The sequence below is a fragment of the Hoplias malabaricus genome, chromosome Y (genome assembly GCF_029633855.1).
Source record: "Hoplias malabaricus isolate fHopMal1 chromosome Y, fHopMal1.hap1, whole genome shotgun sequence".
Taxonomy (NCBI): Eukaryota; Metazoa; Chordata; class Actinopteri; order Characiformes; family Erythrinidae; genus Hoplias; species Hoplias malabaricus.
This window is the reverse complement of record NC_089820.1, coordinates 85,120,046-85,264,224: the sequence shown is the minus strand read 5'-3', so window position 1 is coordinate 85,264,224 and position 144,179 is coordinate 85,120,046.

The following is a 144,179-nucleotide window of genomic DNA, read 5'->3' as shown; positions in this document are numbered from 1 at the left end:
ACTCATGTGTTTACCTAGCTTCACTGGAAGTAGGAATCCCATCATGAAATTTACAGTTATACATCTTATGCAGCACAACATGTCCGTACATCTCAGCTTTGGGATGTGGTAGAGCAAAAATTACCACACCACTGTCTTCGTCGGGACCTCCCTGACACACTGTGTGGGTTTGAAGAAGATCTGAGGAGGTCACATTTTTCACCCAAAAAAACACTAAGGGGTACCCCTTTGTGTTTTTCTTAGACTACATTTTTGACCAGCTCAGATTTCTTGCAAACTTACGATGTTGATTGATCGGGCCCTGATTTACACAGGGGTGTGATTATTTTCAGCCTATCTCATCCCAAAGCTGAGATATGAGGACTAACGTAACTGGGATTTTCTTTAAATAGGTTTATTGGTGTTGAATATATTGGAGTTAAATTTATGAGCTTGTTATACATCCAATAAAGCAAAATACAGATGCAATGTAGGATATAATGGACTGACTAGGCTTTTCTGATGGCACCCTTCTACTCATGTGTTTACCTAGCTTCACTGGAAGTAGGAATCCCATCATGAAATTTACAGTTATACATCTTATGCAGCACAACATGTCCGTACATCTCAGCTTTGGGATGTGGTAGAGCAAAAATTACCACACCACTGTCTTCGTTGGGACCTCCCTGACACACTGTGTGGGTTTGAAGAAGATCTGAGGAGGTCACATTTTTCACCCAAAACAACACTAAGGGGTACCCCTTTGTGTTTTTTTAGACTACATTTTTGACCGTCTCAGATTCCTTCCAAACTCACGATGTTGATTGAGCAGGTCCTGACTTACACAGGAGTGTGATTATTTTCAGCCTATCTCATCCCAAGGCTGAGATATGAGGACTAACGTAACTGGGATTTTCTCCCAATATGTTTATTGGTATCGAATATATTGGAGTTAAATTTATGAGTTTGTTATACATCCAATAAAGCAAAATACAGATGCAATGTAGGATATAATGGACTGACTAGGCTTTTCTGATGGCACCCTTCTACTCATGTGTTTACCTAGCTTCACTGGAAGTAGGAATCCCATCATGAAATTTACAGTTATACATCTTATGCAGCACAACATGTCCCTAAATCTCAGCTTTGGGATGTGGTAGAGCAAATATTACCACACCACTGTCTTCGTCGGGACCTCCCTGACACACTGTGTGGGTTTGAAGAAGATCTGAGGAGGTCACATTTTTCACCCAAAAAAACACTAAGGGGTACCCCTTTGTGTTCTTTTAGACTACATTTTTGACCATCTCAGATTCCTTCCAAACTCATAATGTTGATTGGGCAGGTCCTGACTTACACAGGAGTGTGATTATTTTCAGCCTATCTCATCCCAAAACTGAGATATGAGGACTAACATAACTGGGATTTTCTCTCAATAGGTTTATTGGTATTGAATATATTGGAATTAAATTTATGAGTTTGTTATACATCCAATAAAGCAAAATACACATGCAATGTAGGATATAATGGACTGACTAGGCTTTTCTGATGGCACCCTTCTACTCATGTGTTTACCTAGCTTCACTGGAAGTAGGAATCCCATCATGAAATTTACAGTTATACATTTTATGCAGCACAACATGTCCCTACATCTCAGCTTTGGGATGTGGTAGAGCAAAAAGTACCACACCACTGTCTTCGTCGGGACCTCCCTGACACACTGTGTGGGTTTGAAGAAGATCTGAGGAGGTCACATTTTTCACCCAAAAAAAAAACTAAGGGGTACCCCTTTGTGTTCTTTTAGACTACATTTTTGACCATCTCAGATTCCTTCCAAACTCATAATGTTGATTGGGCAGGTCCTGACTTACACAGGAGTGTGATTATTTTCAGCCTATCTCATCCCAAAACTGAGATATGAGGACTAACGTAACTGGGATTTTCTCTCAATAGGTTTATTGGTATTGAATATATTGGAGTTAAATTTATGAGCTTGTTATACATCCAATAAAGCAAAATACAGATGCAATGTAGGATATAATGAACTGACTAGGCTTTTCTGATGGCACCCTTCTACTCATGTGTTTACCTAGCTTCACTGGAAGTATGAATCCCATCATGAAATTTACAGTTATACATCTTATGCAGCACAACATGTCCCTACATCTCAGCTTTGGGATGTGGTAGAGCAAAAAGTACCACACCACTGTCTTCGTCGGGACCTCCCTGACACACTGTGTGGGTTTGAAGAAGATCTGAGGAGGTAACATTTTTCACCCAAAAAAACACTAAGGGGTACCCCTTTGTGTTTTTTTAGACTACATTTTTGACCATCTCAGATTTCTTCCAAACTCATGATGTTGATTGGGCAGGTCCTGACTTACACAGGAGTGTGATTATTTTCAGCCTATCTCATCCCAAAACTGAGATATGAGGACTAACGTAACTGGGATTTTCTCTCAATAGGTTTATTGGTATTGAATATATTGGAGTTAAATTTATGAGCTTGTTATACATCCAATAAAGCAAAATACAGATGCAATGTAGGATATAATGGACTGACTAGGCTTTTCTGATGGCACCCTTCTACTCATGTGTTTACCTAGCTTCACTGGAAGTAGGAATCCCATCATGAAATTTACAGTTATACATCTTATGCAGCACAACATGTCCGTACATCTCAGCTTTGGGATGTGGTAGAGCAAAAATTACCACACCACTGTCTTCGTCGGGACCTCCCTGACACACTGTGTGGGTTTGAAGAAGATCTGAGGAGGTCACATTTTTCACCCAAAAAAACACTAAGGGGTACCCCTTTGTGTTTTTCTTAGACTACATTTTTGACCAGCTCAGATTTCTTGCAAACTTACGATGTTGATTGAGCGGGCCCTGATTTACACAGGGGTGTGATTATTTTCAGCCTATCTCATCCCAAAGCTGAGATATGAGGACTAACGTAACTGGGATTTTCTTTAAATAGGTTTATTGGTGTTGAATATATTGGAGTTAAATTTATGACATTGTTATACATCCAATAAAGCAAAATACAGATGCAATGTAGGATATAATGGACTGACTAGGCTTTTCTGATGGCACCCTTCTACTCATGTGTTTACCTAGCTTCACTGGAAGTATGAATCCCATCATGAAATTTACAGTTATACATCTTATGCAGCACAACATGTCCCTACATCTCAGCTTTGGGATGTGGTAGAGCAAAAAGTACCACACCACTGTCTTCGTCGGGACCTCCCTGACACACTGTGTGGGTTTGAAGAAGATCTGAGGAGGTCACATTTTTCACCCAAAAAAAAAACTAAGGGTTCCCCCTTTGTGTTCTTTTAGACTACATTTTTGACCATCTCAGATTCCTTCCAAACTCATAATGTTGATTGGGCAGGTCCTGACTTACACAGGAGTGTGATTATTTTCAGCCTATCTCATCCCAAAACTGAGATATGAGGACTAACGTAACTGGGATTTTCTCTCAATAGGTTTATTGGTATTGAATATATTGGAGTTAAATTTATGAGCTTGTTATACATCCAATAAAGCAAAATACAGATGCAATGTAGGATATAATGAACTGACTAGGCTTTTCTGATGGCACCCTTCTACTCATGTGTTTACCTAGCTTCACTGGAAGTATGAATCCCATCATGAAATTTACAGTTATACATCTTATGCAGCACAACATGTCCCTACATCTCAGCTTTGGGATGTGGTAGAGCAAAAAGTACCACACCACTGTCTTCGTCGGGACCTCCCTGACACACTGTGTGGGTTTGAAGAAGATCTGAGGAGGTAACATTTTTCACCCAAAAAAACACTAAGGGGTACCCCTTTGTGTTTTTTTAGACTACATTTTTGACCATCTCAGATTTCTTCCAAACTCATGATGTTGATTGGGCAGGTCCTGACTTACACAGGAGTGTGATTATTTTCAGCCTATCTCATCCCAAAACTGAGATATGAGGACTAACGTAACTGGGATTTTCTCTCAATAGGTTTATTGGTATTGAATATATTGGAGTTAAATTTATGAGCTTGTTATACATCCAATAAAGCAAAATACAGATGCAATGTAGGATATAATGGACTGACTAGGCTTTTCTGATGGCACCCTTCTACTCATGTGTTTACCTAGCTTCACTGGAAGTAGGAATCCCATCATGAAATTTACAGTTATACATCTTATGCAGCACAACATGTCCGTACATCTCAACTTTGGGATGTGGTAGAGCAAAAATTACCACACCACTGTCTTCGTCGGGACCTCCCTGACACACTGTGTGGGTTTGAAGAAGATCTGAGGAGGTCACATTTTTCACCCAAAAAAACACTAAGGGGTACCCCTTTGTGTTTTTTTAGACTACATTTTTGACCATCTCAGATTCCTTCCAAACTCATGATGTTGATTGGGCAGGTCCTGACTTACACAGGAGTGTGATTATTTTCAGCCTATCTCATCCCAAAACTGAGATATGAGGACTAACGTAACTGGGATTTTCTCTCACTAGTTTTATTGGTATTGAATATATTGGAGTTAAATTTATGAGCTTGTTATACATCCAATAAAGCAAAATACAGATGCAATGTAGGATATAATGGACTGACTAGGCTTTTCTGATGGCACCCTTCTACTCATGTGTTTACCTAGCTTCACTGGAAGTAGGAATCCCATCATGAAATTTACAGTTATACATCTTATGCAGCACAATATGTCCGTACATCTCAGCTTTGGGATGTGGTAGAGCAAAAATTACCACACCACTGTCTTCGTCGGGACCTCCCTGACACACTGTGTGGGTTTGAAGAAGATCTGAGGAGGTCACATTTTTCACCCAAAAAAACACTAAGGGGTACCCCTTTGTGTTTTTTTTAGACTACATTTTTGACCATCTCAGATTCCTTCCAAACTCATGATGTTGATTGGGCAGGTCCTGACTTACACAGGAGTGTGATTATTTTCAGCCTATCTCATCCCAAAACTGAGATATGAGGACTAACGTAACTGGGATTTTCTCTCAATAGGTTTATTGGTGTTGAATATATTGGAGTTAAATTTATGACATTGTTATACATCCAATAAAGCAAAATACAGATGCAATGTAGGATATAATGGACTGACTAGGCTTTACTGATGGCACCCTTCTACTCATGTGTTTACCTAGCTTCACTGGAAGTAGGAATCCCATCATGAAATTTACAGTTATACATCTTATGCAGCACAACATGTCCGTACATCTCAGCTTTGGGATGTGGTAGAGCAAAAATTACCACACCACTGTCTTTGTCGGGACCTCCCTGACACACTGTGTGGGTTTGAAGAAGATCTGAGGAGGTCACATTTTTCACCCAAAAAAACACTAAGGGGTACCCCTTTGTGTTTTTTTAGACTACATTTTTGACCATCTCAGATTCCTTCCAAACTCATGATGTTGATTGGGCAGGTCCTGACTTACACAGGAGTGTGATTATTTTCAGCCTATCTCATCCCAAAACTGAGATATGAGGACTAACGTAACTGGGATTTTCTCTCACTAGTTTTATTGGTATTGAATATATTGGAGTTAAATTTATGAGCTTGTTATACATCCAATAAAGCAAAATACAGATGCAATGTAGGATATAATGGACTGACTAGGCTTTTCTGATGGCACCCTTCTACTCATGTGTTTACCTAGCTTCACTGGAAGTAGGAATCCCATCATGAAATTTACAGTTATACATCTTATGCAGCACAATATGTCCGTACATCTCAGCTTTGGGATGTGGTAGAGCAAAAATTACCACACCACTGTCTTCGTCGGGACCTCCCTGACACACTGTGTGGGTTTGAAGAAGATCTGAGGAGGTCACATTTTTCACCCAAAAAAACACTAAGGGGTACCCCTTTGTGTTTTTTTTAGACTACATTTTTGACCATCTCAGATTCCTTCCAAACTCATGATGTTGATTGGGCAGGTCCTGACTTACACAGGAGTGTGATTATTTTCAGCCTATCTCATCCCAAAACTGAGATATGAGGACTAACGTAACTGGGATTTTCTCTCAATAGGTTTATTGGTGTTGAATATATTGGAGTTAAATTTATGACATTGTTATACATCCAATAAAGCAAAATACAGATGCAATGTAGGATATAATGGACTGACTAGGCTTTACTGATGGCACCCTTCTACTCATGTGTTTACCTAGCTTCACTGGAAGTAGGAATCCCATCATGAAATTTACAGTTATACATCTTATGCAGCACAACATGTCCGTACATCTCAGCTTTGGGATGTGGTAGAGCAAAAATTACCACACCACTGTCTTTGTCGGGACCTCCCTGACACACTGTGTGGGTTTGAAGAACATCTGAGGAGGTCACATTTTTCACCCAAAAAAACACTAAGGGGTACCCCTTTGTGTTTTTTTAGACTACATTTTTGACCATCTCAGATTTCTTCCAAACTTACGATGTTGATTGAGCAGGCCCTGATTTACACAGGGGTGTGATTATTTTCAGCCTATCTCATCCCAGAGCTGAGATATGAGGACTAACGTAACTGGGATTTTCTTTAAATAGGTGTATTGGTGTTGAATATATTGGAGTTAAATTTATGAGCTTGTTATACATCCAATAAAGCAAAATACAGATGCAATGTAGGATATAATGGACTGACTAGGCTTTTCTGATGGCACCCTTCTACTCATGTGTTTACCTAGCTTCACTGGAAGTAGGAATCCCATCATGAAATTTACAGTTATACATCTTATGCAGCACAACATGTCCCTACATCTCAGCTTTGGGATGTGGTAGAGCAAATATTACCACACCACTGTCTTCGTCGGGACCTCCCTGACACACTGTGTGGGATGGAAGAAGATCTGAGGAGGTCACATTTTTCACCCACAAAAACACTAAGGGGTACCCCTTTGTGTTTTTTTAGACTACATTTTTGACCATCTCAGATTTCTTCCAAACTTACGATGTTGATTGAGCAGGCCCTGATTTACACAGGGGTGTGATTATTTTCAGCCTATCTCATCCCAAAGCTGAGATATGAGGACTAACGTAACTGGGATTTTCTTTAAATAGATTTATTGGTGTTGAATATATTGGAGTTAAATTTATGAGCTTGTTATACATCCAATAAAGCAAAATACAGATGCAATGTAGGATATAATGGACTGACTAGGCTTTTCTGATGGCACCCTTCTACTCATGTGTTTACCTAGCTTCACTGGAAGTAGGAATCCCATCATGAAATTTACAGTTATACATCTTATGCAGCACAACATGTCCGTACATCTCAGCTTTGGGATGTGGTAGAGCAAAAATTACCACACCACTGTCTTCGTCGGGACCTCCCTGACACACTGTGTGGGTTTGAAGAAGATCTGAGGAGGTCACATTTTTCACCCAAAAAAACACTAAGGGGTACCCCTTTGTGTTTTTTTAGACTACATTTTTGACCATCTCAGATTCCTTCCAAACTCATGATGTTGATTGGGCAGGTCCTGACTTACACAGGAGTGTGATTATTTTCAGCCTATCTCATCCCAAAACTGAGATATGAGGACTAACGTAACTGGGATTTTTTCTCAATAGGTTTATTGGTATTGAATATATTGGAGTTAAATTTATGACATTGTTATACATCCAATAAAGCAAAATACAGATGCAATGTAGGATATAATGGACTGACTAGGCTTTTCTGATGGCACCCTTCTACTCATGTGTTTACCTAGCTTCACTGGAAGTAGGAATCCCATCATGAAAATTACAGTTATACATCTTATGCAGCACAACATGTCCGTACATCTCAGCTTTGGGATGTGGTAGAGCAAATATTACCACACCACTGTCGTCGTCGGGACCTCCCTGACACACTTTGTGGGTTTGAAGAAGATCTGAGGAGGTCACATTTTTCACCCAAAAAAACACTAAGGGGTAGCCCTTTGTGTTTTTTTAGACTACATTTTTGACCATCTCAGATTCCTTCCAAACTCATGATGTTGATTGGGCAGGTCCTGACTTACACAGGAGTGTGATTATTTTCAGCCTATCTCATCCCAAAACTGAGATATGAGGACTAACGTAACTGGGATTTTCTCTCACTAGTTTTATTGGTATTGAATATATTGGAGTTAAATTAATGAGCTTGTTATACATCCAATAAAGCAAAATACAGATGCATTGTAGGATATAATGGACTGACTAGGCTTTTCTGATGGCACCCTTCTACTCATGTGTTTACCTAGCTTCACTGGAAGTAGGAATCCCATCATGAAATTTACAGTTATACATCTTATGCAGCACAATATGTCCGTACATCTCAGCTTTGGGATGTGGTAGAGCAAAAATTACCACACCACTGTCTTCGTCGGGACCTCCCTGACACACTGTGTGGGTTTGAAGAAGATCTGAGGAGGTCACATTTTTCACCCAAAAAAACACTAAGGGGTACCCCTTTGTGTTTTTTTTAGACTACATTTTTGACCATCTCAGATTCCTTCCAAACTCATGATGTTGATTGGGCAGGTCCTGACTTACACAGGAGTGTGATTATTTTCAGCCTATCTCATCCCAAAACTGAGATATGAGGACTAACGTAACTGGGATTTTCTCTCAATAGGTTTATTGGTGTTGAATATATTGGAGTTAAATTTATGACATTGTTATACATCCAATAAAGCAAAATACAGATGCAATGTAGGATATAATGGACTGACTAGGCTTTACTGATGGCACCCTTCTACTCATGTGTTTACCTAGCTTCACTGGAAGTAGGAATCCCATCATGAAATTTACAGTTATACATCTTATGCAGCACAACATGTCCGTACATCTCAGCTTTGGGATGTGGTAGAGCAAAAATTACCACACCACTGTCTTTGTCGGGACCTCCCTGACACACTGTGTGGGTTTGAAGAAGATCTGAGGAGGTCACATTTTTCACCCAAAAAAACACTAAGGGGTACCCCTTTGTGTTTTTTTAGACTACATTTTTGACCATCTCAGATTTCTTCCAAACTTACGATGTTGATTGAGCAGGCCCTGATTTACACAGGGGTGTGATTATTTTCAGCCTATCTCATCCCAAAGCTGAGATATGAGGACTAACGTAACTGGGATTTTCTTTAAATAGGTGTATTGGTGTTGAATATATTGGAGTTAAATTTATGAGCTTGTTATACATCCAATAAAGCAAAATACAGATGCAATGTAGGATATAATGGACTGACTAGGCTTTTCTGATGGCACCCTTCTACTCATGTGTTTACCTAGCTTCACTGGAAGTAGGAATCCCATCATGAAATTTACAGTTATACATCTTATGCAGCACAACATGTCCCTACATCTCAGCTTTGGGATGTGGTAGAGCAAATATTACCACACCACTGTCTTCGTCGGGACCTCCCTGACACACTGTGTGGGATGGAAGAAGATCTGAGGAGGTCACATTTTTCACCCACAAAAACACTAAGGGGTACCCCTTTGTGTTTTTTTAGACTACATTTTTGACCATCTCAGATTTCTTCCAAACTTACGATGTTGATTGAGCAGGCCCTGATTTACACAGGGGTGTGATTATTTTCAGCCTATCTCATCCCAAAGCTGAGATATGAGGACTAACGTAACTGGGATTTTCTTTAAATAGATTTATTGGTGTTGAATATATTGGAGTTAAATTTATGAGCTTGTTATACATCCAATAAAGCAAAATACAGATGCAATGTAGGATATAATGGACTGACTAGGCTTTTCTGATGGCACCCTTCTACTCATTTGTTTACCTAGCTTCACTGGAAGTAGGAATCCCATCATGAAATTTACAGTTATACATCTTATGCAGCACAACATGTCCGTACATCTCAGCTTTGGGATGTGGTAGAGCAAAAATTACCACACCACTGTCTTCGTCGGGACCTCCCTGACACACTGTGTGGGTTTGAAGAAGATCTGAGGAGGTCACATTTTTCACCCAAAAAAACACTAAGGGGTACCCCTTTGTGTTTTTTTAGACTACATTTTTGACCATCTCAGATTCCTTCCAAACTCATGATGTTGATTGGGCAGGTCCTGACTTACACAGGAGTGTGATTATTTTCAGCCTATCTCATCCCAAAACTGAGATATGAGGACTAACGTAACTGGGATTTTTTTCTCAATAGGTTTATTGGTATTGAATATATTGGAGTTAAATTTATGACATTGTTATACATCCAATAAAGCAAAATACAGATGCAATGTAGGATATAATGGACTGACTAGGCTTTTCTGATGGCACCCTTCTACTCATGTGTTTACCTAGCTTCACTGGAAGTAGGAATCCCATCATGAAAATTACAGTTATACATCTTATGCAGCACAACATGTCCGTACATCTCAGCTTTGGGATGTGGTAGAGCAAATATTACCACACCACTGTCGTCGTCGGGACCTCCCTGACACACTTTGTGGGTTTGAAGAAGATCTGAGGAGGTCACATTTTTCACCCAAAAAAACACTAAGGGGTAGCCCTTTGTGTTTTTTTAGACTACATTTTTGACCATCTCAGATTCCTTCCAAACTCATGATGTTGATTGGGCAGGTCCTGACTTACACAGGAGTGTGATTATTTTCAGCCTATCTCATCCCAAAACTGAGATATGAGGACTAACGTAACTGGGATTTTCTCTCACTAGTTTTATTGGTATTGAATATATTGGAGTTAAATTAATGAGCTTGTTATACATCCAATAAAGCAAAATACAGATGCATTGTAGGATATAATGGACTGACTAGGCTTTTCTGATGGCACCCTTCTACTCATGTGTTTACCTAGCTTCACTGGAAGTAGGAATCCCATCATGAAATTTACAGTTATACATCTTATGCAGCACAATATGTCCGTACATCTCAGCTTTGGGATGTGGTAGAGCAAAAATTACCACACCACTGTCTTCGTCGGGACCTCCCTGACACACTGTGTGGGTTTGAAGAAGATCTGAGGAGGTCACATTTTTCACCCAAAAAAACACTAAGGGGTACCCCTTTGTGTTTTTTTTAGACTACATTTTTGACCATCTCAGATTCCTTCCAAACTCATGATGTTGATTGGGCAGGTCCTGACTTACACAGGAGTGTGATTATTTTCAGCCTATCTCATCCCAAAACTGAGATATGAGGACTAACGTAACTGGGATTTTCTCTCAATAGGTTTATTGGAATTGAATATATTGGAGTTAAATTTATGACATTGTTATACATCCAATAAAGCAAAATACAGATGCAATGTAGGATATAATGGACTGACTAGGCTTTACTGATGGCACCCTTCTACTCATGTGTTTACCTAGCTTCACTGGAAGTAGGAATCCCATCATGAAATTTACAGTTATACATCTTATGCAGCACAACATGTCCGTACATCTCAGCTTTGGGATGTGGTAGAGCAAAAATTACCACACCACTGTCTTTGTCGGGACCTCCCTGACACACTGTGTGGGTTTGAAGAAGATCTGAGGAGGTCACATTTTTCACCCAAAAAAACACTAAGGGGTACCCCTTTGTGTTTTTTTAGACTACATTTTTGACCATCTCAGATTTCTTCCAAACTTACGATGTTGATTGAGCAGGCCCTGATTTACACAGGGGTGTGATTATTTTCAGCCTATCTCATCCCAAAGCTGAGATATGAGGACTAACGTAACTGGGATTTTCTTTAAATAGGTGTATTGGTGTTGAATATATTGGAGTTAAATTTATGAGCTTGTTATACATCCAATAAAGCAAAATACAGATGCAATGTAGGATATAATGGACTGACTAGGCTTTTCTGATGGCACCCTTCTACTCATGTGTTTACCTAGCTTCACTGGAAGTAGGAATCCCATCATGAAATTTACAGTTATACATCTTATGCAGCACAACATGTCCCTACATCTCAGCTTTGGGATGTGGTAGAGCAAATATTACCACACCACTGTCTTCGTCGGGACCTCCCTGACACACTGTGTGGGATGGAAGAAGATCTGAGGAGGTCACATTTTTCACCCACAAAAACACTAAGGGGTACCCCTTTGTGTTTTTTTAGACTACATTTTTGACCATCTCAGATTTCTTCCAAACTTACGATGTTGATTGAGCAGGCCCTGATTTACACAGGGGTGTGATTATTTTCAGCCTATCTCATCCCAAAGCTGAGATATGAGGACTAACGTAACTGGGATTTTCTTTAAATAGATTTATTGGTGTTGAATATATTGGAGTTAAATTTATGAGCTTGTTATACATCCAATAAAGCAAAATACAGATGCAATGTAGGATATAATGGACTGACTAGGCTTTTCTGATGGCACCCTTCTACTCATGTGTTTACCTAGCTTCACTGGAAGTAGGAATCCCATCATGAAATTTACAGTTATACATCTTATGCAGCACAACATGTCCGTACATCTCAGCTTTGGGATGTGGTAGAGCAAAAAGTACCACACCACTGTCTTCGTCGGGACCTCCCTGACACACTGTGTGGGTTTGAAGAAGATCTGAGGAGGTCACATTTTTCACCCAAAAAAACACTAAGGGGTACCCCTTTGTGTTTTTTTAGACTACATTTTTGACCATCTCAGATTCCTTCCAAACTCATGATGTTGATTGGGCAGGTCCTGACTTACACAGGAGTGTGATTATTTTCAGCCTATCTCATCCCAAAGCTGAGATATGAGGACTAACGTAACTGGGATTTTCTTTAAATAGGTGTATTGGTGTTGAATATATTGGAGTTAAATTTATGAGCTTGTTATACATCCAATAAAGCAAAATACAGATGCAATGTAGGATATAATGGACTGACTAGGCTTTTCTGATGGCACCCTTCTACTCATGTGTTTACCTAGCTTCACTGGAAGTAGGAATCCCATCATGAAATTTACAGTTATACATCTTATGCAGCACAACATGTCCCTACATCTCAGCTTTGGGATGTGGTAGAGCAAATATTACCACACCACTGTCTTCGTCGGGACCTCCCTGACACACTGTGTGGGTTTGAAGAAGATCTGAGGAGGTCACATTTTTCACCCAAAAAAACACTAAGGGGTACCCCTTTGTGTTTTTTTAGACTACATTTTTGACCATCTCAGATTTCTTCCAAACTTACGATGTTGATTGAGCAGGCCCTGATTTACACAGGGGTGTGATTATTTTCAGCCTATCTCATCCCAAAGCTGAGATATGAGGACTAACGTAACTGGGATTTTCTTTAAATAGATTTATTGGTGTTGAATATATTGGAGTTAAATTTATGAGCTTGTTATACATCCAATAAAGCAAAATACAGATGCAATGTAGGATATAATGGACTGACTAGGCTTTTCTGATGGCACCCTTCTACTCATGTGTTTACCTAGCTTCACTGGAAGTAGGAATCCCATCATGAAATTTACAGTTATACATCTTATGCAGCACAACATGTCCGTACATCTCAGCTTTGGGATGTGGTAGAGCAAAAAGTACCACACCACTGTCTTCGTCGGGACCTCCCTGACACACTGTGTGGGTTTGAAGAAGATCTGAGGAGGTCACATTTTTCACCCAAAAAACACTAAGGGGTACCCCTTTGTGTTTTTTTAGACTACATTTTTGACCATCTCAGATTCCTTCCAAACTCATGATGTTGATTGGGCAGGTCCTGACTTACACAGGAGTGTGATTATTTTCAGCCTATCTCATCCCAAAACTGAGATATGAGGACTAACGTAACTGGGATTTTCTCTCAATAGGTTTATTGGTATTGAATATATTGGAGTTAAATTTATGAGCTTGTTATACATCCAATAAAGCAAAATACATATGCAATGTAGGATATAATGGACTGACTAGGCTTTTCTGATAGCACCCTTCTACTCATGTGTTTACCTAGCTTCACTGGAAGTAGGAATCCCATCATGAAGTTTACAGTTATACATTTTATGCAGCACAACATGTCCCTACATCTCAGCTTTGGGATGTGGTAGAGCAAAAAGTACCACACCACTGTCTTCGTCGGGACCTCCCTGACACACTGTGTGGGTTTGAAGAAGATCTGTGGAGGTCACATTTTTCACCCAAAAAAAACAGTAAGGGGTACCCCTTTGTGTTTTTTTAGACTACATTTTTGACCATCTCAGATTCCTTCCAAACTCATGATGTTGATTGGGCAGGTCCTGACTTACACAGGAGTGTGATTATTTTCAGCCTATATCATCCCAAAACTGAGATATGAGGACTAACGTAACTGGGATTTTCTCTCAATAGGTTTATTGGTATTGAATATATTGGAGTTAAAATTATGAGCTTGTTATACATCTAATAAAGCAAAATACAGATGCAATGTAGGATATAATGGACTGACTAGGCTTTTCTGATTGCACCCTTCTACTCATGTGTTTACCTAGCTTCACTGGAAGTAGGAATCCCATCATGAAATTTACAGTTATACATCTTATGCAGCACAACATGTCCCTACATCTCAGCTTTGGGATGTGGTAGAGCAAAAGGACCACACCACTGTCTTCGTCGGGACCTCCCTGACACACTGTGTGGGTTTGAAGAAGATCTGAGGAGGTCACATTTTTCACCCAAAAAAACACTAAGGGGTACGCCTTTGTGTTTTTTTAGACTACATTTTTGACCATCTCAGATTCCTTCCAAACTCATGATGTTGATTGGGCAGGTCCTGACTTACACAGGAGTGTGATTATTTTCAGCCTATCTCATCCCAAAACTGAGATATGAGGACTAACGTAACTGGGATTTTCTCTCAATAGGTTTATTGGTATTGAATATATTGGAGTTAAAATTATGAGCTTGTTATACATCCAATAAAGCAAAATACAGATGCAATGTAGGATATAATGGACTGACTAGGCTTTTCTGATTGCACCCTTCTACTCATGTGTTTACCTAGCTTCACTGGAAGTAGGAATCCCATTATGAAATTTACAGTTATACATCTTATGCAACACAACATGTCCCTACATCTCAGCTTTGGGATGTGGTAGAGCAAAGAGTACGACACCACTGTCTTCGTCGGGACCTCCCTGACACACTGTGTGGGTTTGAAGAAGATCTGAGGAGGTCACATTTTTCACCCAAAAAACACTAAGGGGTACACCTTTGTGTTTTTTTAGTCTACGTTTTTGACCATCTCAGATTCCTTCCAATCTCATGATGTTGATTGGGCAGGTCCTGACTTACACAGGAGTGTGATTATTTTCAGCCTATCTCATCCCAAAACTGAGATATGAGGACTAACGTAACTGGGATTTTCTCTCAATTGGTTTATTGGTATTGAATATATTGGAGTTAAATTTATGAGCTTGTTATACATCCAATAAAGCAAAATACAGATGCAATGTAGGATATAATGGACTGACTAGGCTTTTCTGATAGCACCCTTCTACTCATGTGTTTACCTAGCTTCACTGGAAGTAGGAATCCCATCATGAAATTTACAGTTATACATTTTATGCAGCACAACATGTCCCTACATCTCAGCTTTGGGATGTGGTAGAGCAAAAAGTACCACACCACTGTCTTCGTCGGGACCTCCCTGACACACTGTGTGGGTTTGAAGAAGATCTGAGGAGGTCACATTTTTCACCTAAAAAAACACTAAGGGGTACCCCTTTGTGTTTTTTTAGACTACATTTTTGACCATCTCAGATTCCTTCCAAACTCATGATGTTGATTGGGCAGGTCCTGAGTTACACAGGAGTGTGATTATTTTCAGCCTATCTCATCCCAAAACTGAGATATGAGGACTAACGTAACTGGGATTTTCTCTCAATAGGTTTATTGGTATTGAATATATTGGAGTTAAATTAATGAGCTTGTTATACATCCAATAAAACAAAGTACAGATGCAATGTAGGATATAATGGACTGACTAGGCTTTTCTGATGGCACCCTTCTACTCATGTGTTTACCTAGCTTCACTGGAAGTAGGAATCCCATCATGAAATTTACAGTTATACATCTTATGCAGCACAACATGTCCGTACATCTCAGCTTTGGGATGTGGTAGAGCAAATATTACCACACCACTGTCTTCGTCGGGACCTCCCTGACACACTGTGTGGGTTTGAAGAAGATATGAGGAGGTCACATTTTTCACCCAAAAAAAACACTAAGGGGTACCCCTTTGTGTTTTTTTTAGACTACATTTTTGACCATCTCAGATTTCTTCCAAACTTAAGATGTTGATTGAGCAGGCCCTGATTTACACAGGGATGTGATTATTTTCATCCTATCTCATCCCAAAGCTGAGATATGAGGACTAACATAACTGGGATTTTCTTTAAATAGGTTTATTGGTGTTGAATATATTGGAGTTAAATTTATGAGCTTGTTATACATCTAATAAAGCAAAATACAGATGCAATGTAGGATATAATGGACTGACTAGGCTTTTCTGATAGCACCCTTCTACTCATGTGTTTACCTAGCTTCACTGGAAGTAGGAATCCCATTATGAAATTTACAGTTATACATTTTATGCAGCACAACATGTCCGTACATCTCAGCTTTGGGATGTGGTAGAGCAAATATTACCACACCACTGTCTTCGTCGGGACCTCCCTGACACACTGTGTGGGTTTGAAGAAGATCTGAGGAGGTCATATTTTTCACCCAAAAAACACTAAGGGGTACACCTTGGTGTTTTTTTAGTCTACGTTTTTGACCATCTCAGATTCCTTCCAAACTCATGATGTTGATTGGGCAGGTCCTGACTTACACAGGAGTGTGATTATTTTCAGCCTATCTCATCCCAAAACTGAGATATGAGGACTAACGTAACTGGGATTTTCTCTCAATAGGTTTATTGGTATTGAATATATTGGAGTTAAATTAATGAGCTTGTTATACATCCAATAAAACAAAATACAGATGCAATGTAGGATATAATGGACTGACTAGGCTTTTCTGATGGCACCCTTCTACTCATGTGTTTACCTAGCTTCACTGGAAGTAGGAATCCCATCATGAAATTTACAGTTATACATCTTATGCAGCACAACATGTCCGTACATCTCAGCTTTGGGATGTGGTAGAGCAAATATTACCACACCACTGTCTTCGTCGGGACCTCCCTGACACACTGTGTGGGTTTGAAGAAGATATGAGGAGGTCACATTTTTCACCCAAAAAAAACACTAAGGGGTACCCCTTTGTGTTTTTTTTAGACTACATTTTTGACCATCTCAGATTTCTTCCAAACTTAAGATGTTGATTGAGCAGGCCCTGATTTACACAGGGATGTGATTATTTTCAGCCTATCTCATCCCAAAGCTGAGATATGAGGACTAACGTAACTGGGATTTTCTTTAAATAGGTCTATTGGTGTTGAATATATTGGAGTTAAATTTATGAGCTTGTTATACATCCAATAAAGCAAAATACAGATGCAATGTAGGATATAATGGACTGACTAGGCTTTTCTGATAGCACCCTTCTACTCATGTGTTTACCTAGCTTCACTGGAAGTAGGAATCCCATCATGAAATTTACAGTTATACATTTTATGTAGCACAACATGTCCCTACATCTCAGCTTTGGGATGTGGTAGAGCAAAAAGTACCACACCACTGTCTTCGTCGGGACCTCCCTGACACACTGTGTGGGTTTGAAGAAGATCTGAGGAGGTCACATTTTTCACCTAAAAAAACACTAAGGGGTACCCCTTTGTGTTTTTTTAGACTACATTTTTGACCATCTCAGATTCCTTCCAAACTCATGATGTTGATTGGGCAGGTCCTGACTTACAAAGGAGTGTGATTATTTTCAGCCTATCTCATCCCAAAACGGAGATATGAGGACTAACGTAACTGGGATTTTCTCTCAATAGGTTTATTGGTTTTGAATATATTGGAGTTAAATTTATGAGCTTGTTATACATCCAATAAAGCAAAATACAGATGCAATGTAGGATATAATGGACTGACTAGGCTTTTCTGATAGCACCCTTCTACTCATGTGTTTACCTAGCTTCACTGGAAGTAGGAATCCCATCATGAAATTTACAGTTATACATGTTATGCAGCACAACATGTCCCTACATCTCAGCTTTGGGATGTGGTAGAGCAAAAAGTGCCACACCACTGTCTTCGTCGGGACCTCCCTGACACACTGTGTGGGTTTGAAGAAGATCTGAGGAGGTCACATTTTTCACCCAAAAAAACACTAAGGGGTACCCCTTTGTGTTTTTTTAGACTACATTTTTGACCATCTCAGATTCCTTCCAAACTCATGATGTTGATTGGGCAGGTCCTGACTTACACAGGAGTGTGATTATTTTCAGCCTATCTCATCCCAAAACTGAGATATGAGGACTAACGTAACTGGGATTTTCTTTAAATAGGTCTATTGGTGTTGAATATATTGGAGTTAAATTTATGAGCTTGTTATACATCCAATAAAGCAAAATACAGATGCAATGTAGGATATAATGGACTGACTAGGCTTTTCTGATAGCACCCTTCTACTCATGTGTTTACCTAGCTTCACTGGAAGTAGGAATCCCATCATGAAATTTACAGTTATACATTTTATGTAGCACAACATGTCCCTACATCTCAGCTTTGGGATGTGGTAGAGCAAAAAGTACCACACCACTGTCTTCGTCGGGACCTCCCTGACACACTGTGTGGGTTTGAAGAAGATCTGAGGAGGTCACATTTTTCACCTAAAAAACACTAAGGGGTACCCCTTTGTGTTTTTTTAGACTACATTTTTGACCATCTCAGATTCCTTCCAAACTCATGATGTTGATTGGGCAGGTCCTGACTTACAAAGGAGTGTGATTATTTTCAGCCTATCTCATTCCAAAACGGAGATATGAGGACTAACGTAACTGGGATTTTCTCTCAATAGGTTTATTGGTATTGAATATATTGGAGTTAAATTTATGAGCTTGTTATACATCCAATAAAGCAAAATACAGATGCAATGTAGGATATAATGGACTGACTAGGCTTTTCTGATAGCACCCTTCTACTCATGTGTTTACCTAGCTTCACTGGAAGTAGGAATCCCATTATGAAATTTACAGTTATACATCTTATGCAGCACAACATGTCCCTACATCTCAGCTTTGGGATGTGGTAGAGCAAAAAGTACCACACCACTGTCTTCGTCGGGACCTCCCTGACACACTGTGTGGGTTTGAAGAAGATCTGAGGAGGTCACATTTTTCACCTTAAAAAACACTAAGGGGTACCCCTTTGTGTTTTTTTAGACTACATTTTTGACCATCTCAGATTCCTTCCAAACTCATGATGTTGATTGGGCAGGTCCTGAGTTACACAGGAGTGTGATTATTTTCAGCCTATCTCATCCCAAAACTGAGATATGAGGACTAACGTAACTGGGATTTTCTCTCAATAGGTTTATTGGTATTGAATATATTGGAGTTAAATTAATGAGCTTGTTATACATCCAATAAAACAAAATACAGATGCAATGTAGGATATAATGGACTGACTAGGCTTTTCTGATGGCACCCTTCTACTCATGTGTTTACCTAGCTTCACTGGAAGTAGGAATCCCATCATGAAATTTACAGTTATACATCTTATGCAGCACAACATGTCCGTACATCTCAGCTTTGGGATGTGGTAGAGCAAATATTACCACACCACTGTCTTTGTCGGGACCTCCCTGACACACTGTGTGGGTTTGAAGAAGATATGAGGAGGTCACATTTTTCACCCAAAAAAAACACTAAGGGGTACCCCTTTGTGTTTTTTTTAGACTACATTTTTGACCATCTCAGATTTCTTCCAAACTTAAGATGTTGATTGAGCAGGCACTGATTTACACAGGGATGTGATTATTTTCAGCCTATCTCATCCCAAAGCTGAGATATGAGAACTAACGTAACTGGGATTTTCTTTAAATAGGTTTATTGGTGTTGAATATATTGGAGTTAAATTTATGAGCTTGTTATACATCCAATAAAGCAAAATACAGATGCAATGTAGGATATAATGGACTGACTAGGCTTTTCTGATGGCACCCTTCTACTCATGTGTTTACCTAGCTTCACTGGAAGTAGGAATCCCATCATGAAATTTACAGTTATACATCTTATGCAGCACAACATGTCCGTACATCTCAGCTTTGGGATGTGGTAGAGCAAATATTACCACACCACTGTCTTCGTCGGGACCTCCCTGACACACTGTGTGGGTTTGAAGAAGATCTGAGGAGGTCACATTTTTCACCCAAAAAAACACTAAGGGGTACCCCTTTGTGTTTTTTTAGACTACATTTTTGACCATCTCAGATTCCTTCCAAACTCATGATGTTGAATGGGCAGGTCCTGACTTACACAAGAGTGTAATTATTCTCAGCCTATCTCATCCCAAAACTGAGATATGAGGACTAACGTAACTGGGATTTTCTCTCAATAGGTTTATTGGTATTGAATATATTGGAGTTAAATTTATGAGCTTGTTATACATCCAATAAAGCAAAATCCAGATGCAATGTAGGATATAATGGACTGACTAGGCTGTTCTGATGGCACCCTTCTACTCATGTGTTTACCTAGCTTCACTGGAAGTAGGAATCCCATCATGAAATTTACAGTTATACATTTTATGCAGCACAACATGTCCCTACATCTCAGCTTTGGGATGTGGTAGAGCAAAAAGTACTCCACCACTGTCTTCGTCGGGACCTTCCTGACACACTGTGTGGGTTTGAAGAAGATCTGAGGAGGTCACATTTTTCACCCAAAAAAACACTAAGGGGTACCCCTTTGTGTTTTTTTAGACTACATTTTTGACCATCTCAGATTCCTTCCAAACTCATGATGTTGATTGGGCAGGTCCTGACTTACACAGGAGTGTGATTATTTTCAGCCTATCTCATCCCAAAACTGAGATATGAGGACTAACGTAACTGGGATTTTCTCTCAATAGGTTTATTGGTATTGAATATATTGGAGTTAAATTTATGAGCTTGTTATACATCCAATAAAGCAAAATACAGATGCAATGTAGGATATAATGGACTGACTAGGCTTTTCTGATGGCACCCTTCTACTCATGTGTTTACCTAGCTTCACTGGAAGTAGGAATCCCATCATGAAATTTACAGTTATACATCTTATGCAGCACAACATGTCCCTACATCTCAGCTTTGGGATGTGGTAGAGCAAAAAGTACCACACCACTGTCTTCGTCGAGACCTCCCTGACACACTGTGTGGGCTTGAAGAATATCTGAGGAGGTCACATTTTTCACCCAAAGAAACACTAAGGGGTACACCTTTGTGTTTTTTTAGACTACATTTTTGACCATCTCAGATTACTTCCAAACTCATGATGTTGATTGGGCAGGTCCTGACTTACACAGGAGTGTGATTATTTTCAGCCTATCTCATCCCAAAACTGAGATATGAGGACTAACGTAACTGGGATTTTCTCTCAATAGGTTTATTGGTATTGAATATATTGGAGTTAAATTTATGAGCTTGTTATACATCCAATAAAGCAAAATACAGATGCAATGTAGGATATAATGGACTGACTAGGCTTTTCTGATGGCACCCTTCTACTCATGTGTTTACCTAGCTTCACTGGAAGTAGGAATCCCATCATGAAATTTACAGTTATACATTTTATGCAGCACAACATGTCCCTACATCTCAGCTTTGGGATGTGGTAGAGCAAAAAGTACCACACCACTGTCTTCGTCGGGACCTCCCTGACACACTGTGTGGGTTTGAAGAAGATCTGAGGAGGTCACATTTTTCACCCAAAAAAACACTAAGGGGTACCCCTTTGTGTTTTTTTAGACTACGTTTTTGACCATCTCAGATTCCTTCCAAACTCATGATGTTGATTGGGCAGGTCCTGACTTACACAGGAGTGTGATTATTTTCAGCCTATCTCATCCCAAAACTGAGATATGAGGACTAACGTAACTGGGATTTTCTCTCAATAGGTTTATTGGTATTGAATATATTGGAGTTAAATTTATGAGCTTGTTATACATCCAATAAAGCAAAATACAGATGCATTGTAGGATATAATGGACTGACTAGGCTTTTCTGATGGCACCCTTCTACTCATGTGTTTACTTAGCTTCACTGGAAGTAGGAATCCCATCATGAAATTTACAGTTATACATCTTATGCAGCACAACATGTCCGTACATCTCAGCTTTGGGATGTGGTAGAGCAAAAAGTACTCCACCACTGTCTTCGTCGGGACCTTCCTGACACACTGTGTGGGTTTGAAGAAGATCTGAGGAGGTCACATTTTTCACCCAAAAAAACACTAAGGGGTACCCCTTTGTGTTTTTTTAGACTACATTTTTGACCATCTCAGATTCCTTCCAAACTCATGATGTTGATTGGGCAGATCCTGACTTACACAGGAGTGTGATTATTTTCAGCCTATCTCATCCCAAAACTGAGATATGAGGACTAACGTAACTGGGATTTTCTCTCAATAGGTTTATTGGTATTGAATATATTGGAGTTAAATTTATGAGCTTGTTATACATCCAATAAAGCAAAATACAGATGCAATGTAGGATATAATGGACTGACTAGGCTTTTCTGATGGCACCCTTCTACTCATGTGTTTACCTAGCTTCACTGGAAGTAGGAATCCCATCATGAAATTTACAGTTATACATCTTATGCAGCACAACATGTCCCTACATCTCAGCTTTGGGATGTGGTAGAGCAAAAAGTACCACACCACTGTCTTCGTCGAGACCTCCCTGACACACTGTGTGGGTTTGAAGAATATCTGAGGAGGTCACATTTTTCACCCAAAAAAACACTAAGGGGTACACCTTTGTGTTTTTTTAGACTACATTTTTGACCATCTCAGATTACTTCCAAACTCATGATGTTGATTGGGCAGGTCCTGACTTACACAGGAGTGTGATTATTTTCAGCCTATCTCATCCCAAAACTGAGATATGAGGACTAACGTAACTGGGATTTTCTCTCAATAGGTTTATTGGTATTGAATATATTGGAGTTAAATTTATGAGCTTGTTATACATCCAATAAAGCAAAATCCAGATGCAATGTAGGATATAATGGACTGACTAGGCTTTTCTGATGGCACCCTTCTACTCATGTGTTTACCTAGCTTCACTGGAAGTAGAAATCCCATCATGAAATTTACAGTTATACATCTTATGCAGCACAACATGTCCGTACATCTCAGCTTTGGGATGTGGTAGAGCAAAAATGACCACACCACTGTCTTCGTCGGGACCTCCCAGACACACTGTGTGGGTTTGAAGAAGATCTGAGGAGGTCACATTTTTCACCCAAAAAAACACTAAGGGGTACCCCTTTGTGTTTTTTTAGACTACATTTTTGACCGTCTCAGATTCCTCCCAAACTCATGATGTTGATTGGGCAGGTCCTGACTTACACAGGAGTGTGATTATTTTCAGCCTATCTCATCCCAAAACTGAGATATGAAGACTAACGTAACTGGGATTTTCTTTAAATAAGTTTATTGGTGTTGAATATATTGGAGTTAAATTTATGAGCTTGTTATACATCCAATAAAGCAAAATACAGATGCAATGTAGGATATAATGGACTGACTAGGCTTTTCTGATGGCACCCTTCTACTCATGTGTTTACCTAGCTTCACTGGAAGTAGGAATCCCATCATGAAATTTACAGTTATACATCTTATGCAGCACAACATGTCCCTACATCTCAGCTTTGGGATGTGGTAGAGCAAAAAGTACCACACCACTGTCTTCGTCGAGACCTCCCTGACACACTGTGTGGGTTTGAAGAATATCTGAGGAGGTCACATTTTTCACCCAAAAAAACACTAAGGGGTACCCCTTTGTGTTTTTTAGACTACATTTTTGACCATCTCAGATTCCTTCCAAACTCATGATGTTGATTGAGCAGGTCCTGACTTACACAGGGGTGTAATTATTTTCAGCCTATCTCATCCCAAAGCTGAGATATGAGGACTAACATAACTGGGATTTTCTCTCAATAGGTTTATTGGTGTTGAATATATTGGAGTTAAATTTATGAGCTTGTTTTACATCCAATAAAGCAAAATACAGATGCAATGTAGGATGTAATGGACTGACTAGGCTTTTCTGATGGCACCTTTCTACTCATGTGTTTACCTAGCTTCACTGGAAGTAGGAATCCCATCATGAAATTTACAGTTATACATCTTATGCAGCACAACATGTCCCTACATCTCAGCTTTGGGATGTGGTAGAGCAAAAAGTACCACACCACTGTCTTCGTCGTTACCTCCCTGACACACTGTGTGGGTTTGAAGAACATCTGAGGAGGTCACATTTTTCACCCAAAAAAACACTAAGGGGTACCCCTTTGTGTTTTTTAGACTACATTTTTGACCATCTCAGATTCCTTCCAAACTCATGATGTTGATTGGGCAGGTCCTGACTTACACAGGAGTGTGATTATTTTCAGCCTATCTCATCCCAAAACTGAGATATGAGGACTAACGTAACTGGGATTTTCTCTCAATAGGTTTATTGGTATTGAATATATTGGAGTTAAATTTATGAGCTTGTTATACATCCAATAAAGCAAAATACAGATGCAATGTAGGATATAATGGACTGACTAGGCTTTTCTGATGGCACCCTTCTACTCATGTGTTTACCTAGCTTCACTGGAAGTAGGAATCCCATCATGAAATTTACAGTTATACATCTTATGCAGCACAACATGTCCGTACATCTCAGCTTTGGGATGTGGTAGAGCAAATATTACCACACCACTGTCTTCGTCGGGACCTCCCTGACACACTGTGTGGGTTTGAAGAAGATCTGAGGAGGTCACATTTTTCACCCAAAAAAACACTAAGGGGTACCCCTTTGTGTTTTTTTAGACTACATTTTTGACCATCTCAGATTCCTTCCAAACTCATGATGTTGAATGGGCAGGTCCTGACTTACACAGGAGTGTGATTATTTTCAGCCTATCTCATCCCAAAACTGAGATATGAGGACTAATGTAACTGGGATTTTCTCTCAATAGGTTTATTGGTATTGAATATATTGGAGTTAAATTTATGAGCTTGTTATACATCCAATAAAGCAAAATCCAGATGCAATGTAGGATATAATGGACTGACTAGGCTGTTCTGATGGCACCCTTCTACTCATGTGTTTACCTAGCTTCACTGGAAGTAGGAATCCCATCATGAAATTTACAGTTATACATTTTATGCAGCACAACATGTCCCTACATCTCAGCTTTGGGATGTGGTAGAGCAAAAAGCACTCCACCACTGTCTTCGTCGGGACCTTCCTGACACACTGTGTGGGTTTGAAGAAGATCTGAGGAGGTCACATTTTTCACCCAAAAAAACACTAAGGGGTACCCCTTTGTGTTTTTTAGACTACATTTTTGACCATCTCAGATTCCTTCCAAACTCATGATGTTGATTGGGCAGGTCCTGACTTACACAGGAGTGTGATTATTTTCAGCCTATCTCATCCCAAAACTGAGATATGAGGACTAACGTAACTGGGATTTTCTCTCAATAGGTTTATTGGTATTGAATATATTGGAGTTAAATTTATGAGCTTGTTATACATCAAATAAAGCAAAATACAGATGCAATGTAGGATATAATGGACTGACTAGGCTTTTCTGATGGCACCCTTCTACTCATGTGTTTACCTAGCTTCACTGGAAGTAGGAATCCCATCATGAAATTTACAGTTATACATCTTATGCAGCACAACATGTCCCTACATCTCAGCTTTGGGATGTGGTAGAGCAAAAAGTACCACACCACTGTCTTCGTCGAGACCTCCCTGACACACTGTGTGGGTTTGAAGAATATCTGAGGAGGTCACATTTTTCACCCAAAAAAACACTAAGGGGTACCCCTTTGTGTTTTTTAGACTACATTTTTGACCATCTCAGATTCCTTCCAAACTCATGATGTTGATTGAGCAGGTCCTGACTTACACAGGGGTGTAATTATTTTCAGCCTATCTCATCCCAAAGCTGAGATATGAGGACTAACATAACTGGGATTTTCTCTCAATAGGTTTATTGGTGTTGAATATATTGGAGTTAAATTTATGAGCTTGTTTTACATCCAATAAAGCAAAATACAGATGCAATGTAGGATGTAATGGACTGACTAGGCTTTTCTGATGGCACCTTTCTACTCATGTGTTTACCTAGCTTCACTGGAAGTAGGAATCCCATCATGAAATTTACAGTTATACATCTTATGCAGCACAACATGTCCCTACATCTCAGCTTTGGGATGTGGTAGAGCAAAAAGTACCACACCACTGTCTTCGTCGTTACCTCCCTGACACACTGTGTGGGTTTGAAGAAGATCTGAGGAGGTCACATTTTTCACCCAAAAAAACACTAAGGGGTACCCCTTTGTGTTTTTTAGACTACATTTTTGACCATCTCAGATTCCTTCCAAACTCATGATGTTGATTGGGCAGGTCCTGACTTACACAGGAGTGTGATTATTTTCAGCCTATCTCATCCCAAAACTGAGATATGAGGACTAACGTAACTGGGATTTTCTCTCAATAGGTTTATTGGTATTGAATATATTGGAGTTAAATTTATGAGCTTGTTATACATCCAATAAAGCAAAATACAGATGCAATGTAGGATATAATGGACTGACTAGGCTTTTCTGATGGCACCCTTCTACTCATGTGTTTACCTAGCTTCACTGGAAGTAGGAATCCCATCATGAAATTTACAGTTATACATCTTATGCAGCACAACATGTCCGTACATCTCAGCTTTGGGATGTGGTAGAGCAAATATTACCACACCACTGTCTTCGTCGGGACCTCCCTGACACACTGTGTGGGTTTGAAGAAGATCTGAGGAGGTCACATTTTTCACCCAAAAAAACACTAAGGGGTACCCCTTTGTGTTTTTTTAGACTACATTTTTGACCATCTCAGATTCCTTCCAAACTCATGATGTTGAATGGGCAGGTCCTGACTTACACAGGAGTGTGATTATTTTCAGCCTATCTCATCCCAAAACTGAGATATGAGGACTAATGTAACTGGGATTTTCTCTCAATAGGTTTATTGGTATTGAATATATTGGAGTTAAATTTATGAGCTTGTTATACATCCAATAAAGCAAAATCCAGATGCAATGTAGGATATAATGGACTGACTAGGCTGTTCTGATGGCACCCTTCTACTCATGTGTTTACCTAGCTTCACTGGAAGTAGGAATCCCATCATGAAATTTACAGTTATACATTTTATGCAGCACAACATGTCCCTACATCTCAGCTTTGGGATGTGGTAGAGCAAAAAGTACTCCACCACTGTCTTCGTCGGGACCTTCCTGACACACTGTGTGGGTTTGAAGAAGATCTGAGGAGGTCACATTTTTCACCCAAAAAAACACTAAGGGGTACCCCTTTGTGTTTTTTAGACTACATTTTTGACCATCTCAGATTCCTTCCAAACTCATGATGTTGATTGGGCAGGTCCTGACTTACACAGGAGTGTGATTATTTTCAGCCTATCTCATCCCAAAACTGAGATATGAGGACTAACGTAACTGGGATTTTCTCTCAATAGGTTTATTGGTATTGAATATATTGGAGTTAAATTTATGAGCTTGTTATACATCAAATAAAGCAAAATACAGATGCAATGTAGGATATAATGGACTGACTAGGCTTTTCTGATGGCACCCTTCTACTCATGTGTTTACCTAGCTTCACTGGAAGTAGGAATCCCATCATGAAATTTACAGTTATACATCTTATGCAGCACAACATGTCCCTACATCTCAGCTTTGGGATGTGGTAGAGCAAAAAGTACTCCACCACTGTCTTCGTCGGGACCTTCCTGACACACTGTGTGGGTTTGAAGAAGATCTGAGGAGGTCACATTTTTCACCCAAAAAAACACTAAGGGGTACCCCTTTGTGTTTTTTTAGACTACATTTTTGACCATCTCAGATTCCTTCCAAACTCATGATGTTGATTGGGCAGGTCCTGACTTACACAGGAGTGTGATTATTTTCAGCCTATCTCATCCCAAAACTGAGATATGAGGACTAACGTAACTGGGATTTTCTCTCAATAGGTTTATTGGTATTGAATATATTGGAGTTAAATTTATGAGCTTGTTATACATCCAATAAAGCAAAATACAGATGCAATGTAGGATATAATGGACTGACTAGGCTTTTCTGATGGCACCCTTCTACTCATGTGTTTACCTAGCTTCACTGGAAGTAGGAATCCCATCATGAAATTTACAGTTATACATCTTATGCAGCACAACATGTCCCTACATCTCAGCTTTGGGATGTGGTAGAGCAAAAAGTACCACACCACTGTCTTCGTCGAGACCTCCCTGACACACTGTGTGGGTTTGAAGAATATCTGAGGAGGTCACATTTTTCACCCAAAAAAACACTAAGGGGTACACCTTTGTGTTTTTTTAGACTACATTTTTGACCATCTCAGATTACTTCCAAACTCATGATGTTGATTGGGCAGGTCCTGACTTACACAGGAGTGTGATTATTTTCAGCCTATATCATCCCAAAACTGAGATATGAGGACTAACGTAACTGGGATTTTCTCTCAATAGGTTTATTGGTATTGAATATATTGGAGTTAAATTTATGAGCTTGTTATACATCCAATAAAGCAAAATACAGATGCAATGTAGGATATAATGGACTGACTAGGCTTTTCTGATGGCACCCTTCTACTCATGTGTTTACCTAGCTTCACTGGAAGTAGGAATCCCATCATGAAATTTACAGTTATACATCTTATGCAGCACAACATGTCCGTACATCTCAGCTTTGGGATGTGGTAGAGCAAAAAGTACTCCACCACTGTCTTCGTCGGGACCTTCCTGACACACTGTGTGGGTTTGAAGAAGATCTGAGGAGGTCACATTTTTCACCCAAAAAAACACTAAGGGGTACCCCTTTGTGTTTTTTTAGACTACGTTTTTGACCATCTCAGATTCCTTCCAAACTCATGATGTTGATTGGGCAGGTCCTGACTTACACAGGAGTGTGATTATTTTCAGCCTATCTCATCCCAAAACTGAGATATGAGGACTAACGTAACTGGGATTTTCTCTCAATAGGTTTATTGGTATTGAATATATTGGAGTTAAATTTATGAGCTTGTTATACATCCAATAAAGCAAAATACAGATGCAATGTAGGATATAAAGGACTGACTAGGCTTTTCTGATGGCACCCTTCTACTCATGTGTTTACCTAGCTTCACTGGAAGTAGGAATCCCATCATGAAATTTACAGTTATACATCTTATGCAGCACAACATGTCCCTACATCTCAGCTTTGGGATGTGGTAGAGCAAAAAGTACCACACCACTGTCTTCGTCGAGACCTCCCTGACACACTGTGTGGGTTTGAAGAAGATCTGAGGAGGTCACATTTTTCACCCAAAAAAACACTAAGGGGTACCCCTTTGTGTTTTTTTAGACTACGTTTTTGACCATCTCAGATTCCTTCCAAACTCATGATGTTGATTGGGCAGGTCCTGACTTACACAGGAGTGTGATTATTTTCAGCCTATCTCATCCCAAAACTGAGATATGAGGACTAACGTAACTGGGATTTTCTCTCAATAGGTTTATTGGTATTGAATATATTGGAGTTAAATTTATGAGCTTGTTATACATCCAATAAAGCAAAATACAGATGCAATGTAGGATATAATGGACTGACTAGGCTTTTCTGATGGCACCCTTCTACTCATGTGTTTACCTAGCTTCACTGGAAGTAGGAATCCCATCATGAAATTTACAGTTATACATCTTATGCAGCACAACATGTCCCTACATCTCAGCTTTGGGATGTGGTAGAGCAAAAAGTACCACACCACTGTCTTCGTCGAGACCTCCCTGACACACTGTGTGGGTTTGAAGAATATCTGAGGAGGTCACATTTTTCACCCAAAAAAACACTAAGGGGTACACCTTTGTGTTTTTTTAGACTACATTTTTGACCATCTCAGATTACTTCCAAACTCATGATGTTGATTGGGCAGGTCCTGACTTACACAGGAGTGTGATTATTTTCAGCCTATCTCATCCCAAAACTGAGATATGAGGACTAACGTAACTGGGATTTTCTCTCAATAGGTTTATTGGTATTGAATATATTGGAGTTAAATTTATGAGCTTGTTATACATCCAATAAAGCAAAATCCAGATGCAATGTAGGATATAATGGACTGACTAGGCTTTTCTGATGGCACCCTTCTACTCATGTGTTTACCTAGCTTCACTGGAAGTAGGAATCCCATCATGAAATTTACAGTTATACATCTTATGCAGCACAACATGTCCCTACATCTCAGCTTTGGGATGTGGTAGAGCAAAAAGTACTCCACCACTGTCTTCGTCGGGACCTTCCTGACACACTGTGTGGGTTTGAAGAAGATCTGAGGAGGTCACATTTTTCACCCAAAAAAACACTAAGGGGTACCCCTTTGTGTTTTTTTAGACTACGTTTTTGACCATCTCAGATTCCTTCCAAACTCATGATGTTGATTGGGCAGGTCCTGACTTACACAGGAGTGTGATTATTTTCAGCCTATCTCATCCCAAAACTGAGATATGAGGACTAACGTAACTGGGATTTTCTCTCAATAGGTTTATTGGTATTGAATATATTGGAGTTAAATTTATGAGCTTGTTATACATCCAATAAAGCAAAATACAGATGCAATGTAGGATATAAAGGACTGACTAGGCTTTTCTGATGGCACCCTTCTACTCATGTGTTTACCTAGCTTCACTGGAAGTAGGAATCCCATCATGAAATTTACAGTTATACATCTTATGCAGCACAACATGTCCCTACATCTCAGCTTTGGGATGTGGTAGAGCAAAAAGTACCACACCACTGTCTTCGTCGAGACCTCCCTGACACACTGTGTGGGTTTGAAGAAGATCTGAGGAGGTCACATTTTTCACCCAAAAAAACACTAAGGGGTACCCCTTTGTGTTTTTTAGACTACATTTTTGACCATCTCAGATTCCTTCCAAACTCATGATGTTGATTGGGCAGGTCCTGACTTACACAGGAGTGTGATTATTTTCAGCCTATCTCATCCCAAAACTGAGATATGAGGACTAACGTAACTGGGATTTTCTCTCAATAGGTTTATTGGTATTGAATATATTGGAGTTAAATTTATGAGCTTGTTATACATCCAATAAAGCAAAATCCATATGCAATGTAGGATATAATGGACTGACTAGGCTTTTCTGATGGCACCCTTCTACTCATGTGTTTACCTAGCTTCACTGGAAGTAGGAATCCCATCATGAAATTTACAGTTATACATCTTATGCAGCACAACATGTCCCTACATCTCAGCTTTGGGATGTGGTAGAGCAAAAAGTACCACACCACTGTCTTCGTCGTTACCTCCCTGACACACTGTGTGGGTTTGAAGAAGATCTGAGGAGGTCACATTTTTCACCCAAAAAAACACTAAGGGGTACACCTTTGTGTTTTTTTAGACTACATTTTTGACCATCTCAGATTACTTCCAAACTCATGATGTTGATTGGGCAGGTCCTGACTTACACAGGAGTGTGATTATTTTCAGCCTATCTCATCCCAAAACTGAGATATGAGGACTAACGTAACTGGGATTTTCTCTCAATAGGTTTATTGGTATTGAATATATTGGAGTTAAATTTATGAGCTTGTTATACATCCAATAAAGCAAAATCCAGATGCAATGTAGGATATAATGGACTGACTAGGCTTTTCTGATGGCACCCTTCTACTCATGTGTTTACCTAGCTTCACTGGAAGTAGGAATCCCATCATGAAATTTACAGTTATACATCTTATGCAGCACAACATGTCCGTACATCTCAGCTTTGGGATGTGGTAGAGCAAAAAGTACTCCACCACTGTCTTCGTCGGGACCTTCCTGACACACTGTGTGGGTTTGAAGAAGATCTGAAGAGGTCACATTTTTCACCCAAAAAAACACTAAGGGGTACCCCTTTGTGTTTTTTTAGACTACGTTTTTGACCATCTCAGATTCCTTCCAAACTCATGATGTTGATTGGGCAGGTCCTGACTTACACAGGAGTGTGACTATTTTCAGCCTATCTCATCCCAAAACTGAGATATGAGGACTAACGTAACTGGGATTTTCTCTCAATAGGTTTATTGGTATTGAATATATTGGAGTTAAATTTATGAGCTTGTTATACATCCAATAAAGCAAAATCCAGATGCAATGTAGGATATAATGGACTGACTAGGCTTTTCTGATGGCACCCTTCTACTCATGTGTTTACCTAGCTTCACTGGAAGTAGGAATCCCATCATGAAATTTACAGTTATACATCTTATGCAGCACAACATGTCCGTACATCTCAGCTTTGGGATGTGGTAGAGCAAATATTACCACACCACTGTCTTCGTCGGGACCTCCCTGACACACTGTGTGGGTTTGAAGAAGATCTGAGGAGGTCACATTTTTCACCCAAAAAAACACTAAGGGGTACACCTTTGTGTTTTTTTAGACTACATTTTTGACCATCTCAGATTCCTTCCAAACTCATGATGTTGATTGAGCAGGTCCTGACTTACACAGGGGTGTAATTATTTTCAGCTTATCTCATCCCAAAGCTGAGATATGAGGACTAACATAACTGGGATTTTCTCTCAATAGGTTTATTGGTGTTGAATATATTGGAGTTAAATTTATGAGCTTGTTTTACATCCAATAAAGCAAAATACAGATGCAATGTAGGATGTAATGGACTGACTAGGCTTTTCTGATGGCACCTTTCTACTCATGTGTTTACCTAGCTTCACTGGAAGTAGGAATCCCATCATGAAATTTACAGTTATACATCTTATGCAGCACAACATGTCCCTACATCTCAGCTTTGGGATGTGGTAGAGCAAAAAGTACCACACCACTGTCTTCGTCGGGACCTCCCTGACACACTGTGTGGGTTTGAAGAAGATCTGAGGAGGTCACATTTTTCACCCAAAAAAAAAAAACTAAGGGGTACCCCTTTGTGTTTTTTTAGACTACATTTTTGACCATCTCAGATTCCTTCCAAACTCATGATGTTGATTTGGCAGGTCCTGACTTACACAGGAGTGTGATTATTTTCAGCCTATCTCATCCCAAAACTGAGATATGAGGACTAACGTAACTGGGATTTTCTCTCAATAGGTTTATTGGTATTGAATATATTGGAGTTAAATTTATGAGCTTGTTATACATAAAATAAAGCAAAATACAGATGCAATGTAGGATATAATGGACTGACTAGGCTTTTCTGATGGCACCCTTCTACTCATGTGTTTACCTAGCTTCACTGGAAGTAGGAATCCCATCATGAAATTTACAGTTATACATCTTATGCAGCACAACATGTCCCTACATCTCAGCTTTGGGATGTGGTAGAGCAAAAATTACCACACCACTGTCTTCGTCGGGACCTCCCTGACACACTGTGTAGGTTTAAGGAAGATCTCAGGAGGTCACATTTTTCACCAAAAAAAACACTAAGGGGTACCCCTTTGTGTTTTTTTTAGACTACATTTTTGACCATCTCAGATTTCTTCCAAACTTACGATGTTGATTGAGCAGGCCCTGATTTACACAGGAGTGTGATTATTTTCAGCCTATCTCATCCCAAAACTGAGATATGAGGACTAACGTAACTGGGATTTTCTCTCAATAGGTTTATTGGTATTGAATATATTGGAGTTAAATTTATGAGCTTGTTATACATAAAATAAAGCAAAATACAGATGCAATGTAGGATATAATGGACTGACTAGGCTTTTCTGATGGCACCCTTCTACTCATGTGTTTACCTAGCTTCACTGGAAGTAGGAATCCCATCATGAAATTTACAGTTATACATCTTATGCAGCACAACATGTCCCTACATCTCAGCTTTGGGATGTGGTAGAGCAAAAAGTACCACACCACTGTCTTCGTCGTTACCTCCCTGACACACTGTGTGGGTTTGAAGAAGATCTGAGGAGGTCACATTTTTCACCCAAAAAAACACTAAGGGGTACCCCTTTGTGTTTTTTAGACTACATTTTTGACCATCTCAGATTCCTTCCAAACTCATGATGTTGATTGGGCAGGTCCTGACTTACACAGGAGTGTGATTATTTTCAGCCTATCTCATCCCAAAACTGAGATATGAGGACTAACGTAACTGGGATTTTCTCTCAATAGGTTTATTGGTATTGAATATATTGGAGTTAAATTTATGAGCTTGTTATACATCCAATAAAGCAAAATACAGATGCAATGTAGGATATAATGGACTGACTAGGCTTTTCTGATGGCACCCTTCTACTCATGTGTTTACCTAGCTTCACTGGAAGTAGGAATCCCATCATGAAATTTACAGTTATACATCTTATGCAGCAAAACATGTCCGTACATCTCAGCTTTGGGATGTGGTAGAGCAAAAATTACCACACCACTGTCTTCGTCGGGACCTCCCAGACACACTGTGTGGGTTTGAAGAAGATCTGAGGAGGTCACATTTTTCACCCAAAAAAACACTTTGTGTTTTTTTAGACTACATTTTTGACCGTCACAGATTCCTTCCAAACTCATGGTGTTGATTGAGCAGGTCCTGACTTACACAGGGGTGTAATTATTTTCAGCCTATCTCATCCCAAAGCTGAGATATGAGGCCTAACATAACTGGGATTTTCTCTCAATAGGTGTATTGGTGTTGAATATATTGGAGTTAAATTTATGAGCTTGTTATACATCCAATAAAGCAAAATACAGATGCAATGTAGGATATAATGGACTGAATAGGCTTTTCTGATGGCACCCTTCTACTCATGTGTTTACCTAGCTTCACTGGAAGTAGGAATCCCATCATGAAATTTACAGTTATACATTTTATGCAGCACAACGTGTCCCTACATCTCAGCTTTGGGATGTGGTAGAGCAAAAAGTACCACACCACTGTCTTCGTCGGGACCTCCCTGACACACTGTGTGGGTTTGAAGAAGATCTGAGGAGGTCACATTTTTCACCCAAAAAAAAAAAACTAAGGGGTACCCCTTTGTGTTTTTTTAGACTACATTTTTGACCATCTCAGATTCCTTCCAAACTCATGATGTTGATTTGGCAGGTCCTGACTTACACAGGAGTGTGATTATTTTCAGCCTATCTCATCCCAAAACTGAGATATGAGGACTAACGTAACTGGGATTTTCTCTCAATAGGTTTATTGGTATTGAATATATTGGAGTTAAATTTATGAGCTTGTTATACATAAAATAAAGCAAAATACAGATGCAATGTAGGATATAATGGACTGACTAGGCTTTTCTGATGGCACCCTTCTACTCATGTGTTTACCTAGCTTCACTGGAAGTAGGAATCCCATCATGAAATTTACAGTTATACATCTTATGCAGCACAACATGTCCCTACATCTCAGCTTTGGGATGTGGTAGAGCAAAAATTACCACACCACTGTCTTCGTCGGGACCTCCCTGACACACTGTGTAGGTTTAAGGAAGATCTCAGGAGGTCACATTTTTCACCAAAAAAAACACTAAGGGGTACCCCTTTGTGTTTTTTTTAGACTACATTTTTGACCATCTCAGATTTCTTCCAAACTTACGATGTTGATTGAGCAGGCCCTGATTTACACAGGCGTGTGATTATTTTCAGCCTATCTCATCCCAAAGCTGAGATATGAGGACTAACATAACTGGGATTTTCTCTCAATAGGTTTATTGGTGTTGAATATATTGGAGTTAAATTTATGAGCTTGTTTTACATCCAATAAAGCAAAATACAGATGCAATGTAGGATGTAATGGACTGACTAGGCTTTTCTGATGGCACCCTTCTACTCATGTGTTTACCTAGCTTCACTGGAAGTAGGAATCCCATCATGAAATTTACAGTTATACATCTTATGCAGCACAACATGTCCCTACATCTCAGCTTTGGGATGTGGTAGAGCAAAAAGTACCACACCACTGTCTTCGTCGTTACCTCCCTGACACACTGTGTGGGTTTGAAGAAGATCTGAGGAGGTCACATTTTTCACCCAAAAAAACACTAAGGGGTACCCCTTTGTGTTTTTTAGACTACATTTTTGACCATCTCAGATTCCTTCCAAACTCATGATGTTGATTGGGCAGGTCCTGACTTACACAGGAGTGTGATTATTTTCAGCCTATCTCATCCCAAAACTGAGATATGAGGACTAACGTAACTGGGATTTTCTCTCAATAGGTTTATTGGTATTGAATATATTGGAGTTAAATTTATGAGCTTGTTATACATCCAATAAAGCAAAATACAGATGCAATGTAGGATATAATGGACTGACTAGGCTTTTCTGATGGCACCCTTCTACTCATGTGTTTACCTAGCTTCACTGGAAGTAGGAATCCCATCATGAAATTTACAGTTATACATCTTATGCAGCAAAACATGTCCGTACATCTCAGCTTTGGGATGTGGTAGAGCAAAAATTACCACACCACTGTCTTCGTCGGGACCTCCCAGACACACTGTGTGGGTTTGAAGAAGATCTGAGGAGGTCACATTTTTCACCCAAAAAAACACTTTGTGTTTTTTTAGACTACATTTTTGACCATCACAGATTCCTTCCAAACTCATGATGTTGATTGAGCAGGTCCTGACTTACACAGGGGTGTAATTATTTTCAGCCTATCTCATCCCAAAGCTGAGATATGAGGCCTAACATAACTGGGATTTTCTCTCAATAGGTGTATTGGTGTTGAATATATTGGAGTTAAATTTATGAGCTTGTTATACATCCAATAAAGCAAAATACAGATGCAATGTAGGATATAATGGACTGAATAGGCTTTTCTGATGGCACCCTTCTACTCATGTGTTTACCTAGCTTCACTGGAAGTAGGAATCCCATCATGAAATTTACAGTTATACATCTTATGCAGCACAACATGTCCCTACATCTCAGCTTTGGGATGTGGTAGAGCAAAAATTACCACACCACTGTCTTCGTCGGGACCTCCCTGACACACTGTGTGGGTTTGAAGAAGATCTGAGGAGGTCACATTTTTCACCCAAAAAAACACTAATGGGTACACCTTTGTGTTTTTTTAGACTACATTTTTGACCATCTCAGATTTCTTCCAAACTTACGATGTTGATTGAGCAGGCCCTGATTTACACAGGGGTGTGATTATTTTCAGCCTATCTCATCCCAAAGCTGAGATATGAGGACTAACGTAACTGGGATTTTCTTTAAATAGGTTTATTGGTGTTGAATATATTGGAGTTAAATTTATGAGCTTGTTATACATCCAATAAAGCAAAATACAGATGCAATGTAGGATATAATGGACTGACTAGGCTTTTCTGATGGCACCCTTCTACTCATGTGTTTACCTAGCTTGACTGGAAGTAGGAATCCCATCATGAAATTTACAGTTATACATCTTATGCAGCACAACATGTCCCTACATCTCAGCTTTGGGATGTGGTAGAGCAAAGAGTACCACACCACTGTCTTCGTCGGGACCTCCCTGACACACTGTGTGGGTTTGAAGAATATCTGAGGAGGTCACATTTTTCACCCAAAAAAACACTAAGGGGTACACCTTTGTGTTTTTTTAGACTACGTTTTTGACCATCTCAGATTCCTTCCAAACTCATGATGTTGATTGGGCAGGTCCTGACTTACACAGGAGTGTGATTATTTTCAGCCTATCTCATCCCAAAACTGAGATATGAGGACTAACGTAACTGGGATTTTCTCTCAATAGGTTTATTGGTATTGAATATATTGGAGTTAAATTTATGAGCTTGTTATACATCCAATAAAGCAAAATACAGATGCAATGTAGGATATAAAGGACTGACTAGGCTTTTCTGATGGCACCCTTCTACTCATGTGTTTACCTAGCTTCACTGGAAGTAGGAATCCCATCATGAAATTTACAGTTATACATCTTATGCAGCACAACATGTCCATACATCTCAGCTTTGGGATGTGGTAGAGCAATAATTACCACACCACTGTCTTCGTCAGGACCTCCCAGACACACTGTGTGGGTTTGAAGAAGATCTGAGGAGGTCACATTTTTCACCCAAAAAAACACTAAGGGGTACCCCTTTGTGTTTTTTTAGACTACATTTTTGACCGTCACAAATTCCTTTAAAACTCATGATGTTGATTGAGCAGGTCCTGACTTACACAGGGGTGTAATTATTTTCAGCCTATCTCATTCCAAAGCTGAGATATGAGGACTAACGTAACTGGGATTTTCTCTCAATAGGTTTATTGGTATTGAATATATTGCAGTTAAATTCATGAGCTTGTTATACATCCAATAAAGCAAAATACAGATGCAATGTAGGATGTAATGGACTGACTAGGCTTTTCTGATGGCACCTTTCTACTCATGTGTTTACCTAGCTTCACTGGAAGTAGGAATCCCATCATGAAATTTACAGTTATACATCTTATGCAGCACAACATGTCCCTACATCTCAGCTTTGGGATGTGGTAGAGCAAAAAGTACCACACCACTGTCTTCGTCGTTACCTCCCTGACACACTGTGTGGGTTTGAAGAAGATCTGAGGAGGTCACATTTTTCACCCAAAAAAACACTAAGGGGTACCCCTTTGTGTTTTTTAGACTACATTTTTGACCATCTCAGATTCCTTCCAAACTCATGATGTTGATTGGGCAGGTCCTGACTTACACAGGAGTGTGAATATTTTCAGCCTATCTCATCCCAAAACTGAGATATGAGGACTAACGTAACTGGGATTTTCTCTCAATAGGTTTATTGGTATTGAATATATTGGAGTTAAATTTATGAGCTTGTTATACATCCAATAAAGCAAAATACAGATGCAATGTAGGATATAATGGACTGACTAGGCTTTTCTGATGGCACCCTTCTACTCATGTGTTTACCTAGCTTCACTGGAAGTAGGAATCCCATCATAAAATTTACAGTTATACATCTTATGCAGCACAACATGTCCCTACATCTCAGCTTTGGGATGTGGTAGAGCAAAAATTACCACACCACTGTCTTCGTCGGGACCTCCCTGACACACTGTGTGGGTTTAAGGAAGATCTCAGGAGGTCACATTTTTCACCAAAAAAAACACTAAGGGGTACCCCTTTGTGTTTTTTTTAGACTACATTTTTGACCATCTCAGATTTCTTCCAAACTTACGATGTTGATTGAGCAGGCCCTGATTTACACAGGGGTGTGATTATTTTCAGCCTATCTTATCCCAAAGCTGAGATATGAGGACTAACATAACTGGGATTTTCTCTCAATAGGTTTATTGGTGTTGAATATATTGGAGTTAAATTTATGAGCTTGTTTTACATCCAATAAAGCAAAATACAGATGCAATGTAGGATGTAATGGACTGACTAGGCTTTTCTGATGGCACCCTTCTACTCATGTGTTTACCTAGCTTCACTGGAAGTAGGAATCCCATCATGAAATTTACAGTTATACATCTTATGCAGCACAACATGTCCCTACATCTCAGCTTTGGGATGTGGTAGAGCAAAAAGTACCACACCACTGTCTTCGTCGTTACCTCCCTGACACACTGTGTGGGTTTGAAGAAGATCTGAGGAGGTCACATTTTTCACCCAAAAAAACACTAAGGGGTACCCCTTTGTGTTTTTTAGACTACATTTTTGACCATCTCAGATTCCTTCCAAACTCATGATGTTGATTGGGCAGGTCCTGACTTACACAGGAGTGTGATTATTTTCAGCCTATCTCATCCCAAAACTGAGATATGAGGACTAACGTAACTGGGATTTTCTCTCAATAGGTTTATTGGTATTGAATATATTGGAGTTAAATTTATGAGCTTGTTATACATCCAATAAAGCAAAATACAGATGCAATTTAGGATATAATGGACTGACTAGGCTTTTCTGATGGCACCCTTCTACTCATGTGTTTACCTAGCTTCACTGGAAGTAGGAATCCCATCATGAAATTTACAGTTATACATCTTATGCAGCACAACATGTCCGTACATCTCAGCTTTGGGATGTGGTAGAGCAAATATTACCACACCACTGTCTTCGTCGGGACCTCCCTGACACACTGTGTGGGTTTGAAGAATATCTGAGGAGGTCACATTTTTCACCCAAAAAAACACTAAGGGGTACCCCTTTGTGTTTTTTTAGACTACATTTTTGACCATCTCAGATTCCTTCCAAACTCATGATGTTGATTGGGCAGGTCCTGACTTACACAGGAGTGTGATTATTTTCAGCCTATCTCATCCCAAAACTGAGATATGAGGACTAACGTAACTGGGATTTTCTCTCAATAGGTTTATTGGTATTGAATATATTGGAGTTAAATTCATGAGCTTGTTATACATCCAATAAAGCAAAATACAGATGCAATGTAGGATATAATGGACTGACTAGGCTTTTCTGATGGCACCCTTCTACTCATGTGTTTACCTAGCTTCACTGGAAGTAGGAATCCCATCATGAAATTTACAGTTATACATCTTATGCAGCAAAACATGTCCGTACATCTCAGCTTTGGGATGTGGTAGAGCAAAAATTACCACACCACTGTCTTCGTCGGGACCTCCCAGACACACTGTGTGGGTTTGAAGAAGATCTGAGGAGGTCACATTTTTCACCCAAAAAAACACTAAGGGGTACCCCTTTGTGTTTTTTTAGACTACATTTTTGACCGTCACAGATTCCTTCCAAACTCATGATGTTGATTGAGCAGGTCCTGACTTACACAGGGGTGTAATTATTTTCAGCCTATCTCATCCCAAAGCTGAGATATGAGGCCTAACATAACTGGGATTTTCTCTCAATAGGTGTATTGGTGTTGAATATATTGGAGTTAAATTTATGAGCTTGTTATACATCCAATAAAGCAAAATACAGATGCAATGTAGGATATAATGGACTGAATAGGCTTTTCTGATGGCACCCTTCTACTCATGTGTTTACCTAGCTTCACTGGAAGTAGGAATCCCATCATGAAATTTACAGTTATACATCTTATGCAGCACAACATGTCCCTACATCTCAGCTTTGGGATGTGGTAGAGCAAAAATTACCACACCACTGTCTTCGTCGGGACCTCCCTGACACACTGTGTGGGTTTGAAGAAGATCTGAGGAGGTCACATTTTTCACCCAAAAAAACACTAATGGGTACACCTTTGTGTTTTTTTAGACTACATTTTTGACCATCTCAGATTTCTTCCAAACTTACGATGTTGATTGAGCAGGCCCTGATTTACACAGGGGTGTGATTGTTTTCAGCCTATCTCATCCCAAAGCTGAGATATGAGGACTAACGTAACTGGGATTTTCTTTAAATAGGTTTATTGGTGTTGAATATATTGGAGTTAAATTTATGAGCTTGTTATACATCCAATAAAGCAAAATACAGATGCAATGTAGGATATAATGGACTGACTAGGCTTTTCTGATGGCACCCTTCTACTCATGTGTTTACCTAGCTTGACTGGAAGTAGGAATCCCATCATGAAATTTACAGTTATACATCTTATGCAGCACAACATGTCCCTACATCTCAGCTTTGGGATGTGGTAGAGCAAAAAGTACCACACCACTGTCTTCGTCGGGACCTCCCTGACACACTGTGTGGGTTTGAAGAATATCTGAGGAGGTCACATTTTTCACCCAAAAAAACACTAATGGGTACACCTTTGTGTTTTTTTAGACTACGTTTTTGACCATCTCAGATTCCTTCCAAACTCATGATGTTGATTGGGCAGGTCCTGACTTACACAGGAGTGTGATTATTTTCATCCTATCTCATCCCAAAACTGAGATATGAGGACTAACGAAACTGGGATTTTCTCTCAATAGGTTTATTGGTATTGAATATATTGGAGTTAAATTTATGAGCTTGTTATACATCCAATAAAGCAAAATACAGATGCAATGTAGGATATAATGGACTGACTAGGCTTTTCTGATGGCACTCTTCTACTCATGTGTTTACCTAGCTTCACTGGAAGTAGGAATCCCATCATGAAATTTACAGTTATCCATTTTATGCAGCACAACATGTCCCTACATCTCAGCTTTGGGATGTGGTAGAGCAAAAAGTACCACACCACTGTCTTCGTCGGGACCTCCCTGACACACTGTGTGGGTTTGAAGAAGATCTGAGGAGGTCACATTTTTCACCCAAAAAAACACTAAGGGGTACCCCTTTGTGTTTTTTTAGACTCCATTTTTGACCATCTCAGATTCCTTCCAAACTCATGATGTTGATTGGGCAGGTCCTGACTTACACAGGAGTGTGAATATTTTCAGCCTATCTCATCCCAAAACTGAGATATGAGGACTAACGTAACTGGGATTTTCTCTCAATAGGTTTATTGGTATTGAATATATTGGAGTTAAATTTATGAGCTTGTTATACATCCAATAAAGCAAAATACAGATGCAATGTAGGATATAATGGACTGACTAGGCTTTTCTGATGGCACCCTTCTACTCATGTGTTTACCTAGCTTCACTGGAAGTAGGAATCCCATCATGAAATTTACAGTTATACATCTTATGCAGCACAACATGTCCGTACATCTCAGCTTTGGGATGTGGTAGAGCAAATATTACCACACCACTGTCTTCGTCGGGACCTCCCTGACACACAGTGTGGGTTTGAGGAAGATCTGAGGAGGTCACATTTTTCACCCAAAAAAACACTAAGGGGTACCCCTTTGTGTTTTTTTAGACTACATTTTTGACCATCTCAGATTCCTTCCAAAGTCATGATGTTGATTGGGCAGGTCCTGACTTACACAGGAGTGTGATTATTTTCAGCCTATCTCATCCCAAAACTGAGATATGAGGACTAACGTAACTGGGATTTTCTCTCAATAGGTTTATTGGTATTGAATATATTGGAGTTAAATTTATGAGCTTGTTATACATCCAATAAAGCAAAATACAGATGCAATGTAGGATATAATGGACTGACTAGGCTTTTCTGATGGCACCCTTCTACTCATGTGTTTACCTAGCTTCACTGGAAGTAGGAATCCCATTATGAAACTTACAGTTATACATTTTATGCAGCACAACATGTCCCTACATCTCAGCTTTGGGATGTGGTAGAGCAAAAAGTACCACACCACTGTCTTCGTTGGGACCTCCCTGACACACTGTGTGGGTTTGAAGAAGATCTGAGGAGGTCACATTTTTCACCCAAAAAAACACTAAGGGGTACCCCTTTGTGTTTTTTTAGACTACATTTTTGACCATCTCAGATTTCTTCCAAACTTACGATGTTGATTGAGCAGGCCCTGATTTACACAGGGGTGTGATTATTTTCAGCCTATCTCATCCCAAAGCTGAGATATGAGGACTAACGTAACTGGGATTTTCTTTAAATAGGTTTATTGGTGTTGAATATATTGGAGTTAAATTTATGAGCTTGTTATACATCCAATAAAGCAAAATACAGATGCAATGTAGGATATAATGGACTGACTAGGCTTTTCTGATGGCACCCTTCTACTCATGTGTTTACCTAGCTTGACTGGAAGTAGGAATCCCATCATGAAATTTACAGTTATACATCTTATGCAGCACAACATGTCCCTACATCTCAGCTTTGGGATGTGGTAGAGCAAAAAGTACCACACCACTGTCTTCGTCGGGACCTCCCTGACACACTGTGTGGGTTTGAAGAATATCTGAGGAGGTCACATTTTTCACCCAAAAAAACACTAATGGGTACACCTTTGTGTTTTTTTAGACTACGTTTTTGACCATCTCAGATTCCTTCCAAACTCATGATGTTGATTGGGCAGGTCCTGACTTACACAGGAGTGTGATTATTTTCAGCCTATCTCATCCCAAAACTGAGATATGAGGACTAACGTAACTGGGATTTTCTCTCAATAGGTTTATTGGTATTGAATATATTGGAGTTAAATTTATGAGCTTGTTATACATCCAATAAAGCAAAATACAGATGCAATGTAGGATATAATGGACTGACTAGGCTTTTCTGATGGCACCCTTCTACTCATGTGTTTACCTAGCTTCACTGGAAGTAGGAATCCCATTATGAAACTTACAGTTATACATTTTATGCAGCACAACATGTCCCTACATCTCAGCTTTGGGATGTGGTAGAGCAAAAAGTACCACACCACTGTCTTCGTTGGGACCTCCCTGACACACTGTGTGGGTTTGAAGAAGATCTGAGGAGGTCACATTTTTCACCCAAAAAAACACTAAGGGGTACCCCTTTGTGTTTTTTTAGACTACATTTTTGACCATCTCAGATTTCTTCCAAACTCATGATGTTGATTGAGCAGGTCCCGACTTACACAGGGGTGTGATTATTTTCAGCCTATCTCATCCCAAAGCTGAGATATGAAGACTAACGTAACTGGGATTTTCTCTCAATAGGTTTATTGGTATTGAATATATTGGAGTTAAATTTATGAGCTTGTCATACATCCAATAAAGCAAAATACAGATGCAATGTAGGATATAATGGACTGACTAGGCTTTTCTGATGGCACCCTTCTACTCATGTGTTTACCTAGCTTCACTGGAAGTAGGAATCCCATTATGAAACTTACAGTTATACATTTTATGCAGCACAACATGTCCCTACATCTCAGCTTTGGGATGTGGTAGAGCAAAAAGTACCACACCACTGTCTTCGTTGGGACCTCCCTGACACACTGTGTGGGTTTGAAGAAGATCTGAGGAGGTCACATTTTTCACCCAAAAAAACACTAAGGGGTACCCCTTTGTGTTTTTTTAGACTACATTTTTGACCATCTCAGATTTCTTCCAAACTTACGATGTTGATTGAGCAGGCCCTGATTTACACAGGGGTGTGATTATTTTCAGCCTATCTCATCCCAAAGCTGAGATATGAGGACTAACGTAACTGGGATTTTCTTTAAATAGGTTTATTGGTGTTGAATATATTGGAGTTAAATTTATGAGCTTGTTATACATCCAATAAAGCAAAATACAGATGCAATGTAGGATATAATGGACTGACTAGGCTTTTCTGATGGCACCCTTCTACTCATGTGTTTACCTAGCTTCACTGGAAGTAGGAATCCCATCATGAAATTTACAGTAATACATCTTATGCAGCACAACATGTCCCTACATCTCAGCTTTGGGATGTGGTAGAGCAAAAAGTACCACACCACTGTCTTTGTCGGGACCTCCCTGACACACTGTGTGGGTTTGAAGAAGATCTGAGGAGGTCACATTTTTCACCCAAAAAAACACTAAGGGGTACCCCTTTGTGTTTTTTTAGACTACATTTTTGACCATCTCAGATTCCTTCCAAACTCATGATGTTGATTGGGCAGGTCCTGACTTACACAGGAGTGTGATTATTTTCAGCCTATCTCATCCCAAAGCTGAGATATGAGGACTAACGTAACTGGGATTTTCTCTCAATAGGTTTATTGGTATTGAATATATTGGAGTTAAATTTATGAGCTTGTCATACATCCAATAAAGCAAAATACAGATGCAATGTAGGATATAATGGACTGACTAGGCTTTTCTGATGGCACCCTTCTACTCATGTGTTTACCTAGCTTCACTGGAAGTAGGAATCCCATTATGAAACTTACAGTTATACATTTTATGCAGCACAACATGTCCCTACATCTCAGCTTTGGGATGTGGTAGAGCAAAAAGTACCACACCACTGTCTTCGTTGGGACCTCCCTGACACACTGTGTGGGTTTGAAGAATATCTGAGGAGGTCACATTTTTCACCCAAAAAAACACTAAGGGGTACCCCTTTGTGTTTTTTTAGACTACATTTTTGACCATCTCAGATTTCTTCCAAACTCATGATGTTGATTGAGCAGGTCCTGACTTACACAGGGGTGTGATTATTTTCAGCCTATCTCATCCCAAAGCTGAGATATGAAGACTAACGTAACTGGGATTTTCTCTCAATAGGTTTATTGGTATTGAATATATTGGAGTTAAATTTATGAGCTTGTTATACATCCAATAAAGCAAAATACAGATGCATTGTAGGATATAATGGACTGACTAGGCTTTTCTGATGGCACCCTTCTACTCATGTGTTTACCTAGCTTCACTGGAAGTAGGAATCCCATCATGAAATTTACAGTTATACATCTTATGCAGCACAACATGTCCCTACATCTCAGCTTTGGGATGTGGTAGAGCAAAAAGTACCACACCACTGTCTTCGTCAGGACCTCCCTGACACACTGTGTGGGTTTGAAGAAGATCTGAGGAGGTCACATTTTTCACCCAAAAAAACACTAAGGGGTACCCCTTTGTGTTTTTTTAGACTACATTTTTGACCATCTCAGATTTCTTCCAAACTCATGATGTTGATTGAGAAGGTCCTGACTTACACAGGGGTGTGATTATTTTCAGCCTATCTCATCCCAAAGCTGAGATATGAAGACTAACGTAACTGGGATTTTCTCTCAATAGGTTTATTGGTATTGAATATATTGGAGTTAAATTTATGAGCTTGTTATACATCCAATAAAGCAAAATACAGATGCAATGTAGGATATAATGGACTGACTAGGCTTTTCTGATGGCACCCTTCTACTCATGTGTTTACCTAGCTTCACTGGAAGTAGGAATCCCATCATGAAATTTACAGTAATACATCTTATGCAGCACAACATGTCCCTACATCTCAGCTTTGGGATGTGGTAGAGCAAAAAGTACCACACCACTGTCTTCGTCGGGACCTCCCTGACACACTGTGTGGGTTTGAAGAATATCTGAGGAGGTCACATTTTTCACCCAAAAAAACACTAAGGGGTACATCTTTGTGTTTTTTTAGACTACGTTTTTGACCATCTCAGATTCCTTCCAAACTCATGATGTTGATTGGGCAGGTCCTGACTTACACAGGAGTGTGATTATTTTCAGCCTATCTCATCCCAAAACTGAGATATGAGGACTAACGTAACTGGGATTTTCTCTCAATAGGTTTATTGGTATTGAATATATTGGAGTTAAATTTATGAGCTTGTTATACATCCAATAAAGCAAAATACAGATGCAATGTAGGATATAATGGACTGACTAGGCTTTTCTGATGGCACCCTTCTACTCATGTGTTTACCTAGCTTCACTGGAAGTAGGAATACCATCATGAAACTTACAGTTATACATTTTATGCAGCACAACATGTCCCTACATCTCAGCTTTGGGATGTGGTAGAGCAAAAAGTACCACACCACTGTCTTCGTTGGGACCTCCCTGACACACTGTGTGGGTTTGAAGAAGATCTGAGGAGGTCACATTTTTCACCCAAAAAAACACTAAGGGGTACCCCTTTGTGTTTTTTTAGACTACATTTTTGACCATCTCAGATTTCTTCCAAACTTACGATGTTGATTGAGCAGGCCCTGATTTACACAGGGGTGTGATTATTTTCAGCCTATCTCATCCCAAAGCTGAGATATGAGGACTAACGTAACTGGGATTTTCTTTAAATAGGTTTATTGGTGTTGAATATATTGGAGTTAAATTTATGAGCTTGTTATACATCCAATAAAGCAAAATACAGATGCAATGTAGGATATAATGGACTGACTAGGCTTTTCTGATGGCACCCTTCTACTCATGTGTTTACCTAGCTTCACTGGAAGTAGGAATCCCATCATGAAATTTACAGTAATACATCTTATGCAGCACAACATGTCCCTACATCTCAGCTTTGGGATGTGGTAGAGCAAAAAGTACCACACCACTGTCTTTGTCGGGACCTCCCTGACACACTGTGTGGGTTTGAAGAAGATCTGAGGAGGTCACATTTTTCACCCAAAAAAACACTAAGGGGTACCCCTTTGTGTTTTTTTAGACTACATTTTTGACCATCTCAGATTCCTTCCAAACTCATGATGTTGATTGGGCAGGTCCTGACTTACACAGGAGTGTGATTATTTTCAGCCTATCTCATCCCAAAGCTGAGATATGAGGACTAACGTAACTGGGATTTTCTCTCAATAGGTTTATTGGTATTGAATATATTGGAGTTAAATTTATGAGCTTGTCATACATCCAATAAAGCAAAATACAGATGCAATGTAGGATATAATGGACTGACTAGGCTTTTCTGATGGCACCCTTCTACTCATGTGTTTACCTAGCTTCACTGGAAGTAGGAATCCCATTATGAAACTTACAGTTATACATTTTATGCAGCACAACATGTCCCTACATCTCAGCTTTGGGATGTGGAAGAGCAAAAAGTACCACACCACTGTCTTCGTTGGGACCTCCCTGACACACTGTGTGGGTTTGAAGAAGATCTGAGGAGGTCACATTTTTCACCCAAAAAAACACTAAGGGGTACCCCTTTGTGTTTTTTTAGACTACATTTTTGACCATCTCAGATTTCTTCCAAACTCATGATGTTGATTGAGCAGGTCCTGACTTACACAGGGGTGTGATTATTTTCAGCCTATCTCATCCCAAAGCTGAGATATGAAGACTAACGTAACTGGGATTTTCTCTCAATAGGTTTATTGGTATTGAATATATTGGAGTTAAATTTATGAGCTTGTTATACATCCAATAAAGCAAAATACAGATGCATTGTAGGATATAATGGACTGACTAGGCTTTTCTGATGGCACCCTTCTACTCATGTGTTTACCTAGCTTCACTGGAAGTAGGAATCCCATCATGAAATTTACAGTTATACATCTTATGCAGCACAACATGTCCCTACATCTCAGCTTTGGGATGTGGTAGAGCAAAAAGTACCACACCACTGTCTTCGTCAGGACCTCCCTGACACACTGTGTGGGTTTGAAGAAGATCTGAGGAGGTCACATTTTTCACCCAAAAAAACACTAAGGGGTACCCCTTTGTGTTTTTTTAGACTACATTTTTGACCATCTCAGATTTCTTCCAAACTCATGATGTTGATTGAGAAGGTCCTGACTTACACAGGGGTGTGATTATTTTCAGCCTATCTCATCCCAAAGCTGAGATATGAAGACTAACGTAACTGGGATTTTCTCTCAATAGGTTTATTGGTATTGAATATATTGGAGTTAAATTTATGAGCTTGTTATACATCCAATAAAGCAAAATACAGATGCAATGTAGGATATAATGGACTGACTAGGCTTTTCTGATGGCACCCTTCTACTCATGTGTTTACCTAGCTTCACTGGAAGTAGGAATCCCATCATGAAATTTACAGTAATACATCTTATGCAGCACAACATGTCCCTACATCTCAGCTTTGGGATGTGGTAGAGCAAAAAGTACCACACCACTGTCTTCGTCGGGACCTCCCTGACACACTGTGTGGGTTTGAAGAATATCTGAGGAGGTCACATTTTTCACCCAAAAAAACACTAAGGGGTACATCTTTGTGTTTTTTTAGACTACGTTTTTGACCATCTCAGATTCCTTCCAAACTCATGATGTTGATTGGGCAGGTCCTGACTTACACAGGAGTGTGATTATTTTCAGCCTATCTCATCCCAAAACTGAGATATGAGGACTAACGTAACTGGGATTTTCTCTCAATAGGTTTATTGGTATTGAATATATTGGAGTTAAATTTATGAGCTTGTTATACATCCAATAAAGCAAAATACAGATGCAATGTAGGATATAATGGACTGACTAGGCTTTTCTGATGGCACCCTTCTACTCATGTGTTTACCTAGCTTCACTGGAAGTAGGAATCCCATCATGAAATTTACAGTAATACATCTTATGCAGCACAACATGTCCCTACATCTCAGCTTTGGGATGTGGTAGAGCAAAAAGTACCACACCACTGTCTTCGTCGGGACCTCCCTGACACACTGTGTGGGTTTGAAGAATATCTGAGGAGGTCACATTTTTCACCCAAAAAAACACTAAGGGGTACATCTTTGTGTTTTTTTAGACTACGTTTTTGACCATCTCAGATTCCTTCCAAACTCATGATGTTGATTGGGCAGGTCCTGACTTACACAGGAGTGTGATTATTTTCAGCCTATCTCATCCCAAAACTGAGATATGAGGACTAACGTAACTGGGATTTTCTCTCAATAGGTTTATTGGTATTGAATATATTGGAGTTAAATTTATGAGCTTGTTATACATCCAATAAAGCAAAATACAGATGCAATGTAGGATATAATGGACTGACTAGGCTTTTCTGATGGCACCCTTCTACTCATGTGTTTACCTAGCTTCACTGGAAGTAGGAATCCCATCATGAAACTTACAGTTATACATTTTATGCAGCACAACATGTCCCTACATCTCAGCTTTGGGATGTGGTAGAGCAAAAAGTACCACACCACTGTCTTCGTTGGGACCTCCCTGACACACTGTGTGGGTTTGAAGAAGATCTGAGGAGGTCACATTTTTCACCCAAAAAAACACTAAGGGGTACCCCTTTGTGTTTTTTTAGACTACATTTTTGACCATCTCAGACTTCTTCCAAACTCACGATGTTGATTGAGCAGGCCCTGATTTACACAGGGGTGTGATTATTTTCAGCCTATCTCATCCCAAAGCTGAGATATGAGGACTAACGTAACTGGGATTTTCTCTCAATAGGTTTATTGGTATTGAATATATTGGAGTTAAATTCATGAGCTTGTTATACATCCAATAAAGCAAAATACAGATGCAATGTAGGATATAATGGACTGACTAGGCTTTTCTGATGGCACCCTTCTACTCATGTGTTTATCTAGCTTCACTGGAAGTAGGAATCCCATCATGAAATTTACAGTTATACATCTTATGCAGCACAACATGTCCATACATCTCAGCTTTGGGATGTGGTAGAGCAAATATTACCACACCACTGTCTTCGTCGGGACCTCCCTGACACACTGTGTGGGTTTGAAGAAGATCTGAGGAGGTCACATTTTTCACCCAAAAAAACACTAAGGGGTACCCCTTTGTGTTTTTTTAGACTACATTTTTGACCATCTCAGATTCCTTCCAAACTCATGATGTTGATTGGGCAGGTCCTGACTTACACAGGAGTGTGATTATTTTCAGCCTATCTCATCCCAAAGCTGAGATATGAGGACTAACGTAACTGGGATTTTCTCTCAATAGGTTTATTGGTATTGAATATATTGGAGTTAAATTCATGAGCTTGTTATACATCCAATAAAGCAAAATACAGATGCAATGTAGGATATAATGGACTGACTAGGCTTTTCTGATGGCACCCTTCTACTCATGTGTTTACCTAGCTTCACTGGAAGTAGGAATCCCATCATGAAACTTACAGTTATACATTTTATGCAGCACAACATGTCCCTACATCTCAGCTTTGGGATGTGGTAGAGCAAAAAGTACCACACCACTGTCTTCGTTGGGACCTCCCTGACACACTGTGTGGGTTTGAAGAAGATCTGAGGAGGTCACATTTTTCACCCAAAAAAACACTAAGGGGTACCCCTTTGTGTTTTTTTAGACTACATCTTTGACCATCTCAGACTTCTTCCAAGCTTACGGTGTTGATTGAGCAGGCCCTGATTTACACAGGGGTGTGATTATTTTCAGCCTATCTCATCCCAAAGCTGAGATATGAGGACTAACGTAACTGGGATTTTCTCTCAATAGGTTTATTGGTATTGAATATATTGGAGTTAAATTCATGAGCTTGTTATACATCCAATAAAGCAAAATACAGATGCAATGTAGGATATAATGGACTGACTAGGCTTTTCTGATGGCACCCTTCTACTCATGTGTTTATCTAGCTTCACTGGAAGTAGGAATCCCATCATGAAATTTACAGTTATACATCTTATGCAGCACAACATGTCCATACATCTCAGCTTTGGGATGTGGTAGAGCAAATATTACCACACCACTGTCTTCGTCGGGACCTCCCTGACACACTGTGTGGGTTTGAAGAAGATCTGAGGAGGTCACATTTTTCACCCAAAAAAACACTAAGGGGTACCCCTTTGTGTTTTTTTAGACTACATTTTTGACCATCTCAGATTCCTTCCAAACTCATGATGTTGATTGGGCAGGTCCTGACTTACACAGGAGTGTGATTATTTTCAGCCTATCTCATCCCAAAGCTGAGATATGAGGACTAACGTAACTGGGATTTTCTCTCAATAGGTTTATTGGTATTGAATATATTGGAGTTAAATTCATGAGCTTGTTATACATCCAATAAAGCAAAATACAGATGCAATGTAGGATATAATGGACTGACTAGGCTTTTCTGATGGCACCCTTCTACTCATGTGTTTACCTAGCTTCACTGGAAGTAGGAATCCCATCATGAAATTTACAGTTATACATCTTATGCAGCACAACATGTCCCTACATCTCAGCTTTGGGATGTGGTAGAGCAAAAATTACCACACCACTGTCTTCGTCGGGACCTCCCTGACACACTGTGTGGGTTTGAAGAAGATCTGAGGAGGTCACATTTTTCACCCAAAAAAACACTAAGGGGTACCCCTTTGTGTTTTTTTAGACTACATTTTTGACCATCTCAGATTCCTTCCAAACTCACGATGTTGATTGAGCAGGTCCTGACTTACACAGGAGTGTGATTATTTTCAGCCTATCTCATCCCAAAGCTGAGATAAGAGGACTAACGTAACTGGGATTTTCTCTCAATAGGTTTATTGGTATTGAATATATTGGTGTTAAATTTATGAGCTTGTTATACATCCAATAAAGCAAAATACAGATGCAATGTAGGATATAATGGACTGACTAGGCTTTTCTGATGGCACCCTTCTACTCATGTGTTTACCTAGCTTCACTGGAAGTAGGAATCCCATCATGAAATTTACAGTTATACATCTTATGCAGCACAACATGTCCCTACATCTCAGCTTTGGGATGTGGTAGAGCAAAAAGTACCTCACCACTGTCTTCGTCGGGACCTCCCTGACACACTGTGTGGGTTTGAAGAAGATCTGAGGAGGTCACATTTTTCACCCAAAAAAACACTAAGGGGTACCCCTTTGTCCAATGTCCAAATCCATGATGTTGATTGGGCAGGTCCTGACTTACACAGGAGTGTGATTATTTTCAGCCTATCTCATCCCAAAACTATGATATGAGGACTAACGTAACTGGGATTTTCTCTCAATAGGTTTATTGGTGTTGAATATATTGGAGTTAAATTTATGAGCTTGTTATACATCCAATAAAGCAAAATACAGATGCAATGTAGGATATAATGGACTGACTAGGCTTTTCTGATGGCACCCTTCTACTCATGTGTTTATCTAGCTTCACTGGAAGTAGGAATCCCATCATGAAATTTACAGTTATACATCTTATGCAGCACAACATGTCCGTACATCTCAGCTTTGGGATGTGGTAGAGCAAATATTACCACACCACTGTCTTCGTCGGGACCTCCCTGACACACTGTGTGGGTTTGAAGAAGATCTGAGGAGGTCACATTTTTCACCCAAAAAAACACTAAGGGGTACCCCTTTGTGTTTTTTTAGACTATGTTTTTGACCATCTCAGATTCCTTCCAAACTCATGATGTTGATTGGGCAGGTCCTGACTTACACAGGAGTGTGATTATTTTCAGCCTATCTCATCCCAAAACTGAGATATGAGGACTAACGTAACTGGGATTTTCTCTCAATAGGTTTATTGGTATTGAATATATTGGAGTTAAATTTATGAGCTTGTTATACATCCAATAAAGCAAAATACAGATGCAATGTAGGATATAATGGACTGACTAGGCTTTTCTGATGGCACCCTTCTACTCATGTGTTTACCTAGCTTCACTGGAAGTAGGAATCCCATCATGAAATTTACAGTAATACATCTTATGCAGCACAACATGTCCCTACATCTCAGCTTTGGGATGTGGTAGAGCAAAAAGTACCACACCACTGTCTTCGTCGGGACCTCCCTGACACACTGTGTGGGTTTGAAGAATATCTGAGGAGGTCACATTTTTCACCCAAAAAAACACTAAGGGGTACATCTTTGTGTTTTTTTAGACTACGTTTTTGACCATCTCAGATTCCTTCCAAACTCATGATGTTGATTGGGCAGGTCCTGACTTACACAGGAGTGTGATTATTTTCAGCCTATCTCATCCCAAAGCTGAGATATGAGGACTAACGTAACTGGGATTTTCTCTCAATAGGTTTATTGGTATTGAATATATTGGAGTTAAATTTATGAGCTTGTTATACATCCAATAAAGCAAAATACAGATGCAATGTAGGATATAATGGACTGACTAGGCTTTTCTGATGGCACCCTTCTACTCATGTGTTTACCTAGCTTCACTGGAAGTAGGAATCCCATCATGAAACTTACAGTTATACATTTTATGCAGCACAACATGTCCCTACATCTCAGCTTTGGGATGTGGAAGAGCAAAAAGTACCACACCACTGTCTTCGTTGGGACCTCCCTGACACACTGTGTGGGTTTGAAGAAGATCTGAGGAGGTCACATTTTTCACCCAAAAAAACACTAAGGGGTACCCCTTTGTGTTTTTTTAGACTACATTTTTGACCATCTCAGATTCCTTCCAAACTCACGATGTTGATTGAGCAGGTCCTGACTTACACAGGAGTGTGATTATTTTCAGCCTATCTCATCCCAAAGCTGAGATAAGAGGACTAACGTAACTGGGATTTTCTCTCAATAGGTTTATTGGTATTGAATATATTGGTGTTAAATTTATGAGCTTGTTATACATCCAATAAAGCAAAATACAGATGCAATGTAGGATATAATGGACTGACTAGGCTTTTCTGATGGCACCCTTCTACTCATGTGTTTACCTAGCTTCACTGGAAGTAGGAATCCCATCATGAAATTTACAGTTATACATCTTATGCAGCACAACATGTCCCTACATCTCAGCTTTGGGATGTGGTAGAGCAAAAAGTACCTCACCACTGTCTTCGTCGGGACCTCCCTGACACACTGTGTGGGTTTGAAGAAGATCTGAGGAGGTCACATTTTTCACCCAAAAAAACACTAAGGGGTACCCCTTTGTCCAATGTCCAAATCCATGATGTTGATTGGGCAGGTCCTGACTTACACAGGAGTGTGATTATTTTCAGCCTATCTCATCCCAAAACTGAGATATGAGGACTAACGTAACTGGGATTTTCTCTCAATAGGTTTATTGGTGTTGAATATATTGGAGTTAAATTTATGAGCTTGTTATACATCCAATAAAGCAAAATACAGATGCAATGTAGGATATAATGGACTGACTAGGCTTTTCTGATGGCACCCTTCTACTCATGTGTTTATCTAGCTTCACTGGAAGTAGGAATCCCATCATGAAATTTACAGTTATACATCTTATGCAGCACAACATGTCCGTACATCTCAGCTTTGGGATGTGGTAGAGCAAATATTACCACACCACTGTCTTCGTCGGGACCTCCCTGACACACTGTGTGGGTTTGAAGAAGATCTGAGGAGGTCACATTTTTCACCCAAAAAAACACTAAGGGGTACCCCTTTGTGTTTTTTTAGACTATGTTTTTGACCATCTCAGATACCTTCCAAACTCATGATGTTGATTGGGCAGGTCCTGACTTACACAGGAGTGTGATTATTTTCAGCCTATCTCATCCCAAAACTGAGATATGAGGACTAACGTAACTGGGATTTTCTCTCAATAGGTTTATTGGTATTGAATATATTGGAGTTAAATTTATGAGCTTGTTATACATCCAATAAAGCAAAATACAGATGCAATGTAGGATATAAAGGACTGACTAGGCTTTTCTGATGGCACCCTTCTACTCATGTGTTTACCTAGCTTCACTGGAAGTAGGAGTCCCATCATGAAATTTACAGTTATACATCTTATGCAGCACAACATGTCCCTACATCTCAGCTTTGGGATGTGGTAGAGCAAAAAGTACCACACCACTGTCTTCGTCGGGACCTCCCTGACACACTGTGTGGGTTTGAAGAAGATCTGAGGAGGTCACATTTTTCACCCAAAAAAACACTAAGGGGTACCCCTTTGTCCAATGTCCAAATCCATGATGTTGATTGGGCAGGTCCTGACTTACACAGGAGTGTGATTATTTTCAGCCTATCTCATCCCAAAACTGAGATATGAGGACTAACGTAACTGGGATTTTCTCTCAATAGGTTTATTGGTGTTGAATATATTGGAGTTAAATTTATGAGCTTGTTATACATCCAATAAAGCAAAATACAGATGCAATGTAGGATATAATGGACTGACTAGGCTTTTCTGATGGCACCCTTCTACTCATGTGTTTACCTAGCTTCACTGGAAGTAGGAATCCCATCATGAAATTTACAGTTATACATCTTATGCAGCACAACATGTCCCTACATCTCAGCTTTGGGATGTGGTAGAGCAAAAAGTACCACACCACTGTCTTCGTCGGGACCTCCCTGACACACTGTGTGGGTTTGAAGATGATCTGAGGAGGTCACATTTTTCACCCAAAAAAACACTAAGGGGTACCCCTTTGTGTTTTTTTAGACTACGTTTTTGACCATCTCAGATTCCTTCCAAACTCATGATGTTGATTGAGCAGGCCCTGATTTACACAGGGGTGTGATTATTTTCAGCCTATCTCATCCCAAAGCTGAGATATGAGGACTAACGTAACTGGGATTTTCTTTAAATAGGTTTATTGGTGTTGAATATATTGGAGTTAAATTTATGAGCTTGTTATACATCCAATAAAGCAAAATACAGATGCAATGTAGGATATAATGGACTGACTAGGCTTTTCTGATGGCACCCTTCTACTCATGTGTTTACCTAGCTTCACTGGAAGTAGGAATCCCATCATGAAATTTACAGTAATACATCTTATGCAGCACAACATGTCCCTACATCTCAGCTTTGGGATGTGGTAGAGCAAAAAGTACCACACCACTGTCTTCGTCGGGACCTCCCTGACACACTGTGTGGGTTTGAAGAATATCTGAGGAGGTCACATTTATCACCCAAAAAAACACTAAGGGGTACACCTTTGTGTTTTTTTAGACTACGTTTTTGACCGTCACAAATTCCTTTAAAACTCATGATGTTGATTGAGCAGGTCCTGACTTACACAGGGGTGTAATTATTTTCAGCCTATCTCATCCCAAAGCTGAGATATGAGGACTAACGTAACTGGGAATTTCTCTCAATAGGTTTATTGGTATTGAATATATTGCAGTTAAATTCATGAGCTTGTTATACATCCAACAAAGCAAAATACAGATGCAATGTAGGATATAATGGACTGACTAGGCTTTTCTGATGGCACCCTTCTACTCATGTGTTTACCTAGCTTCACTGGAAGTAGGAATCCCATCATGAAATTTACAGTTATACATCTTATGCAGCACAACATGTCCCTACATCTCAGCTTTGGGATGTGGTAGAGCAAAAAGTACCTCACCACTGTCTTCGTCGGGACCTCCCTGACACACTGTGTGGGTTTGAAGAAGATCTGAGGAGGTCACATTTTTCACCCAAAAAAACACTAAGGGGTACCCCTTTGTCCAATGTCCAAATCCATGATGTTGATTGGGCAGGTCCTGACTTACACAGGAGTGTGATTATTTTCAGCCTATCTCATCCCAAAACTATGATATGAGGACTAACGTAACTGGGATTTTCTCTCAATAGGTTTATTGGTGTTGAATATATTGGAGTTAAATTTATGAGCTTGTTATACATCCAATAAAGCAAAATACAGATGCAATGTAGGATATAATGGACTGACTAGGCTTTTCTGATGGCACCCTTCTACTCATGTGTTTATCTAGCTTCACTGGAAGTAGGAATCCCATCATGAAATTTACAGTTATACATCTTATGCAGCACAACATGTCCGTACATCTCAGCTTTGGGATGTGGTAGAGCAAATATTACCACACCACTGTCTTCGTCGGGACCTCCCTGACACACTGTGTGGGTTTGAAGAAGATCTGAGGAGGTCACATTTTTCACCCAAAAAAACACTAAGGGGTACCCCTTTGTGTTTTTTTAGACTATGTTTTTGACCATCTCAGATTCCTTCCAAACTCATGATGTTGATTGGGCAGGTCCTGACTTACACAGGAGTGTGATTATTTTCAGCCTATCTCATCCCAAAACTGAGATATGAGGACTAACGTAACTGGGATTTTCTCTCAATAGGTTTATTGGTATTGAATATATTGGAGTTAAATTTATGAGCTTGTTATACATCCAATAAAGCAAAATACAGATGCAATGTAGGATATAATGGACTGACTAGGCTTTTCTGATGGCACCCTTCTACTCATGTGTTTACCTAGCTTCACTGGAAGTAGGAATCCCATCATGAAATTTACAGTAATACATCTTATGCAGCACAACATGTCCCTACATCTCAGCTTTGGGATGTGGTAGAGCAAAAAGTACCACACCACTGTCTTCGTCGGGACCTCCCTGACACACTGTGTGGGTTTGAAGAATATCTGAGGAGGTCACATTTTTCACCCAAAAAAACACTAAGGGGTACATCTTTGTGTTTTTTTAGACTACGTTTTTGACCATCTCAGATTCCTTCCAAACTCATGATGTTGATTGGGCAGGTCCTGACTTACACAGGAGTGTGATTATTTTCAGCCTATCTCATCCCAAAGCTGAGATATGAGGACTAACGTAACTGGGATTTTCTCTCAATAGGTTTATTGGTATTGAATATATTGGAGTTAAATTTATGAGCTTGTTATACATCCAATAAAGCAAAATACAGATGCAATGTAGGATATAATGGACTGACTAGGCTTTTCTGATGGCACCCTTCTACTCATGTGTTTACCTAGCTTCACTGGAAGTAGGAATCCCATCATGAAACTTACAGTTATACATTTTATGCAGCACAACATGTCCCTACATCTCAGCTTTGGGATGTGGAAGAGCAAAAAGTACCACACCACTGTCTTCGTTGGGACCTCCCTGACACACTGTGTGGGTTTGAAGAAGATCTGAGGAGGTCACATTTTTCACCCAAAAAAACACTAAGGGGTACCCCTTTGTGTTTTTTTAGACTACATTTTTGACCATCTCAGATACCTTCCAAACTCATGATGTTGATTGGGCAGGTCCTGACTTACACAGGAGTGTGATTATTTTCAGCCTATCTCATCCCAAAACTGAGATATGAGGACTAACGTAACTGGGATTTTCTCTCAATAGGTTTATTGGTATTGAATATATTGGAGTTAAATTTATGAGCTTGTTATACATCCAATAAAGCAAAATACAGATGCAATGTAGGATATAAAGGACTGACTAGGCTTTTCTGATGGCACCCTTCTACTCATGTGTTTACCTAGCTTCACTGGAAGTAGGAGTCCCATCATGAAATTTACAGTTATACATCTTATGCAGCACAACATGTCCCTACATCTCAGCTTTGGGATGTGGTAGAGCAAAAAGTACCACACCACTGTCTTCGTCGGGACCTCCCTGACACACTGTGTGGGTTTGAAGAAGATCTGAGGAGGTCACATTTTTCACCCAAAAAAACACTAAGGGGTACCCCTTTGTCCAATGTCCAAATCCATGATGTTGATTGGGCAGGTCCTGACTTACACAGGAGTGTGATTATTTTCAGCCTATCTCATCCCAAAACTGAGATATGAGGACTAACGTAACTGGGATTTTCTCTCAATAGGTTTATTGGTGTTGAATATATTGGAGTTAAATTTATGAGCTTGTTATACATCCAATAAAGCAAAATACAGATGCAATGTAGGATATAATGGACTGACTAGGCTTTTCTGATGGCACCCTTCTACTCATGTGTTTACCTAGCTTCACTGGAAGTAGGAATCCCATCATGAAATTTACAGTTATACATCTTATGCAGCACAACATGTCCCTACATCTCAGCTTTGGGATGTGGTAGAGCAAAAAGTACCACACCACTGTCTTCGTCGGGACCTCCCTGACACACTGTGTGGGTTTGAAGATGATCTGAGGAGGTCACATTTTTCACCCAAAAAAACACTAAGGGGTACCCCTTTGTGTTTTTTTAGACTACGTTTTTGACCATCTCAGATTCCTTCCAAACTCATGATGTTGATTGAGCAGGCCCTGATTTACACAGGGGTGTGATTATTTTCAGCCTATCTCATCCCAAAGCTGAGATATGAGGACTAACGTAACTGGGATTTTCTCTCAATAGGTTTATTGGTATTGAATATATTGGAGTTAAATTTATGAGCTTGTTATACATCCAATAAAGCAAAATACAGATGCAATGTAGGATATAATGGACTGACTAGGCTTTTCTGATGGCACCCTTCTACTCATGTGTTTACCTAGCTTCACTGGAAGTAGGAATCCCATCATGAAACTTACAGTTATACATTTTATGCAGCACAACATGTCCCTACATCTCAGCTTTGGGATGTGGAAGAGCAAAAAGTACCACACCACTGTCTTCGTTGGGACCTCCCTGACACACTGTGTGGGTTTGAAGAAGATCTGAGGAGGTCACATTTTTCACCCAAAAAAACACTAAGGGGTACCCCTTTGTGTTTTTTTAGACTACATTTTTGACCATCTCAGATTCCTTCCAAACTCACGATGTTGATTGAGCAGGTCCTGACTTACACAGGAGTGTGATTATTTTCAGCCTATCTCATCCCAAAGCTGAGATAAGAGGACTAACGTAACTGGGATTTTCTCTCAATAGGTTTATTGGTATTGAATATATTGGTGTTAAATTTATGAGCTTGTTATACATCCAATAAAGCAAAATACAGATGCAATGTAGGATATAATGGACTGACTAGGCTTTTCTGATGGCACCCTTCTACTCATGTGTTTACCTAGCTTCACTGGAAGTAGGAATCCCATCATGAAATTTACAGTTATACATCTTATGCAGCACAACATGTCCCTACATCTCAGCTTTGGGATGTGGTAGAGCAAAAAGTACCTCACCACTGTCTTCGTCGGGACCTCCCTGACACACTGTGTGGGTTTGAAGAAGATCTGAGGAGGTCACATTTTTCACCCAAAAAAACACTAAGGGGTACCCCTTTGTCCAATGTCCAAATCCATGATGTTGATTGGGCAGGTCCTGACTTACACAGGAGTGTGATTATTTTCAGCCTATCTCATCCCAAAACTGAGATATGAGGACTAACGTAACTGGGATTTTCTCTCAATAGGTTTATTGGTGTTGAATATATTGGAGTTAAATTTATGAGCTTGTTATACATCCAATAAAGCAAAATACAGATGCAATGTAGGATATAATGGACTGACTAGGCTTTTCTGATGGCACCCTTCTACTCATGTGTTTATCTAGCTTCACTGGAAGTAGGAATCCCATCATGAAATTTACAGTTATACATCTTATGCAGCACAACATGTCCGTACATCTCAGCTTTGGGATGTGGTAGAGCAAATATTACCACACCACTGTCTTCGTCGGGACCTCCCTGACACACTGTGTGGGTTTGAAGAAGATCTGAGGAGGTCACATTTTTCACCCAAAAAAACACTAAGGGGTACCCCTTTGTGTTTTTTTAGACTATGTTTTTGACCATCTCAGATACCTTCCAAACTCATGATGTTGATTGGGCAGGTCCTGACTTACACAGGAGTGTGATTATTTTCAGCCTATCTCATCCCAAAACTGAGATATGAGGACTAACGTAACTGGGATTTTCTCTCAATAGGTTTATTGGTATTGAATATATTGGAGTTAAATTTATGAGCTTGTTATACATCCAATAAAGCAAAATACAGATGCAATGTAGGATATAAAGGACTGACTAGGCTTTTCTGATGGCACCCTTCTACTCATGTGTTTACCTAGCTTCACTGGAAGTAGGAGTCCCATCATGAAATTTACAGTTATACATCTTATGCAGCACAACATGTCCCTACATCTCAGCTTTGGGATGTGGTAGAGCAAAAAGTACCACACCACTGTCTTCGTCGGGACCTCCCTGACACACTGTGTGGGTTTGAAGAAGATCTGAGGAGGTCACATTTTTCACCCAAAAAAACACTAAGGGGTACCCCTTTGTCCAATGTCCAAATCCATGATGTTGATTGGGCAGGTCCTGACTTACACAGGAGTGTGATTATTTTCAGCCTATCTCATCCCAAAACTGAGATATGAGGACTAACGTAACTGGGATTTTCTCTCAATAGGTTTATTGGTGTTGAATATATTGGAGTTAAATTTATGAGCTTGTTATACATCCAATAAAGCAAAATACAGATGCAATGTAGGATATAATGGACTGACTAGGCTTTTCTGATGGCACCCTTCTACTCATGTGTTTACCTAGCTTCACTGGAAGTAGGAATCCCATCATGAAATTTACAGTTATACATCTTATGCAGCACAACATGTCCCTACATCTCAGCTTTGGGATGTGGTAGAGCAAAAAGTACCACACCACTGTCTTCGTCGGGACCTCCCTGACACACTGTGTGGGTTTGAAGATGATCTGAGGAGGTCACATTTTTCACCCAAAAAAACACTAAGGGGTACCCCTTTGTGTTTTTTTAGACTACGTTTTTGACCATCTCAGATTCCTTCCAAACTCATGATGTTGATTGAGCAGGCCCTGATTTACACAGGGGTGTGATTATTTTCAGCCTATCTCATCCCAAAGCTGAGATATGAGGACTAACGTAACTGGGATTTTCTTTAAATAGGTTTATTGGTGTTGAATATATTGGAGTTAAATTTATGAGCTTGTTATACATCCAATAAAGCAAAATACAGATGCAATGTAGGATATAATGGACTGACTAGGCTTTTCTGATGGCACCCTTCTACTCATGTGTTTACCTAGCTTCACTGGAAGTAGGAATCCCATCATGAAATTTACAGTAATACATCTTATGCAGCACAACATGTCCCTACATCTCAGCTTTGGGATGTGGTAGAGCAAAAAGTACCACACCACTGTCTTCGTCGGGACCTCCCTGACACACTGTGTGGGTTTGAAGAATATCTGAGGAGGTCACATTTATCACCCAAAAAAACACTAAGGGGTACACCTTTGTGTTTTTTTAGACTACGTTTTTGACCGTCACAAATTCCTTTAAAACTCATGATGTTGATTGAGCAGGTCCTGACTTACACAGGGGTGTAATTATTTTCAGCCTATCTCATCCCAAAGCTGAGATATGAGGACTAACGTAACTGGGAATTTCTCTCAATAGGTTTATTGGTATTGAATATATTGCAGTTAAATTCATGAGCTTGTTATACATCCAACAAAGCAAAATACAGATGCAATGTAGGATATAATGGACTGACTAGGCTTTTCTGATGGCACCCTTCTACTCATGTGTTTACCTAGCTTCACTGGAAGTAGGAATCCCATCATGAAATTTACAGTTATACATTTTATGCAGCACAACATGTCCCTACATCTCAGCTTTGGGATGTGGTAGAGCAAAAAGTACCACACCACTGTCTTCGTCGGGACCTCCCTGACACACTGTGTGGGTTTGAAGAAGATCTGAGGAGGTCACATTTTTCACCCAAAAAAACACTAAGGGGTACCCCTTTGTGTTTTTTTAGACTACATTTTTGACCATCTCAGATTTCTTCCAAACTCATGATGTTGATTGAGCAGGTCCTGACTTACACAGGGGTGTGATTATTTTCAGCCTATCTCATCCCAAAGCTGAGATATGAAGACTAACGTAACTGGGATTTTCTCTCAATAGGTTTATTGGTATTGAATATATTGGAGTTAAATTTATGAGCTTGTTATACATCCAATAAAGCAAAATACAGATGCAATGTAGGATATAATGGACTGACTAGGCTTTTCTGATGGCACCCTTCTACTCATGTGTTTACCTAGCTTCACTGGAAGTAGGAATCCCATCATGAAATTTACAGTTATACATCTTATGCAGCACAACATGTCCCTACATCTCAGCTTTGGGATGTGGTAGAGCAAAAAGTACCACACCACTGTCTTCGTCGGGACCTCCCTGACACACTGTGTGGGTTTGAAGAAGATCTGAGGAGGTCACATTTTTCACCCAAAAAAACACTAAGGGGTACCCCTTTGTGTTTTTTTAGACTACATTTTTGACCATCTCAGATTTCTTCCAAACTCATGATGTTGATTGAGCAGGTCCTGACTTACACAGGGGTGTGATTATTTTCAGCCTATCTCATCCCAAAGCTGAGATATGAAGACTAACGTAACTGGGATTTTCTCTCAATAGGTTTATTGGTATTGAATATATTGGAGTTAAATTTATGAGCTTGTTATACATCCAATAAAGCAAAATACAGATGCAATGTAGGATATAATGGACTGACTAGGCTTTTCTGATGGCACCCTTCCACTCATGTGTTTACCTAGCTTCACTGGAAGTAGGAATCCCATCATGAAATTTACAGTAATACATCTTATGCAGCACAACATGTCCCTACATCTCAGCTTTGGGATGTGGTAGAGCAAAAAGTACCACACCACTGTCTTCGTCGGGACCTCCCTGACACACTGTGTGGGTTTGAAGAAGATCTGAGGAGGTCACATTTTTCACCCAAAAAAACACTAAGGGGTACACCTTTGTGTTTTTTTAGACTACGTTTTTGACCATCTCAGATTCCTTCCAAACTCATGATGTTGATTGGGCAGATCCTGACTTACACAGGAGTGTGATTATTTTCAGCCTATCTCATCCCAAAGCTGAGATATGAGGACTAACGTAACTGGGATTTTCTCTCAATAGGTTTATTGGTATTGAATATATTGCAGTTAAATTCATGAGCTTGTTATACATCCAATAAAGCAAAATGCAGATGCAATGTAGGATATAATGGACTGACTAGGCTTTTCTGATGGCACCCTTCTACTCATGTGTTTACCTAGCTTCACTGGAAGTAGGAATCCCATCATGAAATTTACAGTTATACATCTTATGCAGCACAACATGTCCCTACATCTCAGCTTTGGGATGTGGTAGAGCAAAAAGTACCACACCACTGTCTTCGTCGGGACCTCCCTGACACACTGTGTGGGTTTGAAGAAGATCTGAGGAGGTCACATTTTTCACCCAAAAAAACACTAAGGGGTACCCCTTTGTGTTTTTTTAGACTACATTTTTGACCATCTCAGATTTCTTCCAAACTCATGATGTTGATTGAGCAGGTCCTGACTTACACAGGGGTGTGATTATTTTCAGCCTATCTCCTCCCAAAGCTGAGATATGAAGACTAACGTAACTGGGATTTTCTCTCAATAGGTTTATTGGTATTGAATATATTGGAGTTAAATTTATGAGCTTGTTATACATCCAATAAAGCAAAATACAGATGCAATGTAGGATATAATGGACTGACTAGGCTTTTCTGATGGCACCCTTCTACTCATGTGTTTTTCTAGCTTCACTGTAAGTAGGAATCCCATCATGAAATTTACAGTTATACATCTTATGCAGCACAACATGTCCATACATCTCAGCTTTGGGATGTGGTAGAGCAAATATTACCACACCACTGTCTTCGTCGGGACCTCCCTGACACACTGTGTGGGTTTGAAGAAGATCTGAGGAGGTCACATTTTTCACCCAAAAAAACACTAAGGGGTACCCCTTTGTGTTTTTTTAGACTACATTTTTGACCATCTCAGATTCCTTCCAAACTCATGATGTTGATTGGGCAGGTCCTGACTTACACAGGAGTGTGATTATTTTCAGCCTATCTCATCCCAAAGCTGAGATATGAGGACTAACGTAACTGGGATTTTCTCTCAATAGGTTTATTGGTATTGAATATATTGGAGTTAAATTCATGAGCTTGTTATACATCCAATAAAGCAAAATACAGATGCAATGTAGGATATAATGGACTGACTAGGCTTTTCTGATGGCACCCTTCTACTCATGTGTTTACCTAGCTTCACTGGAAGTAGGAATCCCATCATGAAATTTACAGTTATACATCTTATGCAGCACAACATGTCCCTACATCTCAGCTTTGGGATGTGGTAGAGCAAAAAGTACCACACCACTGTCTTCGTCGGGACCTCCCTGACACACTGTGTGGGTTTGAAGATGATCTGAGGAGGTCACATTTTTCACCCAAAAAAACACTAAGGGGTACCCCTTTGTATTTTTTTAGACTACATTTTTGACCATCTCAGATTCCTTCCAAACTCATGATGTTGATTGGGCAGGTCCTGACTTACACAGGAGTGTGATTATTTTCAGCCTATCTCATCCCAAAACTGAGATATGAGGACTAACGTAACTGGGATTTTCTCTCAATAGGTTTATTGGTATTGAATATATTGGAGTTAAATTTATGAGCTTGTTATACATCCAATAAAGCAAAATACAGATGCAATGTAGGATATAATGGACTGACTAGGCTTTTCTGATGGCACCCTTCTACTCATGTTTACCTAGCTTCACTGGAAGTAGGAATCCCATCATGAAATTTACAGTTATACATCTTATGCAGCACAACATGTCCGTACATCTCATATGTCCTATCCCATACCCCTTTGTGTTTTTTAGACTACATTTTTGACCATCTCAGATTTCTTCCAAACTCACGATGTTAATTGAGCAGGTCCTGACTTACACAGGGGTGTGATTATTTTCAGCCTATCTCACCCCAAAGCTGAGATATGAAGACTAACGTAACTGGGATTTTCTCTCAATAGGTTTATTGGTATTGAATATATTGGAGTTAAATTTATGAGCTTGTTATACATCCAATAAAGCAAAATACAGATGCAATGTAGGATATAATGGACTGACTAGGCTTTTCTGATGGCACCCTTCTACTCATGTGTTTACCTAGCTTCACTGGAAGTAGGAATCCCATCATGAAATTTACAGTTATACATCTTATGCAGCACAACATGTCCCTACATCTCAGCTTTGGGATGTGGTGACGCAAAAAGTACCACACCACTGTCTTCGTCGGGACCTCCCTGACACACTGTGTGGGTTTGAAGAAGATCTGAGGAGGTCACATTTTTCACCCAAAAAAACACTAAGGGGTACCCCTTTGTCCAATGTCCAAATCCATGATGTTGATTGGGCAGGTCCTGACTTACACAGGAGTGTGATTATTTTCAGCCTATCTCATCCCAAAACTGAGATATGAGGACTAACGTAACTGGGATTTTCTCTCAATAGGTTTATTGGTATTGAATATATTGGAGTTAAATTTATGAGCTTGTTATACATCCAATAAAGCAAAATTCAGATGCAATGTAGGATATAATGGACTGACTAGGCTTTTCTGATGGCACCCTCCTACTCATGTGTTTACCTAGCTTCACTGGAAGTAGGAATCCCATCATGAAATTTACAGTTATACATCTTATGCAGCACAACATGTCCCTACATCTCAGCTTTGGGATGTGGTAGAGCAAAAAGTACCACACCACTGTCTTCGTCGGGACCTCCCTGACACACTGTGTGGGTTTGAAGAAGATCTGAGGAGGTCACATTTTTCACCCAAAAAAACACTAAGGGGTACCCTTTTGTGTTTTTTTAGAATACATTTTTGACCATCTCAGATTCCTTCCAAACTCATGATGTTGATTAGGCAGGTCCTGACTTACACAGGGGTGTGATTATTTTCAGCCTATCTCATCCCAAAGCTGAGATATGAGGACTAACGTAACTGGGATTTTCTCTCAATAGGTTTATTGGTATTGAATATATTGGTGTTAAATTTATGAGCTTGTTATACATCCAATAAAGCAAAATACAGATGCAATGTAGGATATAATGGACTGACTAGGCTTTTCTGATGGCACCCTTCTACTCATGTGTTTACCTAGCTTCACTGGAAGTAGGAATCCCATCATGAAATTTACAGTTATACATCTTATGCAGCACAACATGTCCCTACATCTCAGCTTTGGGATGTGGTAGAGCAAAAAGTACCACACCACTGTCTTCGTCGGGACCTCCCTGACACACTGTGTGGGTTTGAAGAAGATCTGAGGAGGTCACATTTTTCACCCAAAAAAACACTAAGGGGTACCCCTTTGTGTTTTTTTAGACTACATTTTTGACCATCTCAGATTCCTTCCAAACTCATGATGTTGATTGGGCAGGTCCTGACTTACACAGGAGTGTGATTATTTTCAGCCTATCTCATCCCAAAACTGAGATATGAGGACTAACGTAACTGGGATTTTCTCTCAATAGGTTTATTGGTATTGAATATATTGGAGTTAAATTTATGAGCTTGTTATACATCCAATAAAGCAAAATACAGATGCAATGTAGGATATAATGGACTGACTAGGCTTTTCTGATGGCACCCTTCTACTCATGTTTACCTACCTTCACTGGAAGTAGGAATCCCATCATGAAATTTACAGTTATACATCTTATGCAGCACAACATGTCCGTACATCTCAGCTTTGGGATGTGGTAGAGCAAATATTACCACACCACTGTCTTCGTCGGGACCTCCCTGACACACTGTGTGGGTTTGAAGAAGATCTGAGGAGGTCACATTTTTCACCCAAAAAAACACTAAGTGGTACCCCTTTGTGTTTTTTTAGACTACATTTTTGACCATCTCAGATTCCTTCCAAACTCATGATGTTGATTGGGCAGGTCCTGACTTACACAGGAGTGTGATTATTTTCAGCCTATCTAATCCGAAAACTGAGATATGAGGACTAACGTAACTGGGATTTTCTCTCAATAGGTTTATTGGTATTGAATATATTGGAGTTAAATTTATGAGCTTGTTATACATCCAATAAAGCAAAATACAGATGCAATGTAGGATATAATGGACTGACTAGGCTTTTCTGATGGCACCCTTCTACTCATGTGTTTACCTAGCTTCACTGGAAGTAGGAATCCCATCATGAAATTTACAGTTATACATCTTATGCAGCACAACATGTCCCTACATCTCAGCTTTGGGATGTGGTAGAGCAAAAAGTACCTCACCACTGTCTTCGTCGGGACCTCCCTGACACACTGTGTGGGTTTGAAGAAGATCTGAGGAGGTCACATTTTTCACCCAAAAAAACACTAAGGGGTACCCCTTTGTCCAATGTCCAAATCCATGATGTTGATTGGGCAGGTCCTGACTTACACAGGAGTGTGATTATTTTCAGCCTATCTCATCCCAAAACTATGATATGAGGACTAACGTAACTGGGATTTTCTCTCAATAGGTTTATTGGTGTTGAATATATTGGAGTTAAATTTATGAGCTTGTTATACATCCAATAAAGCAAAATACAGATGCAATGTAGGATATAATGGACTGACTAGGCTTTTCTGATGGCACCCTTCTACTCATGTGTTTATCTAGCTTCACTGGAAGTAGGAATCCCATCATGAAATTTACAGTTATACATCTTATGCAGCACAACATGTCCGTACATCTCAGCTTTGGGATGTGGTAGAGCAAATATTACCACACCACTGTCTTCGTCGGGACCTCCCTGACACACTGTGTGGGTTTGAAGAAGATCTGAGGAGGTCACATTTTTCACCCAAAAAAACACTAAGGGGTACCCCTTTGTGTTTTTTTAGACTATGTTTTTGACCATCTCAGATTCCTTCCAAACTCATGATGTTGATTGGGCAGGTCCTGACTTACACAGGAGTGTGATTATTTTCAGCCTATCTCATCCCAAAACTGAGATATGAGGACTAACGTAACTGGGATTTTCTCTCAATAGGTTTATTGGTATTGAATATATTGGAGTTAAATTTATGAGCTTGTTATACATCCAATAAAGCAAAATACAGATGCAATGTAGGATATAATGGACTGACTAGGCTTTTCTGATGGCACCCTTCTACTCATGTGTTTACCTAGCTTCACTGGAAGTAGGAATCCCATCATGAAATTTACAGTAATACATCTTATGCAGCACAACATGTCCCTACATCTCAGCTTTGGGATGTGGTAGAGCAAAAAGTACCACACCACTGTCTTCGTCGGGACCTCCCTGACACACTGTGTGGGTTTGAAGAATATCTGAGGAGGTCACATTTTTCACCCAAAAAAACACTAAGGGGTACATCTTTGTGTTTTTTTAGACTACGTTTTTGACCATCTCAGATTCCTTCCAAACTCATGATGTTGATTGGGCAGGTCCTGACTTACACAGGAGTGTGATTATTTTCAGCCTATCTCATCCCAAAGCTGAGATATGAGGACTAACGTAACTGGGATTTTCTCTCAATAGGTTTATTGGTATTGAATATATTGGAGTTAAATTTATGAGCTTGTTATACATCCAATAAAGCAAAATACAGATGCAATGTAGGATATAATGGACTGACTAGGCTTTTCTGATGGCACCCTTCTACTCATGTGTTTACCTAGCTTCACTGGAAGTAGGAATCCCATCATGAAACTTACAGTTATACATTTTATGCAGCACAACATGTCCCTACATCTCAGCTTTGGGATGTGGTAGAGCAAAAAGTACCACACCACTGTCTTCGTTGGGACCTCCCTGACACACTGTGTGGGTTTGAAGAAGATCTGAGGAGGTCACATTTTTCACCCAAAAAAACACTAAGGGGTACCCCTTTGTGTTTTTTTAGACTACATTTTTGACCATCTCAGACTTCTTCCAAACTTACGGTGTTGATTGAGCAGGCCCTGATTTACACAGGGGTGTGATTATTTTCAGCCTATCTCATCCCAAAGCTGAGATATGAGGACTAACGTAACTGGGATTTTCTCTCAATAGGTTTATTGGTATTGAATATATTGGAGTTAAATTCATGAGCTTGTTATACATCCAATAAAGCAAAATACAGATGCAATGTAGGATATAATGGACTGACTAGGCTTTTCTGATGGCACCCTTCTACTCATGTGTTTATCTAGCTTCACTGGAAGTAGGAATCCCATCATGAAATTTACAGTTATACATCTTATGCAGCACAACATGTCCATACATCTCAGCTTTGGGATGTGGTAGAGCAAATATTACCACACCACTGTCTTCGTCGGGATCTCCCTGACACACTGTGTGGGTTTGAAGAAGATCTGAGGAGGTCACATTTTTCACCCAAAAAAACACTAAGGGGTACCCCTTTGTGTTTTTTTAGACTACATTTTTGACCATCTCAGATTCCTTCCAAACTCATGATGTTGATTGGGCAGGTCCTGACTTACACAGGAGTGTGATTATTTTCAGCCTATCTCATCCCAAAGCTGAGATATGAGGACTAACGTAACTGGGATTTTCTCTCAATAGGTTTATTGGTATTGAATATATTGGAGTTAAATTCATGAGCTTGTTATACATCCAATAAAGCAAAATACAGATGCAATGTAGTATATAATGGACTGACTAGGCTTTTCTGATGGCACCCTTCTACTCATGTGTTTATCTAGCTTCACTGGAAGTAGGAATCCCATCATGAAATTTACAGTTATACATCTTATGCAGCACAACATGTCCCTACATCTCAGCTTTGGGATGTGGTAGAGCAAAAAGTACCACACCACTGTCTTCGTCGGGACCTCCCTGACACACTGTGTGGGTTTGAAGATGATCTGAGGAGGTCACATTTTTCACCCAAAAAAACACTAAGGGGTACCCCTTTGTGTTTTTTTAGACTACATTTTTGACCATCTCAGATTCCTTCCAAACTCATGATGTTGATTGGGCAGGTCCTGACTTACACAGGAGTGTGATTATTTTCAGCCTATCTCATCCCAAAACTGAGATATGAGGACTAACGTAACTGGGATTTTCTCTCAATAGGTTTATTGGTATTGAATATATTGGAGTTAAATTTATGAGCTTGTTATACATCCAATAAAGCAAAATACAGATGCAATGTAGGATATAATGGACTGACTAGGCTTTTCTGATGGCACCCTTCTACTCATGTTTACCTACCTTCACTGGAAGTAGGAATCCCATCATGAAATTTACAGTTATACATCTTATGCAGCACAACATGTCCGTACATCTCAGCTTTGGGATGTGGTAGAGCAAATATTACCACACCACTGTCTTCGTCGGGACCTCCCTGACACACTGTGTGGGTTTGAAGAAGATCTGAGGAGGTCACATTTTTCACCCAAAAAAACACTAAGTGGTACCCCTTTGTGTTTTTTTAGACTACATTTTTGACCATCTCAGATTCCTTCCAAACTCATGATGTTGATTGGGCAGGTCCTGACTTACACAGGAGTGTGATTATTTTCAGCCTATCTAATCCGAAAACTGAGATATGAGGACTAACGTAACTGGGATTTTCTCTCAATAGGTTTATTGGTATTGAATATATTGGAGTTAAATTTATGAGCTTGTTATACATCCAATAAAGCAAAATACAGATGCAATGTAGGATATAATGGACTGACTAGGCTTTTCTGATGGCACCCTTCTACTCATGTGTTTACCTAGCTTCACTGGAAGTAGGAATCCCATCATGAAATTTACAGTTATACATCTTATGCAGCACAACATGTCCCTACATCTCAGCTTTGGGATGTGGTAGAGCAAAAAGTACCTCACCACTGTCTTCGTCGGGACCTCCCTGACACACTGTGTGGGTTTGAAGAAGATCTGAGGAGGTCACATTTTTCACCCAAAAAAACACTAAGGGGTACCCCTTTGTCCAATGTCCAAATCCATGATGTTGATTGGGCAGGTCCTGACTTACACAGGAGTGTGATTATTTTCAGCCTATCTCATCCCAAAACTATGATATGAGGACTAACGTAACTGGGATTTTCTCTCAATAGGTTTATTGGTGTTGAATATATTGGAGTTAAATTTATGAGCTTGTTATACATCCAATAAAGCAAAATACAGATGCAATGTAGGATATAATGGACTGACTAGGCTTTTCTGATGGCACCCTTCTACTCATGTGTTTATCTAGCTTCACTGGAAGTAGGAATCCCATCATGAAATTTACAGTTATACATCTTATGCAGCACAACATGTCCGTACATCTCAGCTTTGGGATGTGGTAGAGCAAATATTACCACACCACTGTCTTCGTCGGGACCTCCCTGACACACTGTGTGGGTTTGAAGAAGATCTGAGGAGGTCACATTTTTCACCCAAAAAAACACTAAGGGGTACCCCTTTGTGTTTTTTTAGACTATGTTTTTGACCATCTCAGATTCCTTCCAAACTCATGATGTTGATTGGGCAGGTCCTGACTTACACAGGAGTGTGATTATTTTCAGCCTATCTCATCCCAAAACTGAGATATGAGGACTAACGTAACTGGGATTTTCTCTCAATAGGTTTATTGGTATTGAATATATTGGAGTTAAATTTATGAGCTTGTTATACATCCAATAAAGCAAAATACAGATGCAATGTAGGATATAATGGACTGACTAGGCTTTTCTGATGGCACCCTTCTACTCATGTGTTTACCTAGCTTCACTGGAAGTAGGAATCCCATCATGAAATTTACAGTAATACATCTTATGCAGCACAACATGTCCCTACATCTCAGCTTTGGGATGTGGTAGAGCAAAAAGTACCACACCACTGTCTTCGTCGGGACCTCCCTGACACACTGTGTGGGTTTGAAGAATATCTGAGGAGGTCACATTTTTCACCCAAAAAAACACTAAGGGGTACATCTTTGTGTTTTTTTAGACTACGTTTTTGACCATCTCAGATTCCTTCCAAACTCATGATGTTGATTGGGCAGGTCCTGACTTACACAGGAGTGTGATTATTTTCAGCCTATCTCATCCCAAAGCTGAGATATGAGGACTAACGTAACTGGGATTTTCTCTCAATAGGTTTATTGGTATTGAATATATTGGAGTTAAATTTATGAGCTTGTTATACATCCAATAAAGCAAAATACAGATGCAATGTAGGATATAATGGACTGACTAGGCTTTTCTGATGGCACCCTTCTACTCATGTGTTTACCTAGCTTCACTGGAAGTAGGAATCCCATCATGAAACTTACAGTTATACATTTTATGCAGCACAACATGTCCCTACATCTCAGCTTTGGGATGTGGTAGAGCAAAAAGTACCACACCACTGTCTTCGTTGGGACCTCCCTGACACACTGTGTGGGTTTGAAGAAGATCTGAGGAGGTCACATTTTTCACCCAAAAAAACACTAAGGGGTACCCCTTTGTGTTTTTTTAGACTACATTTTTGACCATCTCAGACTTCTTCCAAACTTACGGTGTTGATTGAGCAGGCCCTGATTTACACAGGGGTGTGATTATTTTCAGCCTATCTCATCCCAAAGCTGAGATATGAGGACTAACGTAACTGGGATTTTCTCTCAATAGGTTTATTGGTATTGAATATATTGGAGTTAAATTCATGAGCTTGTTATACATCCAATAAAGCAAAATACAGATGCAATGTAGGATATAATGGACTGACTAGGCTTTTCTGATGGCACCCTTCTACTCATGTGTTTATCTAGCTTCACTGGAAGTAGGAATCCCATCATGAAATTTACAGTTATACATCTTATGCAGCACAACATGTCCATACATCTCAGCTTTGGGATGTGGTAGAGCAAATATTACCACACCACTGTCTTCGTCGGGATCTCCCTGACACACTGTGTGGGTTTGAAGAAGATCTGAGGAGGTCACATTTTTCACCCAAAAAAACACTAAGGGGTACCCCTTTGTGTTTTTTTAGACTACATTTTTGACCATCTCAGATTCCTTCCAAACTCATGATGTTGATTGGGCAGGTCCTGACTTACACAGGAGTGTGATTATTTTCAGCCTATCTCATCCCAAAGCTGAGATATGAGGACTAACGTAACTGGGATTTTCTCTCAATAGGTTTATTGGTATTGAATATATTGGAGTTAAATTCATGAGCTTGTTATACATCCAATAAAGCAAAATACAGATGCAATGTAGTATATAATGGACTGACTAGGCTTTTCTGATGGCACCCTTCTACTCATGTGTTTATCTAGCTTCACTGGAAGTAGGAATCCCATCATGAAATTTACAGTTATACATCTTATGCAGCACAACATGTCCCTACATCTCAGCTTTGGGATGTGGTAGAGCAAAAAGTACCACACCACTGTCTTCGTCGGGACCTCCCTGACACACTGTGTGGGTTTGAAGATGATCTGAGGAGGTCACATTTTTCACCCAAAAAAACACTAAGGGGTACCCCTTTGTGTTTTTTTAGACTACATTTTTGACCATCTCAGATTCCTTCCAAACTCATGATGTTGATTGGGCAGGTCCTGACTTACACAGGAGTGTGATTATTTTCAGCCTATCTCATCCCAAAACTGAGATATGAGGACTAACGTAACTGGGATTTTCTCTCAATAGGTTTATTGGTATTGAATATATTGGAGTTAAATTTATGAGCTTGTTATACATCCAATAAAGCAAAATACAGATGCAATGTAGGATATAATGGACTGACTAGGCTTTTCTGATGGCACCCTTCTACTCATGTGTTTACCTAGCTTCACTGGAAGTAGGAATCCCATCATGAAATTTACAGTTATACATCTTATGCAGCACAACATGTCCCTACATCTCAGCTTTGGGATGTGGTAGAGCAAAAATTACCACACCACTGTCTTCGTCGGGACCTCCCTGACACACTGTGTGGGTTTGAAGAAGATCTGAGGAGGTCACATTTTTCACCCAAAAAAACACTAAGGGGTACCCCTTTGTGTTTTTTTAGACTACATTTTTGACCATCTCAGATTCCTTCCAAACTCACGATGTTGATTGAGCAGGTCCTGACTTACACAGGAGTGTGATTATTTTCAGCCTATCTCATCCCAAAGCTGAGATAAGAGGACTTACGTAACTGGGATTTTCTCTCAATAGGTTTATTGGTATTGAATATATTGGTGTTAAATTTATGAGCTTGTTATACATCCAATAAAGCAAAATACAGATGCAATGTAGGATATAATGGACTGACTAGGCTTTTCTGATGGCACCCTTCTACTCATGTGTTTACCTAGCTTCACTGGAAGTAGGAATCCCATCATGAAATTTACAGTTATACATCTTATGCAGCACAACATGTCCCTACATCTCAGCTTTGGGATGTGGTAGAGCAAAAAGTACCTCACCACTGTCTTCGTCGGGACCTCCCTGACACACTGTGTGGGTTTGAAGAAGATCTGAGGAGGTCACATTTTTCACCCAAAAAAACACTAAGGGGTACCCCTTTGTCCAATGTCCAAATCCATGATGTTGATTGGGCAGGTCCTGACTTACACAGGAGTGTGATTATTTTCAGCCTATCTCATCCCAAAACTGAGATATGAGGACTAACGTAACTGGGATTTTCTCTCAATAGGTTTATTGGTGTTGAATATATTGGAGTTAAATTTATGAGCTTGTTATACATCCAATAAAGCAAAATACAGATGCAATGTAGGATATAATGGACTGACTAGGCTTTTCTGATGGCACCCTTCTACTCATGTGTTTATCTAGCTTCACTGGAAGTAGGAATCCCATCATGAAATTTACAGTTATACATCTTATGCAGCACAACATGTCCCTACATCTCAGCTTTGGGATGTGGTAGAGCAAATATTACCACACCACTGTCTTCGTCGGGACCTCCCTGACACACTGTGTGGGTTTGAAGAAGATCTGAGGAGGTCACATTTTTCACCCAAAAAAACACTAAGGGGTACCCCTTTGTGTTTTTTTAGACTATGTTTTTGACCATCTCAGATTCCTTCCAAACTCATGATGTTGATTGGGCAGGTCCTGACTTACACAGGAGTGTGATTATTTTCAGCCTATCTCATCCCAAAACTGAGATATGAGGACTAACGTAACTGGGATTTTCTCTCAATAGGTTTATTGGTATTGAATATATTGGAGTTAAATTTATGAGCTTGTTATACATCCAATAAAGCAAAATACAGATGCAATGTAGGATATAAAGGACTGACTAGGCTTTTCTGATGGCACCCTTCTACTCATGTGTTTACCTAGCTTCACTGGAAGTAGGAGTCCCATCATGAAATTTACAGTTATACATCTTATGCAGCACAACATGTCCCTACATCTCAGCTTTGGGATGTGGTAGAGCAAAAAGTACCACACCACTGTCTTCGTCGGGACCTCCCTGACACACTGTGTGGGTTTGAAGAAGATCTGAGGAGGTCACATTTTTCACCCAAAAAAACACTAAGGGGTACCCCTTTGTCCAATGTCCAAATCCATGATGTTGATTGGGCAGGTCCTGACTTACACAGGAGTGTGATTATTTTCAGCCTATCTCATCCCAAAACTGAGATATGAGGACTAACGTAACTGGGATTTTCTCTCAATAGGTTTATTGGTGTTGAATATATTGGAGTTAAATTTATGAGCTTGTTATACATCCAATAAAGCAAAATACAGATGCAATGTAGGATATAATGGACTGACTAGGCTTTTCTGATGGCACCCTTCTACTCATGTGTTTACCTAGCTTCACTGGAAGTAGGAATCCCATCATGAAATTTACAGTTATACATCTTATGCAGCACAACATGTCCCTACATCTCAGCTTTGGGATGTGGTAGAGCAAAAAGTACCACACCACTGTCTTCGTCGGGACCTCCCTGACACACTGTGTGGGTTTGAAGATGATCTGAGGAGGTCACATTTTTCACCCAAAAAAACACTAAGGGGTACCCCTTTGTGTTTTTTTAGACTACGTTTTTGACCATCTCAGATTCCTTCCAAACTCATGATGTTGATTGAGCAGGCCCTGATTTACACAGGGGTGTGATTATTTTCAGCCTATCTCATCCCAAAGCTGAGATATGAGGACTAACGTAACTGGGATTTTCTTTAAATAGGTTTATTGGTGTTGAATATATTGGAGTTAAATTTATGAGCTTGTTATACATCCAATAAAGCAAAATACAGATGCAATGTAGGATATAATGGACTGACTAGGCTTTTCTGATGGCACCCTTCTACTCATGTGTTTACCTAGCTTCACTGGAAGTAGGAATCCCATCATGAAATTTACAGTAATACATCTTATGCAGCACAACATGTCCCTACATCTCAGCTTTGGGATGTGGTAGAGCAAAAAGTACCACACCACTGTCTTCGTCGGGACCTCCCTGACAAACTGTGTGGGTTTGAAGAATATCTGAGGAGGTCACATTTATCACCCAAAAAAACACTAAGGGGTACACCTTTGTGTTTTTTTAGACTACGTTTTTGACCGTCACAAATTCCTTTAAAACTCATGATGTTGATTGAGCAGGTCCTGACTTACACAGGGGTGTAATTATTTTCAGCCTATCTCATCCCAAAGCTGAGATATGAGGACTAACGTAACTGGGAATTTCTCTCAATAGGTTTATTGGTATTGAATATATTGCATTTAAATTCATGAGCTTGTTATACATCCAACAAAGCAAAATACAGATGCAATGTAGGATATAATGGACTGACTAGGCTTTTCTGATGGCACCCTTCTACTCATGTGTTTACCTAGCTTCACTGGAAGTAGGAATCCCATCATGAAATTTACAGTTATACATTTTATGCAGCACAACATGTCCCTACATCTCAGCTTTGGGATGTGGTAGAGCAAAAAGTACCACACCACTGTCTTCGTCGGGACCTCCCTGACACACTGTGTGGGTTTGAAGAAGATCTGAGGAGGTCACATTTTTCACCCAAAAAAACACTAAGGGGTACCCCTTTGTGTTTTTTTAGACTACATTTTTGACCATCTCAGATTTCTTCCAAACTCATGATGTTGATTGAGCAGGTCCTGACTTACACAGGGGTGTGATTATTTTCAGCCTATCTCATCCCAAAGCTGAGATATGAAGACTAACGTAACTGGGATTTTCTCTCAATAGGTTTATTGGTATTGAATATATTGGAGTTAAATTTATGAGCTTGTTATACATCCAATAAAGCAAAATACAGATGCAATGTAGGATATAATGGACTGACTAGGCTTTTCTGATGGCACCCTTCTACTCATGTGTTTACCTAGCTTCACTGGAAGTAGGAATCCCATCATGAAATTTACAGTTATACATCTTATGCAGCACAACATGTCCCTACATCTCAGCTTTGGGATGTGGTAGAGCAAAAAGTACCACACCACTGTCTTCGTCGGGACCTCCCTGACACACTGTGTGGGTTTGAAGAAGATCTGAGGAGGTCACATTTTTCACCCAAAAAAACACTAAGGGGTACCCCTTTGTGTTTTTTTAGACTACATTTTTGACCATCTCAGATTTCTTCCAAACTCATGATGTTGATTGAGCAGGTCCTGACTTACACAGGGGTGTGATTATTTTCAGCCTATCTCATCCCAAAGCTGAGATATGAAGACTAACGTAACTGGGATTTTCTCTCAATAGGTTTATTGGTATTGAATATATTGGAGTTAAATTTATGAGCTTGTTATACATCCAATAAAGCAAAATACAGATGCAATGTAGGATATAATGGACTGACTAGGCTTTTCTGATGGCACCCTTCCACTCATGTGTTTACCTAGCTTCACTGGAAGTAGGAATCCCATCATGAAATTTACAGTAATACATCTTATGCAGCACAACATGTCCCTACATCTCAGCTTTGGGATGTGGTAGAGCAAAAAGTACCACACCACTGTCTTCGTCGGGACCTCCCTGACACACTGTGTGGGTTTGAAGAAGATCTGAGGAGGTCACATTTTTCACCCAAAAAAACACTAAGGGGTACACCTTTGTGTTTTTTTAGACTACGTTTTTGACCATCTCAGATTCTTTCCAAACTCATGATGTTGATTGGGCAGGTCCTGACTTACACAGGAGTGTGATTATTTTCAGCCTATCTCATCCCAAAGCTGAGATATGAGGACTAACGTAACTGGGATTTTCTCTCAATAGGTTTATTGGTATTGAATATATTGCAGTTAAATTCATGAGCTTGTTATACATCCAATAAAGCAAAATGCAGATGCAATGTAGGATATAATGGACTGACTAGGCTTTTCTGATGGCACCCTTCTACTCATGTGTTTACCTAGCTTCACTGGAAGTAGGAATCCCATCATGAAATTTACAGTTATACATCTTATGCAGCACAACATGTCCCTACATCTCAGCTTTGGGATGTGGTAGAGCAAAAAGTACCACACCACTGTCTTCGTCGGGACCTCCCTGACACACTGTGTGGGTTTGAAGAAGATCTGAGGAGGTCACATTTTTCACCCAAAAAAACACTAAGGGGTACCCCTTTGTGTTTTTTTAGACTACATTTTTGACCATCTCAGATTTCTTCCAAACTCATGATGTTGATTGAGCAGGTCCTGACTTACACAGGGGTGTGATTATTTTCAGCCTATCTCCTCCCAAAGCTGAGATATGAAGACTAACGTAACTGGGATTTTCTCTCAATAGGTTTATTGGTATTGAATATATTGGAGTTAAATTTATGAGCTTGTTATACATCCAATAAAGCAAAATACAGATGCAATGTAGGATATAATGGACTGACTAGGCTTTTCTGATGGCACCCTTCTACTCATGTGTTTTTCTAGCTTCACTGTAAGTAGGAATCCCATCATGAAATTTACAGTTATACATCTTATGCAGCACAACATGTCCATACATCTCAGCTTTGGGATGTGGTAGAGCAAATATTACCACACCACTGTCTTCGTCGGGACCTCCCTGACACACTGTGTGGGTTTGAAGAAGATCTGAGGAGGTCACATTTTTCACCCAAAAAAACACTAAGGGGTACCCCTTTGTGTTTTTTTAGACTACATTTTTGACCATCTCAGATTCCTTCCAAACTCATGATGTTGATTGGGCAGGTCCTGACTTACACAGGAGTGTGATTATTTTCAGCCTATCTCATCCCAAAGCTGAGATATGAGGACTAACGTAACTGGGATTTTCTCTCAATAGGTTTATTGGTATTGAATATATTGGAGTTAAATTCATGAGCTTGTTATACATCCAATAAAGCAAAATACAGATGCAATGTAGGATATAATGGACTGACTAGGCTTTTCTGATGGCACCCTTCTACTCATGTGTTTACCTAGCTTCACTGGAAGTAGGAATCCCATCATGAAATTTACAGTTATACATCTTATGCAGCACAACATGTCCCTACATCTCAGCTTTGGGATGTGGTAGAGCAAAAAGTACCACACCACTGTCTTCGTCGGGACCTCCCTGACACACTGTGTGGGTTTGAAGATGATCTGAGGAGGTCACATTTTTCACCCAAAAAAACACTAAGGGGTACCCCTTTGTGTTTTTTTAGACTGCAATTTTGACCATCTCAGATTCCTTCCAAACTCATGATGTTGATTGGGCAGGTCCTGACTTACACAGGAGTGTGATTATTTTCAGCCTATCTCATCCCAAAACTGAGATATGAGGACTAACGTAACTGGGATTTTCTCTCAATAGGTTTATTGGTATTGAATATATTGGAGTTAAATTTATGAGCTTGTTATACATCCAATAAAGCAAAATACAGATGCAATGTAGGATATAATGGACTGACTAGGCTTTTCTGATGGCACCCTTCTACTCATGTTTACCTAGCTTCACTGGAAGTAGGAATCCCATCATGAAATTTACAGTTATACATCTTATGCAGCACAACATGTCCGTACATCTCATATGTCCTATCCCATACCCCTTTGTGTTTTTTAGACTACATTTTTGACCATCTCAGATTTCTTCCAAACTCACGATGTTAATTGAGCAGGTCCTGACTTACACAGGGGTGTGATTATTTTCAGCCTATCTCACCCCAAAGCTGAGATATGAAGACTAACGTAACTGGGATTTTCTCTCAATAGGTTTATTGGTATTGAATATATTGGAGTTAAATTTATGAGCTTGTTATACATCCAATAAAGCAAAATACAGATGCAATGTAGGATATAATGGACTGACTAGGCTTTTCTGATGGCACCCTTCTACTCATGTGTTTACCTAGCTTCACTGGAAGTAGGAATCCCATCATGAAATTTACAGTTATACATCTTATGCAGCACAACATGTCCCTACATCTCAGCTTTGGGATGTGGTGACGCAAAAAGTACCACACCACTGTCTTCGTCGGGACCTCCCTGACACACTGTGTGGGTTTGAAGAAGATCTGAGGAGGTCACATTTTTCACCCAAAAAAACACTAAGGGGTACCCCTTTGTCCAATGTCCAAATCCATGATGTTGATTGGGCAGGTCCTGACTTACACAGGAGTGTGATTATTTTCAGCCTATCTCATCCCAAAACTGAGATATGAGGACTAACGTAACTGGGATTTTCTCTCAATAGGTTTATTGGTATTGAATATATTGGAGTTAAATTTATGAGCTTGTTATACATCCAATAAAGCAAAATTCAGATGCAATGTAGGATATAATGGACTGACTAGGCTTTTCTGATGGCACCCTCCTACTCATGTGTTTACCTAGCTTCACTGGAAGTAGGAATCCCATCATGAAATTTACAGTTATACATCTTATGCAGCACAACATGTCCCTACATCTCAGCTTTGGGATGTGGTAGAGCAAAAAGTACCACACCACTGTCTTCGTCGGGACCTCCCTGACACACTGTGTGGGTTTGAAGAAGATCTGAGGAGGTCACATTTTTCACCCAAAAAAACACTAAGGGGTACCCTTTTGTGTTTTTTTAGAATACATTTTTGACCATCTCAGATTCCTTCCAAACTCATGATGTTGATTAGGCAGGTCCTGACTTACACAGGGGTGTGATTATTTTCAGCCTATCTCATCCCAAAACTGAGATATGAGGACTAACGTAACTGGGATTTTCTCTCAATAGGTTTATTGGTATTGAATATATTGGAGTTAAATTTATGAGCTTGTTATACATCCAATAAAGCAAAATACAGATGCAATGAAGGATATAATGGACTGACTAGGCTTTTCTGATGGCACCCTTCTACTCATGTGTTTACCTAGCTTCACTGGAAGTAGGAATCCCATCATGAAATTTACAGTTATACATCTTATGCAGCACAACATGTCCCTACATCTCAGCTTTGGGATGTGGTAGAGCAAAAAGTACCACACCACTGTCTTCGTCGGGACCTCCCTGACACACTGTGTGGGTTTGAAGAAGATCTGAGGAGGTCACATTTTTCACCCAAAAAAACACTAAGGGGTACCCCTTTGTGTTTTTTAGACTACATTTTTGACCATCTCAGATTCCTTCCAAACTCACGATGTTGATTGAGCAGGTCCTGACTTACACAGGAGTGTGATTATTTTCAGCCTATCTCATCCCAAAGCTGAGATATGAGGACTAACGTAACTGGGATTTTCTCTCAATAGGTTTATTGGTATTGAATATATTGGTGTTAAATTTATGAGCTTGTTATACATCCAATAAAGCAAAATACAGATGCAATGTAGGATATAATGGACTGACTAGGCTTTTCTGATGGCACCCTTCTACTCATGTGTTTACCTAGCTTCACTGGAAGTAGGAATCCCATCATGAAATTTACAGTTATACATCTTATGCAGCACAACATGTCCCTACATCTCAGCTTTGGGATGTGGTAGAGCAAAAAGTACCACACCACTGTCTTCGTCGGGACCTCCCTGACACACTGTGTGGGTTTGAAGAAGATCTGAGGAGGTCACATTTTTCACCCAAAAAAACACTAAGGGGTACCCCTTTGTGTTTTTTTAGACTACATTTTTGACCATCTCAGATTCCTTCCAAACTCATGATGTTGATTGGGCAGGTCCTGACTTACACAGGAGTGTGATTATTTTCAGCCTATCTCATCCCAAAACTGAGATATGAGGACTAACGTAACTGGGATTTTCTCTCAATAGGTTTATTGGTATTGAATATATTGGAGTTAAATTTATGAGCTTGTTATACATCCAATAAAGCAAAATACAGATGCAATGTAGGATATAATGGACTGACTAGGCTTTTCTGATGGCACCCTTCTACTCATGTTTACCTACCTTCACTGGAAGTAGGAATCCCATCATGAAATTTACAGTTATACATCTTATGCAGCACAACATGTCCGTACATCTCAGCTTTGGGATGTGGTAGAGCAAATATTACCACACCACTGTCTTCGTCGGGACCTCCCTGACACACTGTGTGGGTTTGAAGAAGATCTGAGGAGGTCACATTTTTCACCCAAAAAAACACTAAGTGGTACCCCTTTGTGTTTTTTTAGACTACATTTTTGACCATCTCAGATTCCTTCCAAACTCATGATGTTGATTGGGCAGGTCCTGACTTACACAGGAGTGTGATTATTTTCAGCCTATCTAATCCGAAAACTGAGATATGAGGACTAACGTAACTGGGATTTTCTCTCAATAGGTTTATTGGTATTGAATATATTGGAGTTAAATTTATGAGCTTGTTATACATCCAATAAAGCAAAATACAGATGCAATGTAGGATATAATGGACTGACTAGGCTTTTCTGATGGCACCCTTCTACTCATGTGTTTACCTAGCTTCACTGGAAGTAGGAATCCCATCATGAAATTTACAGTTATACATCTTATGCAGCACAACATGTCCCTACATCTCAGCTTTGGGATGTGGTAGAGCAAAAAGTACCACACCACTGTCTTCGTCGGGACCTCCCTGACACACTGTGTGGGTTTGAAGAAGATCTGAGGAGGTCACATTTTTCACCCAAAAAAACACTAAGGGGTACCCCTTTGTGTTTTTTTAGACTACATTTTTGACCATCTCAAATTTCTTCCAAACTCATGATGTTGATTGGGCAGGTCCTGACTTACACAGGAGTGTGATTATTTTCAGCCTATCTCATCCCAAAACTGAGATATGAGGACTAACGTAACTGGGATTTTCTCTCAATAGGTTTATTGGTATTGAATATATTGGAGTTAAATTTATGAGCTTGTTATACATCCAATAAAGCAAAATTCAGATGCAATGTAGGATATCATGGACTGACTAGGCTTTTCTGATGGCACCCTTCTACTCATGTGTTTACCTAGCTTCACTGGAAGTAGGAATCCCATCATGAAATTTACAGTTATACATCTTATGCAGCACAACATGTCCCTACATCTCAGCTTTGGGATGTGGTAGAGCAAAAAGTACCACACCACTGTCTTCGTCGGGACCTCCCTGACACACTGTGTGGGTTTGAAGAAGATCTGAGGAGGTCACATTTTTCACCCAAAAAAACACTAAGGGGTACCCTTTTGTGTTTTTTTAGAATACATTTTTGACCATCTCAGATTCCTTCCAAACTCATGATGTTGATTAGGCAGGTCCTGACTTACACAGGGGTGTGATTATTTTCAGCCTATCTCATCCCAAAACTGAGATATGAGGACTAACGTAACTGGGATTTTCTCTCAATAGGTTTATTGGTATTGAATATATTGGAGTTAAATTTATGAGCTTGTTATACATCCAATAAAGCAAAATACAGATGCAATGAAGGATATAATGGACTGACTAAGCTTTTCTGATGGCACCCTTCTACTCATGTGTTTACCTAGCTTCACTGGAAGTAGGAATCCCATCATGAAATTTACAGTTATACATCTTATGCAGCACAACATGTCCCTACATCTCAGCTTTGGGATGTGGTAGAGCAAAAAGTACCACACCACTGTCTTTGTCGGGACCTCCCTGACACACTGTGTGGGTTTGAAGAAGATCTGAGGAGGTCACATTTTTCACCCAAAAAAACACTAAGGGTTACCCCTTTGTGTTTTTTTAGACTACAATTTTGACCATCTCAGATTCCTTCCAAACTCATGATGTTGATTGGGCAGGTCCTGACTTACACAGGAGTGTGATTATTTTCAGCCTATCTCATCCCAAAACTGAGATATGAGGACTAACGTAACTGGGATTTTCTCTCAATAGGTTTATTGGTATTGAATATATTGGAGTTAAATTTATGAGCTTGTTATACATCCAATAAAGCAAAATACAGATGCAATGTAGGATATAATGGACTGACTAGGCTTTTCTGATGGCACCCTTCTACTCATGTGTTTACCTAGCTTCACTGGAAGTAGGAATCCCATCATGAAATTTACAGTTATACATCTTATGCAGCACAACATGTCCCTACATCTCAGCTTTGGGATGTGGTAGAGCAAAAAGTACCACACCACTGTCTTCGTCGGGACCTCCCTGACACACTGTGTGGGTTTGAAGAAGATCTGAGGAGGTCACATTTTTCACCCAAAAAAACACTAAGGGGTACCCCTTTGTGTTTTTTTAGACTACATTTTTGACCATCTCAAATTTCTTCCAAACTCATGATGTTGATTGGGCAGGTCCTGACTTACACAGGAGTGTGATTATTTTCAGCCTATCTCATCCCAAATCTGAGATATGAGGACTAACGTAACTGGGATTTTCTCTCAATAGGTTTATTGGTATTGAATATATTGGAGTTAAATTTATGAGCTTGTTATACATCCAATAAAGCAAAATACAGATGCAATGTAGGATATAATGGACTGACTAGGCTTTTCTGATGGCACCCTTCTACTCATGTGTTTACCTAGCTTCACTGGAAGTAGGAATCCCATCATGAAATTTACATTTATACATCTTTTGCATCACAACATGTCCGTACATCTCAGCTTTGGGATGTGGTAGAGCAAATATTACCACACCACTGTCTTCGTCGGGACAACCCTGACACACTGTGTGGGTTTGAAGAAGATCTGAGGAGGTCACATTTTTCACCCAAAAAAACACTAAGGGGTACCCCTTTGTGTTTTTTTAGACTACATTTTTGACCATCTCAGATTTCTTCCAAACTCATGATGTTGATTGAGCAGGTCCTGACTTACACAGGGGTGTAATTATTTTCAGCCTATCTCATCCCAAAGCTGAGATATGAGGACTAACATAACTGGGATTTTCTCTCAATAGGTTTATTGGTGTTGAATATATTGGAGTTAAATTTATGAGCTTGTTATACATCTAATAAAGCAAAATACAGATGCAATGTAGGATATAATGGACTGACTAGGCTTTTCTGATGGCACCCTTCTACTCATGTGTTTACCTAGCTTCACTGGAAGTAGGAATCCCATCATGAAATTTACAGTTATACATCTTATGCAGCACAACATGTCCCTACATCTCAGCTTTGGGATGTGGTGACGCAAAAAGTACCACACCACTGTCTTCGTCGGGACCTCCCTGACACACTGTGTGGGTTTGAAGAAGATCTGAGGAGGTCACATTTTTCACCCAAAAAAACACTAAGGGGTACCCCTTTGTCCAATGTCCAAATCCATGATGTTGATTGGGCAGGTCCTGACTTACACAGGAGTGTGATAATTTTCAGCCTATCTCATCCCAAAACTGAGATATGAGGACTAACGTAACTGGGATTTTCTCTCAATAGGTTTATTGGTATTGAATATATTGGAGTTAAATTTATGAGCTTGTTATACATCCAATAAAGCAAAATTCAGATGCAATGTAGGATATCATGGACTGACTAGGCTTTTCTGATGGCACCCTTCTACTCATGTGTTTACCTAGCTTCACTGGAAGTAGGAATCCCATCATGAAATTTACAGTTATACATCTTATGCAGCACAACATGTCCCTACATCTCAGCTTTGGGATGTGGTAGAGCAAAAAGTACCACACCACTGTCTTCGTCGGGACCTCCCTGACACACTGTGTGGGTTTGAAGAAGATCTGAGGAGGTCACATTTTTCACCCAAAAAAACACTAAGGGGTACCCTTTTGTGTTTTTTTAGAATACATTTTTGACCATCTCAGATTCCTTCCAAACTCATGATGTTGATTAGGCAGGTCCTGACTTACACAGGGGTGTGATTATTTTCAGCCTATCTCATCCCAAAACTGAGATATGAGGACTAACGTAACTGGGATTTTCTCTCAATAGGTTTATTGGTATTGAATATATTGGAGTTAAATTTATGAGCTTGTTATACATCCAATAAAGCAAAATACAGATGCAATGAAGGATATAATGGACTGACTAAGCTTTTCTGATGGCACCCTTCTACTCATGTGTTTACCTAGCTTCACTGGAAGTAGGAATCCCATCATGAAATTTACAGTTATACATCTTATGCAGCACAACATGTCCCTACATCTCAGCTTTGGGATGTGGTAGAGCAAAAAGTACCACACCACTGTCTTTGTCGGGACCTCCCTGACACACTGTGTGGGTTTGAAGAAGATCTGAGGAGGTCACATTTTTCACCCAAAAAAACACTAAGGGTTACCCCTTTGTGTTTTTTTAGACTACAATTTTGACCATCTCAGATTCCTTCCAAACTCATGATGTTGATTGGGCAGGTCCTGACTTACACAGGAGTGTGATTATTTTCAGCCTATCTCATCCCAAAACTGAGATATGAGGACTAACGTAACTGGGATTTTCTCTCAATAGGTTTATTGGTATTGAATATATTGGAGTTAAATTTATGAGCTTGTTATACATCCAATAAAGCAAAATACAGATGCAATGTAGGATATAATGGACTGACTAGGCTTTTCTGATGGCACCCTTGTACTCATGTGTTTACCTAGCTTCACTGGAAGTAGGAATCCCATCATGAAATTTACAGTTATACATTTTATGCAGCACAACATGTCCCTAAATTCTCAGCTTTGGGATGTGGTAGAGCAAAAAGTACCACACCACTGTCTTTGTCGGGACCTCCCTGACACACTGTGTGGGTTTGAAGAAGATCTGAGGAGGTCACATTTTTCACCCAAAAAAACACTAAGGGGTACCCCTTTGTGTTTTTTTAGACTACAATTTTGACCATCTCAGATTCCTTCCAAACTCATGATGTTGATTGGGCAGGTCCTGACTTACACAGGAGTGTGATTATTTTCAGCCTATCTCATCCCAAAACTGAGATATGAGGACTAACGTAACTGGGATTTTCTCTCAATAGGTTTATTGGTATTGAATATATTGGAGTTAAATTTATGAGCTTGTTATACATCCAATAAAGCAAAATACAGATGCAATGTAGGATATAATTGACTGACTAGGCTTTTCTGATGGCACCCTTTTACTCATGTGTTTACCTAGCTTCACTGGAAGTAGGAATCCCATCATGAAATTTACAGTTATACATCTTATGCAGCACAACATGTCCCTACATCTCAGCTTTGGGATGTGGTAGAGCAAAAAGTACCACACCACTGTGTTTGTCGGGACCTCCCTGACACACTGTGTGGGTTTGAAGAAGATCTGAGGAGGTCACATTTTTCACCCAAAAAAACACTAAGGGGTACCCCTTGGTGTATTTTTAGACTACATTTTTGACCATCTCAGATTCCTTCCAAACTCACGATGTTGATTGAGCAGGTCCTGACTTACACAGGGGTGTGATTATGTTCAGCCTATCTCATCCCAAAGCTGAGATATGAAGACTAACGTAACTGGGATTTTCTCTCAATAGGTTTATTGGTATTGAATATATTGGAGTTAAATTTATGAGCTTGTTATACATCCAATAAAGCAAAATACAGATGCAATGTAGGATATAATGGACTGACTAGGCTTTTCTGATGGCACCCTTCTACTCATGTGTTTACCTAGCTTCACTGGAAGTAGGAATCCCATCATGAAATTTACAGTTATACATCTTATGCAGCGCAACATGTCCCTATATCTCAGGTTTGGGATGTGGTAGAGCAAAAAGTACCACACCACTGTCTTCGTCGGGACCTCCCTGACACACTGCGTGGGTTTGAAGAAGATCTGAGGAGGTCACATTTTTCACCCAAAAAAACACTAAGGGGTACCCCTGTGTTTTTTTAGCTTACATTTTTGACCATCTCAGATTTCTTCCAAACTCATGATGTTGATTGAGCAGGTCCTGACTTACACAGGGGTGTGATTATTTTCAGCCTATCTCATCCCAAAGCTGAGATATGAAGACTAACGTAACTGGGATTTTCTCTCAATAGGTTTATTGGTATTGAATATATTGGAGTTAAATTTATGAGCTTGTTATACATCCAATAAAGCAAAATACAGATGCAATGTAGGATATAATGGACTGACTAGGCTTTTCTGATGGCACCCTTCTACTCATGTGTTTACCTAGCTTCACTGGAAGTAGAAATCCCATCATGAAATTTACAGTTATACATCTTATGCAGCACAACATGTCCGTACATCTCAGCTTTGGGATGTGGTAGAGCAAAAAGTACCACACCACTGTCTTCGTCGGGACCTCCCTGACACACTGTGTGGGTTTGAAGAAGGTCTGAGGAGGTCACATTTTTCACCCAAAAAAACACTAAGGGGTACCCTTTGTGTTTTTTAGACTACATTTTTAACCATCTCAGATTCCTTCCAAACTCATGATGTTGATTGGGCAGGTCCTGACTTACACAGGAGTGTGATTATTTTCAGCCTATCTCATCCCAAAGCTGAGATATGAAGACTAACGTAACTGGGATTTTCTCTCAATAGGTTTATTGGTATTGAATATATTGGAGTTAAATTTATGAGCTTGTTATACATCCAATAAAGCAAAATACAGATGCAATGTAGGATATAATGGACTGACTAGGCTTTTCTGATGGCACCCTTCTACTCATGTGTTTACCTAGCTTCACTGGAAGTAGAAATCCCATCATGAAATTTACAGTTATACATCTTATGCAGCACAACATGTCCCTACATCTCAGCTTTGGGATGTGGTAGAGCAAAAAGTACCACACCACTGTCTTCGTCGGGACCTCCCTGACACACTGTGTGGGTTTGAAGAAGATCTGAGGAGGTCACATTTTTCACCCAAAAAAACACTAAGGGGTACCCCTTTGTGTTTTTTTAGACTACATTTTTGACCATCTCAGATTCCTTCCAAACTCATGATGTTGATTGGGCAGGTCCTGACTTACACAGGAGTGTGATTATTTTCAGCCTATCTCATCCCAAAACTGAGATATGAGGACTAACGTAACTGGGATTTTCTCTCAATAGGTTTATTGGTATTGAATATATTGGAGTTAAATTTATGAGCTTGTTATACATCCAATAAAGCAAAATACAGATGCAATGTAGGATATAATGGATGGACTAGGCTTTTCTGATGGCACCCTTCTACTCATGTGTTTACCTAGCTTCACTGGAAGTAGGAATCCCATCATGAAATTTACAGTTATACATTTTATGCAGCACAACATGTCCCTACATCTCAGCTTTGGGATGTGGTAGAGCAAAAAGTACCACACCACTGTCTTCGTCGGGACCTCCCTGACACACTGTGTGGGTTTGAAGAAGATCTGAGGAGGTCACATTTTTCACCCAAAAAAACACTAAGGGGTACCCCTTTGTGTTTTTTTAGACTGAATTTTTGACCATCTCAGATTCCTTCCAAACTCATGATGTTGATTGGGCAGGTCCTGACTTACACAGGAGTGTGATTATTTTCAGCCTATCTCATCCCAAAACTGAGATATGAGGACTAACGTAACTGGGATTTTCTCTCAATAGGTTTATTGGTATTGAATATATTGGAGTTAAATTTATGAGCTTGTTATACATCCAATAAAGCAAAATACAGATGCATTGTAGGATATAATGGACTGACTAGGCTTTTCTGATGGCACCCTTCTACTCATGTGTTTACTTAGCTTCACTGGAAGTAGGAATCCCATCATGAAATTTACAGTTATACATCTTATGCAGCACAACATGTCCGTACATCTCAGCTTTGGGATGTGGTAGAGCAAAAAGTACTCCACCACTGTCTTCGTCGGGACCTTCCTGACACACTGTGTGGGTTTGAAGAAGATCTGAGGAGGTAACATTTTTCACCCAAAAAAACACTAAGGGGTACCCCTTTGTGTTTTTTTAGACTACATTTTTGACCATCTCAGATTTCTTCCAAACTCATGATGTTGATTGGGCAGGTCCTGACTTACACAGGAGTGTGATTATTTTCAGCCTATCTCATCCCAAAACTGAGATATGAGGACTAACGTAACTGGGATTTTCTCTCAATAGGTTTATTGGTATTGAATATATTGGAGTTAAATTTATGAGCTTGTTATACATCCAATAAAGCAAAGTACAGTTGCAATGTAGGATATAATGGACTGACTAGGCTTTTCTGATGGCACCCTTCTACTCATGTGTTTACCTAGCTTCACTGGAAGTAGGAATCCCATCATGAAATTTACAGTTATACATCTTATGCAGCGCAACATGTCCCTATATCTCAGCTTTGGGATGTGGTAGAGCAAAAAGTACCACACCACTGTCTTTGTCGGGACCTCCCTGACACACTGTGTGGGTTTGAAGAAGATCTGAGGAGGTCACATTTTTCACCCAAAAAAACACTAAGGGGTACCCCTTGGTGTATTTTTAGACTACATTTTTGACCATCTCAGATTCCTTCCAAACTCACAATGTTGATTGAGCAGGTCCTGACTTACACAGGGGTGTGATTATTTTCAGCCTATCTCATCCCAAAGCTGAGATATGAAGACTAACGTAACTGGGATTTTCTCTCAATAGGTTTATTGGTATTGAATATATTGGAGTTAAATTTATGAGCTTGTTATACATCCAATAAAGCAAAATACAGATGCAATGTAGGATATAATGGACTGACTAGGCTTTTCTGATGGCACCCTTCTACTCATGTGTTTACCTAGCTTCACTGGAAGTAGAAATCCCATCATGAAATTTACAGTTATACATCTTATGCAGCACAACATGTCCCTACATCTCAGCTTTGGGATGTGGTAGAGCAAAAAGTACCACACCACTGTCTTCGTCGGGACCTCCCTGACACACTGTGTGGGTTTGAAGAAGGTCTGAGGAGGTCACATTTTTCACCCAAAAAAACACTAAGGGGTACCCTTTGTGTTTTTTAGACTACATTTTTAACCATCTCAGATTCCTTCCAAACTCATGATGTTGATTGGGCAGGTCCTGACTTACACAGGAGTGTGATTATTTTCAGCCTATCTCATCCCAAAGCTGAGATATGAAGACTAACGTAACTGGAATTTTCTCTCAATAGGTTTATTGGTATTGAATATATTGGAGTTAAATTTATGAGCTTGTTATACATCCAATAAAGCAAAATACAGATGCAATGTAGGATATAATGGACTGACTAGGCTTTTCTGATGGCACCCTTCTACTCATGTGTTTACCTAGCTTCACTGGAAGTAGAAATCCCATCATGAAATTTACAGTTATACATCTTATGCAGCACAACATGTCCCTACATCTCAGCTTTGGGATGTGGTAGAGCAAAAATTACCACACCACTGTCTTCGTCGGGACCTCCCTGACACACTGTGTGGGTTTGAAGAAGATCTGAGGAGGTCACATTTTTCACCCAAAAAAACACTAAGGGGTACCCCTTTGTAATTTTTTAGACTACATTTTTGACCATCTCAGATTTCTTCCAAACTCATGATGTTGATTGAGCAGGTCCTGACTTACACGGGGGTGTGATTATTTTCAGCATATCTCATCCCAAAGCTGAGATATGAAGACTAACGTAACTGGGATTTTCTCTCAGTAGGTTTATTGGTATTGAATATATTGGAGTTAAATTTATGAGCTTGTTATACATCCAATAAAGCAAAATACAGATGCAATGTAGGATATAATGGACTGACTAGGCTTTTCTGATGGCACCCTTCTACTCATGTGTTTACCTAGCTTCACTGGAAGTAGGAATCCCATCATGAAATTTACAGTTATACATCTTATGCAGCGCAACATGTCCCTATATCTCAGCTTTGGGATGTGGTAGAGCAAAAAGTACCACACCACTGTCTTCGTCGGGACCTCCCTGACACACTGTGTGGGTTTGAAGAAGATCTGAGGAGGTCACATTTTTCACCCAAAAAAACACTAAGGGGTACCCCTTGGTGTATTTTTAGACTACATTTTTGACCATCTCAGATTCCTTCCAAACTCACAATGTTGATTGAGCAGGTCCTGACTTACACAGGGGTGTGATTATTTTCAGCCTATCTCATCCCAAAGCTGAGATATGAAGACTAACGTAACTGGGATTTTCTCTCAGTAGGTTTATTGGTATTGAATATATTGGAGTTAAATTTATGAGCTTGTTATACATCCAATAAAGCAAAATACAGATGCAATGTAGGATATAATGGACTGACTAGGCTTTTCTGATGGCACCCTTCTACTCATGTGTTTACCTAGCTTCACTGGAAGTAGGAATCCCATCATGAAATTTACAGTTATACATCTTATGCAGCACAACATGTCCGTACATCTCAGCTTTGGGATGTGGTAGAGCAAAAAGTACCACACCACTGTCTTCGTCGGGACCTCCCTGACACACTGTGTGGGTTTGAAGAAGATCTGAGGAGGTCACATTTTTCACCCAAAAAAACACTAAGGGGTACCCCTTGGTGTTTTTTTTAGACTACATTTTTAACCATCTCAGATTCCTTCCAAACTCATGATGTTGATTGGGCAGGTCCTGACTTACACAGGAGTGTGATTATTTTCAGCCTATCTCATCCCAAAACTGAGATATGAGGACTAACGTAACTGGGATTTTCTCTCAATAGGTTTATTGGTATTGAATATATTGGAGTTAAATTTATGAGCTTGTTATACATCCAATAAAGCAAAGTACAGTTGCAATGTAGGATATAATGGACTGACTAGGCTTTTCTGATGGCACCCTTCTACTCATGTGTTTACCTAGCTTCACTGGAAGTAGGAATCCCATCATGAAATTTACAGTTATACATCTTATGCAGCACAACATGTCCCTACATCTCAGCTTTGGGATGTGGTAGAGCAAAAATTACCACACCACTGTCTTCGTCGGGACCTCCCTGACACACTGTGTGGGTTTGAAGAAGATCTGAGGAGGTCACATTTTTCACCCAAAAAAACACTAAGGGGTACCCCTTGGTGTTTTTTTTAGACTACATTTTTAACCATCTCAGATTTCTTCCAAACTCATGATGTTGATTGAGCAGGTCCTGACTTACACAGGGGTGTGATTATTTTCAGCCTATCTCATCCCAAAGCTGAGATATGAAGACTAACGTAACTGGGATTTTCTCTCAATAGGTTTATTGGTATTGAATATATTGGAGTTAAATTTATGAGCTTGTTATACATCCAATAAAGCAAAATACAGATGCAATGTAGGATATAATGGACTGACTAGGCTTTTCTGATGGCACCCTTCTACTCATGTGTTTACCTAGCTTCACTGGAAGTAGAAATCCCATCATGAAATTTACAGTTATACATCTTATGCAGCACAACATGTCCGTACATCTCAGCTTTGGGATGTGGTAGAGCAAAAAGTACCACACCACTGTCTTCGTCGGGACCTCCCTGACACACTGTGTGGGTTTGAAGAAGGTCTGAGGAGGTCACATTTTTCACCCAAAAAAACACTAAGGGGTACCCTTTGTGTTTTTTAGACTACATTTTTAACCATCTCAGATTCCTTCCAAACTCATGATGTTGATTGGGCAGGTCCTGACTTACACAGGAGTGTGATTATTTTCAGCCTATCTCATCCCAAAGCTGAGATATGAAGACTAACGTAACTGGGATTTTCTCTCAATAGGTTTATTGGTATTGAATATATTGGAGTTAAATTTATGAGCTTGTTATACATCCAATAAAGCAAAATACAGATGCAATGTAGGATATAATGGACTGACTAGGCTTTTCTGATGGCACCCTTCTACTCATGTGTTTACCTAGCTTCACTGGAAGTAGAAATCCCATCATGAAATTTACAGTTATACATCTTATGCAGCACAACATGTCCCTACATCTCAGCTTTGGGATGTGGTAGAGCAAAAAGTACCACACCACTGTCTTCGTCGGGACCTCCCTGACACACTGTGTGGGTTTGAAGAAGATCTGAGGAGGTCACATTTTTCACCCAAAAAAACACTAAGGGGTACCCCTTTGTGTTTTTTTAGACTACATTTTTAACCATCTCAGATTTCTTCCAAACTCATGATGTTGATTGAGCAGGTCCTGACTTACACAGGGGTGTGATTATTTTCAGCCTATCTCATCCCAAAGCTGAGATATGAAGACTAACGTAACTGGGATTTTCTCTCAGTAGGTTTATTGGTATTGAATATATTGGAGTTAAATTTATGAGCTTGTTATACATCCAATAAAGCAAAATACAGATGCATTGTAGGATATAATGGACTGACTAGGCTTTTCTGATGGCACCCTTCTACTCATGTGTTTACTTAGCTTCACTGGAAGTAGGAATCCCATCATGAAATTTACAGTTATACATCTTATGCAGCACAACATGTCCGTACATCTCAGCTTTGGGATGTGGTAGAGCAAAAAGTACTCCACCACTGTCTTCGTCGGGACCTTCCTGACACACTGTGTGGGTTTGAAGAAGATCTGAGGAGGTAACATTTTTCACCCAAAAAAACACTAAGGGGTACCCCTTTGTGTTTTTTTAGACTACATTTTTGACCATCTCAGATTTCTTCCAAACTCATGATGTTGATTGGGCAGGTCCTGACTTACACAGGAGTGTGATTATTTTCAGCCTATCTCATCCCAAAACTGAGATATGAGGACTAACGTAACTGGGATTTTCTCTCAATAGGTTTATTGGTATTGAATATATTGGAGTTAAATTTATGAGCTTGTTATACATCCAATAAAGCAAAGTACAGTTGCAATGTAGGATATAATGGACTGACTAGGCTTTTCTGATGGCACCCTTCTACTCATGTGTTTACCTAGCTTCACTGGAAGTAGGAATCCCATCATGAAATTTACAGTTATACATCTTATGCAGCGCAACATGTCCCTATATCTCAGCTTTGGGATGTGGTAGAGCAAAAAGTACCACACCACTGTCTTTGTCGGGACCTCCCTGACACACTGTGTGGGTTTGAAGAAGATCTGAGGAGGTCACATTTTTCACCCAAAAAAACACTAAGGGGTACCCCTTGGTGTATTTTTAGACTACATTTTTGACCATCTCAGATTCCTTCCAAACTCACAATGTTGATTGAGCAGGTCCTGACTTACACAGGGGTGTGATTATTTTCAGCCTATCTCATCCCAAAGCTGAGATATGAAGACTAACGTAACTGGGATTTTCTCTCAATAGGTTTATTGGTATTGAATATATTGGAGTTAAATTTATGAGCTTGTTATACATCCAATAAAGCAAAATACAGATGCAATGTAGGATATAATGGACTGACTAGGCTTTTCTGATGGCACCCTTCTACTCATGTGTTTACCTAGCTTCACTGGAAGTAGAAATCCCATCATGAAATTTACAGTTATACATCTTATGCAGCACAACATGTCCCTACATCTCAGCTTTGGGATGTGGTAGAGCAAAAAGTACCACACCACTGTCTTCGTCGGGACCTCCCTGACACACTGTGTGGGTTTGAAGAAGGTCTGAGGAGGTCACATTTTTCACCCAAAAAAACACTAAGGGGTACCCTTTGTGTTTTTTAGACTACATTTTTAACCATCTCAGATTCCTTCCAAACTCATGATGTTGATTGGGCAGGTCCTGACTTACACAGGAGTGTGATTATTTTCAGCCTATCTCATCCCAAAGCTGAGATATGAAGACTAACGTAACTGGAATTTTCTCTCAATAGGTTTATTGGTATTGAATATATTGGAGTTAAATTTATGAGCTTGTTATACATCCAATAAAGCAAAATACAGATGCAATGTAGGATATAATGGACTGACTAGGCTTTTCTGATGGCACCCTTCTACTCATGTGTTTACCTAGCTTCACTGGAAGTAGAAATCCCATCATGAAATTTACAGTTATACATCTTATGCAGCACAACATGTCCCTACATCTCAGCTTTGGGATGTGGTAGAGCAAAAATTACCACACCACTGTCTTCGTCGGGACCTCCCTGACACACTGTGTGGGTTTGAAGAAGATCTGAGGAGGTCACATTTTTCACCCAAAAAAACACTAAGGGGTACCCCTTTGTAATTTTTTAGACTACATTTTTGACCATCTCAGATTTCTTCCAAACTCATGATGTTGATTGAGCAGGTCCTGACTTACACGGGGGTGTGATTATTTTCAGCATATCTCATCCCAAAGCTGAGATATGAAGACTAACGTAACTGGGATTTTCTCTCAGTAGGTTTATTGGTATTGAATATATTGGAGTTAAATTTATGAGCTTGTTATACATCCAATAAAGCAAAATACAGATGCAATGTAGGATATAATGGACTGACTAGGCTTTTCTGATGGCACCCTTCTACTCATGTGTTTACTTAGCTTCACTGGAAGTAGGAATCCCATCATGAAATTTACAGTTATACATCTTATGCAGCACAACATGTCCGTACATCTCAGCTTTGGGATGTGGTAGAGCAAAAAGTACTCCACCACTGTCTTCGTCGGGACCTTCCTGACACACTGTGTGGGTTTGAAGAAGATCTGAGGAGGTAACATTTTTCACCCAAAAAAACACTAAGGGGTACCCCTTTGTGTTTTTTTAGACTACATTTTTGACCATCTCAGATTTCTTCCAAACTCATGATGTTGATTGGGCAGGTCCTGACTTACACAGGAGTGTGATTATTTTCAGCCTATCTCATCCCAAAACTGAGATATGAGGACTAACGTAACTGGGATTTTCTCTCAATAGGTTTATTGGTATTGAATATATTGGAGTTAAATTTATGAGCTTGTTATACATCCAATAAAGCAAAGTACAGTTGCAATGTAGGATATAATGGACTGACTAGGCTTTTCTGATGGCACCCTTCTACTCATGTGTTTACCTAGCTTCACTGGAAGTAGGAATCCCATCATGAAATTTACAGTTATACATCTTATGCAGCGCAACATGTCCCTATATCTCAGCTTTGGGATGTGGTAGAGCAAAAAGTACCACACCACTGTCTTTGTCGGGACCTCCCTGACACACTGTGTGGGTTTGAAGAAGATCTGAGGAGGTCACATTTTTCACCCAAAAAAACACTAAGGGGTACCCCTTGGTGTATTTTTAGACTACATTTTTGACCATCTCAGATTCCTTCCAAACTCACAATGTTGATTGAGCAGGTCCTGACTTACACAGGGGTGTGATTATTTTCAGCCTATCTCATCCCAAAGCTGAGATATGAAGACTAACGTAACTGGGATTTTCTCTCAATAGGTTTATTGGTATTGAATATATTGGAGTTAAATTTATGAGCTTGTTATACATCCAATAAAGCAAAATACAGATGCAATGTAGGATATAATGGACTGACTAGGCTTTTCTGATGGCACCCTTCTACTCATGTGTTTACCTAGCTTCACTGGAAGTAGAAATCCCATCATGAAATTTACAGTTATACATCTTATGCAGCACAACATGTCCCTACATCTCAGCTTTGGGATGTGGTAGAGCAAAAAGTACCACACCACTGTCTTCGTCGGGACCTCCCTGACACACTGTGTGGGTTTGAAGAAGGTCTGAGGAGGTCACATTTTTCACCCAAAAAAACACTAAGGGGTACCCTTTGTGTTTTTTAGACTACATTTTTAACCATCTCAGATTCCTTCCAAACTCATGATGTTGATTGGGCAGGTCCTGACTTACACAGGAGTGTGATTATTTTCAGCCTATCTCATCCCAAAGCTGAGATATGAAGACTAACGTAACTGGAATTTTCTCTCAATAGGTTTATTGGTATTGAATATATTGGAGTTAAATTTATGAGCTTGTTATACATCCAATAAAGCAAAATACAGATGCAATGTAGGATATAATGGACTGACTAGGCTTTTCTGATGGCACCCTTCTACTCATGTGTTTACCTAGCTTCACTGGAAGTAGAAATCCCATCATGAAATTTACAGTTATACATCTTATGCAGCACAACATGTCCCTACATCTCAGCTTTGGGATGTGGTAGAGCAAAAATTACCACACCACTGTCTTCGTCGGGACCTCCCTGACACACTGTGTGGGTTTGAAGAAGATCTGAGGAGGTCACATTTTTCACCCAAAAAAACACTAAGGGGTACCCCTTTGTAATTTTTTAGACTACATTTTTGACCATCTCAGATTTCTTCCAAACTCATGATGTTGATTGAGCAGGTCCTGACTTACACGGGGGTGTGATTATTTTCAGCATATCTCATCCCAAAGCTGAGATATGAAGACTAACGTAACTGGGATTTTCTCTCAGTAGGTTTATTGGTATTGAATATATTGGAGTTAAATTTATGAGCTTGTTATACATCCAATAAAGCAAAATACAGATGCAATGTAGGATATAATGGACTGACTAGGCTTTTCTGATGGCACCCTTCTACTCATGTGTTTACCTAGCTTCACTGGAAGTAGGAATCCCATCATGAAATTTACAGTTATACATCTTATGCAGCGCAACATGTCCCTATATCTCAGCTTTGGGATGTGGTAGAGCAAAAAGTACCACACCACTGTCTTCGTCGGGACCTCCCTGACACACTGTGTGGGTTTGAAGAAGATCTGAGGAGGTCACATTTTTCACCCAAAAAAACACTAAGGGGTACCCCTTGGTGTATTTTTAGACTACATTTTTGACCATCTCAGATTCCTTCCAAACTCACAATGTTGATTGAGCAGGTCCTGACTTACACAGGGGTGTGATTATTTTCAGCCTATCTCATCCCAAAGCTGAGATATGAAGACTAACGTAACTGGGATTTTCTCTCAGTAGGTTTATTGGTATTGAATATATTGGAGTTAAATTTATGAGCTTGTTATACATCCAATAAAGCAAAATACAGATGCAATGTAGGATATAATGGACTGACTAGGCTTTTCTGATGGCACCCTTCTACTCATGTGTTTACCTAGCTTCACTGGAAGTAGGAATCCCATCATGAAATTTACAGTTATACATCTTATGCAGCACAACATGTCCGTACATCTCAGCTTTGGGATGTGGTAGAGCAAAAAGTACCACACCACTGTCTTCGTCGGGACCTCCCTGACACACTGTGTGGGTTTGAAGAAGATCTGAGGAGGTCACATTTTTCACCCAAAAAAACACTAAGGGGTACCCCTTGGTGTTTTTTTTAGACTACATTTTTAACCATCTCAGATTCCTTCCAAACTCATGATGTTGATTGGGCAGGTCCTGACTTACACAGGAGTGTGATTATTTTCAGCCTATCTCATCCCAAAACTGAGATATGAGGACTAACGTAACTGGGATTTTCTCTCAATAGGTTTATTGGTATTGAATATATTGGAGTTAAATTTATGAGCTTGTTATACATCCAATAAAGCAAAGTACAGTTGCAATGTAGGATATAATGGACTGACTAGGCTTTTCTGATGGCACCCTTCTACTCATGTGTTTACCTAGCTTCACTGGAAGTAGGAATCCCATCATGAAATTTACAGTTATACATCTTATGCAGCGCAACATGTCCCTATATCTCAGCTTTGGGATGTGGTAGAGCAAAAAGTACCACACCACTGTCTTCGTCGGGACCTCCCTGACACACTGTGTGGGTTTGAAGAAGATCTGAGGAGGTCACATTTTTCACCCAAAAAAACACTAAGGGGTACCCCTGTGTTTTTTTAGCTTACATTTTTGACCATCTCAGATTTCTTCCAAACTCATGATGTTGATTGAGCAGGTCCTGACTTACACAGGGGTGTGATTATTTTCAGCCTATCTCATCCCAAAGCTGAGATATGAAGACTAACGTAACTGGGATTTTCTCTCAATAGGTTTATTGGTATTGAATATATTGGAGTTAAATTTATGAGCTTGTTATACATCCAATAAAGCAAAATACAGATGCAATGTAGGATATAATGGACTGACTAGGCTTTTCTGATGGCACCCTTCTACTCATGTGTTTACCTAGCTTCACTGGAAGTAGAAATCCCATCATGAAATTTACAGTTATACATCTTATGCAGCACAACATGTCCGTACATCTCAGCTTTGGGATGTGGTAGAGCAAAAAGTACCACACCACTGTCTTCGTCGGGACCTCCCTGACACACTGTGTGGGTTTGAAGAAGGTCTGAGGAGGTCACATTTTTCACCCAAAAAAACACTAAGGGGTACCCTTTGTGTTTTTTAGACTACATTTTTAACCATCTCAGATTCCTTCCAAACTCATGATGTTGATTGGGCAGGTCCTGACTTACACAGGAGTGTGATTATTTTCAGCCTATCTCATCCCAAAGCTGAGATATGAAGACTAACGTAACTGGGATTTTCTCTCAATAGGTTTATTGGTATTGAATATATTGGAGTTAAATTTATGAGCTTGTTATACATCCAATAAAGCAAAATACAGATGCAATGTAGGATATAATGGACTGACTAGGCTTTTCTGATGGCACCCTTCTACTCATGTGTTTACCTAGCTTCACTGGAAGTAGAAATCCCATCATGAAATTTACAGTTATACATCTTATGCAGCACAACATGTCCCTACATCTCAGCTTTGGGATGTGGTAGAGCAAAAAGTACCACACCACTGTCTTCGTCGGGACCTCCCTGACACACTGTGTGGGTTTGAAGAAGATCTGAGGAGGTCACATTTTTCACCCAAAAAAACACTAAGGGGTACCCCTTTGTGTTTTTTTAGACTACATTTTTAACCATCTCAGATTTCTTCCAAACTCATGATGTTGATTGAGCAGGTCCTGACTTACACAGGGGTGTGATTATTTTCAGCCTATCTCATCCCAAAGCTGAGATATGAAGACTAACGTAACTGGGATTTTCTCTCAGTAGGTTTATTGGTATTGAATATATTGGAGTTAAATTTATGAGCTTGTTATACAACCAATAAAGCAAAATACAGATGCAATGTAGGATATAATGGACTGACTAGGCTTTTCTGATGGCACCCTTCTACTCATGTGTTTACCTAGCTTCACTGGAAGTAGGAATCCCATCATGAAATTTACAGTTATACATCTTATGCAGCACAACATGTCCGTACATCTCAGCTTTGGGATGTGGTAGAGCAAAAAGTACCACACCACTGTCTTCGTCGGGACCTCCCTGACACACTGTGTGGGTTTGAAGAAGATCTGAGGAGGTCACATTTTTCACCCAAAAAAACACTAAGGGGTACCCCTTGGTGTTTTTTTTAGACTACATTTTTAACCATCTCAGATTCCTTCCAAACTCATGATGTTGATTGGGCAGGTCCTGACTTACACAGGAGTGTGATTATTTTCAGCCTATCTCATCCCAAAACTGAGATATGAGGACTAACGTAACTGGGATTTTCTCTCAATAGGTTTATTGGTATTGAATATATTGGAGTTAAATTTATGAGCTTGTTATACATCCAATAAAGCAAAATACAGATGCAATGTAGGATATAATGGACTGACTAGGCTTTTCTGATGGCACCCTTCTACTCATGTGTTTACCTAGCTTCACTGGAAGTAGAAATCCCATCATGAAATTTACAGTTATACATCTTATGCAGCACAACATGTCCCTACATCTCAGCTTTGGGATGTGGTAGAGCAAAAATTACCACACCACTGTCTTCGTCGGGACCTCCCTGACACACTGTGTGGGTTTGAAGAAGATCTGAGGAGGTCACATTTTTCACCCAAAAAAACACTAAGGGGTACCCCTTTGTAATTTTTTAGACTACATTTTTGACCATCTCAGATTTCTTCCAAACTCATGATGTTGATTGAGCAGGTCCTGACTTACACAGGGGTGTGATTATTTTCAGCCTATCTCATCCCAAAGCTGAGATATGAAGACTAACGTAACTGGGATTTTCTCTCAGTAGGTTTATTGGTATTGAATATATTGGAGTTAAATTTATGAGCTTGTTATACATCCAATAAAGCAAAATACAGATGCAATGTAGGATATAATGGACTGACTAGGCTTTTCTGATGGCACCCTTCTACTCATGTGTTTACCTAGCTTCACTGGAAGTAGGAATCCCATCATGAAATTTACAGTTATACATCTTATGCAGCGCAACATGTCCCTATATCTCAGCTTTGGGATGTGGTAGAGCAAAAAGTACCACACCACTGTCTTCGTCGGGACCTCCCTGACACACTGTGTGGGTTTGAAGAAGATCTGAGGAGGTCACATTTTTCACCCAAAAAAACACTAAGGGGTACCCCTTGGTGTATTTTTAGACTACATTTTTGACCATCTCAGATTCCTTCCAAACTCACAATGTTGATTGAGCAGGTCCTGACTTACACAGGGGTGTGATTATTTTCAGTCTATCTCATCCCAAAGCTGAGATATGAAGACTAACGTAACTGGGATTTTCTCTCAGTAGGTTTATTGGTATTGAATATATTGGAGTTAAATTTATGAGCTTGTTATACATCCAATAAAGCAAAATACAGATGCAATGTAGGATATAATGGACTGACTAGGCTTTTCTGATGGCACCCTTCTACTCATGTGTTTACCTAGCTTCACTGGAAGTAGGAATCCCATCATGAAATTTACAGTTATACATCTTATGCAGCACAACATGTCCGTACATCTCAGCTTTGGGATGTGGTAGAGCAAAAAGTACCACACCACTGTCTTCGTCGGGACCTCCCTGACACACTGTGTGGGTTTGAAGAAGATCTGAGGAGGTCACATTTTTCACCCAAAAAAACACTAAGGGGTACCCCTTGGTGTTTTTTTTAGACTACATTTTTAACCATCTCAGATTCCTTCCAAACTCATGATGTTGATTGGGCAGGTCCTGACTTACACAGGAGTGTGATTATTTTCAGCCTATCTCATCCCAAAACTGAGATATGAGGACTAACGTAACTGGGATTTTCTCTCAATAGGTTTATTGGTATTGAATATATTGGAGTTAAATTTATGAGCTTGTTATACATCCAATAAAGCAAAGTACAGTTGCAATGTAGGATATAATGGACTGACTAGGCTTTTCTGATGGCACCCTTCTACTCATGTGTTTACCTAGCTTCACTGGAAGTAGGAATCCCATCATGAAATTTACAGTTATACATCTTATGCAGCGCAACATGTCCCTATATCTCAGCTTTGGGATGTGGTAGAGCAAAAAGTACCACACCACTGTCTTTGTCGGGACCTCCCTGACACACTGTGTGGGTTTGAAGAAGATCTGAGGAGGTCACATTTTTCACCCAAAAAAACACTAAGGGGTACCCCTTGGTGTATTTTTAGACTACATTTTTGACCATCTCAGATTCCTTCCAAACTCACAATGTTGATTGAGCAGGTCCTGACTTACACAGGGGTGTGATTATTTTCAGCCTATCTCATCCCAAAGCTGAGATATGAAGACTAACGTAACTGGGATTTTCTCTCAATAGGTTTATTGGTATTGAATATATTGGAGTTAAATTTATGAGCTTGTTATACATCCAATAAAGCAAAATACAGATGCAATGTAGGATATAATGGACTGACTAGGCTTTTCTGATGGCACCCTTCTACTCATGTGTTTACCTAGCTTCACTGGAAGTAGAAATCCCATCATGAAATTTACAGTTATACATCTTATGCAGCACAACATGTCCCTACATCTCAGCTTTGGGATGTGGTAGAGCAAAAAGTACCACACCACTGTCTTCGTCGGGACCTCCCTGACACACTGTGTGGGTTTGAAGAAGGTCTGAGGAGGTCACATTTTTCACCCAAAAAAACACTAAGGGGTACCCTTGTGTTTTTTAGACTACATTTTTAACCATCTCAGATTCCTTCCAAACTCATGATGTTGATTGGGCAGGTCCTGACTTACACAGGAGTGTGATTATTTTCAGCCTATCTCATCCCAAAGCTGAGATATGAAGACTAACGTAACTGGAATTTTCTCTCAATAGGTTTATTGGTATTGAATATATTGGAGTTAAATTTATGAGCTTGTTATACATCCAATAAAGCAAAATACAGATGCAATGTAGGATATAATGGACTGACTAGGCTTTTCTGATGGCACCCTTCTACTCATGTGTTTACCTAGCTTCACTGGAAGTAGAAATCCCATCATGAAATTTACAGTTATACATCTTATGCAGCACAACATGTCCCTACATCTCAGCTTTGGGATGTGGTAGAGCAAAAATTACCACACCACTGTCTTCGTCGGGACCTCCCTGACACACTGTGTGGGTTTGAAGAAGATCTGAGGAGGTCACATTTTTCACCCAAAAAAACACTAAGGGGTACCCCTTTGTAATTTTTTAGACTACATTTTTGACCATCTCAGATTTCTTCCAAACTCATGATGTTGATTGAGCAGGTCCTGACTTACACAGGGGTGTGATTATTTTCAGCCTATCTCATCCCAAAGCTGAGATATGAAGACTAACGTAACTGGGATTTTCTCTCAGTAGGTTTATTGGTATTGAATATATTGGAGTTAAATTTATGAGCTTGTTATACATCCAATAAAGCAAAATACAGATGCAATGTAGGATATAATGGACTGACTAGGCTTTTCTGATGGCACCCTTCTACTCATGTGTTTACCTAGCTTCACTGGAAGTAGGAATCCCATCATGAAATTTACAGTTATACATCTTATGCAGCGCAACATGTCCCTACATCTCAGCTTTGGGATGTGGTAGAGCAAAAAGTACCACACCACTGTCTTCGTCGGGACCTCCCTGACACACTGTGTGGGTTTGAAGAAGATCTGAGGAGGTCACATTTTTCACCCAAAAAAACACTAAGGGGTACCCCTTGGTGTATTTTTAGACTACATTTTTGACCATCTCAGATTCCTTCCAAACTCACAATGTTGATTGAGCAGGTCCTGACTTACACAGGGGTGTGATTATTTTCAGCCTATCTCATCCCAAAGCTGAGATATGAAGACTAACGTAACTGGGATTTTCTCTCAATAGGTTTATTGGTATTGAATATATTGGAGTTAAATTTATGAGCTTGTTATACATCCAATAAAGCAAAATACAGATGCAATGTAGGATATAATGGACTGACTAGGCTTTTCTGATGGCACCCTTCTACTCATGTGTTTACCTAGCTTCACTGGAAGTAGGAATCCCATCATGAAATTTACAGTTAAACATCTTATGCAGCACAACATGTCCGTACATCTCAGCTTTGGGATGTGGTAGAGCAAAAATTACCACACCACTGTCTTCGTCGGGACCTCCCTGACACACTGTGTGGGTTTGAAGAAGATCTGAGGAGGTCACATTTTTCACCCAAAAAAACACTAAGGGGTACCCCTTGGTGTTTTTTTTAGACTACATTTTTAACCATCTCAGATTCCTTCCAAACTCATGATGTTGATTGGGCAGGTCCTGACTTACACAGGAGTGTGATTATTTTCAGCCTATCTCATCCCAAAGCTGAGATATGAAGACTAACGTAACTGGGATTTTCTCTCAATAGGTTTATCGGTATTGAATATATTGGAGTTAAATTTATGAGCTTGTTATACATCCAATAAAGCAAAATACAGATGCAATGTAGGATATAATGGACTGACAAGGCTTTTCTGATGGCACCCTTCTACTCATGTGTTTACCTAGCTTCACTGGAAGTAGGAATCCCATCATGAAATTTACAGTTATACATCTTATGCAGCGCAACATGTCCCTATATCTCAGCTTTGGGATGTGGTAGAGCAAAAAGTACCACACCACTGTCTTCGTCGGGACCTCCCTGACACACTGCGTGGGTTTGAAGAAGATCTGAGGAGGTCACATTTTTCACCCAAAAAAACACTAAGGGGTACCCCTTGGTGTTTTTTAAGACTACATTTTTGACCATCTCAGATTCCTTCCAAACTCACGATGTTGATTGAGCAGGTCCTGACTTACACAGGGGTGTGATGATTTTCAGCCTATCTCATCCCAAAGCTGAGATATGAAGACTAACGTAACTGGGATTTTCTCTCAATAGGTTTATTGGTATTGAATATATTGGAGTTAAATTTATGAGCTTGTTATACATCCAATAAAGCAAAATACAGATGCAATGTAGGATATAATGGACTGACTAGGCTTTTCTGATGGCACCCTTCTACTCATGTGTTTACCTAGCTTCACTGGAAGTAGGAATCCCATCATGAAATTTACAGTTATACATCTTATGCAGCGCAACATGTCCCTATATCTCAGCTTTGGGATGTGGTAGAGCAAAAAGTACCACACCACTGTCTTCGTCGGGACCTCCCTGACACACTGCGTGGGTTTGAAGAAGATCTGAGGAGGTCACATTTTTCACCCAAAAAAACACTAAGGGGTACCCCTTTGTGTTTTTTTAGCTTACATTTTTGACCATCTCAGATTCCTTCCAAACTCATGATGTTGATTGAGCAGGTCCTGACTTACACAGGGGTGTGATTATTTTCAGCCTATCTCATCCCAAAGCTGAGATATGAAAACTAACGTAACTGGGATTTTCTCTCAATAGGTTTATTGGTATTGAATATATTGGAGTTAAATTTATGAGCTTGTTATACATCCAATAAAGCAAAATACAGATGCAATGTAGGATATAATGGACTGACTAGGCTTTTCTGATGGCACCCTTCTACTCATGTGTTTACCTAGCTTCACTGGAAGTAGAAATCCCATCATGAAATTTACAGTTATACATCTTATGCAGCACAACATGTCCCTACATCTCAGCTTTGGGATGTGGTAGAGCAAAAAGTACCACACCACTGTCTTCGTCGGGACCTCCCTGACACACTGTGTGGGTTTGAAGAAGATCTGAGGAGGTCACATTTTTCACCCAAAAAAACACTAAGGGGTACCCCTTTGTGTTTTTTTAGACTACATTTTTGACCATCTCAGATTTCTTCCAAACTCATGATGTTGATTGAGCAGGTCCTGACTTACACAGGGGTGTGATTATTTTCAGCCTATCTCATCCCAAAGCTGAGATATGAAGACTAACGTAACTGGGATTTTCTCTCAGTAGGTTTATTGGCATTGAATATATTGGAGTTAAATTTATGAGCTTGTTATACATCCAATAAAGCAAAATACAGATGCAATGTAGGATATAATGGACTGACTAGGCTTTTCTGATGGCACCCTTCTACTCATGTGTTTACCTAGCTTCACTGGAAGTAGGAATCCCATCATGAAATTTACAGTTATACATCTTATGCAGCACAACATGTCCGTACATCTCAGCTTTGGGATGTGGTAGAGCAAAAATTACCACACCACTGTCTTCGTCGGGACCTCCCTGACACACTGTGTGGGTTTGAAGAAGATCTGAGGAGGTCACATTTTTCACCCAAAAAAACACTAAGGGGTACCCCTTGGTGTTTTTTTTAGACTACATTTTTAACCATCTCAGATTCCTTCCAAACTCATGATGTTGATTGGGCAGGTCCTGACTTACACAGGAGTGTGATTATTTTCAGCCTATCTCATCCCAAAACTGAGATATGAGGACTAACGTAACTGGGATTTTCTCTCAATAGGTTTATTGGTATTGAATATATTGGAGTTAAATTTATGAGCTTGTTATACATCCAATAAAGCAAAACACAGATGCAATGTAGAATATAATGGACTGACTAGGCTTTTCTGATGGCACCCTTCTACTCATGTGTTTACCTAGCTTCTCTGGAAGTAGGAATCCCATCATGAAATTTACAGTTATACATCTTATGCAGCGCAACATGTCCCAATATCTCAGCTTTGGGATGTGGTAGAGCAAAAAGTACCACACCACTGTCTTTGTCGGGACCTCCCTGACACACTGTGTGGGTTTGAAGAAGATCTGAGGAGGTCACATTTTTCACCCAAAAAAACACTAAGGGGTACCCCTTGGTGTTTTTTAAGACTACATTTTTGACCATCTCAGATTCCTTCCAAACTCACGATGTTGATTGAGCAGGTCCTGACTTACACAGGGGTGTGATGATTTTCAGCCTATCTCATCCCAAAGCTGAGATATGAAGACTAACGTAACTGGGATTTTCTCTCAATAGGTTTATTGGTATTGAATATATTGGAGTTAAATTTATGAGCTTGTTATACATCCAATAAAGCAAAATACAGATGCAATGTAGGATATAATGGACTGACTAGGCTTTTCTGATGGCACCCTTCTACTCATGTGTTTACCTAACTTCACTGGAAGTAGGAATCCCATCATGAAATTTACAGTTATACATCTTATGCAGCGCAACATGTCCCTATATCTCAGCTTTGGGATGTGGTAGAGCAAAAATTACCACACCACTGTCTTCGTCGGGACCTCCCTGACACACTGTGTGGGTTTGAAGAAGATCTGAGGAGGTCACATTTTTCACCCAAAAAAACACTAAGGGGTACCCCTTGGTGTTTTTTTTAGACTACATTTTTAACCATCTCAGATTCCTTCCAAACTCATGATGTTGATTGGGCAGGTCCTGACTTACACAGGAGTGTGATTATTTTCAGCCTATCTCATCCCAAAACTGAGATATGAGGACTAACGTAACTGGGATTTTCTCTCAATAGGTTTATTGGTATTGAATATATTGGAGTTAAATTTATGAGCTTGTTATACATCCAATAAAGCAAAACACAGATGCAATGTAGAATATAATGGACTGACTAGGCTTTTCTGATGGCACCCTTCTACTCATGTGTTTACCTAGCTTCTCTGGAAGTAGGAATCCCATCATGAAATTTACAGTTATACATCTTATGCAGCGCAACATGTCCCAATATCTCAGCTTTGGGATGTGGTAGAGCAAAAAGTACCACACCACTGTCTTTGTCGGGACCTCCCTGACACACTGTGTGGGTTTGAAGAAGATCTGAGGAGGTCACATTTTTCACCCAAAAAAACACTAAGGGGTACCCCTTGGTGTTTTTTAAGACTACATTTTTGACCATCTCAGATTCCTTCCAAACTCACGATGTTGATTGAGCAGGTCCTGACTTACACAGGGGTGTGATGATTTTCAGCCTATCTCATCCCAAAGCTGAGATATGAAGACTAACGTAACTGGGATTTTCTCTCAATAGGTTTATTGGTATTGAATATATTGGAGTTAAATTTATGAGCTTGTTATACATCCAATAAAGCAAAATACAGATGCAATGTAGGATATAATGGACTGACTAGGCTTTTCTGATGGCACCCTTCTACTCATGTGTTTACCTAACTTCACTGGAAGTAGGAATCCCATCATGAAATTTACAGTTATACATCTTATGCAGCGCAACATGTCCCTATATCTCAGCTTTGGGATGTGGTAGAGCAAAAAGTACCACACCACTGTCTTCGTCGGGACCTCCCTGACACACTGCGTGGGTTTGAAGAAGATCTGAGGAGGTCACATTTTTCACCCAAAAAAACACTAAGGGGTACCCCTTTGTGTTTTTTTAGACTACATTTTTGACCATCTCAGATTTCTTCCAAACTCATTATGTTGATTGAGCAGGTCCTGACTTACACAGGGGTGTGATTATTTTCAGCCTATCTCATCCCAAAGCTGAGATATGAAGACTAACGTAACTGGGATTTTCTCTCAGTAGGTTTATTGGCATTGAATATATTGGAGTTAAATTTATAAGCTTGTTATACATCCAATAAAGCAAAATACAGATGCAATGTAGGATATAATGGACTGACTAGGCTTTTCTGATGGCACCCTTCTACTCATGTGTTTACCTAGCTTCACTGGAAGTAGGAATCCCATCATGAAATTTACAGTTATACATCTTATGCAGCACAACATGTCCATACATCTCAGCTTTGGGATGTGGTAGAGCAAAAATTACCACACCACTGTCTTCGTCGGGACCTCCCTGACACACTGTGTGGGTTTGAAGAAGATCTGAGGAGGTCACATTTTTCACCCAAAAAAACACTAAGGGGTACCCCTTGGTGTTTTTTTTAGACTACATTTTTAACCATCTCAGATTCCTTCCAAACTCATGATGTTGATTGGGCAGGTCCTGACTTACACAGGAGTGTGATTATTTTCAGCCTATCTCATCCCAAAACTGAGATATGAGGACTAACGTAACTGGGATTTTCTCTCAATAGGTTTATTGGTATTGAATATATTGGAGTTAAATTTATGAGCTTGTTATACATCCAATAAAGCAAAACACAGATGCAATGTAGAATATAATGGACTGACTAGGCTTTTCTGATGGCACCCTTCTACTCATGTGTTTACCTAGCTTCTCTGGAAGTAGGAATCCCATCATGAAATTTACAGTTATACATCTTATGCAGCACAACATGTCCGCACATCTCAGCTTTGGGATGTGGTAGAGCAAATATTACCACACCACTGTCTTCGTCGGGACCTCCCTGACACACTGTGTGGGTTTGAAGAAGATCTGAGGAGGTCACATTTTTCACCCAAAAAAACACTATGGGGTACCCCTTTGTGTTTTTTTAGACTACATTTTTGACCATCTCAGATTCCTTCAAAACTCATGATGTTGATTTGGCAGGTCCTGACTTACACAGGAGTGTGATTATTTTCAGCCTATCTCATCCCAAAACTGAGATATGAGGACTAACGTAACTGGGATTTTCTCTCAATAGGTTTGATGGTATTGAATATATTGGAGTTACATTTATGAGCTTGTTATACATCCAATAAAGCAAAATACAGATGCAATGTAGGATATAATGGACTGACTAGGCTTTTCTGATGGCACCCTTCTACTCATGTGTTTACCTAGCTTCACTGGAAGTAGGAATCCCATCATGAAATTTACAGTTATACATCTTATGCAGCACAACATGTCCGTACATCTCAGCTTTGGGATGTGGTAGAGCAAAAATTACCACACCACTGTCTTCGTCGGGACCTCCCTGACACACTGTGTGGGTTTGAAGAAGATCTGAGGAGGTCACATTTTTCACCCAAAAAAACACTAAGGGGTACCCCTTTGTGTTTTTTTAGACTACATTTTTGACCGTCTCAGATTTCTTCCAAACTCATGATGTTGATTGAGCAGGTCCTGACTTACACAGGGGTGTGATTATTTTCAGCCTATCTCATCCCAAATCTGAGATATGAAGACTAACGTAACTGGGATTTTCTCTCAATAGGTTTATTGGTGTTTAATATATTGGAATTAAATTCATGAGCTTGTTATACAGCCAATAAAGCAAAATACAGATGCAATGTAGGATATAATGGACTGACTAGGCTTTTCTGATGGCCCCCTTCTACTCATGTGTTTACCTAGCTTCACTGGAAGTAGGAATCCCATCATGAAATTTACAGTTATACATCTTATGCAGCACAACATGTCCGTACATCTCAGCTTTGGGATGTGGTAGAGCAAATGTTACCACACCACTGTCTTCGTCGGGACCTCCCTGACACACTGTGTGGGTTTGAAGAAGATCTGAGGAGGTCACATTTTTCACCCAAAAAAACACTAAGGGGTACCCCTTTGTGTTTTTTTAGACTACATTTTTGACCATCTCAGATTCCTTCCAAACTCATGATGTTGATTGAGCAGGTCCTGACTTACACAGGAGTGTGATTATTTTCAGCCTATCTCATCCCAAAACTGAGATATGAGGACTAACGTAACTGGGACTTTCTCTCAATAGGATTATTGGTATTGAATATATTGGAGTTAAATTCATGAGCTTGTTATACATCCAATAAAGCAAAATACAGGTGCAATGTAGGATATAATGGACTGACTAGGCTTTTCTGATGGCACCCTTCTACTCATGTGTTTACCTAGCTTCACTGGAAGTAGGAATCCCATCATGAAATTTACAGTTATACATTTTATGCAGCACAACATGTCCCTACATCTCAGCTTTGGGATGTGGTAGAGCAAAAAGTACCACACCACTGTCTTCGTCGGGACCTCCCTGACACACTGTGTGGGTTTGAAGAAGATCTGAGGAGGTCACATTTTTCACCCAAAAAAACACTAAGGGGTACCCCTTTGTGTTTTTTTAGACTACATTTTTGACCGTCTCAGATTTCTTCCAAACTCATGATGTTGATTGAGCAGGTCCTGACTTACACAGGGGTGTGATTATTTTCAGCCTATCTCATCCCAAATCTGAGATATGAAGACTAACGTAACTGGGATTTTCTCTCAATAGGTTTATTGGTGTTTAATATATTGGAATTAAATTCATGAGCTTGTTATACATCCAATAAAGCAAAATACAGATGCAATGTAGGATATAATGGACTGACTAGGCTTTTCTGATGGCCCCCTTCTACTCATGTGTTTACCCAGCTTCACTGGAAGTAGGAATCCCATCATGAAATTTACAGTTATACATCTTATGCAGCACAACATGTCCGTACATCTCAGCTTTGGGATGTGGTAGAGCAAATATTACCACACCACTGTCTTCGTCGGGACCTCCCTGACACACTGTGTGGGTTTGAAGAAGATCTGAGGAGGTCACATTTTTCACCCAAAAAAACACTAAGGGGTACCCATTTGTTTTTTTTAGACTACATTTTTGACCATCTCAGATTCCTTCCAAACTCATGATGTTGATTGGGCAGGTCCTGACTTACACAGGAGTGTGATTATTTTCAGCCTATCTCATCCCAAAACTGAGATATGTGGACTAACGTAACTGGGATTTTCTCTCAATAGGATTATTGGTATTGAATATATTGAAGTTAAATTCATGAGCTTGTTATACATCCAATAAAGCAAAATACAGATGCAATGTAGGATATAATGGACTGACTAGGCTTTTCTGATGGCACCCTTCTACTCATGTGTTTACCTAGCTTCACTGGAAGTAGGAATCCCATCATGAAATTTACAGTTATACATCTTATGCAGCACAACATGTCCGTACATCTCAGCTTTGGGATGTGGTAGAGCAAAAAGTACCACACCACTGTCTTCGTCGGGACCTCCCTGACACACTGTGTGGGTTTGAAGAAGATCTGAGGAGGTCACATTTTTCACCCAAAAAAACACTAAGGGGTACCCCTTTGTGTTTTTTTAGACTACATTTTTGACCGTCTCAGATTTCTTCCAAACTCATGATGTTGATTGAGCAGGTCCTGACTTACACAGGGGTGTGATTATTTTCAGCCTATCTCATCCCAAATCTGAGATATGAAGACTAACGTAACTGGGATTTTCTCTCAATAGGTTTATTGGTGTTTAATATATTGGAATTAAATTCATGAGCTTGTTATACAGCCAATAAAGCAAAATACAGATGCAATGTAGGATATAATGGACTGACTAGGCTTTTCTGATGGCCCCTTTCTACTCATGTGTTTACCTAGCTTCACTGGAAGTAGGAATCCCATCATGAAATTTACAGTTATACATCTTATGCAGCACAACATGTCCGTACATCTCAGCTTTGGGATGTGGTAGAGCAAATATTACCACACCACTGTCTTCGTCGGGACCTCCCTGACACACTGTGTGGGTTTGAAGAAGATCTGAGGAGGTCACATTTTTCACCCAAAAAAACACTAAGGGGTACCCATTTGTGTTTTTTTAGACTACATTTTTGACCATCTCAGATTCCTTCCAAACTCATGATGTTGATTGGGCAGGTCCTGACTTACACAGGAGTGTGATTATTTTCAGCCTATCTCATCCCAAAACTGAGATATGAGGACTAACGTAACTGGGATTTTCTCTCAATAGGTTTATCGATATTGAATATATTGGAGTTACATTTATGAGCTTGTTATACATCCAATAAAGCAAAATACAGATGCAATGTAGGATATAATGGACTGACTAGGCTTTTCTGATGGCACCCTTCTACTCATGTGTTTACCTAGCTTCACTGGAAGTAGGAATCCCATCATGAAATTTACAGTTATACATCTTATGCAGCACAACATGTCTGTACATCTCAGCTTTGGGATGTGGTAGAGCAAAAAGTACCACACCACTGTCTTCGTCGGGACCTCCCTGACACACTGTGAGGGTTTGAAGAAGATCTGAGGAGGTCACATTTTTCACCCAAAAAAACACTAAGGGGTACCCCTTTGTGTTTTTTTAGACTACATTTTTGACCGTCTCAGATTTCTTCCAAACTCATGATGTTGATTGAGCAGGTCCTGACTTACACAGGGGTGTAATTATTTTCAGCCTATCTCATCCCAAAGCTGAGATATGAGGACTAACGTAACTGGGATTTTCTCTCAATAGGTTTATTGGTATTGAATATATTGGAGTTACATTTATGAGCTTGTTATACATCCAATAAAGCAAAATACAGATGCAATGTAGGATATAATGGACTGACTAGGCTTTTCTGATGGCACCCGTCTACTCATGTGTTTACCTAGCTTCACTGGAAGTAGGAATCCCATCATGAAATTTACAGTTATACATCTTATGCAGCACAACATGTCCGTACATCTCAGCTTTGGGATGTGGTAGAGCAAATATTACCACACCACTGTCTTCGTCGGGACCTCCCTGACACACTGTGTGGGTTTGAAGAAGATCTGAGGAGGTCACATTTTTCACCCAAAAAAACACTAAGAGGTACCCTGTTGTGTTTTTTTTAGACTACATTTTTGACCATCTCAGATTCCTTCCAAACTTACGATGTTGATTGAGCAGGCCCTGATTTACACAGGGGTGTGAATATTTTCAGCCTATCTCATCCCAAAGCTGAGATATGAGGACTAACGTAACTGGGATTTTCTTTAAATAGGTTTATTGGTATTGAATATATTGGAGTTAAATTTATGAGCTTGTTATACATCCAATAAAGCAAAATACAGATGCAATGTAGGATATAATGGACTGACTAGGCTTTTCTGATGGCACCCTTCTACTCATGTGTTTACCTAGCTTCACTGGAAGTAGGAATCCCATCATGAAATTTACAGTTATACATTTTATGCAGCACAACATGTCCCTACATCTCAGCTTTGGGATGTGGTAGAGCAAAAAGTACAATTTCACTGTCTTCATCGGGACCTCCCTGACACACTGTGTGGGTTTGAAGAAGATCTGAGGAGGTCACATTTTTCACCCAAAAAAAAAACTAAGGGGTACCCCTTTGTGTTTTTTTAGACTACATTTTTGACCATCTCAGATTCCTTCCAAACTCATGATGTTGATTGGGCAGGTCCTGACTTACACAGGAGTGTGATTATTTTCAGCCTATCTCATCCCAAAACTGAGATATGAGGACTAACGTAACTGGGATTTTCTCTCAATAGGTTTATTGGTATTGAATATATTGGAGTTAAATTTATGAGCTTGATATACATCCAATGAAGCAAAATACAGATGCAATGTAGGATATAGTGGACTGACTAGGCTTTTCTGATGGCACCCTTCTACTCATGTGTTTACCTAGCTTCACTGGAAGTAGGAATCCCATCATGAAATTTACAGTTATACATCTTATGCAGCACAACATGTCCCTACATCTCAGCTTTGGGATGTGGTAGAGCAAAAAGTACCACACCACTGTCTTCGTCGGGACCTCCCTGACACACTGTGTGGGTTTGAAGAAGATCTGAGGAGGTCACATTTTTCACCCAAAAAAACACTAAGGGGTACCCCTTTGTGTTTTTTTAGACTACATTTTTGACCATCTCAGATTTCTTCCAAACTCATGATGTTGATTGAGCAGGTCCTGACTTACACAGGGGTGTGATGATTTTCAGCCTATCTCATCCCAAAGCTGAGATATGAAGACTAACGTAACTGGGATTTTCTCTCAATAGGTTTATTGGTATTGAATATATTGGAGTTAAATTTATGAGCTTGTTATACATCCAATAAAGCAAAATACAGATGCAATGTAGGATATAATGGATTGACTAGGCTTTTCTGATGGCACCCTTCTACTCATGTGTTTACCTAGCTTCACTGGAAGTAGGAATCCCATCATGAAATTTACAGTTATACATCTTATGCAGCACAACATGTCCCTACATCTCAGCTTTGGGATGTGGTAGAGCAAAAAGTACCACACCGCTGTCTTCATCGGGACCTCCCTGACACACTGTGTGGGTTTGAAGAAGATCTGACGAGGTCACATTTTTCACCCAAAAAAACACTAAGGGGTACCCCTTTGTGTTTTTTTAGACTACATTTTTGACCATCTCAGATTTCTTCCAAACTCATGATGTTGATTGAGCAGGTCCTGACTTACACAGGGGTGTGATTATTTTCAGCCTATCTCATCCCAAAGCTGAGATATGAGAACTAACGTAACTGGGATTTTCTCTCAATAGGTTTATTGGTATTGAATATATTGGCGTTAAATTTATGAGCTTGTTATACATCCAATAAAGCAAAATACAGATGCAATGTAGGATATAATGGACTGACTAGGCTTTTCTGATGGCACCCTTCTACTCATGTGTTTACCTAGCTTCCCTGGAAGTAGGAATCCCATCATGAAATTTACAGTTATACATCTTATGCAGCACAACATGTCCGTACATCTCAGCTTTGGGATGTGGTAGAGCAAATATTACCACACCACTGTCTTCGTCGGGACCTCCCTGACACACTGTGTGGGTTTGAAGAAGATCTGAGGAGGTCACATTTTTCACCCAAAAAAACACTAAGGGGTACCCATTTGTGTTTTTTTAGACTACATTTTTGACCATCTCAGATTCCTTCCAAACTCATGATGTTGATTCGGCAGGTCCTGACTTACACAGGAGTGTGATTATTTTCAGCCTATCTCATCCCAAAACTGAGATATGAGGACTAACGTAACTGGGATTTTCTCTCAATAGGTTTATCGATATTGAATATATTGGAGTTACATTTATGAGCTTGTTATACATCCAATAAAGCAAAATACAGATGCAATGTAGGATATAATGGACTGACTAGGCTTTTCTGATGGCACCCTTCTACTCATGTGTTTACCTAGCTTCACTGGAAGTTGGAATCCCATCATGAAATTTACAGTTATACATCTTATGCAGCACAACATGTCCGTACATCTCAGCTTTGGGATGTGGTAGAGCAAATATTACCACACCACTGTCTTCGTCGGGACGTCCCTGACACATGGTGTGGGTTTGAAGAATATCTGAGGAGGTCACATATTTCACCCAAAAAAACACTAAGGGGTACCCCTTTGTGTTTTTTTTTAGACTACATTTTTGACCGTCTCAGATTTCTTCCAAACTCATGATGTTGATTGAGCAGGTCCTGACTTACACAGGGGTGTGATTATTTTCAGCCTATCTCATCCCTTAGGCTGAGATATGAAGACTAACGTAACTGGGATTTTCTCTCAATAGGTTTATTGGTGTTTAATATATTGGAATTAAATTTTTGAGCTTGTTATACATCCAATAAAGCAAAATACAGATGCAATGTAGGATATAATGGACTGACTAGGCTTTTCTGATGGCCCCCTTCTACTCATGTGTTTACCTAGCTTCACTGGAAGTAGGAATCCCATCATGAAAATTACAGTTATACATCTTATGCAGCACAACATGTCCGTACATCTCAGCTTTGGGATGTGGTAGAGCAAAAATTACCACACCACTGTCTTCGTCGGGACCTCCCTGACACACTGTGTGGGTTTGAAGAAGATCTGAGGAGGTCACATTTTTCACCCAAAAAAACACTAAGGGGTACCCCTTTTTGTTTTTTTTAGACTACATTTTTGACCATCTCAGATTCCTTCCAAACTTACGATGTTGATTGAGCAGGCCCTGATTTACACAGGGGTGTGAATATTTTCAGCCTATCTCATCCCAAAGCTGAGATATGAGGACTAACGTAACTGGGATTTTCTTTAAATAGGTTTATTGGTATTGAATATATTGGAGTTAAATTTATGAGCTTGTTATACATCCAATAAAGCAAAATACAGATGCAATGTAGGATATAATGGACTGACTAGGCTTTTCTGATGGCACCCTTCTACTCATGTGTTTACCTAGCTTCACTGGAAGTAGGAATCCCATCATGAAATTTACAGTTATACATTTTATGCAGCACAACATGTCCCTACATCTCAGCTTTGGGATGTGGTAGAGCAAAAAGTACAATTTCACTGTCTTCATCGGGACCTCCCTGACACACTGTGTGGGTTTGAAGAAGATCTGAGGAGGTCACATTTTTCACCCAAAAAAAAAACTAAGGGGTACCCCTTTGTGTTTTTTTAGACTACATTTTTGACCATCTCAGATTCCTTCCAAACTCATGATGTTGATTGGGCAGGTCCTGACTTACACAGGAGTGTGATTATTTTCAGCCTATCTCATCCCAAAACTGAGATATGAGGACTAACGTAACTGGGATTTTCTCTCAATAGGTTTATTGGTATTGAATATATTGGAGTTAAATTTATGAGCTTGATATACATCCAATGAAGCAAAATACAGATGCAATGTAGGATATAGTGGACTGACTAGGCTTTTCTGATGGCACCCTTCTACTCATGTGTTTACCTAGCTTCACTGGAAGTAGGAATCCCATCATGAAATTTACAGTTATACATCTTATGCAGCACAACATGTCCCTACATCTCAGCTTTGGGATGTGGTAGAGCAAAAAGTACCACACCACTGTCTTCGTCGGGACCTCCCTGACACACTGTGTGGGTTTGAAGAAGATCTGAGGAGGTCACATTTTTCACCCAAAAAAACACTAAGGGGTACCCCTTTGTGTTTTTTTAGACTACATTTTTGACCATCTCAGATTTCTTCCAAACTCATGATGTTGATTGAGCAGGTCCTGACTTACACAGGGGTGTGATGATTTTCAGCCTATCTCATCCCAAAGCTGAGATATGAAGACTAACGTAACTGGGATTTTCTCTCAATAGGTTTATTGGTATTGAATATATTGGCGTTAAATTTATGAGCTTGTTATACATCCAATAAAGCAAAATACAGATGCAATGTAGGATATAATGGATTGACTAGGCTTTTCTGATGGCACCCTTCTACTCATGTGTTTACCTAGCTTCACTGGAAGTAGGAATCCCATCATGAAATTTACAGTTATACATCTTATGCAGCACAACATGTCCCTACATCTCAGCTTTGGGATGTGGTAGAGCAAAAAGTACCACACCGCTGTCTTCATCGGGACCTCCCTGACACACTGTGTGGGTTTGAAGAAGATCTGACGAGGTCACATTTTTCACCCAAAAAAACACTAAGGGGTACCCATTTGTGTTTTTTTAGACTACATTTTTGACCATCTCAGATTCCTTCCAAACTCATGATGTTGATTGGGCAGGTCCTGACTTACACAGGAGTGTGATTATTTTCAGCCTATCTCATCCCAAAACTGAGATATGAGGACTAACGTAACTGGGATTTTCTCTCAATAGGTTTATCGATATTGAATATATTGGAGTTACATTTATGAGCTTGTTATACATCCAATAAAGCAAAATACAGATGCAATGTAGGATATAATGGACTGACTAGGCTTTTCTGATGGCACCCTTCTACTCATGTGTTTACCTAGCTTCACTGGAAGTAGGAATCCCATCATGAAATTTACAGTTATACATCTTATGCAGCACAACATGTCTGTACATCTCAGCTTTGGGATGTGGTAGAGCAAAAAGTACCACACCACTGTCTTCGTCGGGACCTCCCTGACACACTGTGAGGGTTTGAAGAAGATCTGAGGAGGTCACATTTTTCACCCAAAAAAACACTAAGGGGTACCCCTTTGTGTTTTTTTAGACTACATTTTTGACCGTCTCAGATTTCTTCCAAACTCATGATGTTGATTGAGCAGGTCCTGACTTACACAGGGGTGTAATTATTTTCAGCCTATCTCATCCCAAAGCTGAGATATGAGGACTAACATAACTGGGATTTTCTCTCAATAGGTTTATTGGTGTTGCATATATTGGAGTTAAATTTATGAGCTTGTTATACATCCAATAAAGCAAAATACAGATGCAATGTAGGATATAATGGACTGACTAGGCTTTTCTGATGGCACCCTTCTACTCATGTGTTTACCTAGCTTCACTGGAAGTTGGAATCCCATCATGAAATGTACAGTTATACATCTTATGCAGCACAACATGTCCGTACATCTCAGCTTTGGGATGTGGTAGAGCAAATATTACCACACCACTGTCTTCGTCGGGACGTCCCTGACACACGGTGTGGGTTTGAAGAATATCTGAGGAGGTCACATATTTCACCCAAAAAAACACTAAGGGGTACCCCTTTGTGTTTTTTTTTTAGACTACATTTTTGACCGTCTCAGATTTCTTCCAAACTCATGATGTTGATTGAGCAGGTCCTGACTTACACAGGGGTGTGATTATTTTCAGCCTATCTCATCCCTTAGGCTGAGATATGAAGACTAACGTAACTGGGATTTTCTCTCAATAGGTTTATTGGTGTTTAATATATTGGAATTAAATTTTTGAGCTTGTTATACATCCAATAAAGCAAAATACAGATGCAATGTAGGATATAATGGACTGACTAGGCTTTTCTGATGGCCCCCTTCTACTCATGTGTTTACCTAGCTTCACTGGAAGTAGGAATCCCATCATGAAATTTACAGTTATACATCTTATGCAGCACAACATGTCCGTACATCTCAGCTTTGGGATGTGGTAGAGCAAAAATTACCACACCACTGTCTTCGTCGGGACCTCCCTGACACACTGTGTGGGTTTGAAGAAGATCTGAGGAGGTCACATTTTTCACCCAAAAAAACACTAAGGGGTACCCCTTTGTGTTTTTTTTAGACTACATTTTTGACCATCTCAGATTCCTTCCAAACTTACGATGTTGATTGAGCAGGCCCTGATTTACACAGGGGTGTGAATATTTTCAGCCTATCTCATCCCAAAGCTGAGATATGAGGACTAACATAACTGGGATTTTCTTTAAATAGGTTTATTGGTGTTGAATATATTGGAGTTAAATTTATGAGCTTGTTATACATCCAATAAAGCAAAATACAGATGCAATGTAGGATATAATGGACTGACTAGGCTTTTCTGATGGCACCCTTCTACTCATGTGTTTACCTAGCTTCACTGGAAGTAGGAATCCCATCATGAAATTTACAGTTATACATCTTATGCAGCACAACATGTCCGTACATCTCAGCTTTGGGATGTGGTAGAGCAAATATTACCACACCACTGTCTTCGTCGGGACCTCCCTGACACACTGTGTGGGTTTGAAGAAGATCTGAGGAGGTCACATTTTTCACCCAAAAAAACACTAAGGGGTACCCCTTTGTGTTTTTTTTAGACTACATTTTTGACCATCTCAGATTCCTCCCAAACTTACTATGTTGATTGGGCAGGTCCTGACTTACACAGGGGTGTGATTATTTTCAGCCTATCTCATCCCAAAACTAAAATATGAAGACTAACGTAACTGGGATTTTCTCTCAATAGGTTTATTGGTGTTGAATATATTGGAATTAAATTTATGAGCTTGTTATACATCCAATAAAGCAAAATACAGATGCAATGTAGGATATAATGGACTGACTAGGCTTTTCTGATGGCACCCGTCTACTCATGTGTTTACCTAGCTTCACTGGAAGTAGGAATCCCATCATGAAATTTACAGTTATACATCTTATGCAGCACAACATGTCCGTACATCTCAGCTTAGGGATGTGGTAGAGCAAATATTACCACACCACTGTCTTCGTCGGGACCTCCCTGACACACTGTGTGGGTTTGAAGAAGATCTGAGGAGGTCACATTTTTCACCCAAAAAAACACTAAGGGGTACCCCTTTGTGTTTTTTTTAGACTACATTTTTGACCATCTCAGATTCCTCCCAAACTTACTATGTTGATTGGGCAGGTCCTGACTTACACAGGGGTGTGATTATTTTCAGCCTATCTCATCCCAAAACTGAGATATGAAGACTAACGTAACTGGGATTTTCTCTCAATAGGTTTATTGGTGTTGAATATATTGGAATTGAATTTATGAGCTTGTTATACATCCAATAAAGCAAAATACAGATGCAATGTAGGATATAATGGACTGACTAGGCTTTTCTGATGGCCCCCTTCTACTCATGTGTTTACCTAGCTTCACTGGAAGTAGGAATCCCATCATGAAATTTACAGTTATACATCTTATGCAGCACAACATGTCCCTACATCTCAGCTTTGGGATGTTGTAGAGCAAAAATTACCACACCACTGTCTTTGTCGGGACCTCCCTGACACACTGTGTGGGTTTGAAGAAGATCTGAGGAGGTCACATTTTTCACCCAAAAAAGCACTAAGGGGTACCCCTTTGTGTTTTTTTAGACTACATTTTTGACCGTCTCAGATTCCTCCCAAACTCATGATGTTGATTGGGCAGGTCCTGACTTACACAGGAGTGTGATTATTTTCAGCCTATCTCATCCCAAAACTGAGATATGAAGACTAACGTAACTGGGATTTTCTTTAAATAAGTTTATTGGTGTTGAACATATTGGAGTTAAATTTATGAGCTTGTTATACATCCAATAAAGCAAAATACAGATGCAATGTAGGATATAATGGACTGACTAGGCTTTTCTGATGGCACCCTTCTACTCATGTGTTTACCTAGCTTCACTGGAAGTAGGAATCCCATCATGAAATTTACAGTTATACATTTTATGCAGCACAACATGTCCCTACATCTCAGCTTTGGGATGTGGTAGAGCAAAAAGTACCACAGCACTGTCTTCGGCGGGACCTCCCTGACACACTGTGTGGGTTTGAAGAAGATCTGAGGAGGTCACATTTTTCACCCAAAAAAACACTAAGGGGTACCCCTTTGTGTTTTTTTAGACTACATTTTTGACCATCTCAGATTCCTCCCAAACTTACTATGTTGATTGGGCAGGTCCTGACTTACACAGGGGTGTAATTATTTTCAGCCTATCTCATCCCAAAATTGAGATATGAAGACTAATGTAACTGGGATTTTCTCTCAATAGGTTTATTGGTGTTGAATATATTGGAATTAAATTTATGAGCTTGTTATACATCCAATAAAGCAAAATACAGATGCAATGTAGGATATAATGGACTGACTAGGCTTTTCTGATGGCCCCCTTCTACTCATGTGTTTACCTAGCTTCACTGGAAGTAGGAATCCCATCATGAAATTTACAGTTATACATCTTATGCAGCACAACATGTCCCTACATCTCAGCTTTGGGATGTTGTAGAGCAAAAATTACCACACCACTGTCTTCGTCGGGACCTCCCTGACACACTGTGTGGGTTTGAAGAAGATCTGAGGAGGTCACATTTTTCACCCAAAAAAACACTAAGGGGTACCCCTTTGTGTTTTTTTAGACTACATTTTTGACCATCTCAGATTCCTTCCAAACTCATGATGTTGATTGGGCAGGTCCTGACTTACACAGGGGTGTGATTATTTTCAGCCTATCTCATCCCAAAACTGAGATATGAAGACTAACGTAACTGGGATTTTCTCTCAATAGGTTTATTGGTGTTGAATATATTGGAATTAAATTTATGAGCTTGTTATACATCCAATAAAGCAAAATACAGATGCAATGTAGGATATAATGGACTGACTAGGCTTTTCTGATGGCACCCTTCTACTCATGTGTTTACCTAGCTTCACTGGAAGTAGGAATCCCATCATGAAAATTACAGTTATACATTTTATGCAGCACAACATGTCCGTACATCTCAGCTTTGGGATGTGGTAGAGCAAAAAGTACCACACCACTGTCTTCGTCGGGACCTCCCTGACACACTGTGTGGGTTTGAAGAAGATCTGAGGAGGTCACATTTTTCACCCAAAAAAACACTAGACTACATTTTTGACCGTCTCAGATTCCTTCCAAACTCATGATGTTGATTGGGCAGGTCCTGACTTACACAGGAGTGTGATTATTTTCAGCCTATCTCATCCCAAAACTGAGATATGAAGACTAACGTAACTGGGATTTTCTTTAAATAAGTTTATTGGTGTTGAATATATTGGAGTTAAATTTATGAGCTTGTTATACATCCAATAAAGCAAAATACAGATGCAATGTAGGATATAATGGACTGACTAGGCTTTTCTGATGGCACCCTTCTACTCATGTGTTTACCTAGCTTCACTGGAAGTAGGAATCCCATCATGAAATTTACAGTTATACATTTTATGCAGCACAACATGTCCCTAATTTCTCAGCTTTGGGATGTGGTAGAGCAAAAAGTACCACAGCACTGTCTTCGTCGGGACCTCCCTGACACACTGTGTGGGTTTGAAGAAGATCTGAGGAGGTCACATTTTTCACCCAAAAAAACACTAAGGGGTACCCCTTTGTGTTTTTTTAGACTACATTTTTGACCGTCTCAGATTCCTTCCAAACTCATGATGTTGATTGGGCAGGTCCTGACTTACACAGGAGTGTGATTATTTTCAGCCTATCTCATCCCAAAACTGAGATGTGAAGACTAACGTAACTGGGATTTTCTTTCAATAGGTTTATTGGTGTTGAATATATTGGAATTAAATTTATGAGCTTGTTATACATCCAATAAAGCAAAATACAGATGCAATGTAGGATATAATGGACTGACTAGGCTTTTCTGATGGCCCCCTTCTACTCATGTGTTTACCTAGCTTCACTGGAAGTAGGAATCCCTTCATGACATTTACAGTTATACATCTTATGCAGCACAACATGTCCCTACATCTCAGCTTTGGGATGTTGTAGAGCAAAAATTACCACACCACTGTCTTCGTCAGGACCTCCATGACACACTGTGTGGGTTTGAAGAAGATCTGAGGAGGTCACATTTTTCACCCAAAAAAACACTAAGGGGTACCCCTTTGTGTTTTTTTAGACTACATTTTTGACCATCTCAGATTCCTTCCAAACTCATGATGTTGATTGGGCAGGTCCTGACTTACACAGGAGTGTGATTATTTTCAGCCTATCTCATCCCAAAACTGAGATATGAAGACTAACGTAACTGGGATTTTCTCTAAATAGGTTTATTGGTATTGAATATATTGGAGTTAAATTCATGAGCTTGTTATACATCCAATAAAGCAAAATACAGATGCAATGTAGGATATAATGGACCGACTAGGCTTTTCTGATGGCACCCTTCTACTCATGTGTTTACCTAGCTTCACTGGAAGTAGGAATCCCCTCATGAAATTTACAGTTATACATCTTATGCAGCACAACATGTCCGTACATCTCAGCTTAGGGATGTGGTAGAGCAAATATTACCACACCACTGTCTTCGTCGGGACCTCCCTGACACACTGTGTGGGTTTGAAGAAGATCTGAGGAGGTCACGTTTTTCACCCAAAAAAACACTAAGGGGTACCCCTTTGTGTTTTTTTAGACTACATTTTTGACCATCTCAGATTCCTTCCAAACTCATGATGTTGATTGGGCAGGTCCTGACTTACACAGGGGTGTGATTATTTTCAGCCTATCTCATCCCAAAACCGAGATATGAAGACTAACGTAACTGGGATTTTCTCTCAATAGGTTTATTGGTGTTGAATATATTGGAATTAAATTTATGAGCTTGTTATACATCCAATAAAGCAAAATACAGATGCAATGTAGGATATAATGGATTGACTAGGCTTTTCTGATGGCACCCTTCTACTCATATGTTTACCTAGCTTCACTGGAAGTAGGAATCCCATCATGAAATATACAGTTATACATCTTATGCAGCACAACATGTCCCTACATCTCAGCTTTGCGATGTTGTAGAGCAAAAATTACCACACCACTGTCTTCGTCGGGACCTCCCTGACACACTGTGTGGGTTTGAAGAAGATCTGAGGAGGTCACATTTTTCACCCAAAAAAACACTAAGGGGTACCCCTTTGTGTTTTTTTAGACTACATTTTTGACCGTCTCAGATTCCTTCCAAACTCATGATGTTGATTGGGCAGGTCCTGACTTACACAGGAGTGTGATTATTTTCAGCCTATCTCATCCCAAAACTAAAGTATGAAGACTAACGTAACTGGGATTTTCTCTCAATAGGTTTATTGGTGTTGAATATATTGGAATTAAATTTATGAGCTTGTTATACATCCAATAAAGCAAAATACAGATGCAATGTAGGATATAATGGACTGACTAGGCTTTTCTGATGGCACCCTTCTACTCATGTGTTTACCTAGCTTCACTGGAAGTAGGAATCCCATCATGAAATTTACAGTTATACATCTTATGCAGCACAACATGTCCGTACATCTCAGCTTAGGGATGTGGTAGAGCAAATATTACCACACCACTGTCTTCGTCGGGACCTCCCTGACACACTGTGTGGGTTTGAAGAAGATCTGAGGAGGTCACATTTTTCACCCAAAAAAACACTAAGGGGTACCCCTTTGTGTTTTTTTTAGACTACATTTTTGACCATCTCAGATTCCTCCCAAACTTACTATGTTGATTGGGCAGGTCCTGACTTACACAGGGGTGTGATTATTTCCAGCCTATCTCATCCCAAAACTGAGATATGAAGACTAACGTAACTGGGATTTTCTCTCAATAGTTTTCTCATTGGTGTTGAATATATTGGAATTAAATTTATGAGCTTGTTATACATCCAATAAAGCAAAATACAGATGCAATGTAGGATATAATGGACTGACTAGGCTTTTCTGATGGCCCCCTTCTACTCATGTGTTTACCTAGCTTCACTGGAAGTAGGAATCCCATCATGAAATTTACAGTTATACATCTTATGCAGCACAACATGTCCCTACATCTCAGCTTTGGGATGTTGTAGAGCAAAAATTACCACACCACTGTCTTTGTCGGGACCTCCCTGACACACTGTGTGGGTTTGAAGAAGATCTGAGGAGGTCACATTTTTCACCCAAAAAAGCACTAAGGGGTACCCCTTTGTGTTTTTTTAGACTACATTTTTGACCGTCTCAGATTCCTCCCAAACTCATGATGTTGATTGGGCAGGTCCTGACTTACACAGGAGTGTGATTATTTTCAGCCTATCTCATCCCAAAACTGAGATATGAAGACTAACGTAACTGGGATTTTCTTTAAATAAGTTTATTGGTGTTGAATATATTGGAGTTAAATTTATGAGCTTGTTATACATCCAATAAAGCAAAATACAGATGCAATGTAGGATATAATGGACCGACTAGGCTTTTCTGATGGCACCCTTCTACTCATGTGTTTACCTAGCTTCACTGGAAGTAGGAATCCCATCATGAAATTTACAGTTATACATCTTATGCAGCACAACATGTCCGTACATCTCAGCTTAGGGATGTGGTAGAGCAAATATTACCACACCACTGTCTTCGTCGGGACCTCCCTGACACACTGTGTGGGTTTGAAGAAGATCTGAGGAGGTCACATTTTTCACCCAAAAAAACACTAAGGGGTACCCCTTTGTGTTTTTTTAGACTACATTTTTGACCGTCTCAGATTCCTTCCAAACTCATGATGTTGATTGGGCAGGTCCTGACTTACACAGGAGTGTGATTATTTTCAGCCTATCTCATCCCAAAACTAAAGTATGAAGACTAACGTAACTGGGATTTTCTCTCAATAGGTTTATTGGTGTTGAATATATTGGAATTAAATTTATGAGCTTGTTATACATCCAATAAAGCAAAATACAGATGCAATGTAGGATATAATGGACTGACTAGGCTTTTCTGATGGCCCCCTTCTACTCATGTGTTTACCTAGCTTCACTGGAAGTAGGAATCCCTTCATGACATTTACAGTTATACATCTTATGCAGCACAACATGTCCCTACATCTCAGCTTTGGGATGTTGTAGAGCAAAAATTACCACACCACTGTCTTCGTCAGGACCTCCATGACACACTGTGTGGGTTTGAAGAAGATCTGAGGAGGTCACATTTTTCACACAAAAAAACACTAAGGGGTACCCCTTTGTGTTTTTTTAGACTACATTTTTGACCATATCAGATTCCTTCCAAACTCATGATGTTGATTGGGCAGGTCCTGACTTACACAGGAGTGTGATTATTTTCAGCCTATCTCATCCCAAAACTGAGATATGAAGACTAACGTAACTGGGATTTTCTCTCAATAGGTTTATTGGTATTGAATATATTGGAGTTAAATTTATGAGCTTGTTATACATCCAATAAAGCAAAATACAGATGCAATGTATGATATAATGGACCGACTAGGCTTTTCTGATGGCACCCTTCTACTCATGTGTTTACCTAGCTTAAATGGAAGTAGGAATCCCATCATGAAATTTACAGTTATACATCTTATGCAGCACAACATGTCCGTACATCTCAGCTTAGGGATGTGGTAGAGCAAATATTACCACACCACTGTCTTCGTCGGGACCTCCCTGACACACTGTGTGGGTTTGAAGAAGATCTGAGGAGGTCACATTTTTCACCCAAAAAAACACTAAGGGGTACCCCTTTGTGTTTTTTTTAGACTACATTTTTGACCATCTCAGATTCCTCCCAAACTTACTATGTTGATTGGGCAGGTCCTGACTTACACAGGAGTGTGATTATTTTCAGCCTATCTCATCCCAAAACTGAGATATGAAGACTAACGTAACTGGGATTTTCTTTAAATAAGTTTATTGGTGTTGAATATATTGGAGTTAAATTTATGAGCTTGTTATACATCCAATAAAGCAAAATACAGATGCAATGTAGGATATAATGGACCGACTAGGCTTTTCTGATGGCACCCTTCTACTCATGTGTTTACCTAGCTTCACTGGAAGTAGGAATTCCATCATGAAATTTACAGTTATACATCTTATGCAGCACAACATGTCCGTACATCTCAGCTTAGGGATGTGGTAGAGCAAATATTACCACACCACTGTCTTCGTCGGGACCTCCCTGACACACTGTGTGGGTTTGAAGAAGATCTGAGGAGGTCACATTTTTCACCCAAAAAAACACTAAGGGGTACCCCTTTGTGTTTTTTTAGACTACATTTTTGACCGTCTCAGATTCCTTCCAAACTCATGATGTTGATTGGGCAGGTCCTGACTTACACAGGAGTGTGATTATTTTCAGCCTATCTCATCCCAAAACTAAAGTATGAAGACTAACGTAACTGGGATTTTCTCTCAATAGGTTTATTGGTGTTGAATATATTGGAATTAAATTTATGAGCTTGTTATACATCCAATAAAGCAAAATACAGATGCAATGTAGGATATAATGGACTGACTAGGCTTTTCTGATGGCCCCCTTCTACTCATGTGTTTACCTAGCTTCACTGGAAGTAGGAATCCCTTCATGACATTTACAGTTATACATCTTATGCAGCACAACATGTCCCTACATCTCAGCTTTGGGATGTTGTAGAGCAAAAATTACCACACCACTGTCTTCGTCAGGACCTCCATGACACACTGTGTGGGTTTGAAGAAGATCTGAGGAGGTCACATTTTTCACACAAAAAAACACTAAGGGGTACCCCTTTGTGTTTTTTTAGACTACATTTTTGACCATATCAGATTCCTTCCAAACTCATGATGTTGATTGGGCAGGTCCTGACTTACACAGGAGTGTGATTATTTTCAGCCTATCTCATCCCAAAACTGAGATATGAAGACTAACGTAACTGGGATTTTCTCTCAATAGGTTTATTGGTATTGAATATATTGGAGTTAAATTTATGAGCTTGTTATACATCCAATAAAGCAAAATACAGATGCAATGTATGATATAATGGACCGACTAGGCTTTTCTGATGGCACCCTTCTACTCATGTGTTTACCTAGCTTAAATGGAAGTAGGAATCCCATCATGAAATTTACAGTTATACATCTTATGCAGCACAACATGTCCGTACATCTCAGCTTAGGGATGTGGTAGAGCAAATATTACCACACCACTGTCTTCGTCGGGACCTCCCTGACACACTGTGTGGGTTTGAAGAAGATCTGAGGAGGTCACATTTTTCACCCAAAAAAACACTAAGGGGTACCCCTTTGTGTTTTTTTTAGACTACATTTTTGACCATCTCAGATTCCTCCCAAACTTACTATGTTGATTGGGCAGGTCCTGACTTACACAGGAGTGTGATTATTTTCAGCCTATCTCATCCCAAAACTGAGATATGAAGACTAACGTAACTGGGATTTTCTTTAAATAAGTTTATTGGTGTTGAATATATTGGAGTTAAATTTATGAGCTTGTTATACATCCAATAAAGCAAAATACAGATGCAATGTAGGATATAATGGACTGACTAGGCTTTTCTGATGGCACCCTTCTACTCATGTGTTTACCTAGCTTCACTGGAAGTAGGAATCCCATCATGAAATTTACAGTTATACATTTTATGCAGCACAACATGTCCGTACATCTCAGCTTTGGGATGTGGTAGAGCAAAAAGTACCACACCACTGTCTTCGTCAGGACCTCCCTGACACACTTTGTGGGTTTGAAGAAGATCTGAGGAGGTCACATTTTTCACCCAAAAAAACACTAAGGGGTACCCCTTTGTGTTTTTTTAGACTACATTTTTGACCATCTCAGATTCCTTCCAAACTCATGATGTTGATTGGGCAGGTCCTGACTTACACGGGGGTGTGATTATTTTCAGCCTATCTCATCCCAAAACTGAGATATGAAGACTAACGTAACTGGGATTTTCTCTCAATAGGTTTATTGGTGTTGAATATATTGGAATTAAATTTATGAGCTTGTTATACATCCAATAAAGCAAAATACAGATGCAATGTAGGATATAATGGACTGACTAGGCTTTTCTGATGGCACCCTTCTACTCATGTCTTTACCTAGCTTCACTGGAAGTAGGAATCCCATCATGAAATTTACAGTTATACATTTTATGCAGCACAACATGTCCCTAAATTCTCAGCTTTGGGATGTGGTAGAGCAAAAAGTACCACAGCACTGTCTTCATCGGGACCTCCCTGACACACTGTGTGGGTTTGAAGAAGATCTGAGGAGGTCACATTTTTCACCCAAAAAAACACTAAGGGGTACCCCTTTGTGTTTTTTTAGACTACATTTTTGACCATCTCAGATTCCTTCCAAACTCATGATGTTGATTGGGCAGGTCCTGACTTACACAGGGGTGTGATTATTTTCAGCCTATCTCATCCCAAAACTGAGATATGAAGACTAACGTAACTGGGATTCTCTCTCAATAGGTTTATTGGTGTTGAATATATTGGAATTAAATTTATGAGCTTGTTATACATCCAATAAAGCAAAATACAGATGCAATGTAGGATATAATGGACTGACTAGGCTTTTCTGATGGCACCCTTCTACTCATGTGTTTACCTAGCTTCACTGGAAGTAGGAATCCCATCATGAAATTTACAGTTATACATTTTATGCAGCACAACATGTCCGTACATCTCAGCTTTGGGATGTGGTAGAGCAAAAAGTACCACACCACTGTCTTCGTCTGGACCTCCCTGACACACTGTGTGGGTTTGAAGAAGATCTGAGGAGGTCACATTTTTCACCCAAAAAAACACTAAGGGGTACCCCTTTGTGTTTTTTTAGACTACATTTTTGACCGTCTCAGATTCCTTCCAAACTCATGATGTTGATTGGGCAGGTCCTGACTTACACAGGAGTGTGATTATTTTCAGCCTATCTCATCCCAAAACTGAGATGTGAAGACTAACGTAACTGGGATTTTCTTTCAATAGGTTTATTGGTGTTGAATATATTGGAATTAAATTTATGAGCTTGTTATACATCCAATAAAGCAAAATACAGATGCAATGTAGGATATAATGGACTGACTAGGCTTTTCTGATGGCCCCCTTCTACTCATGTGTTTACCTAGCTTCACTGGAAGTAGGAATCCCTTCATGACATTTACAGTTATACATCTTATGCAGCACAACATGTCCCTACATCTCAGCTTTGGGATGTTGTAGAGCAAAAATTACCACACCACTGTCTTCGTCAGGACCTCCATGACACACTGTGTGGGTTTGAAGAAGATCTGAGGAGGTCACATTTTTCACCCAAAAAAACACTAAGGGGTACCCCTTTGTGTTTTTTTAGACTACATTTTTGACCATCTCAGATTCCTTCCAAACTCATGATGTTGATTGGGCAGGTCCTGACTTACACAGGAGTGTGATTATTTTCAGCCTATCTCATCCCAAAACTGAGATATGAAGACTAACGTAACTGGGATTTTCTCTAAATAGGTTTATTGGTATTGAATATATTGGAGTTAAATTCATGAGCTTGTTATACATCCAATAAAGCAAAATACAGATGCAATGTAGGATATAATGGACCGACTAGGCTTTTCTGATGGCACCCTTCTACTCATGTGTTTACCTAGCTTCACTGGAAGTAGGAATCCCCTCATGAAATTTACAGTTATACATCTTATGCAGCACAACATGTCCGTACATCTCAGCTTAGGGATGTGGTAGAGCAAATATTACCACACCACTGTCTTCGTCGGGACCTCCCTGACACACTGTGTGGGTTTGAAGAAGATCTGAGGAGGTCACGTTTTTCACCCAAAAAAACACTAAGGGGTACCCCTTTGTGTTTTTTTAGACTACATTTTTGACCATCTCAGATTCCTTCCAAACTCATGATGTTGATTGGGCAGGTCCTGACTTACACAGGGGTGTGATTATTTTCAGCCTATCTCATCCCAAAACCGAGATATGAAGACTAACGTAACTGGGATTTTCTCTCAATAGGTTTATTGGTGTTGAATATATTGGAATTAAATTTATGAGCTTGTTATACATCCAATAAAGCAAAATACAGATGCAATCTAGGATATAATGGATTGACTAGGCTTTTCTGATGGCACCCTTCTACTCATATGTTTACCTAGCTTCACTGGAAGTAGGAATCCCATCATGAAATATACAGTTATACATCTTATGCAGCACAACATGTCCCTACATCTCAGCTTTGCGATGTTGTAGAGCAAAAATTACCACACCACTGTCTTCGTCGGGACCTCCCTGACACACTGTGTGGGTTTGAAGAAGATCTGAGGAGGTCACATTTTTCACCCAAAAAAACACTAAGGGGTACCCCTTTGTGTTTTTTTAGACTACATTTTTGACCGTCTCAGATTCCTTCCAAACTCATGATGTTGATTGGGCAGGTCCTGACTTACACAGGAGTGTGATTATTTTCAGCCTATCTCATCCCAAAACTAAAGTATGAAGACTAACGTAACTGGGATTTTCTCTCAATAGGTTTATTGGTGTTGAATATATTGGAATTAAATTTATGAGCTTGTTATACATCCAATAAAGCAAAATACAGATGCAATGTAGGATATAATGGACTGACTAGGCTTTTCTGATGGCACCCTTCTACTCATGTGTTTACCTAGCTTCACTGGAAGTAGGAATCCCATCATGAAATTTACAGTTATACATCTTATGCAGCACAACATGTCCGTACATCTCAGCTTAGGGATGTGGTAGAGCAAATATTACCACACCACTGTCTTCGTCGGGACCTCCCTGACACACTGTGTGGGTTTGAAGAAGATCTGAGGAGGTCACATTTTTCACCCAAAAAAACACTAAGGGGTACCCCTTTGTGTTTTTTTTAGACTACATTTTTGACCATCTCAGATTCCTCCCAAACTTACTATGTTGATTGGGCAGGTCCTGACTTACACAGGGGTGTGATTATTTCCAGCCTATCTCATCCCAAAACTGAGATATGAAGACTAACGTAACTGGGATTTTCTCTCAATAGTTTTCTCATTGGTGTTGAATATATTGGAATTAAATTTATGAGCTTGTTATACATCCAATAAAGCAAAATACAGATGCAATGTAGGATATAATGGACTGACTAGGCTTTTCTGATGGCCCCCTTCTACTCATGTGTTTACCTAGCTTCACTGGAAGTAGGAATCCCATCATGAAATTTACAGTTATACATCTTATGCAGCACAACGTGTCCCTACATCTCAGCTTTGGGATGTTGTAGAGCAAAAATTACCACACCACTGTCTTTGTCGGGACCTCCCTGACACACTGTGTGGGTTTGAAGAAGATCTGAGGAGGTCACATTTTTCACCCAAAAAAGCACTAAGGGGTACCCCTTTGTGTTTTTTTAGACTACATTTTTGACCGTCTCAGATTCCTCCCAAACTCATGATGTTGATTGGGCAGGTCCTGACTTACACAGGAGTGTGATTATTTTCAGCCTATCTCATCCCAAAACTGAGATATGAAGACTAACGTAACTGGGATTTTCTTTAAATAAGTTTATTGGTGTTGAATATATTGGAGTTAAATTTATGAGCTTGTTATACATCCAATAAAGCAAAATACAGATGCAATGTAGGATATAATGGACCGACTAGGCTTTTCTGATGGCACCCTTCTACTCATGTGTTTACCTAGCTTCACTGGAAGTAGGAATCCCATCATGAAATTTACAGTTATACATCTTATGCAGCACAACATGTCCGTACATCTCAGCTTAGGGATGTGGTAGAGCAAATATTACCACACCACTGTCTTCGTCGGGACCTCCCTGACACACTGTGTGGGTTTGAAGAAGATCTGAGGAGGTCACATTTTTCACCCAAAAAAACACTAAGGGGTACCCCTTTGTGTTTTTTTAGACTACATTTTTGACCGTCTCAGATTCCTCCCAAACTCATGATGTTGATTGGGCAGGTCCTGACTTACACAGGAGTGTGATTATTTTCAGCCTATCTCATCCCAAAACTGAGATATGAAGACTAACGTAACTGGGATTTTCTCTCAATAGGTTTATTGGTATTGAATATATTGGAGTTAAATTTATGAGCTTGTTATACATCCAATAAAGCAAAATACAGATGCAATGTAGGATATAATGGACTGACTAGGCTTTTCTGATGGCACCCTTCTACTCATGTGTTTACCTAGCTTCACTGGAAGTAGGAATCCCATCATGAAATTTACAGTAATACATCTTATGCAGCACAACATGTCCCTACATCTCAGCTTTGGGATGTGGTAGAGCAAAAAGTACCACACCACTGTCTTCGTCTGGACCTCCCTGACACACTGTGTGGGTTTGAAGAATATCTGAGGAGGTCACATTTTTCACCCAAAAAAACACTAAGGGGTACACCTTTGTGTTTTTTTAGACTACGTTTTTGACCATCTCAGATTCCTTCCAAACTCATGATGTTGATTGGGCCGGTCCTGACTTACACAGGAGTGTGATTATTTTCAGCCTATCTCATCCCAAAACTGAGATATGAGGACTAACGTAACTGGGATTTTCTCTCAATAGGTTTATTGGTGTTGAATATATTGGAGTTAAATTTATGAGCTTGTTATACATCCATTAAAGCAAAATACAGATGCAATGTAGGATATAATGGACTGACTAGGCTTTTCTGATGGCACCCTTCTACTCATGTGTTTACCTAGCTTCACTGGAAGTAGGAATCCCATCATGAAATTTACAGTTATACATCTTATGCAGCACAACATGTCCCTACATCTCAGCTTTGGGATGTTGTAGAGCAAAAATTACCACACCACTGTCTTCGTCGGGACCTCCCTGACACACTGTGTGGGTTTGAAGAAGATCTGAGGAGGTCACATTTTTCCCCCAAAAAAACACTAAGGGGTACCCCTTTGTGTTTTTTTAGACTACATTTTTGACCGTCTCAGATTCCTCCCAAACTTACTATGTTGATTGGGCAGGTCCTGACTTACACAGGAGTGTGATTATTTTCAGCCTATCTCATCCCAAAACTGAGATATGAAGACTAACGTAACTGGGATTTTCTTTAAATAAGTTTATTGGTGTTGAATATTTTGTAGTTAAATTTATGAGCTTGTTATACATCCAATAAAGCAAAATACAGATGCAATGTAGGATATAATGGACTGACTAGGCTTTTCTGATGGCACCCTTCTACTCATGTGTTTACCTAGCTTCACTGGAAGTAGGAATCCCATCATGAAATTTACAGTTATACATTTTATGCAGCACAACATGTCCCTACATCTCAGCTTTGGGATGTGGTAGAGCAAAAAGTACCACAGCACTGTCTTCGGCGGGACCTCCCTGACACACTGTGTGGGTTTGAAGAAGATCTGAGGAGGTCACATTTTTCACCCAAAAAAACACTAAGGGGTACCCCTTTGTGTTTTTTTAGACTACATTTTTGACCATCTCAGATTCCTTCCAAACTCATGATGTTGATTGGGCAGGTCCTGACTTACACAGGGGTGTGATTATTTTCAGCCTATCTCATCCCAAAACTGAGATATGAAGACTAACGTAACTGGGATTTTCTCTCAATAGGTTTATTGGTGTTGAATATATTGGAATTAAATTTATGAGCTTGTTATACATCCAATAAAGCAAAATACAGATGCAATGTAGGATATAATGGACTGACTAGGCTTTTCTGATGGCACCCTTCTACTCATGTGTTTACCTAGCTTCACTGGAAGTAGGAATCCCATCATGAAATTTACAGTTATACATTTTATGCAGCACAACATGTCCGTACATCTCAGCTTTGGGATGTGGTAGAGCAAAAAGTACCACACCACTGTCTTCGTCGGGACCTCCCTGACACACTGTGTGGGTTTGAAGAAGATCTGAGGAGGTCACATTTTTCACCCAAAAAAACACTAGACTACATTTTTGACCGTCTCAGATTCCTTCCAAACTCATGATGTTGATTGGGCAGGTCCTGACTTACACAGGAGTGTGATTATTTTCAGCCTATCTCATCCCAAAACTGAGATGTGAAGACTAACGTAACTGGGATTTTCTTTCAATAGGTTTATTGGTGTTGAATATATTGGAATTAAATTTATGAGCTTGTTATACATCCAATAAAGCAAAATACAGATGCAATGTAGGATATAATGGACTGACTAGGCTTTTCTGATGGCCCCCTTCTACTCATGTGTTTACCTAGCTTCACTGGAAGTAGGAATCCCTTCATGACATTTACAGTTATACATCTTATGCAGCACAACATGTCCCTACATCTCAGCTTTGGGATGTTGTAGAGCAAAAATTACCACACCACTGTCTTCGTCAGGACCTCCATGACACACTGTGTGGGTTTGAAGAAGATCTGAGGAGGTCACATTTTTCACACAAAAAAACACTAAGGGGTACCCCTTTGTGTTTTTTTAGACTACATTTTTGACCATCTCAGATTCCTTCCAAACTCATGATGTTGATTGGGCAGCTCCTGACTTACACAGGAGTGTGATTATTTTCAGCCTATCTCATCCCAAAACTGAGATATGAAGACTAACGTAACTGGGATTTTCTTTAAATAAGTTTATTGGTGTTGAATATATTGGAGTTAAATTTATGAGCTTGTTATACATCCAATAAAGCAAAATACAGATGCAATGTAGGATATAATGGACTGACTAGGCTTTTCTGATGGCACCCTTCTACTCATGTGTTTACCTAGCTTCACTGGAAGTAGGAATCCCATCATGAAATTTACAGTTATACATTTTATGCAGCACAACATGTCCCTACATCTCAGCTTTGGGATGTGGTAGAGCAAAAAGTACCACACCACTGTCTTCGTCGGGACCTCCCTGACACACTGTGTGGGTTTGAAGAAGATCTGAGGAGGTCACATTTTTCACCCAAAAAAACACTAAGGGGTACCCCTTTGTGTTTTTTTAGACTACATTTTTGACCGTCTCAGATTCCTCCCAAACTTACTATGTTGATTGGGCAGGTCCTGACTTACACAGGAGTGTGATTATTTTCAGCCTATCTCATCCCAAAACTGAGATATGAAGACTAACGTAACTGGGATTTTCTTTAAATAAGTTTATTGGTGTTGAATATATTGGAGTTAAATTTATGAGCTTGTTATACATCCAATAAAGCAAAATACAGATGCAATGTAGGATATAATGGACTGACTAGGCTTTTCTGATGGCACCCTTCTACTCATGTGTTTACCTAGCTTCACTGGAAGTAGGAATCCCATCATGAAATTTACAGTTATACATTTTATGCAGCACAACATGTCCGTACATCTCAGCTTTGGGATGTGGTAGAGCAAAAAGTACCACACCACTGTCTTCGTCGGGACCTCCCTGACACACTGTGTGGGATTGAAGAAGATCTGAGGAGGTCACAGTTTTCACCCAAAAAAACACTAAGGGGTACCCCTTTGTGTTTTTTTAGACTACATTTTTGACCATCTCAGATTCCTTCCAAACTCATGATGTTGATTGGGCAGGTCCTGACTTACACAGGGGTGTGATTATTTTCAGCCTATCTCATCCCAAAACTGAGATATGAAGACTAACGTAACTGGGATTTTCTCTCAATAGGTTTATTGGTGTTGAATATATTGGAATTAAATTTATGAGCTTGTTATACATCCAATAAAGCAAAATACAGATGCAATGTAGGATATAATGGACTGACTAGGCTTTTCTGATGGCACCCTTCTACTCATGTGTTTACCTAGCTTCACTGGAAGTAGGAATCCCATCATGAAATTTACAGTTATACATTTTATGCAGCACAACATGTCCGTACATCTCAGCTTTGGGATGTGGTAGAGCAAAAAGTACCACACCACTGTCTTCGTCGGGACCTCCCTGACACACTGTGTGGGTTTGAAGAAGATCTGAGGAGGTCACATTTTTCACCCAAAAAAACACTAGACTACATTTTTGACCGTCTCAGATTCCTTCCAAACTCATGATGTTGATTGGGCAGGTCCTGACTTACACAGGGGTGTGATTATTTTCAGCCTATCTCATCCCAAAACTGAGATATGAAGACTAACGTAACTGGGATTTTCTCTCAATAGGTTTATTGGTGTTGAATATATTGGAATTAAATTTATGAGCTTGTTATACATCCAATAAAGCAAAATACAGATGCAATGTAGGATATAATGGACTGACTAGGCTTTTCTGATGGCACCCTTCTACTCATGTGTTTACCTAGCTTCACTGGAAGTAGGAATCCCATCATGAAATTTACAGTTATACATTTTATGCAGCACAACATGTCCGTACATCTCAGCTTTGGGATGTGGTAGAGCAAAAAGTACCACACCACTGTCTTCGTCGGGACCTCCCTGACACACTGTGTGGGATTGAAGAAGATCTGAGGAGGTCACAGTTTTCACCCAAAAAAACACTAAGGGGTACCCCTTTGTGTTTTTTTAGACTACATTTTTGACCATCTCAGATTCCTTCCAAACTCATGATGTTGATTGGGCAGGTCCTGACTTACACAGGGGTGTGATTATTTTCAGCCTATCTCATCCCAAAACTGAGATATGAAGACTAACGTAACTGGGATTTTCTCTCAATAGGTTTATTGGTGTTGAATATATTGGAATTAAATTTATGAGCTTGTTATACATCCAATAAAGCAAAATACAGATGCAATGTAGGATATAATGGACTGACTAGGCTTTTCTGATGGCACCCTTCTACTCATGTGTTTACCTAGCTTCACTGGAAGTAGGAATCCCATCATGAAATTTACAGTTATACATTTTATGCAGCACAACATGTCCGTACATCTCAGCTTTGGGATGTGGTAGAGCAAAAAGTACCACACCACTGTCTTCGTCGGGACCTCCCTGACACACTGTGTGGGATTGAAGAAGATCTGAGGAGGTCACAGTTTTCACCCAAAAAAACACTAAGGGGTACCCCTTTGTGTTTTTTTAGACTACATTTTTGACCATCTCAGATTCCTTCCAAACTCATGATGTTGATTGGGCAGGTCCTGACTTACACAGGGGTGTGATTATTTTCAGCCTATCTCATCCCAAAACTGAGATATGAAGACTAACGTAACTGGGATTTTCTCTCAATAGGTTTATTGGTGTTGAATATATTGGAATTAAATTTATGAGCTTGTTATACATCCAATAAAGCAAAATACAGATGCAATGTAGGATATAATGGACTGACTAGGCTTTTCTGATGGCCCCCTTCTACTCATGTGTTTACCTAGCTTCACTGGAAGTAGGAATCCCTTCATGACATTTACAGTTATACATCTTATGCAGCACAACATGTCCCTACATCTCAGCTTTGGGATGTTGTAGAGCAAAAATTACCACACCACTGTCTTCGTCAGGACCTCCATGACACACTGTGTGGGTTTGAAGAAGATCTGAGGAGGTCACATTTTTCACACAAAAAAAAACTAAGGGGTACCCCTTTGTGTTTTTTTAGACTACATTTTTGACCATCTCAGATTCCTTCCAAACTCATGATGTTGATTGGGCAGGTCCTGACTTACACAGGAGTGTGATTATTTTCAGCCTATCTCATCCCAAAACTGAGATATGACGACTAACGTAACTGGGATTTTCTCTCAATAGGTTTATTGGTATTGAATATATTGGAGTTAAATTTATGAGCTTGTTATACATCCAATAAAGCAAAATACAGATGCAATGTACGATATAATGGACCGACTAGGCTTTTCTGATGGCACCCTTCTACTCATGTGTTTACCTAGCTTAAATGGAATTAGGAATCCCATCATGAAATTTACAGTTATACATTTTATGCAGCACAACATGTCCGTACATCTCAGCTTTGGGATGTGGTAGAGCAAAAAGTACCACACCACTGTCTTCGTCGGGACCTCCCTGACACACTGTGTGGGTTTGAAGAAGATCTGAGGAGGTCACATTTTTCACCCAAAAAAACACTAAGGGGTAGCCCTTTGTGTTTTTTTAGACTACATTTTTGACCATCTCAGATTCCTTCCAAACTCATGATGTTGATTGGGCAGGTCCTGACTTACACAGGAGTGTGATTATTTTCAGCCTATCTCATCCCAAAACTGAGATATGAAGACTAACGTAACTGGGATTTTCTCTCAATAGGTTTATTGGTATTGAATATATTGGAGTTAAATTTATGAGCTTGTTATACATCCAATAAAGCAAAATACAGATGCAATGTAGGATATAATGGACCGACTAGGCTTTTCTGATGGCACCCTTCTACTCATGTGTTTACCTAGCTTCACTGGAAGTAGGAATCCCATCATGAAATTTACAGTTATACATCTTATGCAGCACAACATGTCCGTACATCTCAGCTTAGAGATGTGGTAGAGCAAATATTACCACACCACTGTCTTCGTTGGGACCTCCCTGACACACTGTGTGGGTTTGAAGAAGATCTGAGGAGGTCACATTTTTCACCCAAAAAAACACTAAGGGGTACCCCTTTGTGTTTTTTTTAGACTACATTTTTGACCATCTCAGATTCCTCCCAAACTTACTATGTTGATTGGGCAGGTCCTGACTTACACATGGGGTGTGATTATTTTCAGTCTATCTCATCCCAAAACTAAAATATGAAGACTAACGTAACTGGGATTTTCTCTCAATAGATTTATTGGTGTTGAATATATTGGAATTAAATTTATGAGCTTGTTATACATCCAATAAAGCAAAATACAGATGCAATGTAGGATATAATGGACTGACTAGGCTTTTCTGATGGCACCCTTCTACTCATGTGTTTACCTAGCTTCACTGGAAGTAGGAATCCCATCATGAAATTTACAGTTATACATCTTATGCAGCGCAACATGTCCGTACATCTCAGCTTAGGGATGTGGTAGAGCAAATATTACCACACCACTGTCTTTGTCGGGACCTCCCTGACACACTGTGTGGGTTTGAAGAAGATCTGAGGAGGTCACATTTTTCACCCAAAAAAACACTAAGGGGTACCCCTTTGTGTTTTTTTTAGACTACATTTTTGACCATCTCAGATTCCTCCCAAACTTACTATGTTGATTGGGCAGGTCCTGACTTACACAGGGGTGTGATTATTTTCAGCCTATCTCATCCCAAAACTGAGATATGAAGACTAACGTAACTGGGATTTTCTCTCAATAGGTTTATTGGTGTTGAATATATTGGAATTAAATTTATGAGCTTGTTATACATCCAATAAAGCAAAATACAGATGCAATGTAGGATATAATGGACTGACTAGGCTTTTCTGATGGCCCCCTTCTACTCATGTGTTTACCTAGCTTCACTGGAAGTAGGAATCCCATCATGAAATTTACAGTTATACATCTTATGCAGCACAACATGTCCCTACATCTCAGCTTTGGGATGTTGTAAAGCAAAAAATTACCACACCACTGTCTTTGTCGGGACCTCCCTGACACACTGTGTGGGTTTGAAGAAGATCTGAGGAGGTCACATTTTTCACCCAAAAAAGCACTAAGGGGTACCCCTTTGTGTTTTTTTAGACTACATTTTTGACCGTCTCAGATTCCT